Source organism: Perca fluviatilis, chromosome 8 (assembly GCF_010015445.1).
Source record: "Perca fluviatilis chromosome 8, GENO_Pfluv_1.0, whole genome shotgun sequence".
In the NCBI taxonomy this organism is placed as follows: Eukaryota; Metazoa; Chordata; class Actinopteri; order Perciformes; family Percidae; genus Perca; species Perca fluviatilis.
In genome coordinates, this window is record NC_053119.1 from 34374177 (window position 1) to 34506676 (window position 132500).

Sequence of the window (132500 nt, forward strand, 5' to 3'; positions counted from 1 at the left end):
ATCAGTGGCCCGCTACGTTCGGTTACGTATTGCTACACACACACACACAGGGTCAAGGTGGCTGATTTGGCAGTCTACATGTTGCTCTAATTACTGGCTGATATAATTTCCAGCTTGCTGTGTAATGAGGTGAGACGCACATTATGGTCAGTGACCTACATAGCACACTACATTGACAACATATCTTAGGCGTAATAGTTCAACTCTGTCTCTCACCAAAGAGTGATAGATGTATCTCCTCTGTGAGTAGTTTGAATGGCAAGTAAGTGTGAACACATACTGTACAGGGGAATTTGCCTCCTGGCTTTTGTTGCTCTCTTGTACATACACATACTGGCTAAAAACAACAAAAGTTGAACAAGGTAAACAAACATTTGACTAGTATGTAAGGTTTGGGTATAAAAGAGTGTGTTTGTATACACATATATATGCATGCATATGTACATAGCTTCATACACATATTAATTATGCATTTTATTTATATGGTTACTCTGCTCAGTCGACAATGTCTTGAAATTGCTTAGGGTTTTATTATCAGGGCCTGGGTATTGACATTGAAGTGCTACTTTTGAATAATTGATTTCTGAAAAACCACAGAGGTTTTGAATATATATGAATAGCTGTTTTTGCATTATGTCCATAGGGGCTAGTATTCTCTCCCTCTCTCTCTCTGGAGCATCCATTAGATAGGACAGGCTTAGTTCCACCATCATCAGACCATATTTGTCCACCGAACATTTTGCTTGTTGTCTCTACAGTTAAAGTTTTACATTAAGCGTCTTTGTGTGGAGTCTTCTTCTTAGCTCTCATTGTTTGTTTACTTTTGGTACCAGCAGCATGATAGAATGTCATCAACCATTACTCTCTCACTGTGATTTTTCTTCTTGATCTTGAAATTACATAGAAATTTAGTTAGTTTAGTCCACACTTGATATAGAGCATTATTTTTTCAAATTATTTTATTGGTGATATAGAACAAGACAGAACAAACATGTGCCAACACTATACCATCAAACAATGGCGAGGGAAACAAACATAGGTGTTATAGTGGTATAAAAAAGAACCTACAGTAACACAAAATTAGGATTGGTTGCTAAAGAGTTATTGGGATTGGGTGGGGAAGGAAGAGAAAGGAGAAGGAGAAAACAATTAGAGAAAAACAAGAGAAAAATAATAATAAATAACAATAACGAGTTCAATTGGTTAAATAAAATAAACGCTTTTTGTTGCTTTTAGCCTTGAAACATGAAGTAGTTACAATACATAGTATCCATCACTCTGCACTCTGAGCACTGTTCGATTATCGCCAGCAAATGCACGGCCCGTCGACTGTCGTACTGGCGAGGACGCTGGTCCATTTATGGCCGTGCATTTGGCAAAGGTGTGCGAGGGGTCGGTTCCATCGCTGCTTGCAGCTTCAATTAGAGTTCAAACCCCAAAGGGATACAGTAGAACCCTTTTGTTTTTTACTCCGGTTTGTCCAAGCCCGGGGGGCTGGGATCCCCGTCTGCAAGTCAACATGGATCCCAGTATCAGCGGTGCTGGGAACTCAATGCAATGCATTTTGGTTTATTATTATTTTTTCGAGAAATCCCCTAGGCCGCATCGTCTAATCTGCACAAAACCCTGGCACATGTATCTCCAATGGACTTGACCAGAAGTTATCAGAATAATTTTACTCTGTTTAAAACTACTTACTTACTATATTTCCTGACCGTTTTCCTGCGCCCGCCCGTTGCACTTTGGGTTTCCACATTCAGCGGATTCCGTGTGTTGTCGCCAGGGGGGGGCGTGGACCTCGTCACTAACTACTTCTAGTCCTAGTATATATTGTTGTCTTTTGTTGCCTCTCAAATTCCTGTGGAGCTTTTAGCGTGTTTTATCAACGCCGTTCGGCTGCCATTGACCTACATTACATGTGAATTTTCGTCATAGCGAGTAGTATGAAAGGACGTCGTCCGCGAGGGAAGGTTGGCTGGGGTGGTGGTTGGGTAAAACACAGGACTTTCCCCAGAGCAGGGATCGGCGTCCCGTGTGCAGTGTTTTTCAACCGTTTTGTTTTGATTATTTTTTTTTTTTTAAGCCTTCCCCAATGTTTCTTTCCTAAACCCAACCGTTTTATCGTTTCCTAAGTCGTGTTTTGTCATTTTTTGTGTCACTAAAGCCTTTCCCAATGTTCTTTTCTCTAAACCCCCGCTGCAGCGTTCCTTGATAGCATAGCCGTTCACCGATAACGTAGGCGTGTATGTTTACATCAGCTGTATACAGCGTAGAACATACACGTGGATAGCTCAAAATGCGCATTACAGATAACGCGCCATTTGGCTTTAGGAAAGTAGGCGTTAATGTTACTGCATAAAGTCATGATGCCATGTTGTGAAAATGAGACATATGCAACTCATTGTGCACTACAGAAAAAGCCTCTTTGACCATAAAGGTTTTGCTAATTTGCATAATATAAAAAACAGTAAAATTAATAAAACTTTGTAAATTTAGATTCTATCAACACCAAAATGGTAAACCGCCCGGGGAACTAAGATACACATTTCTACCGTAAAATGAGCAAGATTGGTCAAAAACATGGTCACCATCAATGAAAGAACCTCACAAATGGTGGGGCTTAGCAGGGAAATCATCAACATTGTAACATGTCTTCAGTATATCTTGAGGAATAGGCCTAGGGGACCAAAAATACCACAAATATACCGCAAAACCTTTTCTACAAGTTTCTGTGGGCTGAAGCGTGCTGCAGACATGAAAATTGTCACCATAACTGATGATGTGCTAATGCTTCCAAATATGATGCCATTTAACCTTATGGTGCAGTATAACTTAGGCCAAAACTTTGAAAGACCACACCCCTCATAGGGTGAATCCGATTGACTTGAAATGTCTCACACAAATCCAGCTCAATGTGTCCCTAAAAGCCTCTTAGACAATAAACATTTGCCATGATGTTTTTTGATAATTTGCGTAATGTTAAACACACTGAGATACTATAAATGAGCAAGATTGGTAAAAAAACCATGGTAGCCATCAGTCAAGAGAACTTGCCAAAGGGTGTGGGCTTGGTAGGCAATTTGCCATAACTCACGGTTTGTCCAATCATCATAAAATGTCTAACTAGGGCTGGGTATTGTTCAAAACATTTCAATACCGATACCGTGACTTTGGTACCGGTTCCTACACTATACTTTTTTCAATACCAATTTTATAAGATATGTGATAATAAAAAGAAATTACAACGTTACATAACAGCACAAATATTTTTTGAGTAATGAAGCTCAGCGCAAATTCTTTCAGGAAGACGTCATTAACCCAATCACTACACTTTCTTCTTAAATCAAATCAGCTGTTTAGAGCGCGATGCTTTCAGTCAAACCAATCAGACTTGACAACAAAATTCAAGGGCCAATCAGAGCATTACAACTCTGCTTTAAATCTGTTCTCTCCCTGTGCTGTCAGCTGTCGTTTCAGGCAAAGCGCTCAACCCTCCTCCTCCCCTGCCACCTCCGGTCTTCGTGTTTCTCCCGGCTGACCGCTCCGTTGCCTCTTCGGTCTGGTCTCTGGTCTCTTTCTCCGCCGCCACCAGTGTCTAGACTCCATCGGGGGGTTATGTTCCTGTTCTCTACCCCTTTAAAAATATTATTAATTCGATGGAGTCTAATCTCCAAAAGACTTTGTACATTTTATTATACAGTTGTACAATAAATATCTTTGCATATCTGCAAACGAAGTCTCTCCTGATTGAAATGGCGCTTACCCACTGCTAGTACCAGCTCTACTCGGCTTGGCTCAGGGAGACTGGACTCGACTCGCCCGCGGTGCCCTGGGAGGCAGCAACAAAAACACAGCTGGCTAAACCATTTAAAAATGGTGGGTTTGTTCAGGAGAACCCCGTCTGTCGCTAGGATGGTCGACGCAGTGATTGAGTAGCGATTCTCTCTGACCAATCAGTAGTCTGCAGGTTTTCACATCACCTTTTGGGTATCCCCTTTAGCTCGCTTGGAACCTACCATGTAATGGAAAACACAATAAAACGTATTGCATAGGTCTTGAGGAGTAGGCTTACACTAAGATTTTGAGCTCAATCCATAGGGGGCCAAAATACCACAAATATTACCACAAAACCCAGTGAATGGATCACGGTATTAACCAGGATCTGAAGTGTCATATTGATTGGTGCATGTGGGCATGGCATATTTAGCATTATATGCTTTAAATATTCTCAAAGTTGCTGTGACCTGGAACAACTACATACATAAAAACAACATAAAACTCACAATAACTGGAAGTGATGTATTAATTCTTCCCATAAATATAGATGCCATTTGGCCTTCTGCTCCATCACTTAAAGCCACAACTTTATAGAGGCGGCACCCTTACACAGTGAGTCCGATTGACATGAGATTTGTCACATAAGTCCAGCTCAATATGCTAAAACAAAGCCTCTTTGACCATATTTGTCCTACATGATGTTTTTTGCTAATTTGCATAATGTTAAAACAGTTATAAGAAATGACTTGGTAATTTTGATTTTATCAAAGCCCAAATTAGTATACAGCATTGCTGGACTGAGATACACACTTCTACTATAAATGAGCAAGATTGGTGTAAAAACATGGGCACCATCAATCAAAGAAAGGGTTCAAGGGAGGGGGTCGTAGAAAATTGCCCATAACTCAAGTTCTTCTTTAGCAAGTCTGGGTGAAAAATTCAAAGCGACATCTGGCAGCGTCCAACGGCGTCAAAGTGTGCCTAATTTGTGAAATTGTGAAAAGGCCAATGAAGGGGGTCGAACCTGTGAATTGTTACTTGCTATGTTATAATGTGTTTCTTATTTTGTGGAAGCATTTTTCAGTCAAAGGTGAAACAACATAGATGAGGATATAGTTGAAGTTGGGACTTGCTATACCCGCCCATTTACTTCAACAGAATAGGCACACCAAAGTCTGGCACCATTGCAGAAATTCTTATGACTAAATGATGAGTAAAGACTCAATCAATCAATAAGGAAATCAAGATTAAACATTTAGAAACAACACAAATACTACTATTTTGTTAGCTATTATTCTAGGCTACTCCACTTTTTCCCTTTCGTCATGCATTCTGTAGCTGGATGCATTTTAATCATCCTCCTCAGCCTGCCTCTTGTAGGCCTTGACCTTGAGCTGCAACTTGTCGACTAGATCCTGCAGCCTGGCAACGTTTTTCTTGTCCTCCTCAGTCTGTTAAAGTTTATGTATTTGTAAATTAAGGTGTTTTGTATGTTAAATTGAGCTCACAGGGATTTGCCTAAAATACGTTTACACTGGTTTTTTGAAGTTTTGGCCATTTTACATGAAAATCCGATATTATAACATTGTATATGACAGAAAATACGGAAAAAAATAATAGTTCCACTTTAAACCAATCGCAATCGTCTTGGGCGGCGCTAAGCACCAGACAGAGCAACGGTGCCTCTGCAAAATAGCCTCTGGGAGAAACTTGTTTTGGTGTAACATATATATTCAGTCGTGCAACAGAAAACTCATATTCAACAGATAGTTTAGCTAGCTATCTCGATTTACCCTGTAGAGATCTGAGGAGCAGTTAACCATAGTCTTTTGGAATGTCTTGGCTGTCCTCAAATGCCTATAAATGCAGATTTGGGACATTTGGGGTTTTTATACCACAGATCTCAAATGTTATGGAGGGTTACATCAGGTGTTCTTGGTTATTATTGACTTTAAAACAGACCCCACCATATGAATAAAAAAAAAGTTTGCAGTGTACTTTATGTTGTAGCCAGCCATTGCAATAAAGACTTTTGATTAGCTGCGTCACACATTTCATATTGGCTCTCTCTCAGAGGACACAGATCAAAAGAACACAGACAATGCAATTGAAAATCAAAAACTGTTTTATTTTGCTATATTTTACATCATATTATATGAGTAAAAACAGCTTGTCCGCTGAACTTCTTTACTCAGCTGCTTCTTTTCCCTGGAAAAAATTAAAAAAACTAATGAATATACAGTGGATATGCGCTTGCATACTGTACACATCATACTCTGTAAAAGTTGTGTCTGTTGTTAATTATATGAGGCTTAAGGGAATCATGATAATTTGTTTTCAGTCATGAGTAGGAGGAATTTAATTTGGTTACATTTCCATAAAACTGACATGCAAATATTTACCTTGCCAGAGTCACGGCTCTTCGCTCTCAGCTTGTTGACCTGGGACTCTGCGATGTCAGCACGCTCCTCAGCCTCCTCCAGCTCATGCTGCACCTTTCTGCACTTGGACAGATGAGTGTTGGCCTGCTCCTCCTAAAAAAACATAGAGATTGACATTTTCTCACTAAAGGTCTACTTTGTCTGCAATAAATCTGTCACAGTATCAAGCTTTCAGTGTTGAAAATAAATATATATTGCCCTTACCGCCTCCTCAGCCTGCCTCTTGTAGGCCTTGACTTTGAGCTGCAACTTGTCAACTAGATCCTGCAGCCTGGCAACGTTTTTTTTGTCCTCCTCAGTCTGTTAAAGTTTATTTATTTGTAAATTAAGGTGTTTTGTTTGTTAAGTTGTTTTGTATGTTAACTATTAAAGTGACTGTACCTGATAGGTGAGCTCCTTCACCCTCCTCTCATATTTGCGGACACCCTTAATGGCATCTCCTCCGCGTTTCTGTTCAGCATCAACCTCTGCCTCCAGTTCACGCACCTTCAGTGAACAATAAGGCAGTAAGAATACATATTTTTTTAAAAAGATCAGCTCTGCAAATTCTTTCTTTCTTTCTTTCTTACCCTTGACTCAAGTTTCTGGAGCTGCTTCTTGCCACCCTTCATGGCCAGGTTCTCAGCCTCATCCAGGCGGTGCTGCAGGTCCTTAACAGTGACCTCCAGGTTCTTCTTCATCCTCTCCAGGTGGGAGCTGGTATCCTGCTCCTTCTTCAGCTCTTCAGCCATCATAGCAGCCTAGAGGAGGCAGCATAAAATGTTAATTAGAGGCCCCATTCTCCCCATTGTAAGTCAGTGTAGCATAAACATGATTTTGAAGCTGTTATGTAAAGATAAAAGAGACATAATGGTGCTGTAATTATATATTGAAACATTGGAGTAAGGAACAATTAAAATGTAAACCCACATCAGTGATGGCCTTCTTGGCCTTCTCCTCTGCATTCCTTGCTTCCTGAACAGTATCATCCACTTCACCCTGGACCTGGACCAGGTCAGCCTCAAGCTTCTTCTTGGAGTTCATAAGGCTTGTGTTCTAAAAGGCAAAAAAAGATTTAGGAACTTTAGTCATCACATGCCTGATTTTTACGTGTTATTTAAAATGATTTTTGAATTATTGAAGTAATGATTTGGCCTGTTCACCTGAGAGTGTAGAAGTCCAACACGCTCACTGGCATCCACCAGCTCCTGTTCAGCAGTTTTGCGACTTCTCTCTGTCTGTTCCAGAGCAACTCTAAGTTCCTCGATTTCAGCTACCATCAGACCATTTCTGCGATCCACCATAGCAGCTTGTTCCTTAAAGTCTTCCTGTGCTCTGACAGCATCATCAAGGTGCAGTTGTGCATCCTAGTGAAAAAAATGATCAGGACAATATTCACATGAATGCCGAAATGTACCTGCACTGACAATAGTCTGTGCAACAACTCTGTTTCTAACAATACCTTCAGTTGCGCCTGCACATTCCTCAGCTGCTTCTGGGACTCAGCAGCCTGGCGATTGGCGTGGCTCAGCTGAATCTCCATCTCATTCAGGTCTCCCTCCATCTTCTTCTTGATTCTCAGGGCATCGTTTCTGCTCCTGACCTCAGAATCCAGAGTGCTCTGCATGGAGTCAATCACCCTCTGGCTGTTCCTCTTGATCTGCTCCATCTCCTCATCTTTCTCTGCCAGCTTCCTGTCCACCTCACCCTTAATCTGGTTGAGCTCCAGCTGGACACGCAGGATCTTAGACTCTTCGTGTTCTAGAGTTCCCTGATGATATAAAATAATACAATGTTAAACATTTAAAAAAAATATTTGTACATGATTGGGATTTTTTCAGAAAATTTTCCCGAGAAAATATGTACCTCAGCCTCTTCAAGAGCTGTCTGGATCTCAGCCTTCTCGGTCTCCACCTGCTTCTTGGACTTCTCCAGCTCATGGATGCTCTTGCCAGTCTCGCCAATCTGTTCAGTCAGATCTGAGATCTCCTCTGCAGAAAGATACATATGTTTTGCATTGTTAAGCCTCAAAACATACAATATATACACTTTATTCTAACATGTGTTGAATACAGTGAATACAATGTAACTGTTACATAGTGTAGAACTCACGTTGCAGGTTCTTGTTTTCACGCTTCATGGTCTCCAGCTGATCCAGAGATTCCTCATAAGAGTTCTTCATCTTGAACAGCTCAGTGCTGAGAGAACGAGCCTCCTTCTGTGCTCCCTCGAGCTCTGCCTGACCCTCCTCGAACTTCTGTTTCCACTCTGCCAACACCTGAATAACACCATTCATACAGTTCAGTTGGTTATTCGGCAATAGGAACCCAAATAAATACTGTATATCTTTCATTGTTTGAATGGCTTGGTAAACAATGCTACCTTGTCAAAGTTCCTCTGCTTCTTGTCCAGGTTGGCAGCCAGCCCATTGGCCCTCTCCACATCAATCATGAGGTCCTCCACCTCACTCTGTAGCCTCTGTTTGGTTTTCTCAAGAGAAGCGCACTTGGAATTCACTGCCTCAATCTGCTCCTCAGCCTCCTGAAGACGCTGAGCCAGCTTTTTCCTGTTTGAAAAAGGTAAGATTTGTTTTCCACTAAAAACTATGAAGTTACCTGAAGCCTAAGTCACAGGAATCTGCAATGTGCATTCTTAACACATTATGTAACAGTTAGGAAAATCCATATACGACATACAAACAATGTATCGGCCAGATCATAAGAACACTTTCCCTTTCCGGAAATTGCATCTCAGAATGCTCATATTACATTTAAGGACTAGACGTTCATGTCTTCACTTCAGCAGATATTCGTTTTGAATTTAACCTACTGGTTTAACACTGGTGTCATTGTGGTTTGTCTGAAAACATAATATTCTTAGCGTAGTGAGTGTTTTTCAAATTAACAGGTGTTGGAAAAGGGGAGTTTCGGGGTTAAATTTATGATTTTCCTAGTCAAATATTTGGCCTATTATGGTAATAACATTGTTTTAAGGATCTGAATGAACATATGAAAACAGAGCTGTAAAATGTTTGCTCCAAATTGAAATACTAAATCAAACATTTAAAAAAAATTAATTGGTTAAATGTATTTAATGCAAGTATTGTATATAAGCGAGGCAGTTGTCAGTTGAGTTAAATGCTAAACTTCTGAACTGGCCATTGAATTGTTTGAATGTTACTCACTTGGATTCCTCAAGCTCCTCAGTGCGCTGGATAGCATCAGTTTCATACTTAGATCTCCACTGAGCCACCTCACTGTTGGCCTTGGACATTCCACGCTGCAGCTCAGCCTTGGCCTCTTGCTCCTCCTCAAACTGCTCCCTCAGCAGATCACAGTCATGGCGGGCTGATTGCAGTCCATGGGCAAGAGCATTCTTAGCCTGGTGTAAGAAATATGATTGAATTTACAAAATTCGTCAATTCTAAACTAATAACACCAATACACACTCACTTAACGGTTTCTTACCTTAACCTCCTCTTCAATCTGTCTTTTCAGCTCCTCAATCTGCTGTGTGAATGCCTGTTTGGCTCTGGTCAGCTGGGAGACAAGAGCTTCTTTCTCTTCAACTTGACGGCTGAACTCACCTTGTGTGAAAGATGTCACGATACATTAGTTTATATCATGTTTCTTAATAACATACACAACACATCATTAACTGATAGCTTGTAGATACCATTTTCTGTCAGGAGACGTGCTCTCTGTGCATTTGAGTCATTGATTTGGCGGACATTTTCATCATTCTTGGTCTTCAGTTCGCTAAGTTGGTCCTCTAGAGTACGGCACATCTTTTCAAGATTTCCCTAATGAGTAAATATAGATGAGATCAGTAATCAGATTTTATTCATAATATTAAGTACCTTATTTACTATACTTATTTAGTTAATAAAGCATGTAATGTATTGTGTACCTTTGATTTAGCAACGTTCTCCATGTTGCTGGAGAGGTCATCAATCTCCATCTTGTATTCACTCTTTTCCTTCTCAAGCTTCTGCTTTACACGCTGGAGGTTGTCGATCTGCTCTCCCAGCTCAGCAACGCTGTCAGCCTGCTTCTTGCGAAGAGCAGCAGCAGTGGCTTCATGCTGCAGAGTGGACTCCTCAAGATCACGACGGAGCTTCTGGAACTCAGCTTCACGCTTCTTGTTCATCTCAATCTGAGAAGCAGTGGCACCACCGGCCTCCTCCAGCCTCTCACTGATCTCCTCAAGTTCCCTGGAGAGGTCAGCTCTCTGCTTCTCAACCTTGGCACGAGCCGCACGCTCAGCCTCAATCTCCTCCTCCAGTTCCTCAATACGAGCCTGTTGAATATAGATTCATGGTCTTTCAGCACATGCTTACTTTTAATACAGAAATTGGAAACATTTGCAGGAATAGTTTCTGTAAAACCATATGTCACCTGGAGCTCCTTGATCTTCTTCTGAAGCTGAGCACCCAATGACTGCTCATCTTCAACTTTGCTAAGGAGTTGACTGATTTCAAAGTCCTTCCTGTGAGAATTATAGATAAAGTACAGATTTAATGCAGTTGACCACAATTTTTTTTAAAGAGCTCTTCTTGTACAAATTCAAAAACTGTTACTTTTTGATCTTCTCATCAGACTGCTGCTTTTCATTCTCAAGATCCATGATGGATTCCTGAGCCAGTTTCAGATCACCCTCAAGCTTTCTCTTGGCTCTCTCAAGGTCCATACGGAGCTTCTTCTCTTGCTCCAGAGAACCTTCAAGCTAAGAAATAAGATGAGTTTTTAATCATCACATTCAAGAAGAAGAATTTTGCTTTGCCAATCCAAGAGACTTTGTAAACTTACATCATCCACTTGCTGCTCAAGCTTGGTCTTGGCCTTGGTCAGAGTGTTGACTTTGTCTTCCTCTGCCTGCAGGTCATCAAGAGTCTGCTGATGAGCCTCCTGAAGGGCTTTCTTTTCCTTAGTCAGCTTAGCAATGCTCTCATCCTGAGAGGCCATCTCCTCAGTCAGGTTCTTAACCTAGGTGTGCAAGAAATATCTTGTGTTTTAACAGTTATCATTATAGTCTTACTTAATCTGATAGACAGATTATTATTTACGAACCTTGTTCTCTGTGGCATGTTTCTCTTTTTCCACTTTGGCCAAGGTAAGCTCCAGGTCATCAATATCCTTCTTGAGCTCAGAGCATTCATCCTCCAGCTTTCTCTTCTTGGCAGTGAGCTCAGCATTAATTTCCTCTTCATCCTCCAGTCTCTCATTTGTCTCTTTGAGTTTGGCCTCCATCTGAATCTTACTCTTGATAAGTCCCTCACATCTCTCTTCAGCATCATTCAGATTCTCTGTTTCCTAGGTAAAAATTTGAGAACAGATGGTGATGTTAGCACATACACTTTGAGATGCATGAAAAAGCACAACTGTCTGTCGACGTGTACTTACAGATGCTACTTGCAGCTGCAGATCATTCTTCTCCTGCAGAAGGGACACCATCTTCTCCTCCAGTTCCTTCTTCTTGGCCAGGGCAGCAGCCAAGTCAGTTTTCATCTTATCATAGTTCTCCTTCATATTTGCCAGCTCCTTCTCAGTTTCAGCACTCTTCAGCAGAGGCTTGATCTTGTAGTACACCTTCATCCATGGCCAGTGTTTGACATTCATGAATGAGCGGATGTTGTACTGGATGGAATATATGGCTTCCCTGCGGACAAGAAGTAGCTGTTAGGGACAATATTGTTATTGATTTTTCGTACCATCATTCAGAATGAGCTGTTTTCAACATGCCTCCTCTCCGTCATCTTCACAAACTCCTTTCTCATGACATAACCACGGCACAAAGCCTGAGTCATGGTGACCAGAGTTGCCAGTTTTTCATCTCTCATCTCCTCAAGGACACCCAGCAGACCGGCCTTGAAGAACACCTGTTTAAACAAAAAATAAAAATGAAATTACAATGAACTCAGATAGCGAATACTTCACACCCTGAAAAACAAAAACAAAAAATATTTTCACCTACCCTGGTTCAGGGGCTTTATGTCAAATGTGTTTTATAAATGGCCACATGCAGGTTTCTCTGCCTCTATACTAACAATACATTGTTTGTTCCTTGGCATCAAACTCTACAATCCCAAATTGTTTTTAGATATTCTGCTTGATAATCACTATATAATTAACAGAAAAACATGAACACACACCGGACTGAACAACCTAACCTTGGTCATTATTTGTCAGTGAAATAAGAAAGCCAGGTGTTTACCTTGGTGTGTCCGAATTTGTACTCGTCATGTGGAATATCAATTGACCCAAGCAGCTTCTCTGAAGCCTTCTTGTTGTCAATGAACTGGCCCTCGGGGATGACACTGGCATTCAGCACCTTGTACCTTGAGTTGTATGAGAGAGGTAAAGGTCAGTGTGAGCATTTTCTTTTAATAATCTGTATCAAAATTCTATTACAATATCAATTGATACCTCTGCTTGAAGTCAGCGTAGAGGATTCTGCTGGGGAAACCTTTTCTGCAGATTCTGATACCCTCCAGCACACCGTTACACCTGAGCTGGTGGATGACCAGGAAGTTCTCCATGAGACCTGTAAAAATACATTTCTTAATTAATTCTTAGAATAAATAGTAGCACAAAATAAAGTAAACCATATTAACAAACAAAACCTCTCTTCAAATAATCTCTTGAGATCGTGTTCTCTATGTACCTGGAGTCTTTGACTCATTTGGAATCAGGCAGCGCACAAAGTGAGGATGGGTGCTCCTCAAGTTAGTCATCAGCTTCCCCAAGTTCTCCTGTAGATCCAAGATGGTGAGTCTTATCATGACATGTAACAGTTGGGAGTTTGAGCATAAACTGAGATATATAATATAGGTTTACAATGGTAGACCTTACCCTAAACTGTGAAGACACAGTCTGCATAGAACCACCCTTCTTCTTGCCTCCCTTCTTGCCAGTTTCTGTTGGTAAGAAAAGTAGATGTTAGAGTGACACATAATATTTACATGAAAATATAAACATTATAAACTTAAAATAAATATACATTATAACCTTAAGATTTGTTACATTTTACTGTAGTTACGATCATACCCTCAACAACAGGGGGGAAGCAGATAGCCAGCACTTTCACTGGGGATTTCTGGTACAGCTGACAGACAGAGTCATTCAGTGGATCCTTGTTCTTTTCCAGCCAGCCAATAATGTTGTAGTCCACGGTACCAGCGTAGTGCACCAGGGAGAAGTGGGCTTCAGCCTTGCCTTTCTTTGGGGGCTTAGGCTTTTCAAATACCTTTGATTTGCCAAGATGCTGGTCATACAGCTTGTTCTTGAAGGATGTGTCTGTGGCCTTGGGGAACATGCACTCCTCTTCAAGGATGGAGAAAATGCCCATAGGCTTGAAAAAGTGGTAAGAGGTATTTCATTAAATCATACATTAAATCAAATTTGAGAACAATTATATATAATCACAATATAAAGTGATTACCTTTTCAATGAGCTCAATGCAGGCAGCCAAGTCCATGCCAAAGTCAATGAACTCCCAGATAATACCCTCCTTCTTGTACTCCTCTTGCTCCAGGACAAACATGGTGTGGTTGAAAAACTGTTGCAGTTTCTCATTGGTGAAGTTGATGCACAGCTGTTCCAAGGTGTTGAACTGTGAGGGGACAGTTCATCATTATAATTTCTCGCAGGGCAATAAAAATAATTCTGTCATGAAAAGTATCAGCTTCTGAATTGTTGGAAATGAAGCTTACGTCAAAGATTTCAAAACCAGCAATATCCAGGACACCAATGTAGAACTGTCTTGCTTGTTTAGTGTCCAGCATCTGGTTAATACGAACGACCATCCACAAGAACATCCTCTCATAGATAGCCTTGGCCAGGGCAGTCACTGAATTATTCACCTGAATAAAAACAAGGTTGTGATTTGATTAACGTCAGTCAAGCCTTTTTGTAAAATCATGGATTACTGGCATTTTTAATTTCTTTTAATCTCTCTAATAAAGGCAGGAATCTCTGAGTAAGTCAGTCCGTTCAGTTATTCGGTCGAATGTGGTGACCCAAATGCACGAAAGACGTAACACTCAGCACGCTTTTGTATGGATGTAAACAGACTCCTTCTATGTATAAAAAGAAGGATCTAATAAAGTAAGTAAGCCAAGTTAGCCCTCTGAGGTAATGCGTGCAAACTACTGTTGCCGAGGGTAATTAAACAAAAACACGTAGTCTGAACCAGGATGAACCAAGACGGTCTCACACTTTGATTAACTCCCATTGTGACAACAGCAGCGCATAACGCCAGCTTTACTTCTTCAGTTTTTTATCCTTCACCATAAAAGTTTAATTTAAATTCACTCAGAGAATTTCGCTAAGAGGAAACTAAAAAACCAGGCACTATATCATATTAAAATTATTGTGAGCAGTAAATTCACCACTTCTAAGCAAAAGGGAGAAGATAACGTTATATTGATTCCTGACCGAGTAAAGCCTCTCTTCCTCCTGGCAACAGGTAAATGTAGCAGTACAATGTTTTCTTCTGAAGTAGAAGTACACAGTCAGTACTACACAGTTGAGTTGCATGTTGTTTAGGTCCTTTGTAAGTTATTTCTGATTACAGTGGGATAGAATTGTAACATTCAATATTTTACATATCTAAACATCATAAATCTACAGCTGTTTGGGACCCTTTCACGTCGGGCCCCCATGCAGTTGCCTAGCTTCCCTAACAGAAAAGTTTGCTCTTGATGTTTCCCCCCCTGAACCAGTGTATTTCAAAGTTGTTTCTGAACGTGAGTGGCCGCGGCTTGGGTATTTGATGCAACTATGCCATGGCAGGTGTATTGCTCAGGACCCAAGGAAGCACAGTGTGAGCATTAAGTTGAGTGTATGAGTGGTTCTAGAGAAAGCTGCAAGCACCAACACCACAGGCCAAGCAATCGGCCTGTTCCAAACAGACATGGTGTGAACGGCCACCTCACTTGTGAGATACTGTAAATATAATAATAATAATAATAATAATAATAATAATACAAAAGATCTAAAAATAAAAAATTACATCTAAGATTGTCCTAGACATATTCTACATGATGCATTTAGCATTCAATCTGTAAAACTCTTTTAAAGTAGCAATATCTTGAACATTTAAAAAATAAAAAATTTATATATTTGGCAAGTGACCATGGTATAGTGGGTTAATGCCCTTCGAGGTGTCCATTGTCAGGTATTAATGGACGACAGCGAGGCGTGAACCAACTAATGCGCAGCTTCCACTCATCGGGCATTAACCCTTACATAAACCCTAGGCTACATTATTTTAGTAGAACTGACATAACATCTGTTTTAAAATAGGATATTGATAAGTCATGTTTACCTGAGGTACAGTCTGTCCCTTGGTGACATACTCATTTCCCACCTTCACTCTGGGAAAGCACAGAGCCTTGAGCATGTCAGCGGAGTTCAGACCCAGCAAGTAAGCAACCTTGTCAGCCTCTGCAAATAGTTCAAAGATTTCCATTATAATGAAAACAGAAATGAGTGTGATTAAGAATTTAATAACTGTTGGTCCAATCTATTCACTTTGAGCTGACATTAAATACTCACCCTCTGTGCCATCAGGCTCAGCCTGCTCCTCACGCTGCTTCTGCTTGAACTTCATGTTACCATGGTGGAGCACAGCACCAGTCAACTTGTAGATGCTCATCTTCTCTTCATTACTGAAGCCCAGGATATCAATGGCATTCTGGGTGCAAAAGAGGTTGACACAAAACATATTAACTTTAGAAATATGTCTTGTGAGTCTTTATGTTGCATTTAATTCCATTTAAATATATATATATATATTTTAAAGTGAAGATCACTCACATCTGTGGCTTCCAGCTCAACTTTGTCATCAATGCTGGCCACAGTGATCTGACCCATGCTACACATGGGGAAGTCGTAGGGGTTGGTGGTGATGAGTGCCATATCTGGAGATGAAAAAAGGGTGAAATCATCAGAACATTTGTTTCATATAAAAACAGGTTAAACAATGTGCTCTCAATCTCCATACCAATCAGCTCAGGTATGTGTGCAGTCATCATCTGATAGAAGATGTGGTAGCCTCTTTCATCAGGAAGCTGGAATGTCACTCTAGACTTCTCCAGCAGATCTACAAATATTGTTCATAAATCACAGCCTGGCCAACTCTCAATTCCAGTCGTTTGTATGTACTATGAGTATTATTACTTACATGTCTCAATATCAGCACTAGCTAGTTTGCCAGTTGCGCCGAAATGGATTCTGATGAATTTACCCTGTTTGGATCAAAGGATTTCTAATGTCCCTCCACATTGGCAATCTGTAACAAGACCTCTTTCATGTGTAGAAATTGTTCCATACTTACAAAACGAGAAGAGTTGTCATTCCTAATAGTTTTGGCGTTACCATAGGCCTCCAGCAGGGGATTGGCTGCAATAATCTGATCCTCCAGTGACCCCTATAATCCAGGTTTTGAGTTGCTATTAAAAAAATTACTTTTTCCCCCTGGAAAAAAATTTCATACAGAAGAACCCTGAATTGTACTCAGCATTTAACATACCTTTGATGCATCCCTCTTTACTCCACCAACTGCGATTGTTGCAAAGTACTGGATGACACGCTTGGTGTTCACAGTCTTTCCAGCACCAGATTCTCCACTAGGTATGGACACAGACTTTTAAGAATTTGATATTTAACTATGTTTATCAAAGTGTACAAATGTTAATGTAACAAACTCACGTGATCAAGACAGACTGGTTCTCCCTATCTGTTAAATAAAAAAAGAATTTACTATGTTTTACTGCAACAGAAACCTCATATACTGATACATTGTTTCAGTAAGGACTTACCAGTAAGCATGAACTGAAAAGCGTTGTCAGAGACAGAGAAGATGTGGGGTGGAGCCTCCATACGCTTCTTGCCTCTATAGGCAGTTACACATTCAGCATCGTACACTGGGAGCCACTTGTAGGGGTTCACAGTAACACAGAACAACCCAGAGTAGGTCTGAAAGTGATTATAGAGATTCAACAGTTACCTTTATTTTACCTACAAGTTTAGCAATTCACAATAGTTCTCTTTTCTCATTAGGCAGATTGTCTTACGTAGATCATCCATGCTGCATAACGCTCTTTGAGGTTATACAGCACAGTGGCTTCATTGAGATGGGTCATTATGGCCATGTCCTCAATCTTGTCATACTTGGGAGGGTTCATTGGATGGACATCAGCTTCTTTCACTGTCCTCTCCTGGAACAGTACATTTTTCACAATGAGAACTGATCATATTGATTCTCTCAGTTGACTGACTTAATGATACTAACCTCTTTAGTGGTCAGGACTTCGACGGTGACTTTGTCACCATCTTTCTTGAGAATTTTTGCCTTCAAGTACAGCTCCTTGACATCGGCCACGTAGCAGGCAGTCTTGGCATCAAATGGTGCAGTTTGAGCCTCAATTCTCTCCCTTTCTGGCTTACGAAGGTAAATGGCAGCTTTGCCATAAACGGCCATCTCCGCGTCTGTACTCATGGTGCCAGCTGATGTCTGTTAGATAATTATAAAGGAACTGCCATCTTAGCCTAATTTTAAGTCCATGCAATTAAATAGCACTCAAACTTAACATTCTGGTCAACCGTAAACATATCCGAACTGAAACCACGTCTATGTGTATCGTTACAGGTGAGCTTTGACTTCAAAGTGATTCAATGAATGAGAAATAATTTGCACATGTATTACGCTCACAAAGAAAAATGTAACATTTAAAAGTTTCCTTACCTGATCTCCTCTCTGTCAACAGTGTTCACCAATCCTGTTCAAAACCGTTTTTGTTGTTAGAGTATGTGTAAAAACAACTTTCAGTCAACAAATGTTTCTATTTACATAACTTATTTCTCAAGTAATATTAATAAAACTAAGCTTAAGAAGAAAGTTTTTCCACAAGCAGGAACTCCCAGATCTTTAGTGCCACACTGTGTCCACAAGTAGCCTTTATATTAAACTCGGTTTTGATTATACAGCAATGGTTAAGTGTAAACCATGTGGTATTCATACCAAATGTGGTAAGACAGATTTATTGATAGAAAATGTATCATCTGATGTTTCAGGTTTCATTTAGTGTGGCCAGGTCTTGATTTTTGCTTGCTCATTACGTCAATAAAAGTTAATTGTAGGCTGTTTTTAAAGTATAAGTTCTATAAGCTTTTTTGGTAACAATTTATAATAACTTCACACTATGAAGCATTAGTTAAGTATCAGTAAATACTTAATTAATCATTTATAAAGCATTGTTACTACATTATTACACAGTATGTAATTCATGAACACAGTTATACATGTTTCATTCTTGATTAATAAGCTCATCTATAATGTGTTTAATGATTGTGTTTTCATACTTTATTAATGGTGATTTACCATTTTCTAAATAATGAATTACATTAAATTACAAACCAGTTATTCAGGAGTTGTCAGTGATTCACAAGATCATTTCGAAAGTTCTGTCTGAAGTTTTAAAAATGGGAAGAACAAAACCTTAGTTGAGAAAATGACACTTTTGTGAGTATTGAGGTACTGGCCCTTCAATCTCCTTCGTAAGTGCTTTGTGAGGCATAGATAGTGCTCACTTTAGATGAGCTCATGCAAAATAATAACTAGTAACAACGTGAATTATTCATGCATTTTAGTATTAATAAAACATTATTAACACACTCAATAACCATTAGTGCATGTCTAAATCATTTTAACATTTAAAAGTTTCCTTAGCTGACCTCCTCTCTGTCAACAGTATTCACCAATCCTGTTCAAAACTGTTTTTTTTTGTTAGAGTATGTGTAAAAAACAAGATTCAGTCAAAAATGTTTCTATTTACATAACTTATTTCTCAAGTAATATTAATAAAATGGCCTTAAGCTTAAGAAGAAAGTTTTACCACAAGCAGGAACTCCCAGATCTTTAGTGCCACACTGTCTCCACAAGGAGCTTTTATATTAAACTCGGTTTTGATGACACAGCAATGGTTAAATGTAAATCATGTGGTATTCATACCAAATTTGGTAAGACAGATTTATAGATAGAAATGATATATCATCTGATGTTTCAGGTTTCATTTAGTATGGCCAGGTCTTGATTTTTGCTTGCTCATTACATCAATACAAGTTTCTTGTAGACTATTTTTAAAGTATAAGTTCTATAAGCTTTTTTGGTAACAATTTATAATAACTTCACACTATGAAGCATTAATTAAGTATCAGTAAATACTTAATTCATCATTTATAAAACATTGTTACTACATTATTAGACCGTATGTAATTCATGAACATAGTTATAAATGTTTCATTCTTGATTAATAAGCTCATCTATAATGGGTTTAATGATTATGTTTTCCTACTTTATGAATGGTGATTTACCATTTCATAAATAAGGAATTACATTAAATTACAAACCAGTTATTCAGGAGTTGTCAGTGATTCACAAGATCATTTAGAAAGTGCTGTCTGAAGTTTTAGAAATAGGAAGAACAAAACCTTAGTTGAGAAAATGACACTTTTGTGAGTATTGAGGTACTGGCCCTTCAATCTCCTTCGTAAGTGCTTTGTGAGGCATAGATAGTGCTCACTTTAGATGAGCTCGTGCAAAATACTTAATAACTAGTAACTACGTGAATTATTCATGCATTTTAGTATTAATAAAACATTATTAACACTCAATAACCATTAGTGCATGTCTAAATCATTTTAACATTTAAAGGTTTCCTTACCTGACCTCCTCTCTGTCAGCAGTATTCACCAATCCTGTTCAAAACAGTTTTTGTTGTTAGAGTATGTGCAAAAAAACAAGATTCAGTCAACAAATGTTTCTATTTACATAACTTATTTCTCAAGAAATATTAATAAAATGGCTCAAAAAAAAAGGAAAGAAAAAAAAAAAAAAAAAAAAACCACCACAAAATTTTTGTCACAATTTTTTTTAAAAAAATTTTTTTTTAAAATTGTTTTTTGATTACACAGCAATGTTTATATGTAAACCATGTGGTATTCATACCTAATGTGGTAAGACAGATTTATAGATAGAAATTATGTATCATCTGATGTTTCAGGTTTCATTTAGTATGGCCAGGTCTTGATTTTTGCTTGCTCATTACATCAATAAAAAGTTATATAAGCTTTTTTGGTAACAATTTATAATAACTACACACTATGAAGCATTAGTTAAGTATCAGTAAATACTTAATTAATCATTTATAAAGCATTGTTACTACATTATTAGACCGTATGTAATTCATGAACACAGTTATACATGTTTCATTCTTGATTAATAAGCTCATCTATAAGTTTTAGAAATAGGAAGAACAAAACCTTAGTTGAGAAAATGACACTTTTGTGAGTATTGAGGTACTGGCCCTTCAATCTCCTTCGTAAGTGCTTTGTGAGGCATAGATAGATTGAGAAATAAGTTATGTAAATAGAAACATTTGTTGACTGAATCTTGTTTTTTTGCACATACTCTAACAACAAAAACTGTTTTGAACAGGATTGGTGAATACTGCTGACAGAGAGGAGGTCAGGTAAGGAAACCTTTAAATGTTAAAATGATTTAGACATGCACTAATGGTTATTGAGTGTTTAATAATGTTTTAATTAATACTAAAATGCATGAATAATTCACGTAGTTACTAGTTATTAAGTATTTTGCACGAGCTCATCTAAAGTGAGCACTATCTATGCCTCACAAAGCACTTATGAAGGAGATTGAAGGGCCAGTACCTCAATACTCACAAAAGTCTGTTATTTTCTCAACTAAGGTTTTGTTCTTCCTATTTCTACAACTTCAGACAGCACTTTCTAAATGATCTTGTGAATCACTGACAACTCCTGAATAACTGGATTGTAATTTAATGTAATTCACTTTAGATGAGCTCATGCAAAATGCTTAATAATTAGTAACTATGTGAATTATTCATGAATTGTAGTATTAATGAAACATTACTAACACACTCAATAATCATTAGTGCATGTCTAAATCAATTTATGTATAAATACATGCATGACATAACCCTTAATTTGGAAATCCAGGCCTTCCATTTTGAGGGAAATTTGACAACAAGTTACTATTCATTCTGCAGTTGCATACACACAAGGATCCCAGAGCAATGCAACTCTATCTCCATCATTACTGCATGATGAGAGAGCTGTCAAGAGATTGGCCGAAATACACTTACAGAGTGGTAATTATTTGCAATCTCCCCGAGATGTCTGAGTTGAGAAACGCAGACAAGCGTTAATTTCAAATGGATTGAAGAGTCGAACATTAAAACTTTTGACAAAATGCTTTCCCAATCTGTTCGACCGGTTGCAGGAATACTCAATACATACCAAGTGTTATCATCATCTCCAGGATTGATCTTCTGGATCCCATATCCATATCCATTGTATAACTTACTATGTTTTGTACAAATTTTTATCATGTGAAGCACTTTGTGACTCTGTCTGTGAAAGGTGCTATATCAAATAAAGTTATTATTATTATATCCAAAAGTATGCTCTTGCCAAAAAAAAAAAAAAATTGATTTTGGAAATACTCCACTGATTAGAGACAATGCTGCCACTCAGCACCAAATTGAATTGTGTGACTCCTTCCAGGAATAAGATGAGTGCACAAAAGAAAGATTTGTGATTGTGCAATATGATGGCAAGCCATTTGTTGGCCAGATCTGGGTGATTATGGAGATGAGATACAAATCAATTGCATGATCAAGAAAGGCGAGAACAATTAATTTGTCTGGTCGGACAACCTTGACTGCATTTACTTTTCACGGCAGGAGATAATTAGTATCATAACTGAACCAGAGCCAATGCACCTTGCTGCTCGACTCCAACAGGTTGATTGGTCTAACGATGATGTCCAATCAGTAAATGCATTGCTACCAACTCTAAGGTGGACCTATACATTTGTGTGAAGCATCTGATTAGAAACAATTCTTGAAATTGTGATTAAAAATGAAATTAAATAGACGCATAAATTAAAGATTTTTATGGTGTTCAAGTCTTAAAGGTATTTGCACCATCAAGGAGTCAAAGTGCTTCTTGTTGATGAAAAAATATTTTATTTGACACGGTTAATATTGATATTATTTTTATCAAAATAAAAAATGTCTTTCTTCTTTAATGCAATAATTTTCATTCCTGTCCTTTAGTGCGACATAATGTCCTATAGTCCTATAAAGAACCAAAAATGTCTGTTTATCTTAAAATATCGTTAATAAATGAGAGATATAGACATCACTCATCATAAATTTGTATAATTTAAAACAGTTTTGAAAGGATGACAGCAAAGTCTATCTTGCATTCATTGAAACAGTTCAAGTCCAAGTCATGTGAAAAAACAGTGTTATTCAAAATTTTCTGTAATGTTTTGTTATTATTTTTCAAGACGTTTTCTTTCTCTTTTTTTATGTCACGCTGTAGAACACATTTACAGTGCAGTTCAATAGAATGTTCAAAAAACAGGTAAAGAATTTACAAAACTAGTGACCCCTTACATTTTCTCAAAAAGAATTCACATGAATGTGTATATTTTTTCTTCAAAAACTGTGTTTTACAAAAAAGAATGTTTAACTGCATATTTATCAACCACGCTTAATAGTCTTCCATACTAGAGACCTCAAATATTACAGATCAGGTATATTTTTTTGGTCATTGTTGACTTTTTTAAAAGATTTTTTTTGGCCTTTTTTATTTTATTAGATAGTGATAGTAGATGGGAAAGGGGGGAGAGAGAGGGAATGACATGCAGCAAAGGACTGCAAGTCGGATTCAAACCCAGGCCGCTGTAAGGACTCAGCACTATATGGGGTGCTCTCTCTACTACATGAACTAGAGGTCGCCCCCACTGTTGACTTTAAAACTGTCACCACCCTATAAAATAAAGTATGCAGTGTACTTCATCTTGTAGCCAGCCATTCCAATAAAGGTTGTAGAATTATTTTTGTCACACATTATCTAAATCTCAGAGGACATGGTTGGAACAAAATAACAGACAATGCAATTTAAAGTCAACAACTATTTTATTGTGTTATATTTCACATCATATTATATGATTAGAAACAGCCCATTAGCTGAAGTGCTTTACTCAGCTGCCTCTTTTCCCTGGAAGAAATGAAACAATTAATACATACAGTGGTTATGCGCCTACATACTGTAAACCTCATATTCTGTAAATGTTTTGGCTGTCGTTAATTAAATGAGGCTTAAGGGAATCATGGTCATTTTTTTTCAGTCATGAAATAAATTAGAGTAGGAGGAATTTAATTTGGTTACATTTTCATTAAGCTGATGTGTATATGTTTACCTTGCCAGAGTCACGGCTCTTCGCTCTCAACTTGTTGACCTGGGACTCTGCGATGTCAGCGCGCTCCTCAGCCTCCTCCAGCTCATGCTGCACCTTCCTGCACTTGGACAGATGAGTGTTGGCCTGCTCCTCCTGAAAAAACATAATGATTTACATTTTTGAATCTCCTAAAATACCAACTGTCTACTTTGTGTGCAATAAATCTACCACAGTATTAAGCTTTTAATGTTGAAAATGTATATATTGTCCTTACCGCCTCCTCAGCCTGCCTCTTGTAGGCCTTGACTTTGATCTGCAACTTGTCAACTAGATCCTGCAGCCTGGCAACGTTTTTCTTGTCCTCCTCAGTCTGTTAAAAATGTAATAAAAAATTAAATAAAATGTTTTTGTTATAAGAATGTTAAATTGATTTGTATGTTAACTATCAAAGTCACTGTACCTGATAGGTGAGCTCTTTCACCCTCCTCTCATATTTGCGGACACCCTTAATGGCATCTGCTCCACGTCTCTGCTCAGCCTCAACCTCTGCCTCCAGTTCACGCACCTTCAATGAACAATGAGGAAATAAGTACCCATCTTTTCATACAAAAGTCTTGCTTTAGCTCTGAAATTTCTTAACATGACTTTCATACCCTGGACTCAAGTTTCTGGAGCTGCTTCTTGCCACCCTTCATGGCCAGGTTCTCAGCCTCATCCAGGCGGTGCTGCAGGTCCTTAACAGTGACCTCCAGGTTCTTCTTCATCCTCTCCAGGTGAGAGCTGGTATCTTGCTCTTTCTTCAGCTCCTCAGCCATCATAGCAGCCTAGAAGAGACAGCATAAAATGTCAATTAGAAATATCTTGGAAAATTTGAAAAAGTAAGAATAAATGAAATGTCAACCTACATCAGTGATGGCCTTCTTGGCCTTCTCTTCTGCATTCCTTGCTTCCTGAACAGTGTCCTCTACTTCACTCTGGACCTGGACCAGGTCAGACTCAAGCTTCTTCTTGGAGTTCAGAAGGCTTGTGTTCTAAAAGGCAAAAAGAGATTTAGGCACTTAAGTCATCACATGACATGACATATTTTCACATGTTATTTGAATTGTCATTAGATTTTTGAAATATTAAAGAAATTATTGGGCTTGTTCACCTGAGAGTGCAGAAGACCAACACGCTCACTGGCATCCACCAGCTCCTGTTCAGCAGTTTTGCGACTTCTCTCCGTCTGTTCCAGAGCAACTCTAAGTTCCTCAATTTCTGCTACCATCAGACCGTTTCTGCGATCCACCATAGCAGCTTGTTCCTTGAATTCCTCCTGTGCTCTCACAGCATCATCAAGGTGCAGTTGTGCATCCTAGTGAAAAAATATCAGGAAAGTATTTACATGAATGCCAAAATGTACCTGCACTGTCCATGGTCTCTGGAACAACTCTGTGTAACAACTCTGTGTCTAACAATACCTTCAGCTGTGCTTGCACATTCCTCAGCTGCTTCTGGGACTCAGCTGCCTGGCGATTGGCGTGGCTCAGCTGAATCTCCATCTCATTCAGGTCTCCCTCCATCTTCTTCTTGATTCTCAGGGCATCGTTCCTGCTCCTGACCTCAGAATCCAGATTGCTCTGCATGGAGTCAATCACCCTCTGGCTGTTCCTCTTGATCTGCTCCATCTCCTCATCTTTCTCTGCCAGCTTCCTGTCCACCTCACCCTTAATCTGGTTGAGCTCCAGCTGGACACGCAGAATCTTTGACTCCTCGTGTTCCAGAGTTCCCTGATGATATCAAAGAATAAAATATTGATATCTGCCTTCAAACCTTTTTAATTATATTTTCTCAGAAGATCTCCCCAGAAGAAAATGTACCTCAGCCTCTTCAAGTGCTGTCTGGATCTCAGCCTTCTCGGTCTCCACCTGCTTCTTGGACTTCTCCAGCTCATGGATACTCTTGCTAGACTCACCAATCTGTTCAGTCAGATCTGAGATCTCCTCTGCAGACAGATACATGTATTTCAAATTGTTAAGCATTAAAATATATATATATACTTTATTCTAACACCTGTTATATACAATGTAACTGTTACATAATGTAGAACTCAACGTTGCAGGTTCTTGTTTTCACGCTTCATGGTCTCCAGCTGATCCAAAGATTCCTCATAAGAGTTCTTCATCTTGAACAGCTCAGTGCTGAGAGAACGAGTCTCCTTCTGGGCTCCCTCGAGCTCTGCTTGACCCTCCTCGTACTTCTGTTTCCACTCTGCCAACACCTGAAAAACACCATTAATACAGTTCAATTGGTTATGTAGCAATATGAGGAAAAATAAAAATATCTTTCATTGTTTATGTGGCCAAGTCATATAAACAATGAAAGATATATTTATTTTGCAAAGTTTACAATGCTACCTTGTCAAAGTTCCTCTACTCTTACCCCTGAATAACACCATTAATACAGTTCAGTTGGTTATGTAGCAATATGATTTATATATATATATATATATATATATATATATATATATATATATATATATATATATATATATATATATATACTCACCTTAAAGATTATTAGGAACACCTGTAAGATTTCTCGTTAATGCAATTATCTAATCAACCAATCACATGGCAGCTTCTTCAATGCATTTAGGGGTATCGTCCAGGTCTAGACAATCTCCTGAACTCCAAACTGAATGTCACAATGGGAAAGAAAGGTGATCTAAGCAACTTTGAGCGTGGCATGGTTGTTGGTGCCGGACGGGCTGGTTTGAGTATTTCACAATCTGCTCAATTGTTGGGATTTTCACACACAGACATTTCTAGGGTTTACAAAGAATTGTCTGAAAAAGTAAAAACATCCAGTATGCGGCAGTCCTGTGGGTGAAAATGCCTTGTTGATGCTAGAGGTCAGAGGAGAATGGGCCGACAGCTGATTCCAGCTGATAGAAGATCAACTTTGACTCAGATAACCACACGTTACAACCAAGGTATGCAGCAAAGCATTTGTGAAGCCACAACACGCACAACCTTGAGGCGGATGGGCTACACCAGCAGAAGACCCCACCGGATACCACTCATCTCCACTAAAAATAGGAAAAAAGAGGCTACTATTTGCACGAGCTCATCAAAATCGGACAGTTGAAGACTGTAAAAATGTTGCCTGGTCTGATGAGTCTCAAATTCTGTTGAGACATTCAGATGGTAGAGTCAGAATTTCGCGTAAACAGAATGAGAACATGTACCGTCATGCCTTGTCACCAGTGTGCAGGCTGGTGGTGGTGGTGTAATGGTGTAGGGAATGTTTTCTTGGCACACTTTAGGCCCCTTAGTACCAATTGGGCATCGTTTAAATGCCACAGCCTACCTGAGCATTGTTTCTGACCATTTCCATCCTTTTATGACCACCATGTACCATCCTCTGATGGCTACTTCCAGCAGGATAATGCACCATGTCACAAAGCTTTAATCATTTCAAATTGGTTTCTTGAACATGACAATGAGTTGACTGTACTAAAATGGCCCCCACAGTCACCAGATTTCAACCCAATAGAACATCTTTGGGATGTGGTGGAATGGGAGCTTCGTACCCTGGATGTGCATCCCACAAATCTCCATCAACTGCAAGATGCTATCCTATCAATATGGGCCAACATTTCTAAAGAATGCTTCCAGCACCTTGTTGAATCAATGCCACGAAGAATTAAGGCAGTTCTGAAGATGAAAGGGGCTCAAACATGGTCTTAGTAGGGTGTTCCTAATAATCCTTTAGGTGAGTGTATATATAGTATTGTTTGTATGGCTTGGCCACACAAAGGAAACAATTCCTACCTTGTCAAAGTTCCTCTGCTTCTTGTCCAGGTTGGCAGCCAGCCCATTGGCCCGCTCCACATCAATCATGAGGTCCTCCACCTCACTCTGGAGCCTCTGTTTGGTTTTTTCAAGAGAAGCACATTTGGAATTCACCGCCTCAATCTGCTCCTCAGCCTCCTGAAGACGCTGAGCCAGCTTTTTCCTGTTTAAAGAAAGTAAGATTTGTTTCCCATTATAAACTATGAATTTACCTGAAACCTTTGTAACAAGAATCTGAAAAGTGAGTTCTTAACATTATGTAACAGTTAGGAAAATCATTATATGACACATTTTTTTTTTTTTTTTTGTTTGTTTTGTTTTTTTTGTTTTCATCTCTTTTCTGTTTGATTGTATCTACTCTGTTGTTCTGCTGTTCTGTTGCTCTATACATGATCCGGAGGACCCCCATGAAAACGAGATGCTGCATCTCATGGGGCTGATCCTATAATAAATGTTCATAATAATAACATACATAACAACACATCATAAGAAATTGCATTTCAGAAGGTGGAGCTTGTATTACATTTAAGGACTAGACGTTTATGTCGTCACCACAACAAATATTCTTTTTGAATTTAGCCCACAGGTGTAACACTGGTGTTATGCCCACACAGGGAATGTTGCATTGTGGTTTGTCTAAAGCCTTAATATTGTTAGTGTAGTGAGTATTTTTCAAAATAGCAAGTGTTGGAAAAGGAGGGTACATGTATAAATAGCCTAGTCTTATATTTGAGCCATTATGGTTACAACTTGTTTTTAAGGATCTGAATGAACATACTATATGAAAGCAGACCTGCAAAAGGTTTGTTCCAAATTAAAATGCTAAACAAAAATGTATTGGTTAATTGTATTTAATGCAAGTATTGATACAAGCAAGGAATTTTCAGTTGACTTATGCTAAAATGCTACACTTCAATTGTTTGAATGTTACTCACTTGGATTCCTCAAGCTCCTCAGTGCGCTGGATAGCATCAGTTTCATACTTAGCTCTCCACTGAGCCACCTCACTGTTGGCCTTGGACATTCCACGCTGCAGCTCAGCCTTGGCCTCTTGCTCCTCCTCAAACTGCTCCCTCAGCAGATCACAGTCATGGCGGGCTGATTGCAGTCCATGGGCAAGAGCATTCTTGGCCTGGTGTAAGACATATAATAAAATTGCCAAAATTCGTAAATCACAAACTAATAATACCAATACACACAGGGGCGTCGGACTGGAGAGGAAAATAGGACTGAGTACCCAGGGCCCTCATGTGAGAAGGGCCCAAATAGATGCTAGAATGAAAAGCTGTGGATGCGGGGAGGGGCCCATAGAGAATGATTTTCTACAGGGCCCAGAATTTTGTGCTACGCCCTTGAATACACACTTTCTTAACGGTTTCTTACCTTAACCTCCTCTTCAATACGTCTTTTCAGCTCCTCAATCTGCTGTGTGAATGCCTGTTTGCCTCTGGTCAGCTGGGAGACAAGAGCTTCTTTCTCTTCAACTTGACGGCTGAACTCACCTTGTGTGAAAGATGTCATGATACATTAGTTTGTGTCACGTTTTTCAATAACATACACAACAGATCATTAACTGATAGCTTGTAGATACCATTTTCTGTCAGGAGACGTGCTCTCTGTGAACTTGTGTCATTGATTTGACGGACATTTTCATCATTCTTGGTCTTTAGTTCGCTGAGTTGGTCCTCTAGAGTACGGCACATCTTTTCAAGATTTCCCTGAGGAAAAGAGGATGAGATCAGTGATCAGGATTTATCTTTAATATTAATTACCTCATTTATTACCCAAATAAGTATACCTCTTCAGGTAATAAAATAGCATGTAATGTATTGTGTACCTTTGCTTTAGCAACGTTCTCCATGTTGCTGGAGAGGTCATCAATCTCCATCTTGTATTCACTCTTTTCCTTCTCAAGCTTCTGCTTTACACGCTGGAGGTTGTCGATCTGCTCTCCCAGCTCAGCAACGCTGTCAGCCTGCTTCTTGCGAAGAGCAGCAGCAGTGGCTTCATGCTGCAGAGTGGACTCCTCAAGATCACGACGGAGCTTCTGGAACTCGGCTTCACGCTTCTTGTTCATCTCAATCTGAGCAGAAGTGGCACCACCGGCCTCCTCCAGCCTCTCACTGATCTCCTCAAGTTCCCTGGAGAGGTCAGCTCTCTGCTTCTCAACCTTGGCACGAGCCGCACGCTCAGCCTCAATCTCCTCCTCCAGTTCCTCAATACGAGCCTGTTGAATATAGATTTATGGTCTTTCAGTACACAGATTTTTTTGGGGGCTTTTTCCTTTTATCATGAAAGTGGATAGACATGAAAGAGGGAGAGAGATGGGGCATGACATGCAGCAAAGGGCAGCAGGTCGGATTCAAACCCTTACTTTTAATACACAAATTGGAAACATTTGCAAGAATGGTTTCTGTAAAACCATATGTCACCTGGAGCTCCTTGATCTTCTTCTGAAGCTGAGCACCCAGTGACTGCTCATCTTCAACTTTGCTAAGGAGCTGACTGATTTCAAAGTCCTTCCTGTGAGAGTTATAGATAAAGTACATTGTAAGAGTTAATGCAGTTGACCACAAGTTTTAAAAGAATGTTTTTTGTACATTTCAAAAACTACATTACTTTTTGATCTTCTCGTCAGACTGCTGCTTCTCATTCTCAAGATCCATGATGGATTCCTGGGCCAGTTTCAGATCACCCTCAAGCTTTCTCTTGGCTCTCTCAAGGTCCATACGGAGCTTCTTCTCTTGCTCCAGAGAACCCTCAAGCTAAGAAATAAGATGAGTTTTTAATCATCACATTCAAGAAGAATACTCTTGCTTTGCCAATCCAAGAGACTTTGTAAACTTACATCATCCACTTGCTGCTCAAGCTTGGTCTTGGCCTTGGTCAGAGTGTTGACTTTGTCTTCCTCTGCCTGCAGGTCATCAAGAGTCTGCTGATGAGCCTCCTGAAGGGCTTTCTTTTCCTTAGTCAGCTTAGCAATGCTCTCATCCTGAGAGGCCATCTCCTCAGTCAGGTTCTTCACCTAATTGTGCAAGAAAGATCTTGTCTTTAAACGATCATCATTATAACCTTACTTTATATGATGGACAGATTATTATTTACGAACCTTGTTCTCTGTGGCATGTTTCTCTTTTTCCACTTTGGCCAAGGTAAGCTCCAGGTCATCAATATCCTTCTTGAGCTCAGAGCATTCATCCTCCAGCTTTCTCTTCTTGGCAGTGAGCTCAGCATTGCTTTCCTCTTCATCCTCCAGTCTTTCACTTGTCTCTTTCAGTTTGGCCTCCATCTGAATCTTATTCTTGATAAGTCCCTCACATCTCTCTTCAGCATCATTCAGATTCTCTGATTCCTAGTTAATTTTTATGAACATAGAAGTTGATGTGAGTACATTAACTGTTAACACAACCAGTATAAACATGAAAAAGCAGAACTGTCTGTTAAAAGTTTACTTACAGATGCTACTTGCAGCTGCAGATCATTCTTCTCCTGCAGAAGGGACACCATCTTCTCCTCCAGTTCCTTCTTCTTGGCCAGGGCAACAGCCAAGTCAGTTTTCATCTTATCATAGTTCTCCTTCATACTTGCCAGCTCCTTCTCAGTTTCAGCAGTCTTCAGCAGAGGCTTGATCTTGTAGTACACCTTCATCCATGGCCAGTGTTTGACATTCATGAATGAGCGGATATTGTATTCAATGGTATATATGGCTTCCCTGAGGAAAAGAAATAGCTGTTATGGACAATATTGGTAGTGATTTTTATTAACATGATTCAGAATAAGCTGTTTTCAACATGCCTCCTCTCCATCATCTTCATAAACTCCTTTCTCATGAGGAAACCACGGCACAAACCCTGAGTCATGGTGACCAGAGTTGCCAGTTTTTCATCTCTCATCTCCTCAAGGACACCCAGCAGACCGGCCTTGAAGAACACCTGAGCAAACAAAAAATAAAAATGAATGTAGGATGAGCTCAGATAATAAATACTTTACACCCTGTAAAAAAAAAAAAATGTTCACATGGTTCAGAGGTTCTAAGGCAAAGGTGTTTTTTAAATGGCCACATGCATTCTGCTCTGGTTCTATAATAACAATAAATCACTTGTTCCTTGGCACCAAACTCTACAATCATGTAAGTAGTTTCTAGATATTCACTTTAAAGGGGTGATAGAATGCAAAACCGATTTTACCTTGTCATAGTTGAATAACGACGGGGGGTTCGGTGGGTAATTACGTCCCAACATTTACATACACAACTGACCTGAGATCAGGTAGTCTTCTGAATCTAGGTCGCGCAGATCTCTGCTATTCCATTACAAAATTCACATCTGAAACTTTTTTATGCGAGAAATCAACTATGTAGAGGTCAAATATGGGCCGTTTTACGAAAATTTATGTCTAATTGCAATTTTTGTCCGATTGTGTGTCGGAGTTCAGCGGCCGGTGCTGCCTGTGTAGCTGCCTCGCCGCCTGGCCTGCCTTCCTTCACAGACCCCGGCCTGCTGTGAGGTAGATTGAGCTCCATCAGGGCTGGCAGCCCACAGCACTCCATACCCGCGCAAAGTCACCATTTTGTGGGTTAATGGACTAACAAACGCCGCTGCCTGGACAGAGCTCCAGGGCCTGCAGCTCCCCTCTTCCTGCTAAATGCCTCGTGTGTGTGAGTGAGAGCGCGATCAGCGAGCTTGTTACGCCAGCAATCTCTTACCACAGGTATCAGTTAATCTTATAATGTGTGTAATGATAATGTGTTATTTAAACAAACGATCGGTGAAATAAACACCTCTTGTCCGCGAGTCTCATTGATAGAGCCTGCGGCTGGATGGAGCTAGCTCTATCAATGAGAGCTAGCTAGCCTCCTCTTAGAATTCCTCTGAAATTCACAAAAATGTATAAAATTTAAATCGGACACCATTGTTAGCTTTATAAGACCTTGTGGTAGAGGTTATATAAGTGGCATGACGAAATTCAAACTGTAAATATACTCAAATTATGCCAAAAATGAAGCTTACTATCAGGTGATTTGTAGCTACACATAGCTAGGATTGAAGGGACATTCGCAGCTAACGAAACCCTTAATGTTCACAAGTATTCATTAACTTGAAATCGGACACCGTTGTTAGCTTTATAAGACCTTTAGGTAGATGTTGTATAAGTGGCGTGACAAAATTCAAACTGTAAATATACTCGAATTACGCCGAAAATGAAGCTAACTATCTGTGATTTGTAGCTACACATAGCTAGGATTGAAGGGACAGTCGCAGCTAACAAAACCCTTAATGTTCACAAATATTCATTAACTTGAAATCGGACACCGTTGTTAGCTTTATAAAACCTTTAGGTAGATGTTGTATAAGTGGTGTGATGAAATTCAAACTGTAATTATACTCGAATTACGCCGAAAATGAAGCTAACTATCCGTGATTTGTAGCTACACATAGCTAGGATTGAAAGGACAGTCGCACCTAACGAAACCCTTACAGTTAAAAAATATTCATTAACTTGAAATCGGACACTGTTGTTAGCTTTATAAGACCTTTACGTAGATGTTGTATAAGTGGCGTGACGAAATTCAAACTGTAAATATACTCAAATTACGCCAAAAATGAAGCTAACTAGGCGCAATCTGTACACATAGGATTGAAGGGACAGTCGCAGCTAACGAAACCCCTAGCTAGTGTTCACAAAAATTCATTAAATTGAAATCTGACACCATTGTTAGCTTTGTAAGACCTTGGGATAGCTGTGATATAAGTGTCGTGACGAAATTTAAACTGTAAATATAGCTACTATAGTTATGCCGAAAGTGTAGCTAGCTAGCAGCGATCTTTTCCCATTGTATTGAATGGGACATATAGCTAGCTAGCTGCTTCTCCTAACAAAACGCCTGACGTTCATAAAAATGCCTTACATTGAAAACGAACACAACGTTAGCTTTGTAAGACATTGGGGTAGATGTTATATAAGTGGCATGACGAAATTCAAACTGTAAATATATTATAGTTATGCCGGCAGCCGGCCGCGGAGCCCCAGTAGTGCAGTATCCACAAAGGGTGACTTTGCCCTGAGTATGGAGCCCAGCAGGTTGCTGCTTTCTCGTCAGACTGTGTGGAGCTCCTAACGTCTTACCAAATTTGCAATTAGCCATACATTTTTGAAAAAACGGCCCATATTTGAGCTTTATGTAGTTGATTTCTCGCATAAAAAAGTCTCATAAGTGAATTTGGTAATGAAACATTGCAGTGTTTGGAATATGAGATTCTGTCGCTTCTCTAATGTGTGTGTGTATGGGGGATTCGCTCAAACAATCAGCGTGCGTCTCTAATGTGTGTGTATGGGGGATTCGCTCAACCAATCAGCGTGCATCTCTAATGTGTGTGTATGGGGGATTCACTCAACTAATCGGCGCACAGCTCATCTAGATATTCATGACCATACCATATTTGGAAGAAAAACTCTTGTTACAAATAGGGCCAAAACACAGGGATGCATAAGGGCCAATAAAATATCAACCAGGCCATTTTCAGCCCAACCAATGTTACATACCCCATTAGGAGACCATAAGGAACAGTGTGAAATACCCAATATAATCATTCTATCACCCCTTTAATATAATAACATATATAATACATTCATAGTTAACAGAAAAAACTGGAATGAACAACCTAACCTCCTAAGGAAAGCGAAGTGTTTACCTTGGTGTGTCCGAATTTGTATTCTTCATGATTAACATCAATTGACCCAAGCAGCTTCTCTGAAGCCTTCTTGTTGTCAATGAACTGGCCCTCGGGGATGACACTGGCATTCAGTACCTTGTACCTTTTTTATAGGCGAGTTAATGGTCAGTGTGAGCATTTCTTTTTTAATAATCTGTATCAAAATTCTTCTAAAATATCCATTGGTACCTCTGCTTGAAGTCAGCATAGAGGATTCTGCTGGGGAAACCTTTTCTGCAGATTCTGATACCCTCCAGCACACCGTTACACCTGAGCTGGTGGATGACCAGGAAGTTCTCCATCAGACCTGTAAAAATACATTTCTTAATTAATTATTTGACAGAATCGTATCTTTGTTAAAGCAGCACAATTTATTAACAATATTAACAAAACAAATCACTCTTCAAATAATCTCTTGAGATCGTGTTCTCTATGTACCTGGAGTCTTTGACTCATTTGGAATCAGGCAGCGCACAAAGTGAGGATGGGTGCTCCTCAAGTTAGTCATCAGCTTCCCTAAGTTCTCCTATAGATCCAAAATGGGGAGTCTTATCATGACATGTAACAATTGTGAGTTTGAGCATAAACTGATTTGCACTATGCTGGTACATGGTATATATATATATATATACACAGTATATGATAAGTTTATAATGTTAAACCTTACCCTAAACTGTGAAGACACAGTCTGCATAGAACCACCCTTCTTCTTGCCTCCCTTCTTGGTAGTGTCTGTTGATTTAAGTAGGCATGTTTTGTTAGAATGACAAATAAAATATACATTAACACATGCTCAAGTTTGTATATACAGTATAACTTAAAAATATGTTTTAATTTACTGTAGTTACTATCATACCCTCAACAATAAGAGGAAAGCAGATAGACAGCAGTTTCACTGGAGATTTCTGGTACAGCTGACAGACGGAGTCATTCAGTGGATCCTTGTTCTTTTCCAGCCAGCCATTGATATTGTAGTCCACGGTACCAGCATAGTGCACCAGGGAGAAGTGGGCCTCAGCCTTGCCTTTGGTGGGCTTAGGCTTCTCAAATGCTTTAGTTTTGCCAAGATGCTGGTCATACAGCTTGTTCTTGAAGGATGTGTCTGTGGCCTTGGGGAACATGCACTCCTCTTCAAGGATGGAGAAGATGCCCATGGGCTTGAAAAATGTGGGAAGAAGTATGTCATTAAGTGATACATCAAGTCAAATTAAGAACAATCTATCTATAAATCGGGAAATCTGTTTGTCCCCACACATGTGCACTACAGCATCCACACAGGCGCAGTACAGTAGCTGGGCCGAGGAGTTGCTACATCGCTACAAGGCTCATTGATTACAATTCACCAGCTACTGGTGTCATGCCAAAAACTAATCATCCGTCTTAAACTGATTGCTGTCTACCCTGCTAGAATCTGAATCTGCAACGTTCTCTGTCAGGTAAATGTAGTAGTACAATGTTTTCCTCTAAATGATGAGTAGACGGTAAGGCAGTAGTATACAGTAGGTGCTTTGGGGTCCCTCTGTAAGTTCGGAGTACAGTAGTTCTGGAGAAAGCTACAAGCAGCAATACAGGAGGCCAAGCAATCAGCCCATTCCAAACAGGCATGTTTGGAATGGGCACTGCACTAGTTATATAGTACCACCAAATTAAGTGATTACCTTTTCAATGAGCTCAATGCAAGCAGCCAAATCCATGCCAAAGTCAATGAACTCCCAGACAATACCCTCCTTCTTGTACTCCTCTTGCTCCAGGACAAACATGGTGTGGTTGAAGAACTGTTGCAGTTTCTCATTGGTGAAGTTGATGCACAGCTGTTCCAAGGTGTTGAACTGTGAGGGGACAAATAATCAGTTTAATCCCTTGTAGGCAATAAGAATGATTCTGTCATGAAAAGTCGGCTCCTTAATAGTTTAAAATTAAGCTTACGTCAAAGATTTCAAAGCCAGCAATATCCAGGACACCAATGTAGTACTGTCTTGCTTGTTTTGTGTCCAACATCTGGTTAATACGAACGACCATCCACAAGAACATCCTCTCATAGATAGCTTTGGCCAGGGCTGTCACTGAGTTCATCACCTGAATAATTTGATTAAAGTCAGTCAACCGTAAAATAATGGATTACTGGTATTTTCAACTACTTCTAATCCAACTATGAAGCAAGAAATCTATGTCAATCTGTTTTTGTTTTTGTCTTTCTGTTGTTCCTTCACATAGGCTATTTGGAGAACTGTTCATCAGATTTACTTCACACTTGGTAGGTGTATTGTCGCGGATCCAATGGCGTGCATTGTCGAACTTGGTGCAAATTGCGTGAAGGGTCCATGCAAATCTTCTCTGTGTCGTTTAGAAGGCTACACGTAAAGTGACATGAAGCTTTTAAGAGACCATCCATGTATGCATGGTCAAAATTAGTGGTGGAAGAAGTATTCAATTTTTAAGGAAGTAAAAATAAGTATTGTTAAGTAACAACACAACATTGCAAAAATACTCTATATCAGTGGTTCTCAACCTTTTTTGTGCCAGCGCCCCCCTATCCATTATCCAGGTCCCTAACGCCCCCCATCAAATATTATGTAGGCTAATTGCCCTGGATATTAATGATTACGCCCTAATACAGGCCTATTATTGTCGTTACTATTGTTATTAAAATAATCAATAAATCAAATCATTGATACAAACAACACATGTATTAGTTTCCCAGTATAAGCCATGTGAATAGAAATATTTACAGTTTTTTTTTAAATGCAACCATTTGACATCCAAATTAAATAACAGCAGCAATCAGAACTACTAGATATGTAACATTCAAACTATAATTAGGTATTATCAAAAGGCCTGCTGCATGGTGTGAACCTCAGCACCTTTAGAAGATGACTATAATTTGAATGTCTTTTTGTTGTGAAGTGACCTTGGGTGTATGAAAGTTTAAATAAAATGTATTATTATTATTATTATTATTATTATTATTATTACAAACACTAACAGTAGCCAATCAGAAACAGCTAGCAATTTAACATTCAAATCTATTTTTCATTCAAATTGTTCCAACGGAAAACAAGCTTGCACTTATCATGGGGTAAAAGCAGGATTACACGCACGCACACGCGCGCGCACCCACACACACACACACACACACACACACACACACACACACACACACACACACACACACAAGGTTTTCATTTTGGTGATGACAAACGACTTGAAGAACGACACCTACTGCCGAATGGAAATAAGTTTACAACCTTTGAAAGTTAGTGAGAGCCGTTTGTTGATGCTTAGAAGAGTATAAGTTAGAAGAGTCTAGGTTAGAAGAGTCTAGGATTGAAGAGTCTAGGTTAGAAGAGTCTAGGTTTGAAGAGTCTAGGTTAGAAGAGTCTAGGTTTGAAGAGTCTAGGTTTGAAAGTCTAGGTTTGCTATCGCCTGTCTTGCGAGTAAATAGCAGAAAAAAACGTTTGGAGAAGCGCAACCCCACATCGCGCTGCGTTTTGAGGAGGTGGAGTCCCGTACAGTAAACAGTGACATCTCTTCCTCTATCGCTTCAACAAGAAAGTTTTAAAACAGCAAACACAAGCTGAATTGCCCGGAGTTTGGGAACAGCTAAATGTTTGCCAAACAACAAAGCACAGTCGATATCTCTCGCTCGTAAAAAAAAAAAAATCTCTCGCTCGTCTCTTTCTTTTTCTTCGTGAAATTAAGCTGCTTCAGGTAAGTAGAATTGGGTTTTAAAGATTGAGAAAACTGTTACTGTATATAAAGTTACTTGTGCTACATTGGGGTTAAATACATCAGATTGCACCACCCTGCATTGTTTTTTGAACCTTCAAAATTTAGACTCTCTCTCCGTCTTGAGGCAGACGGAGGCCCCACAATGATCCACCGTCTCGTCAGTTGCGTGCCGTGACTGGCAGGTTTTAATTTGCAGAAACTTTTTTGCGTTTTAGGTAAACATGTATTGTTATTGTGAATCTTTGGTTTAAACTAGCTTTCAAACAAACGCCCCCAAGGACCTCAACGCCCCTTTCAAATCGCTTCCAACGCCCATCTCTTCTGAACGCCTGGGGCGGTACGCCCTTGAGAAAATGCTCTATATGTTATTCACTTTCATGTTGCAGTTGGTAATTATTTTATATACTGCTGGGTAGCTTAATCTATAATATCATTTTAGTTAATTATATTTTATATTAACAAAAATCTTCAAAGCAAGTATAGCTGTCAAATAATGTGGAGTGGAGTAAAGAGTACAATATGTTCCTCTGCAATGTAGTAGCGTATACTGTACAGTAAGTAAGTATAAAGTAGCCTAAAATAGCAATACTCAGGTAACGTACAAGTCCCTCAGACCTTTATAGTGCAGTACTTAGCAAATTATTAAAGTGCTTAGTTCATCCCACAACTGGTCAGAATGTTTACGGTTGTGGGTGGGAGTAGAACACACATATTGCAGGAGCAGGCCATAATGGTCAGAAATCCAGCCGGGACAGGCAGGAGGGGATTAAGAAAACAGTCCTGCGCAAGCTCTACTGAGTAATCTATTGAGAGGGGACCCCTATTAACTGTTACACTGCTGAACAGCACGCTGGTTACAGCTCCCTCTCTGTTGCTCTCTACAGTATAGTCAGAAAACAGGAGAAAACAGGGAGACGGAAGATGATACATTGCGGCAGACTCAAACATTTGTTTATCAGTGTTTTTTGCCCCCAAACATTTAGGCAACAGCAATGTAACTTTTGGAATGAAAACTTTTCTTCCTGGAAATAGCCTTGTCCCAAATAGCTAGCTGTTAGCAAAATACTATATACCCCAGCATTGCTAGAGGATGCAACCATTACATGGCAGGTGTATTGCTCAGGACCCAAGAAAGTGCAGTGTCAAGGGTGAGATTGATGTGATATATGGGAAAATATAAAATCTAACATGGTCCTTCACTTATTCTACATTGTGCATTTAGCATTCAATGAATAAAACTCTTCAAAAGTAGTAATATATTGTAATTACACTGCCATTGCATTTCTATTTTGTAATAAGCCATTGGCTACAATGTTTTACAAGATCTAATATAACTAATCTGTTTATTGTAGGATATTGGTAATTCATGTTTACCTGAGGTACAGTCTGTCCCTTGGTGACATACTCATTTCCGACCTTCACTCTGGGAAAGCACAGAGCCTTGAGCATGTCAGCGGAATTGAGACCCAGCAAGTAAGCAACCTTGTCAGCCTCTGGAAATAGTTCAGAAATGTCCATCATGATGTAAACAGACACCAGTGTGATTAAGATCTTTATTACTGTTGCTCCCAAGCTATTCACTCTGAGCTGACATTAAATACTCACCCTCTGTGCCATCAGGCTCACCCTGCTCCTCACGCTGCTTCTGCTTGAACTTCATGTTACCATGGTGGAGCACAGCACCAGTCAACTTGTAGATGCTCACCTTCTCTTCATTAGTGAAGCCCAGGATATCAATAGCGTTCTGAGTTCAAAAGAGGTCCACACATAACATAATCACTTTAGAAATTGCACTTAAAGAGCAGTTTTGATGTTGATATATTTGAAGTGAAGACCACTCACATCAGTGGCTTCCAACTCAACTTTGTCATCAATGCTGGCCACAGTGATCTGACCCATGCTACACATGGGGAAGTCGTAGGGGTTGGTGGTGATGAGTGCCATATCTGGAGATAAAAAAGTTCAATATGTCAGAACATCTGTTTTGTATGAAAACAAGTAGGTTTAATGTGCAACATCTCAATCTGTTTACCAATCAGCTCAGGTATGTGTGCAGTCATCATCTGATAGAAGATGTGGTAGCCTCTTTCATCAGGAAGCTGGAATGTCACTCTAGACTTCTCCAACAGATCTACAAATATTGTTTATAAATCACAGCCTGGCCAATTCTCAATTCCAGTCGTTTGTATGTACTATGAGTATTATTACTTACATGTCTCAATATCAGCACTAGCCAGTTTGCCAGTTGTGCCGAAATGGATTCTGATGAATTTACCCTGTTTGGAACAAAGAATTTTTAATGTCCCTCATCATTGGCAATCTGTGACAAGACCTCTTTCATGTGTAGAAATTGTTCCATACTTACAAAACGAGAAGAGTTGTCATTCCTAATTGTTTTGGCGTTACCATAGGCCTCCAGCAGGGGATTGGCTGCAATAATCTGATCCTCCAATGACCCCTATAATCCAAGTTTAGAATTGCTATTGGAAAATGACTTTTTTTTTTCCCTGGAGAAATATTCTATAGAGGAAGAAACTTGAATTGTACTCATCATAAAGTGACATACCTTTGATGTATCCCTCTTCGGTCCACCAACTGCGATTGTTGCAAAGTACTGGATGACACGCTTGGTGTTCACAGTCTTTCCAGCACCAGATTCTCCACTAGGTATGGACATAGACTTATAAGAATTTGATCAAGATATTTGACTATGTTAAACAAAGTCTACAAATGTAAATGTAACAAACTCACGTGATCAAGACAGACTGGTTCTCCCTATCTGTTGAATAAGAAACAAAATAATATAATACAACTGTGCTTTACAGAAACCTTATATACTAATAAATTCTACATTGTTATGGTAATGACTTACCAGTAAGCATGAACTGATAAGCGTTGTCAGAGACAGAGAAGATGTGGGGTGGGGCCTCCATGCGCTTCTTGCCTCTATAGGCACACACACATTCATTTTCGTACACTGGGAGCCACTTGTAGGGGTTCACAGTGGCACAGAACAACCCAGAGTAGGTCTGAAAGTGATCATAGAAATTCAACAGTTAACTCTAGTTTAGCAATTTGCAATAGTTCTCTTTTCTCATTAGGCAGATTGTCTTACGTAGATCATCCATGCTGCATAACGCTCTTTGAGGTTATACAGCACAGAGGCTTCATTGAGATGGGTCATCATGGCCATGTCCTCAATCTTGTCATACTTGGGAGGGTTCATTGGATAGACGTCAGCTTCTTTCACTGTCTTCTCCTGGAACAGGACATTTGTCACAATGACAACTGATCATATTGATTCTGCCAGACTGTGACTTCATGATACTAACCTCCTTAGTGTCCAGGACTTCAACGGTGACTTTGGCACCATCTTTCTTGAGGATTTTTCCCTTCAAGTACAGCTCCTTGACATCGGTCACATAGCAGGCACTCTTGGCATCAAATGGTGTACTTTGAGCCTCAAGTCTCTCCCTTTCTGGCTTACGAAGGTAAATGGCAGCTTTGCCATAAATGGCCATCTCCGAGTCTGTACTCATGGTGGCGGCTGATGTCTGTTAGATAATTACAAAGGATCTGCCATCTTAGACTAATGTTTTTACAATTCCATGCAATTAAATAGCACATAAACTTGAAATTCTGCTGTATAGTAAACATATCCGAACTGAAACCATGTCTGGGTATTGTTACAGGTGGGCTTTGACTTCAAAGTTACTGAATCCTTTTCAGACTTAGTTGTTACTGAGAATCAATACTGACCTATTGTTTAGTTTTGTCAAAGCATTTGGATGAATTATTGCAGACACTCAATTAATATAAAATATTTTGCATATGTGCTTATAAAGAAAAGTTAAACATTTAAAAGTTGTCCTTACCTGACCTCTCTGTCAACAGTATTCACCAATCCTGTTCAAAACTGTTTTTGTCGTCAGAGAAGGTGTAAAAAGAAGATCAATAATAATAATTAATAAAAGTTATAACTTATTACTTAAACAAAGAACAAATGAAAATGATCTCAAGCTTAAGAGAGCATTGTTTTACCACAAGCAGGAACTCCCAGGTCTTCGGTATCACACTCTGTGTCCACAAATAGCCTTTATATTGAATCAGGTTTTCATGACACAGCAAAAGTTAAATGTGGTATGCATACCAAATGTGGTAAGACAAATAGGCAGACTTATAAAAAGATCTGTTGTGATGTTTCAGGTTTCACTTAGTATGGCCAGGTCTTGATTTTTGCTTACTCGTTACTTCAATTCAAGTTTATTTTAGGCTCTTGAACACCCCTCATAAATATATGTTGTTGTTGTATAAGTTTTGTCATCATTTTAAATTTACACAATCTTATTGCGATTATACAATTTATATAATACATCATTGATATTTTCAGTTTTGTTGCAGCATGAGGCCATAACACTAAACAATCACAGCAAGAATCAGTAATGTAAAGACACTATCAATAAGGAAAAAAAGATGAAACAATTAAAAACAACAAAGATTCTTTGAACAATTTCAGTAAGTCCTCTGTCCAGGCAACTCCCCTTTCTTATCTGATAGAAGAAGTGAACTCAGAATCTTAAGGTTGATTAATCTCTAAAGTATGTATGTGATTTTTGATAAACATTTCTATCAAACACGTAAGTCCACTCTTCACTTTTTGTAGCTGTTTGCATTTGGATTAGGCCAAAAGGTGAGCACTCAAGGTGGCTTTCTTGGATGCCAGAGTTCATTGAACTGTCTTATTCAAAAGTGCTGGCCTCTAAAGAAAGCTTCTAAACGAAAATCTTTCTTGAATTGAGCCCCTTTTCGTTAATGCTCATGAACATTTTTCAAGTGGGAAGACAATAGTCATACCCCTATTCCCTTCTCCTCAAACAGTTTCACCAACTTCTCCAGAGGGATCCAAAAGTGTTCTTGATTTAATTTATATTGTAGCCAGCCATTCCAATAAAGATTGTAGCATTTTGTTTAGCTGTATCACAAATGATCCAAATCTCACATTTGCTCTCAGAGGACATGGTTACATCAAATAACACAGACAATGCAATTTAAAATCAAAAACTATTTTATTGTGGTATATTTCACATCATATTATATGATTAGAAACAGCCGTCAGCCGAAGTGCTTTACTCAGCTGCCTCTTTTCCCTGGAAAAAATCAAAACAATACGTTAAAGTGCATATGCACCTACAAACACATCATACAAGTTATAATAAATCTTTCAATCCTAAAAGTTTTGTTTCGTCGTTAATTTCATCAAGCTTTAGGCAATAATGGTAATGGTTTTTCCAGTCATAACTTAAGTATTGCTTGACATAAAATGGAGTAGCAGGAATTCCATTTGATTTAATTTTCATAAACCTGACGTGAATATTTACCTTGCCAGAGTCACGGCTCTTCGCTCTCAACTTGTTGACCTGGGACTCTGCGATGTCAGCACGCTCCTCAGCCTCCTCCAGCTCATGCTGAACCTTTCTGCACTTGGACAGATGACTGTTGGCCTGCTCCTCCTGAAAAAACATAGAGATTGACATTTTTGAATGTCCTAAAAGACCAAAGGTCTACTTTGTGTGCAATAAATCTGCCAAGATTTCAGTGTTTAAAATGTAGATTATTTTGGGTGGACTGTAGAAACCTCTGTCACAGAGTGAAGAAGTTCCATCATTGGTCAGAGTGAGGGTTGATGTGAGTGTTGGTGTCTTAACTTTTATTTCATTTTTATTCAGTAGGTTTTACCTTCTATCTTACATTATACATTCAATTTATTCTATTTTGATCTTATTTTATCTTGTTTTCGCTTTTGACAGGTGTTTTTATTATCATACTATTTTTACATTCTATGGCATTCTATTCCTGTTCTTTTTTTACAATGATTCCCTGTTTTTGTAGTTTTTGAAGTAATTTCCATTGTGGTCAAGCCCTTTTTGATGCATGTCTTGTCCTGTGACTGTTCAGAACAGGCCGATTACTTGGTATTATGGTTCTTTGCCTGTGGTATTGCTGCTTGCCGCTTTTTCGAGAACCGGTTATACAATCAACTTCACACTCAACACTGCTCTTTCTTGGATCCTAATGAAATTGTGAAATACACTGGGTCACAGGAAAAAAAACTAGAGCAGTCTTAACCAATAGGCAAGTAAGGCAACTGCCTGGGGCCCCAAACAGCCATAGATGTATTATGATGTTTAGATATGAAAAATATTGAATATGTTACTGTTCTAACTTCGTACCCAGACATGACTTAGAAAAAGGCCCCCAAAGCACTAACAAAACATGCAACGCAGCTGTATACTACTGACTTCCTGTAATACTTCTACTTCAGCGGAACATATTGATACTTCTATATTTATCTGACAGAGAAATATTACTGTTTACATTGCAGATATTAATTTTACTCACAAAATATCAGGTTTTCTTTACATATTTTAAATTTTTCTTAAAAAGAAATAAATAAAGTAGATATTTTGCCGATGGTATCGTTATTAGTGTCATAAGTTAGTAAACTTACACAAGTTGAGTCGCAATGGCAGAGTGACCTGTTTCTGCAGGATATCCGCTTGTGCTCGTTGACTCCAGGTAAATGAAGAAGAGTTCGGTTGTAACGGTAGTATAACCAGCATACACGGTCAGAAGCGAAGGGAGGGTGGGAGGCCAGTGGGCCATGGCCTTCCCTGAAATCTGATTGGCCACCTTTCGGCCACTGGTGAAATCTATCTTGTAATAGGATAATTTGTTTTTACCTAGCTGGGGGCAGGGTGAGGGGAAGTGATAGCTGATTGCAACATATCTCTCCCTCTCTCTCTCTTCTCATGGAGAAACAGCTGATTGCTGCACATTCTCTCTCACTCTCCCTCCCTCTCTCTCTCTCTCTCTCTCTCTCTCTCTCTCTCTCTTCCTGAGAAACAGCTGATTGCGCGCATCCCTCTCTCCTTCTCTCTCTCTCACACTCTCTCGTCCATTCCCGGGAAACAGCTGAATGCGGCACATTCTCTCCTTGACCCTCCTTTTGCAGAGAAATGGCAAGCAGGCTTAAAGAAACCAAACTAAGTGACTTGTTTCTGTCCATCTCCTCAGCCCCGTTTCGAGCCAAGTTAGTACGATTCAGTTTATATGCACTACTATTTAATCCGGCCGCCTGTCAGTTACCACCGCAAATAAAATCTAATTATGAGGAAACACTGTCATGTTAATGTGCATTTTGGCCAATAGTTAAAATTACAATTTTAAAAGTTGGGTAGCTAGCAAAGCTTTAACAAAAGCAAAATAAACATGTGCGTTTAGATACACTAACTAGTAATATTATAAGTCAATGGGTTGCCCACCCAAAGATAGAATATAAAAAACTGAAATAGCCACTGTCCCTGGTCAGAAACAAACGGTGAAATACATTTAGTGGAGGTATTAATTTCCAAATAGGGGTATTAGTCGCCGGTATTCCGCTGCAGAATACATGCTGACTCAGTGATAAAGCCCTCCAGAGCCCTGAAACCCTGTCCCCGAAGCTGCACGAAGTGGTCTATGCTAATTTATTTCCAGTTTATTACCATTGCACATGTCTCAAGTCCAAATTAGGCATGTCATTGGGTACCCAGCAATGCACCCGCCAGGTGGGAAGCAGATCGGATTAACAGTTTTCGAGATATGCGTAGGACAGACACACTCAGAAACATGAAGAGATTCCAAGCTTTAAAGTTAGATAAAAGGTGCTACAAAAGTTAAATTCACTATTATCATTATTTATGATTATAATATATTGTACTTACCGCCTCCTCAGCCTGCCTCTTGTAGGCCTTCACCTTCAGCTGCAATTTGTCAACCAGATCCTGCAGCCTGGCAACGTTTTTCTTGTCCTCCTCAGTCTGTAAGAGGCAATATAGATTTGCATGTGTGTTTTTAATGGTAAGTGTATGACATTATTTTTGTACTATACCTGTTTACTATCAAAGTGACTGTACCTGATAGGTGAGCTCCTTCACCCTCCTCTCATATTTGCGGACACCCTTAATGGCATCTCCTCCGCGTCTCTGCTCAGCCTCAACCTCTGCCTCCAGTTCACGCACCTTCAAAAACCAAGACACTAATGAGAATCCATCTTTCTTTTCCATAAGTCTTTCTTCAGCTCTGCAAATTCTTAACGTGACTTTCTTACCCTGGACTCAAGTTTCTGGAGCTGCTTCTTGCCACCCTTCATGGCCAGGTTCTCAGCCTCATCCAGGCGGTGCTGCAGGTCCTTAACAGCGACCTCCAGGTTCTTCTTCATCCTCTCCAGGTGAGCGCTGGTATCCTGCTCCTTCTTCAGCTCCTCAGCCATCATAGCAGCCTAAAGGAGGCAGCATGAAATGTTAATTAGAAATATCAAGTAAGTGAAAGTAAGAACAAATGAAATGTAAACCTACATCAGTGATGGCCTTCTTGGCCTTCTCCTCTGCATTCCTTGCTTCCTGAACAGTGTCGTCCACTTCACTCTGGACCTGGACCAGGTCAGACTCAAGCTTCTTCTTGGAGTTCAGAAGGCTTGTGTTCTAAAAGGCAAAAAAGGAACTTTAGTCATCACATGCCTGAATTTCACATGATATTTAAATTGTCTTCAGATTTTTGAATTATTGAAGAAATGATTGGGCTCATTCACCTGAGAGTGCAGAAGTCCAACACGCTCACTGGCATCCACCAGCTCCTGTTCAGCGATTTTGCGACTTCTCTCCGTCTGTTCCAGAGCAACTCTAAGTTCCTCGATTTCAGCTACCATCAGACCGTTCCTGCGATCCACCATAGCAGCTTGTTCCTTAAAGTCTTCCTGTGCTCTGACAGCATCATCGAGGTGCAGTTGTGCATCCTAGTGAAAAAATATCCAGACAATATTCACATGAATGCCCAAATCTATCTGCACTGATCATAGTCTGTGCAACAACTCTGTGTCTAACAATACCTTCAGTTGCGCCTGCACATTCCTCAGCTGCTTCTGGGACTCAGCAGCCTGGCGATTGGCGTGGCTCAGCTGAATCTCCATCTCATTCAGGTCTCCCTCCATCTTCTTCTTGACTCTCAGGGCATCGTTTCTGCTCCTGACCTCAGAATCCAGATTGCTCTGCATGGAGTCAATCACCCTCTGGCTGTTCCTCTTGATCTGCTCCATCTCCTCATCTTTCTCTGCCAGCTTCCTGTCCACCTCACCCTTAATCTGGTTGAGCTCCAGCTGGACACGCAGGATCTTAGACTCTTCGTGTTCCAGAGTTCCCTGATTATAGCAAAAAAATAAATATTAATCTCTGCCTTCATACCTTTTTTATTATATTATTTTTATTAAAAGATCTCCCCAGAAGTTTTTTTTTTTACCTCAGCCTCTTCAAGAGCTGTCTGGATCTCAGACTTCTCAGTCTCCACCTGTTTCTTGGACTTTTCCAGCTCATGGATGCTCTTGCCAGTCTCACCAATCTGTTCAGTCAGATCTGAGATCTCCTCTGCAGAGATAAATGTTTTATATTGTTTAGCCTTAAAACATACAATATATATATATATATATATATATATATATATATATATATATATATATATATATATATATTTTTTTTATTTTATTTATATTAACATGTGTTAAATACGGTGTAAGAAATACATGTGTTAAATAAAATATAACTGTAACATAATTTGGAACTCACGTTGCAGATTCTTATTTTCACGCTTCATGGTCTCCAGCTGATCCAGAGATTCCTCATAAGAGTTCTTCATCTTGAACAGCTCAGTGCTGAGTGAACGAGTCTCCTTCTGGGCTCCCTCGAGCTCTGCCTGACCCTCCTCGAACTTCTGTTTCCACTCTGCCAACACCTGAATAACACCATTAATATAGTTCAGTTGGTTATATAGCAATATGAAGACATATAAATATATTTCATTGTATGTATGTCTTGGCCATACAAAGTAAACAATGCTACCTTGTCAAAGTTCCTCTGCTTCTTGTCCAGGTTGGCAGCCAGCCCATTGGCCCTCTCTACATCAATCATGAGGTCCTCCACCTCACCCTGGAGCCTCTGTTTGGTTTTCTCAAGAGAAGCGCACTTGGAATTAACTGCCTCAATCTGCTCCTCAGCCTCCTGAAGACGCTGAGCAAGCTTTTTCCTGTTTGAAAAAGGTAAGATTTGTTCTCCATTAAAAGTTATGATGTTACGGGAAGCCTAAGTAAAATGCATCTACTGCAAATACTCAAATGTTAGAAATTATGTATTTTTTTTTTTTTTACATTATCTTATGGGGCATTTTTAGGCCTTTATTTTCATAGGACAGCTAAAGACATCAAAGGGGAGAGAGAAAGGGGGAATGACATGCAGCAAAGGGCCGCAGCTCAGAATCGAACCCTGCGTCATGAAGTAAACCTCTATATATGTGCCCAGTAAAATATGTATTTCGAAATCTTTTTAATGCAAATATTGATTCAAGTGATGCAGTTGTCAGTTGCGTTATGCTAAAATGCTACACTTGACCATTGAATTGTTTGAATGTTACTCACTTGGATTCCTCAAGCTCCTCAGTGCGCTGGATAGCATCAGTTTCATACTTAGATCTCCACTGAGCCACCTCACCGTTGGCCTTGGACATTCCACGCTGCAGCTCAGCCTTGGCCTCTTGCTCCTCCTCAAACTGCTCCCTCAGCAGATCACAGTCATGGCGGGCTGATTGCAGTCCATGGGCAAGAGCATTCTTGGCCTGGTGTAAGACATATGATTGAATTTACAAAATTCCTGAATCCCAAACGCATAATTCCAATACACACTTACTTAACAGTTTCTTACCTTAACCTCCTCTTCAATCTGTCTTTTCAGCTCCTCAATCTGCTGTGTGAATGCCTGTTTGCCTCTGGTCAGCTGGGAGACAAGAGCTTCTTTCTCTTCAACTTGACGGCTGAATTCACCTTGTGTGAAAAATGTCACGATACATTAGTTTATGTCACTTTGTTCAAAAACATACACAACAGATCATTAACAGATATCTTGTAGATACCATTTTCTGTCAGGAGACGTGCTTTCTGTGCATTCGAGTCATTGATTTGACGGACATTTTCATCATTCTTGGTCTTCAGTTCGCTAAGTTGGTCCTCTAGAGTACGGCACATCTTTTCAAGATTTCCCTAAGGAAAAGAGAGGTGAGATCATTGATGAGCTTTTATTCATAATATTTATGTTTTTTACTAATTGGTAACAAAATAACATGTAACGCATTGTGTACCTTTGCTTTAGCAACGTTCTCCATGTTGCTGGAGAGGTCATCAATCTCCATCTTGTATTCACTCTTTTCCTTCTCAAGCTTCTGCTTTACACGCTGGAGGTTGTCGATCTGCTCCGCGCTCAGCAGCGCCGGCCTCCTTTCAAGCCGCAGCAGTGCTCCTCAAGTCCTGCAGAGGTCAGCCTGCTTCTCAAGCTGGCACGAGCGGCACGCTTCGGCCTCAAGCTCCTCCTTCAGTCTCAATACGAGCCCGCAGCTGCTTCACCGACTTCTCCAGCCTCACCGCTCCCTCGGTTCCCTGGAGAGGTCAGCTCTCTGCTTCACACCGCACGCAGGCACGCCGCTCAGCCTCAATCTCCTCCTCCAGTTCCTCAATACGAGCCTGTTGAATATAGATGTGATGTCTTTCAGTAAACTTTCACTTTTAAAACACAAAATTTGAAAAACATGCGGAAAGGTTTCGTGTAATGCGATATGTCACCTGAAGCTCCTTGATCTTCTTCTGAAGCTGAGCACCCAGTGACTGCTCATCTTCAATCTTGCTAAGGAGCTGACTGATTTCAAAGTCCTTCCTGTGAGAATTATAGATAAAGTACATAGAGTTAAGGCAGTTGACCACACATTTTAAAAGAATGGTTGTTGTACAAATTCAAAAACTACATTACTTTTTAATTTTCTCATCAGACTGCTGCTTGTCATTCTCAAGATCCATGATGGATTCCTGGGCCAGTTTCAGATCACCCTCGAGCTTTCTCTTGGCTCTCTCAAGGTCCATACGGAGCTTCTTCTCTTGCTCCAGAGAACCCTCAAGCTAAGAAATAAGATGAGTTTTTAATCATCACATTCAAGAAGAATACTCTTGCTTTGCCAATCCAAGAGACTTTGTAAACTTACATCATCCACTTGCTGCTCAAGCTTGGTCTTGGCCTTGGTCAGAGTGTTGACTTTGTCTTCCTCTGCCTGCAGGTCATCAAGAGTCTGCTGATGAGCCTCCTGAAGGGCTTTCTTTTCCTTGGTCAGCTTAGCAATGCTCTCATCTTGAGAGGCCATCTCCTCAGTCAGGTTCTTCACCTAATTGTGCAAGAAAGATCTTGTCTTTAAACGGTCATCATTATAACCTTACTTTATATGATGGACAGATTATTATTTACGAACCTTGTTCTCTGTGGCATGTTTCTCTTTTTCCACTTTGGCCAAGGTAAGCTCCAGGTCATCAATATCCTTCTTGAGCTCAGAGCATTCATCCTCCAGCTTTCTCTTCTTGGCAGTGAGCTCAGCATTGATTTCCTCTTCATCCTCCAGTCTCTCAGTTGTCTCTTTGAGTTTGGCCTCCAGCTGAATTTTACTCTTGATAAGTCCCTCACATCTCTCCTCAGCATCTGACAGATTCTCTGTTTCCTAGTTAAAATTATGAAATAGATTTTAACATCAACTTTGAAAAACATGAAAAGCACAACTGTCTGTCGACGTGTACTTACAGATGCTACTTGCAGCTGCAGATCATTCTTCTCCTGCAGAAGGGACACCATCTTCTCCTCCAGTTCCTTCTTCTTGGCCAGGGCAGCAGCCAAGTCAGTTTTCATCTTTTCATAGTTCTCCTTCATAGCTGCCAGCTCCTTCTCAGTTTCAGCACTCTTCAGCAGAGGCTTGATCTTGTAGTACACCTTCATCCATGGCCAGTGTTTGACATTCATGAATGAGCGGATATTGTACTGGATTGAATATATGGCTTCCCTGAGGACAAGAAGAAGCTGTTATTGGCAAAATTGTTAGTGATTTGTCATACAATCATTCAGAATGAGCTGTTTTCAACATGCCTCCTCTCCATCATCTTCACAAACTCTCTTCTCATAAGGTAACCACGGCACAGAGCCTGAGTCATGGTGACCAGAGTTGCCAGTTTTTCATCTCTCATCTCCTCAAGGACACCCAGCAGACCAGCCTTGAAGAACACCTGATCAAACACAAAATAAAAATTAATTTAGAAAGAACTCAGATAGTGAATATTTAACATCCTGTAAAACAAAAACTAAAAACGATTTTCACCTACGCCACATGGTTCAAGGTTTCTAAGGCAAATGTGTTTTATAAATGGCAACATTCAGGCTACTCTATCTCTATAATTAAAATACATTACTTGTTCCTTGGCACCAAACTCTACAATCACGTAAGTAGTTTTGAGATATTCTACTTTATATTAACAGATATCATATATATATAATTAACAGAAAATCAAGCAAACACGCTGGACTGAACAACCTAACCTAACCTCCTCGTTCATTATTCGTCAGTAAAAAAGGGAAAGCGAGGTGTTTACCTTTGTATGTCCGAATTTGTACTCATCATGATTTACATCAATTGACCCAAGCAGTTTCTCTGAAGCCTTCTTGTTGTCAATGAACTGGCCCTCGGGGATGACACTGGCATTCAGTACCTTGTACCTTTTTATGAAAGAAAGAAATGGTCAGTGTGAGCATTTTCTTTTGATAATCTGTATCAAAATTATATTAAAATATCCATTGATACCTCTGCTTGAAGTCAGCGTAGAGGATTCTGCTGGGGAAACCTTTTCTGCAGATTCTGATACCCTCCAGTACACCGTTACACCTGAGCTGGTGGATGACCAGGAAGTTCTCCATCAGACCTGTAAAAAGGACATTTCTTAAAAACAACTTCTGTGAATAAATAGTTAGGCTCTATAATTAAGTAAACCATACCAACAAAACAAATCACTCCTCAAAGTATCTCTTGAGATCATGTTCTCTATGTACCTGGAGTCTTTGACTCATTGGGAATCAGGCAGCGCACAAAGTGAGGATGGGTGCTCCTCAAGTTAGTCATCAGCTTGCCCAAGTTCTCCTGTAGATCCAAGATGGGGAGTTTTTTAATGCATGTAACAACTGTGAGTTTGAGCATGAGTTGAGATACTATATTTAAGATAATTTGCAATGTTAAACCTTACCCTAAACTGTGAAGACACAGTCTGCATAGAACCACCCTTCTTCTTGCCTCCCTTCTTGCCACCAGTTTCTGTTTTTACATAGACATTTTATATAAGAATGTGACAAAATGTACACAAGCACATGATACAGTTAGTTAAAAATATAAAGTGTAACCTAAAAATATGTTTTAGTTTACTGCAGTTACTGTCATACCCTCAACGACAGGAGGGAAGCAGATAGCCAGCACTTTCACTGAGGATTTCATGTAGAGCTGAACGACAGAGTCATTCAGTGGATCCTTGTTCTTTTCAAGCCAGCCAATAATGTTGTAGTCCACGGTACCAGCGTAGTGCACCAGGGAGAAGTGGGCCTCAGCCTTGCCTTTGGCAGGCTTAGGCTTCTCAAATGCTTTGTTTTTGCCAAGGTGCTGGTCATACAGCTTGTTCTTGAAGGATGTGTCTGTGGCCTTGGGGAACATGCACTCCTCTTCAAGGATGGAGAAGATGCCCATGGGCTTGATAAAAGTTGGAAAAGTATGTCATTAAGTGATACATTAAAGTCAAATTAAGAACAATTACCTATAATCACCAAATGACGATATTACCTTTTCAATGAGCTCAATGCAGGCAGCCAAGTCCATACCAAAGTCAATGAACTCCCAGATAATACCCTCCTTCTTGTACTCCTCTTGCTCCAGGACAAACATGGTGTGGTTGAAGAACTGTTGCAGTTTCTCATTGGTGAAGTTAATGCACAGCTGTTCCAAGGTGTTGAACTGTGAGGGGACAAATAATCAGTTTAATCTCATGCAGGCGATGAGAATAATTCTGTCATGAAAAATATCAGCTTCTGAGTTGTTTGAAATTAAGCTTACGTCAAAGATTTCAAAGCCAGCAATATCCAGGACACCAATGAAGTACTGCCTCGCTTGTTTAGTGTCCAACATCTGGTTAATACGAACGACCATCCACAAGAACATCCTCTCATAGATAGCCTTGGCCAGGGCAGTCACTGAATTATTCACCTGAATATTGAAAAGGATGTAAACAAGGATGTGTTTTGAAGTCAGTCAACTGTTTTGTAAAATAATGGATTACTGATATTTTGAACTTTTATCAATACCTAAGATGGTCCTAGACTTATTCTACATTATGCATTCAATGTATAAGTCATTGTAAGTAGTAATTAATTATTATTTTTTATTTTCTATTTTATTTTAGTAAAACTAACATAACTAATCTGTTTTTAAATAGTAGGATATTGATATTCCATGTTTACCTGAGGTACAGTCTGTCCCTTGGTGACATACTCATTTCCGACCTTCACTCTGGGAAAGCACAGAGCCTTGAGCATGTCAGCGGAGTTCAGACCCAGCAAGTAAGCAACCTTGTCAGCCTCTGAAAATAGTTCAGAGATTTCCATCATGATATGAACAGAAACCAGTGTGATTAAGAACTGTATTACTGTTTTTTCCAAGCTATTCACTCTGAGCTGACATTCAGTACTCACCCTCTGTGCCATCAGGCTCAGCCTGCTCCTCACGCTGCTTCTGCTTGAACTTCATGTTACCATGGTGGAGCACAGCACCAGTCAACTTGTAGATGCTCATCTTCTCTTCATTAGTGAAGCCCAGGATATCAATGGCATTCTGAATTCAAAAGAGGTCCACACAAAACAAAATCACTTTTGAAAAATGATGTTGATGTTGATATATTTAATGATTTTTTTTAAGTGAAGATCACTCACATCAGTGGCTTCCAGCTCAACTTTGTCATCAATGCTGGCCACAGTGATCTGACCCATGCTACACATGGGGAAGTCGTAGGGGTTGGTGGTGATGAGTGCCATATCTGGAGATCAAAAAAAATGGTGAAAACGTCAGAACCTTTGTTTTATTTTAAAACAAGTAGGTTAAACAATGTGCAACATCCCATTCTGCTTACCAATCAGCTCAGGTATGTGGCCGGTAAACATCTGGAAGAAGATGTGGTAGCCTCTTTCATCAGGAAGCTGGAATGTCACTCTAGACTTCTCCAGCAGATCTACAAATATTGTTCATAAATTACAGTCTGGCCAATTCTCAATTCCAGTCGTTTGTATGTACTATGAGTATTATTACTTACATGTCTCAATATCAGCACTAGCTAGTTTGCCAGTTGCACCGAAATGGATTCTGATGAATTTACCCTGTTTGGAACAAAGGATTTTTAATGTCCCTCTATAATGGCAATCTGTAACAAGACCTCTCTCATGTGTAGAAATTGTTCCATACTTACAAAACGAGAAGAGTTGTCATTCCTAATAGTTTTGGCGTTACCATAGGCCTCCAGCAGGGGATTGGCTGCAATAATCTGATCCTCCAGTGACCCCTATAATCCAGGTTCAGAATTACAGTCAGAAAATGACTTTATTGTTCCTCCTTGAAAAATATTCAATAGAGGAAGAACCCTGAATTATAATCATACAGTAACATACCTTTGATGTGTCCTTCTTCGGTCCACCAACTGCGATTGTTGCAAAGTACTGGATGACACGCTTGGTGTTCACAGTCTTTCCAGCACCAGATTCTCCACTAGGTATAGACACAGACGTTTAAGAATTTGATCAAGATATTTGACTATGCTAAACAAAGTGTACAAATGTTAATGTAACAAACTCACGTGATCAAGACAGACTGGTTCTCCCTATCTGTTAAAGCAAAAACAAAATAATTAACTATGTTTTACTGCAACAGAAATGTCATATACTGATAAATTCCACATTGTCATGGTAATAACTTACCAGTAAGCATGAACTGAAAAGCGTTGTCAGAGACAGAGAAGATGTGGGGTGGAGCCTCCATACGCTTCTTGCCTCTATAGGCACTTACACATTCAGCATCGTACACTGGGAGCCACTTGTAGGGGTTCACAGTTGCACAGAACAACCCAGAGTAGGTCTGAAAGTGATGATAGAGATTCAACAGTTAACTCTATGTTTCCTCCAAGTTTAGCAATTCACAATAGTTCTCTTTTCTCATTAGGCAGATTGTCTTACGTAGATCATCCATGCTGCATAACGCTCTTTGAGGTTATACAGCACAGAGGCTTCATTGAGATGGGTCATCATGGCCATGTCCTCAATCTTGTCATACTTGGGAGGGTTCATTGGATGGACGTCAGCTTCTTTAACTGTCCTCTCCTGGAATAGGACATTTGTCACAATGAGAACTGATCATATTGATTCTCCTAGTTGACTCTGACTTAATGATACTAACCTCTTTAGTGGTCAGGACTTCGACAGTGACTTTGTCACCATCTTTCTTGAGGATTTTTGCCTTCAAGTACAGCTCCGCCTTATCAGCCACGTAGCAGGCACTCTTGGCATCAAATGGTGCACTTTGAGCCTCAATTCTCTCCTTTTCTGGCTTACGAAGGTAAATGGCAGCTTTGCCATAAATGGCCATTTCCGCGTCCGTACTCATTATGGCAGTTTACTTCTGTGAGGTAATTATAAATAACAGTTTTATTTATATATTTTCTTTAAGCCATGTGACTGAACAGTCCAGAATTACAGAGTTACTCTACCCTATATCCCTATCAAATTGATGTATTTGCATAACCTTTTGAGTTCACCTTAGCTCATTAAAATATTTTAGCTTTTGACGAAATCAGATGAAAAAAATGTTCATACCTGACCCACTTTCTTTCAAAATTCTGATATATTCCACAATCCTGTTGAGAGCGTATCACATATTTTCAGTTGGTGAAAGTATGAAAGCAAGGTTTGTTCATCAAATATGTTAACAATTAATATTTCAAACTAAGTAATACATTGAAATGCTCTAAAGGAGGTACAAGATAAGCTTACCACAAGCTGAAATCTCCTCCAAGGCTCTTTTACCACACACAGCTTCATCCTGTCCTAACTCCTTATATTGAGTGTGCGTTGCTTACACAGCAAAGCTATACATGGATACATGCCAAATGTGGTGTGGATAGCAGACATCGATGGAAACAGGTGTTCCAAGTACATATCTTGTGTTTTGGATTCGAGCCATTAATGCCAGTTTCCCTTTTCCCTTTCTAAATATTTCTTACTTTTTTGACATATCAACATAACAGACATATAATATATACATACATATAATCTTTTAACAGATTTTTATGAGGCTTCTCCAAATTGTTTCTGAACACATCCCAGTGATGAACACAGAATGCTTTTCATCCGAATTAAGTTGCATAGCATCTCACATTTCAGTCATGAGTCATCTAGCATTCCAAACCTATTTTATTATAAAAATGAAGACAATGTGTAACTTTGAATTTAATAATTAATTATATTAACTATTATTAATAATAAAAAATAAATGCAAACTTGAACAACACATTCAGTTTTTATATTTTAGCTCTACTCCACAGAGGCTGAGGGAGGGTCATCCGTTATATAAAATCATTTTTTATTAATTTTGGGCATTTCTGCTTTTATTGGACAGGAAAGCAGAGAGATACGAAAGGGGAGAGAGAGTTGGAAAGACATGCAGGAAACCTGTCACAGGTTGGATTCAAACCCTGGACCTTCAGCATTGACGAATAAACCTCTGCACATGTCCACCTGCTCTACTAACTGAGCTAAACAGCCATGTGATTTTCTTTTTTTACAATAATGGGCCAATCAGACCCAAATAGTACAAGTGCAAAACTGTAAGACATACTAATCAGATCAAATTCACACATGTAGTAATGGATTCTGCTGTAGGAAAGATTTGAGACATTGGGAACTGTGAACTGTTTTGTTATATGTAGACATGTTTTCTTGTTGTGACTGAGAGTTGCCATTGGACTCCATTGCAGCTGCCGTTATTCCGAGTTGAGTACAGCTGTCATCATTCTAAGCAAATGAGTGAGATTAAAATGTTTCAATGGCAACATTCAACATTAAGTTAGGGTAGGCTATGATGCCAGGACATCCCAAAATGTTTGCATATTGGGAGAATGCTCACAAGTTTCCTCCTCCATTATTTTAAATGTTAGTGATCTTAACTGTGTAAGGCATACATTACACTTTTGCCACTTGATGGGAGTTAAAGTAGTGGAAGTGGGTTAGGTAAGTGGGAGTTTAAAATAGCTAATAGTATGTATGCTTTACAAAAACAGCATGCATACTTGTTGATGTAACAGCCAACTAGTTTTTTGAGGAATGCACATTTTTGTATATGTAGTTTGGTTTGTTGTATTTATATTGCTCTGATATAAATTCACAGGAGAAACATTGTGCTTAAAATTACACAGTCATATACTGTAAGACCATTAAATTATTAAAAACATCCCTTGAACCAGAATGGGCTTTTCAGTTGCCTTCTTTCCCTATTCGTTAATTTCAAGAAGTTGGTACAAGTAGATTTCTCAACGTTTTCCACTTTTAGGGCCCATAATTGTCAAAATACCACCGGATCCAGATCTGTCAAGTTTGAGAGTTGTGCACAGCATTTCTTTATTAATTTTTTTTAAAAGCATGAAAGAGAGCTCTTAATGCTCCCTCATCATGCTCTTATAGTCCTTCACCTGGGGCTAACTACCATATCCTTTAGCCTGGTCATCTTTTTTTTCATTTTGTGGTATTTGCAGATTTGTATGTTTAACATGTATTCAGTGGTAAATGGGTTTGATTTATTTTTTGTGTTAAATATCAGTGTAAACTAAATCTATTTGTTTATGAATATACTTCTTGCCACTCTTTACTCCTCAGCTGCATCCAGGCAGTGCATGCACTCACTAGAATCAACAGCTGCTCAAACACTTTACAACCTCACTCTGTCTATTTCAGAGGGTCCCTTAGATCCTCCATTTCCACCTGCTGACTGACTCTTCATCTAGTGGGGGGTTACTTATGTTAATTCCAATATTATCTTTATTTAATGAGTTGTACAACACAGGAAATTCACAGTTTAAACAGTTAGTGGAACACCATAGTTTGATATCAAAGCAGTTAGAGCTAGATCCATACAGCTTGCAATGAGTTAAACAATCCACAGATACTAAATAATAACTAATTCAATATGTATTATATGATGAATGTAAAATTAATTAGAAGTTGTTGTAGCAAAAACTGTTAAGTGCTGCAGACAACATACAGTCCACAGTAAAAATAAAGTGTTTTTTCTACCACGCCCACAGACTTAAATTGGAATCCTTACATTGAATGTGTTTTGCTTAGAAAACAGAAGTTAAATTTGGGACACATATCAAATATGGTCAGGATGACAGCTGTTGCTTATGTGAGCGACACCTGTTGCTAGTATTCATATTATGTTTCAAGTTTCCATCAGCAAAAGGCACATCTTGAATTTGTGATAACCCCTACTCAAAATAGGTAACTTTAATTTATCTTACAGATTGTTTGTTTGATTATTTATATACGTTTTTGAAATCCTAATTATAAAATGAGGCAAAATGCTTTAAAAATAAACTCATTTGAGCAATACTGTTTAAGTTATGCAAGTAGTTTTACAATAATTAAATAATGAAAACAAATAAATACTATTTGTGATTAGGTGTAAGAGATATGCCTGTGGTATTCACACTCATATGCCAAGCTATTAACACTTTAACTGACTCTGCAGACATATCTGCATGACCATTTTTGGCTCCATGCACTGCACCTTGAATGTCAACCTCGTTCCAGTTGCTGGGCAATATCATTTTCAAATGTCACAGTCAATAGTGTTGGAACTTGCAGTGTGAAAAACACTCAGACGATTTCCACTATACATTTTCACCCATTAAAGTGATATGATTTTGTAATTTGTAATCTGAAGAATCTCCTGTGAATATAATTATATGTACATGTATATAGCCTATAAATGTTTTATTTACTTTGGAAATTAAGTGTACCCAATAATCACTCACATCACTAACACTTCCAACTGATCCATAATTACCTTTGAATATATGTTTGTGTGTGCAAGTAGTCAGTGTTTTTTAAGAGGGTCAGGACACTTCAAACAGCTGTTACAGTGCAGCTGCCACAATGTCATATTTGATCAGCTCCTTTACCATATGATACAGTAATATCAAGTCAGGTTCATTCAATGCTTGGCTCTGTGGTGTGCCTGATTTATATAAATATTATTTTTGTATACGATCCAAATAGTTTTTCTCCTGCCTATTTTATTTAATATTTATATCATTGGATTGATATATAACAGGGTTTCTGCGGGGTCTTAAAAAGTCTTACATTTCAAAATAAAAATTTAAGGCCTTAAAAAGTCTTAAATTTGCTGAAATATTGTGTCTAGGTCTTAAATTACTTTTAAACAGGTCTTCATTTTCCTACGTCCATGTAACGCTACCTCTAATGCTCATTGAAATGCTCTCGCAGCGCTTAAGAATGTTGTTTTATAGCTGATGGTCAGCCACTGTGATATCCTACATAGGGATTTCCTGGCGGCACATGCCGCTCACTACAGCGGCATTTGCCTGTGGCCGATGGCATATGCCACTTTTGGTGCTTTTCCATTACATGGTACCTGCTCAACTCACCTTGACTCTACTCGCCTTTTTTGGTTTTCCATTACAAAAAAAAGCGACAGACAGGGGTGTCCTGAACAAACCAGCCATTTTTAAATAGTTTAGCCAGCTGTGTTTTTTTTTTTTTTTGCCTGTGGCATCCAAAAGATTGCGCACAAGTAAGAGCTCATCTTGGATTAGGTAATTAATAATTGTTTTTGGTGACTGTTTTCCAGATTAGGAAAACACATTTGCTTTTTTTCTCCTTGTTTTCTTAACTGCCCATATCGTTCACCTTCACCTCAAATGTTAAGGATATTTTTAGCGGTTTTCATGTCTCAAAAAAAGTGTTATTCAAATCTCACAACTACCTTTGAGGGAAGCAAAGAGATGAAAGTATTACAGACAGAATTTAATATTTACAGTATAATCTTTATTGTTTCGGGATGTATTATTTCATATTATATGATTTAACACAGCGAAACTCTTGTGTGTTTTACTCTGCTGCTTCTTTTCCCTGTAAAAAACACATAAATAATAAAAAATAAGCGATAGGGGACAATAATTGATTGATTGATTGATTGATTTTATATTATTTAAACCTAATGCTTTATAGGGTGAATATAATACTGTAAAGAATCTGCTCTAACATATCTACAGATATACATCAGAGAATAATTGCTTTGTTGGTTATTTTTCACTAAACTGACATATATATTTACCTTGCCAGAGTCACGGCTCTTTGCTCTCAACTTGTTGACCTGGGACTCTGCGATGTCAGCGCGCTCCTCAGCCTCCTCCAGCTCATGCTGCACCTTTCTGCACTTGGACAGATGAGTGTTGGCCTGCTCCTCCTGAAATACAAGACATAGAAAAATATGTAAATGTTCAAAAAGATCCATAGTACTGCATTAAAATAACTATGATATATTGTCAAACTTTCAGTGTTGAAAATGTATATTTTGTCCTTACCGCCTCCTCAGCCTGCCTCTTGTAGGCCTTGACCTTCAGCTGCAATTTGTCAACCAGATCCTGCAGCCTGGCAACATTTTTCTTGTCCTCCTCAGTCTGTAATAAGCAATATAGATTTGCATGTGTATTTTGAATGGTAAATATATTAGGTAGTTTTTGGACTGTACATGGTACCTATCAAAGTGACTGTACCTGATAGGTGAGCTCCTTCACCCTCCTCTCATATTTGCGGACACCCTTAATGGCATCTCCTCCGCGTCTCTGCTCAGCCTCAACCTCTGCCTCCAGTTCACGCACCTTCAAAAACCAAGACAATAAGTATCTGTCTTTCTTTTCCAAAAGTCTTGCTTCAGTTGTGCAAATTCTTAACGTGACTTTCTTACCCTGGACTCAAGTTTCTGGAGCTGCTTCTTGCCACCCTTCATGGCCAGGTTCTCAGCCTCATCCAGGCGGTGCTGCAGGTCCTTAACAGCGACCTCCAGGTTCTTCTTCATCCTCTCCAGGTGAGCGCTGGTATCCTGCTCCTTCTTCAGCTCCTCAGCCATCATAGCAGCCTAGAGGAGGCAACATAAAATGTTAATGAGAAATTTCTTGAAAATATAGTGAGTGAAAGTAAGAACAATTAAAATGTAAACCCACATCAGTGATGGCCTTCTTGGCCTTCTCCTCTGCATTCCTTGCTTCCTGAACAGTGTCATCCACTTCACTCTGGACCTGGACCAGGTCAGCCTCAAGCTTCTTCTTGGAGTTCAGAAGGCTTGTGTTCTAAAAGGCAAAAAAGGCACTTTAGTCATCACATGCCTGATTTTCACATTATTTAATTTTCATTAGATTTTTGAATTATTGAAGAAATGAATGGGCTCGTTCACCTGAGAGTGCAGAAGTCCAACACGCTCACTGGCATCCACCAGCTCCTGCTCAGCAACTTTGCGACTTCTCTCCGTCTGTTCCAGAGCAACTCTAAGCTCCTCGATTTCAGCTACCATCAGACCGTTCCTGCGATCCACCATAGCAGCTTGTTCCTTGAGGTCTTCCTGTGCTCTGACAGCATCATCAAGGTGCAGTTGTGCATCCTAGTGAAAAAATATCAGGACAATATTCACATAAATGCCACAATGTACAGTACTTGCACTGATAATAGTCTGTGCAACAAATCTGTGTCTAACAATACCTTCAGTTGCGCCTGCACATTCCTCAGCTGCTTCTGGGACTCAGCAGCCTGGCGATTGGCGTGGCTCAGCTGAATCTCCATCTCATTCAGGTCTCCCTCCATCTTCTTCTTGATTCTCAGGGCATCGTTTCTGCTCCTGACCTCAGAATCCAGAGTGCTCTGCATGGAGTCAATCACCCTCTGGCTGTTCCTCTTGATCTGCTCCATCTCCTCATCTTTCTCTGCCAGCTTCCTGTCCACCTCACCCTTAATCTGGTTGAGCTCCAGCTGGACACGCAGGATCTTAGACTCTTCGTGTTCCAGAGTTCCCTGATGATATCAAAGAATTAAATATTAATCTTTGCCTTTAAAATATTTTTGTATATTTGTCTATGATTAAGATTTTTTTTCAGAAGATGTCCCCAGAAGAAAATGTACCTCAGCCTCTTCAAGAGCTGTCTGGATCTCAGCCTTCTCGGTCTCCACCTGCTTCTTGGACTTCTCCAGCTCATGGATACTCTTGCCAGTCTCACCAATCTGTTCAGTCAGATCTGAGATCTCCTCTGCAGAGAGATACATGTGTTTTATATTGTTAAGCCTTAGAATTTAAAATATAAACACTTTATTCTAACACAATTGAATACAATGTAAGAAATACAAGGGTTGAATACAATATAAGTGTTACATAATGTAGAACTCACGTTGCAGGTTCTTGTTTTCACGCTTCATGGTCTCCAGCTGATCCAGAGATTCCTCATAAGAGTTCTTCATCTTGAACAGCTCAGTGCTGAGAGAACGAGCCTCCTTCTGGGCTCCCTCGAGCTCTGCCTGACCCTCCTCGTACTTCTGTTTCCACTCTGCCAACACCTGAATAACACCATTCACACTGTTCAGTTGCTTATGTAGCAATATGAGGAAAAACAAATATATATTTAATTGTTTGTATGGCTTGGCCACTCAAATTAAACAATGCTACTTTGTCAAAGTTCCTCTGCTTCTTGTCCAGGTTGGCAGCCAGCCCATTGGCCCTCTCCACATCAATCATGAGGTCCTCCACCTCACTCTGGAGCCTCTGTTTGGTTTTCTCAAGAGAAGCGCACTTGGAATTAACTGCCTCAATCTGCTCCTCAGCCTCCTGAAGACGCTGAGCCAGCTTTTTCCTGTTTGAAAAGGATAAGATTTGTTTTCCACAGAAACTACTTATTTCCAGATATTTTTTCATGAATAAAATACAAATCATTACATAGTTTCAGAACCTAGATGAATATAAGAAAGCACTGCTTAATCTAAAATGTTATTTTCTTAATAAGATACTAAATACAAACAATTGAAAAACCTGTTTAGAACATTTGTTTAAAGCGCCAATATTATGCTCATTTTCAGGTTCATAACTGTATTTTAAGGTTGTACCAGAATAGGTTTACATGGTTTAATTTTCAAAAAACACCATATTTTTGTTGTACTTCACAGCTCTCTCTCACTGCTGCAGATCCTCTTTTTACCTGGTTTCTGTTTTAGCTACAGAGTGAGACCTCTTTTCATCTTCTTCTTCTGTACTATCTTTGATTGCACTCGCACATGCGCAGTAGCTCAGATGTAGAGCATGTCAGCTAGCTAACTCTAGAGACAGTAAAAGAAAGCCTGTTTCTCCAACTTTGGTCAGTTACAAGGCAGGATTAGCTGGGAGACTTCTAAATGAGGGCGCACATGTAAGTAGTTCTTTTGTAGATTATGGTGAACTTGTGTGTGTTGTAGCAGTGCTTTGCTATTGAGAACGACGTAGCATGCTAGCGTTAGCCGGCTAACGCTAGCATTAGCCGGCTAACGCTAACGCTACGAGCTTACGGTTGTGGTTAGCCAGCTCAATCGGCCTCGGACTGTGACGTCACAGTCCAAGGCCGTTTTTGAACAGCTCACTAGGAGACTGAAAGCAGGACACATTCAGAAACCATATCTCACTCAAAACAGCATGGAGGGATATTTTTCAAAGTTTGTATGTGTGTGGAAGCACCAGAGACACAAAAGAACACCCCAAATCCCAGAAAAAGTGTTTTTTTCATAATATGGGCACTTTAAATGCAAGTACTGTATTTGAGTTATTCTAAAATGCTACACTTCTGAACTGGCCATTGAATTGTTTGAATGTTACTCACTTGGATTCCTCAAGCTCCTCAGTTCGCTGGATAGCATCAGTTTCATACTTAGTTCTCCACTGAGCCACCTCACCGTTGGCCTTGGACATTCCACGCTGCAGCTCAGCCTTGGCCTCTTGCTCCTCCTCAAACTGCTCCCTCAGCAGATCACAGTCATGGCGGGCTGATTGCAGTCCATGGGCAAGAGCATTCTTGGCCTGGTGTAAGAAATATGATTAAATTTACAAAATTCCTTAATACCAAACTAATAATACCAATACACACTCACTTAAATGTTTCTTACCTTAACCTCCTCTTCAATCTGTCTTTTCAGCTCCTCAATCTGTTGTGTGAATGCCTGTTTGCCTCTGGTCAGCTGGGAGACAAGAGCTTCTTTCTCTTCAACTTGACGGCTGAACTCACCTTGTGTGAAAGATGTCATGATACATTAGTTTTTGTCATGTTTCTTAATTATATACACAACAGATCATTCAGCTTAAAAGTTTTAGATACCATTTTCTGTCAAGAGACGTGCTTTCTGTGCATTTGAGTCATTGATTTGGCGGACATTTTCATCATTCTTGGTCTTCAGTTCGCTAAGTTGGTCCTCTAGAGTACGGCACATCTTTTCAAGATTTCCCTAATGAGTAAATAGAGATGAGATCAGTGATCAGATTTTATTTATAATATGAATTACATTATTTACTATACTAATTTAGGTAATAACTTAGCATGTAATGCATTGTGTACCTTTGCTTTAGCAACAGCCTCCATGTTGCTGGAGAGGTCATCAATCTCCATCTTGTATTCACTCTTTTCCTTCTCAAGCTTCTGCTTTACACGCTGGAGGTTGTCGATCTGCTCTCCCAGCTCAGCAACGCTGTCAGCCTGCTTCTTGCGAAGAGCAGCAGCAGTGGCTTCATGCTGCAGAGTGGACTCCTCAAGATCACGACGGAGCTTCTGGAACTCGGCTTCACGCTTCTTGTTCATCTCAATCTGAGCAGCAGTGGCACCACCGGCCTCCTCCAGCCTCTCACTGATCTCCTCAAGTTCCCTGGAGAGGTCAGCTCTCTGCTTCTCAACCTTGGCACGAGCAGCACGCTCAGCCTCAATCTCCTCCTCCAGTTCCTCAATACGAGCCTGTTGAATATAGATGTGATGTCTTTCAGTAAACTTTCACTTTTAATACACAAAATTGGAAACACATGCAGAAATGCTATGTGTCACGCGATATGTCACCTGGAGCTCCTTGATCTTCTTCTGAAGCTGAGCACCCAGTGACTGCTCATCTTCAATCTTGCTAAGGAGCTGACTGATTTCAAAGTCCTTCCTGTGAGAATTATAGATAAAGTACATAGAGTTCATGCAGTTGACCACAATTTTTAAAAGAATGGTTGTACAGATTCAAAAATTACTTTACTTTTTGATCTTCTCATCAGACTGCTGCTTGTCATTCTCAAGATCCATGATGGATTCCTGGGCCAGTTTCAGATCACCCTCAAGCTTTCTCTTGGCTCTCTCAAGGTCCATACGGAGCTTCTTCTCTTGCTCCAGAGAACCTTCAAGCTAAGAAATAAAATGCGTTTTTAACCATCACATTCAAGAAGAATCCTGCTTTGCCAATCCAAGAGACTTTGTAAACTTACATCATCCACTTGCTGCTCAAGCTTGGTCTTGGCCTTGGTCAGAGTGTTGACTTTGTCTTCCTCAGCCTGCAGGTCATCAAGAGTCTGCTGATGAGCCTCCTGAAGGGCTTTCTTTTCCTTTGTCAGCTTAGCAATGCTCTCATCCTGAGAGGCCATCTCCTCTGTCAGGTTCTTCACCTAAATGTGCAAGAAAGATCTTGTCTATAAACGGTCATCATTATAATTTTACTTGATCTGATGGACAGATTATTATTTACGAACCTTGTTCTCTGTGGCATGTTTCTCTTTTTCCACTTTGGCCAAGGTAAGCTCCAGGTCATCAATATCCTTCTTGAGCTCAGAGCATTCATCCTCCAGCTTTCTCTTCTTGGCAGTGAGCTCAGCATTGATTTCCTCTTCATCCTCCAGTCTCTCAGTTGTCTCTTTGAGTTTGGCCTCCAGCTGAATCTTACTCTTGATAAGTCCCTCACATCTCTCTTCAGCATCATTGAGATTCTCTGATTCCTAGTTAATTTTCCAAAAATAGATGTTAGGACATTAACATAAAAAAACATGAAAAGCACAACTGTCTGTCGACGTGTACTTACAGATGCTACTTGCAGCTGCAGATCATTCTTCTCCTGCAGAAGGGACACCATCTTCTCCTCCAGTTCCTTCTTCTTGGCCAGGGCAGCAGCCAAGTCAGTTTTCATCTTTTCATAGTTCTCCTTCATAGCTGCCAGCTCCTTCTCAGTTTCAGCACTCTTCAGCAGAGGTTTGATCTTGTAGTACACCTTCATCCATGGCCAGTGTTTGACATTCATGAATGAGCGGACATTGTACTGGATGGTATATATAGCATCCCTGTTGAAAAGAAGTTGCTGTTAGGGAAAAACATATTCTTCATTATTCATTCCATGGCTGTGCACTCAAAATTGTTGTTTTCAACATGCCTCCTCTCTGTCATCTTCACAAACTCTGTTCTCATGAGGTAACCACGGCACAAAGCCTGAGTCATGGTGACCAGAGTTGCCAGTTTTTCATCTCTCATCTCCTCAAGGACACCCAGCAGACCGGCCTTGAAGAACACCTGATCAAAGAGACAATAGAAATTGACTTCATGTCTGCACTGTACACTATTCCAAACATTAAACCAGAAATGACTCAGAGAACATGTACCCCACACAATAATGTGAATGTCTTATATTATTAAGACAACTTTTTAATCTTATCTTATGTATACGTAGCAAAATATCGTAGATAGTGAAACACAATTATTCTAAATGGCTGATGGCAGCTGTGCTTTTTTCTAGGAAACTTCAATCCTGTATGGGCACGTTTACTAGTCTTTTACTATCACTTGGTGCACAAGACAAAACGTAACCTGCCACATGGTGGCACAATTTCTCTATTTCTGTTCTTTACTTATTCAGTGGCCTAATTTGCCATTACAATACATAAAATTGTGTAAGACTTTTTTAAGATACTCTTTTTGTTTAACAGACAAAATACACTCCATTATTGGAAAGTACCCCTGAAGTATATACATGCAATCAAGGGGCTTACCTTGGTGTGTCCGAATTTGTACTCATCATGATTAACATCAATTGACCCAAGCAGCTTCTCTGAAGCCTTCTTGTTGTCAATGAACTGGCCCTCGGGGATGACACTGGCATTCAGCACCTTGTACCTTTTTATGAAAGAGTTAATGTTCAGTGTGAGCATTTTCTTTTAATAATCTATCAAAAAAAATTAAATATCCATTGATACCTCTGCTTGAAGTCAGCATAGAGAATTCTGCTGGGGAAACCTTTTCTGCAGATTCTGATACCCTCCAGCACACCGTTACACCTGAGCTGGTGGATGACCAGGAAGTTCTCCATCAGACCTGTAAAAAATAAATTTCTTAATTACTTCTTTGAATAAATAGTTAGACTCTAAAATTAGGTAAACCATACCAACAAAACAAATCACTCCTCAAAGAATCTCTTCAGATTGTGTTCTCTATGTACCTGGAGTCTTTGACTCATTGGGAATCAGGCAGCGCACAAAGTGAGGATGGGTGCTCCTCAAGTTAGTCATCAGCTTGCCCAAGTTCTCCTGTAGATCCAAAATTGAGTTTTTTAATGCATGTAACAACTGTGAGTTTGAGCATAAGTTGAGATGTTATATTTAAAATAATTTGCAATGTTAAACCTTACCCTAAACTGTGAAGACACAGTCTGCATAGAACCACCCTTCTTCTTGCCTCCCTTCTTGCCACCAGTTTCTATAAGTGTTTTTAAATAGACATGTTATGTTAGAATGTGATATATCATTTACATGAGCAAATGCTACAGTATAACCTTAAAATGTGTTTTAGTTTACTGCAGTTACAATCATACCCTCAACAACGGGAGGATACAGAATAGCCAGCAGTTTCACCGGGGATTTCTGGTACAGCTGAATGACGGACTCATTCAGTGGATCCTTGTTCTTGTCCAGCCAGCCAGCGATATTGTAGTCCACAGTACCGGCGTAGTGCACCAGGGAGAAGTGGGCCTCAATCTTGCCTTTCTTGGGGGGCTTAGGCTTCTCAAATGCTTTGTTTTTGCCAAGATGCTGGTCATACAGCTTGTTCTTGAAGGATGTGTCTGTGGCCTTGGGGAACATGCACTCCTCTTCAAGGATGGAGAAGATTCCCATGGGCTTAAAAAAGTGGGAAGAAGTATTTCATTAAGTGATATATTAAGTCAAATTGAGAACAATCATATATAATTACCACATTAGGTGATTACCTTTTCAATGAGCTCAATGCAGGCAGCCAAGTCCATGCCAAAGTCAATGAAATCCCAGACAATACCCTCCTTCTTGTACTCCTCTTGCTCCAGGACAAACATGGTGTGGTTGAAGAACTGTTGCAGTTTCTCATTGGTGAAGTTAATGCACAGCTGTTCCAAGGTGTTGAACTGTGAGGGGACAAATAATTTGTATAATCTCTCACAGGGCAATAAGAATGATTCTGTCATGAAAAGTATCAGCCTCTGAATTGTTTGAAATAAAGCTTACGTCAAAGATTTCAAAGCCAGCAATATCCAGGACACCAATGTAGAACTGTCTTGCTTGTTTAGTGTCCAAACTCTGGTTAATACGAACGACCATCCACAAGAACATCCTCTCATAGATAGACTTGGCCAGGGCAGGCACTGCGTTCATCACCTGAATAAAAACAAGGATGTGATTTGTTTAAAATCAACCGTCAACCATCTTGTAAAACAATGGAATACTGGTATTTTAAATTTTTCTAATGAAATAAATGGCACAAAAATATGTCAAAATATAAATACACATGTACTACATGTAAATTAAACAGAAGTGATACCAGTTTATGTCAATTACCTGAGGTACAGTCTGTCCCTTGGTGACAAACTCATTTCCGACCTTCACTCTGGGATAGCACAGAGCCTTGAGCATGTCAGCGGAGTTCAGACCCAGCAAGTAAGCAACCTTGTCAGCCTCTGAAAATAGTTTGGAGATTTCCATCATGATATGAACAGACACCAGTGTGATTAAGAACTGTATTACTTTTTTCCCAAGCTATTCACTCTGAGCTAGCATTAAACACTCACCCTCTGTGCCATCGGGCTCAGCCTGCTCCTCACGCTGCTTCTGCTTGAACTTCATGTTACCATGGTGGAGCACAGCACCAGTCATCCTGTAGATGCTCACCTTCTCTTCAGCAGTGAAGCCCAGGATATCAATGGCATTCTGAGTTCAAAAGAGGTCCACACAAACATAATCACTTAAGAAAAATGCACTTAAAAGAGCAGTTTTGACGTTGACATATTTAAATATTTGAAAGTAAAAATCACTCACATCAGTGGCTTCCAGCTCAACTTTGTCATCAATGCTGGCCACAGTGATCTGACCCATGCTACACATGGGGAAGTCGTAGGGGTTGGTGGTGATGAGTGCCATATCTGGAGATCAAAAATAGGGTGAACACATCAGAACATTTGTTTCATATGAAAACAGGTAAAACAATGTGCATCCTCTCAATCTTCTTACCAAGCAGCTCAGGGATGTGGCCAGTCATCATCTGGAAGAAGATGTGGTAGCCTCTTTCATCAGAAAGCTGGTATGTCACTCTGGACTTCTCCAGCAGATCTACAAATATTGTTCATAAATTACAGTCTGACCAATTCTCAATTCCAGTCGTTTGTATTTACTATGAGTATTATTACGTACATGTCTCAATATCAGCACTAGCCAGTTTGCCAGTTGTGCCAAAATGGATTCTGATGAATTTACCCTGTTTGGAACAAAATATTTTGAATATCCCTCCACATTGACAATCTGTAACAAGACTTCTCTCATATGTAGAAATTGTTCCATACTTACAAAACGAGAAGAGTTGTCATTCCTAATAGTTTTGGCGTTACCATAGGCTTCCAGCAGGGGATTGGCTGCAATAATCTGATCCTCCAGTGACCCCTATAATCCAGGTTTAGAATTACAGTCAGGAAATTACTTTATTTTTCCCCCTTGAAAAATATTCTATAGAGGAAGAACCCTGAATTTTAATCATACAGTAACATACCTTTGCGTCGTCCTTCTTCGGTCCACCAACTGCGATTGTTGCAAAGTACTGGATGACACGCTTGGTGTTCACAGTCTTTCCAGCACCAGATTCTCCACTAGGTATAGATATAGATTTATAAGAATTTGATCAAGATATTTGACTATGTTAAACGAAGTAACAAATGTAACAAACTTACGTGATCAAGACAGACTGGTTCTCCCTATCTGTAAATAATAAAAGAAATAATTTACTATGTTTTACATAATACGTTTAACAGAAACCCCTTAATACTGATACATTCTATATTGTTATGGTAATGACTTACCAGTAAGCATGAACTGAAAAGCGTTGTCAGAGACAGAGAAGATGTGGGGTGGAGCCTCCATACGCTTCTTGCCTCTATAGGCAGCTACACATTCAGCATCGTACACTGGGAGCCACTTGTAGGGGTTCACAGTGGCACAGAACAACCCAGAGTAGGTCTGAAAGTGATGATAGAGATTCAACAGTTAACTCTATGTTTCCTCCAAGTTTAGCAATTCACAATAGTTCTCTTTTCTCATTAGGCAGATTGTCTTACGTAGATCATCCATGCTGCATAACGCTCTTTGAGGTTATACAGCACAGAGGCTTCATTGAGATGGGTCATCATGGCCATGTCCTCAATCTTGTCATACTTGGGAGGGTTCATTGGAAAGACTTCATCTTCTTTCACTGTCCTCTCCTGGAATAGGACATTTGTCACAATGAGAACTGATCATATTGATTCTCCTAGTTGACTCTGACTTAATGATACTAACCTCTTTAGTGGTCAGGACTTCGACAGTGACTTTGCCACCATCTTTCTTGAGGATTTTTGCCTTCAAGTACAGCTCCTCCTTATCAGCCACGTAGCACGCACTCTTGGCATCAAATGGTGCACTTTGAGCCTCAATTCTCTCCCTTTCTGGCTTACGAAGGTAAATGGCAGCTTTGCCATAAATGGCCATCTCTGCGTCCGTACTCATGGTGGAAGTTTACTTCTGTGAGGTAATTACATTATATATAATTTTAAATTTAGACATTAAGACTAATGTCTTCTAGCCATATGGCTGGAAAGCCCAGAATTATAGAGTTCAATTCAATAATCAACATATAACTATCAAATTGAGTTCTGGACATCATTACAAGTCAGTAAGTCAAACAACAGCAATCTTAGAATGATGGTTTCTGTTCATATCATTGAACAGTTCCTAAATGCCTGGTGTTGTACTAAACATCAACAATATATCAATACCAAAATATTTTTTACATTTTTACAAGAGACCTTTAGCTTAGTAAAAGCCTTTCAGACCGTCAGACAGATTGTCTATGCTCTAATTTCATTACGTTTCTCTATAATTTACGCACAACATCTGTTGCGTGTATCTCCATCCAGGGAGAGACATTCATGCTCAGTTTTTCTTCCTGAGGTTTATTCCTTTTCCCCCCGTTAAAGGGGTCCAAATTGAAGGTCTGAGGACAGTGTCGTATGCTGTACAGATTGTAAAGCCCCTTGAGACAAATTTGTGATATTAGGTTATATAAATAAAATTGTCTTGGCTTTACTTGGCTGATTGCTGTTACAATTAACACTAGTCGTCATTTTGAGTTTTGTCCTAATTAGATGCAAAACACCCAAGGTCACGGATTAAACACACAAATACTTAAAATAAAAGTTGTACATACCTTATCCTTACCCCTTGTGAAAAGAATGTTGCACTCCACAATCCTATTGAAAACATCATGGGTTAGTCAGTGCAGGAAACAACCTCAAATTAATTGAAAACTCTTGACACATATTACATAGTAGAGATATGTAAAAAAAAAAATAAATAAAAAAAAAAAAAATATATATATATATATATATATATATATATATATATATATATATATATATATATATATAAATTTAATCTTGTGTCAAAGATGCACAGAGTGCATTTAATACATACATTCATTCTTACATGACATTATATTTTGTAAACTAATTTCCAAAATGAGAAATACATCTAAATGGTATGATGCATAGTAGCAGACCACCTCACCACAAGCTTGAACTTCACTGGTCTCCCACCACACTGTGCAAGTCACACACATGGACCCCTTATATTCAGTGTGGTGTGCTTACAAAGCAAAGGTTGAAGCAGACTTGCATGCCAATTATGGTAAGGATGACAGCTGAGTCTTGACGCATTTTTTACTGGTTCTATATTTGGGAGCAGCTTTTGAGTTCTTTTAAAACAGTCACCTATACATTATATTATACATACAGATTATAATAGGAAATGGTGGTGTTGACACATTTTAAGATGAAGATTACCTGATAATTAATTGATTGATTGACATTCTTTAATTTGAGACTATGTTGTGAGATTTTAAATTTATATGAGGAATTTAAAGTGTGTTATCTGACAGACAGCAAATGCATGAAAGGTAGATGAACATTGACATTATGGTCTTAAATTATTTCATGCTTGCCCTTGTTTGGTAATTTCTTTACTCCTAATAAACCTGCTTGTGCTGAGGTGAGTAGAGATGAGATTAGTTTTCATATAGATTAGAGCAACAGTGGTTTTGGTACTTGTTTTGACATGATGTGATGTTGGGCTTAGTTTTTCAAGCTTTTGGCAACCTTTACTGAAAATGCAAGACAAAAGAGCAAAAAATTACTTTTTACACTTTTTTAGTCATGTGAATTGGATTATTATATGGATTATTATGGCAATCTTTGGTGTGCATATGTAAACATACCCAGATATGACGTACTATGTAATATTTTTAATCACTAAGTAAGCAACATTTTATTAAATGTAATTATATTTTTTCAATTGCACATTTATTATTGCCTTTTCTAAACTAATTTAACATGATTTTAACAGAAATGGCAATGTCTCCTGAAATGTAATTTCAATTCATTCAGGCTCTGAGAAGTCTTTGTAAAGGAGATTCAGTCTACATTATAGAATGATTAGGATTAAGCAGTCAGAGTGAGCCAGTTGTCAGCTAACTTGGGGTGCGATGTAGAGCATATGCTATCTTCTGTGAGCCACATTTGTTAGGGGCCCCTCTGTCAAGCTCCATCTTGTAATTTGAGTGGTTTCAAAAATTGCTGTGTGAAGGTGAGAGAAGTGGGCATGTCATCAAAGTGGGAGGGTGCAAATCCTGCCCTGGATTGGTTGACTGTATATTAATTAAGCAAAAGAATGCTTTGACAAAATGCAATATGGCTTTAAAAATTAGGACACATACTGTACAGTAAGTGTTACCAGAAAATCTTACCATGCTTTGAGATTTGCCCTGGATGTCACGCATTGTCTTTTAGTGGACTATTGATATGCAGATATAATTGATTTTTTGATTTAATTTTCAAGCAAATGTACAATTTACACAAGCTACTGTACTGCATGTTAGACAAGAGAGAAACAAAACAGTGAATTAAAATGTTTCAAGTATGGGCTCCTACAATGCTTCTTAGTCCTGTTTTTCATTAAATGTTTAAGAGTATTTTATGTTCAGATGACTGTTTGCCCACCAAGGCGGTTGCAGTGAGCACACAGATGACTGATGTCTCACAGCAAGGCATTCCCCCTTCCAGAGTTTACCTCACTTGGTCATATGTCAGAGCCATGCTATTTAGGCTACTTTGAAAGAAAAAAAAAGATCAAAGCTACTATATTGTTTTCATTATAATTTATGCTCACCAAACATGATGATTATGGAAATAATTACTGCATTCAAACAAGTGACCTTTTAATAACCCAGTCTTGACTGACAAAATCAGCTAATTAATTAAAATATGTGGTGGCTCCTAGTTGTTTCCCTCTAAAGGGACAAAAAACCAAAGAGATGTTTTATCTGCTCATCTTGTACAACGCTCGGCCAGCGCTGAGAGCAAGCCCATGGATCAATCAATTTTGTAATAATCTTGATGTTTATTTGTTTTTATGGGTTCTTTTAATACCTCGCCTAACATTTTGTGTGCTGCATTGCGCCAACTCAATGTCATTAGATACATGTATGTGTCAAAGTCCTGTAAAGGAAGAGAGGTCAGAGGATGCCTGGTGTTGTGGGGGGCGGACATTTGAAGCACAAGGCAGTTGATGAAGCTTCTGAAAAAAGCCAGTCTGCTGACTAGTTACAGTACCAGAGTGATGTGGAAACACTTTTACCATTCATGGTTTAACCTATTTATGTCCACACAAAAAAAAAAAAACATAAAAGGGACAGCTCACAGAAGGGCAGTATGTATTAATATGGGTGGATAATGTCAAACTGAATAGTGGCACAATTTAAGCCATAACTCAAGTCAAGAGTCTCCTACACGTGCTGTAGTGGATCCGGAGTGGATGGGGCTCTTCAGCGAAACAGTACAAGACATGGCAGATTGCCAGCCAGTGCTTGGACATGTGTATGCCCGTTATACCCATACGTTTTTGCACCTAGCTGTAAGTAATTCATTTAATAGCATACTTAACAGTTATACCGGTAGAAAAACAAAAAACATTGGCAGTATAGTAAATTAAACATTATTCAAATGCAGGATGTAACTTGCACACATCTCTCAGCCACCTTCTGACCCTAAACACCGTAGGAATCAGCGTCATCTGAGCCTTGTTCACATGATTGCCTTCTGTGAAACTCGGAGCCACAGTTTGCGACACTTTTGTACTTGTTTCATGTAATCAAAATGAAACTCTGTCGCTTTGTAAGAGCTGAACCGGTGTTGTGCCAAGTTTTGCATGAAACTAATGGCAAAGCACTGTTAAAAAACGATATAATCTTCTTTGTCATGTTCATCAATGAAGATAGCCTGAATAAACTGAAGTCTATAATTTTAAAACGTTTAGAGTCATCAATGTTTTATGAGACTCAGTAGCAGTTCCCTTGCTGCCGTGAGGTGGATGCAATTTTCGACAGAATTCATTGTTGCTTCCCGAGTGGATACCAATGCATGGCATATGGAATGCCGTTTCATTCAGTATTAAATAAATTAATAAATACATAAATAAATTAATAAATACATGAATAAATAAATACACATGCCTTTGAAATACATCATGAAATAAATAAATGAGGCAATAAATACATAAATAATTAAATAAATGTAAATATGCATATATAAATGAATCAATTAGTTAAATACATATATTAAAAGGTTAGCTTATATCATGGTCCACATGGTCCACGTTTATTTATTTCAAGAGACTTTTATTTCATAAATCCACATTTATTGATTTCCCTCTCTATTTCCAGTTCTAATATGCAAATCAGGGGGCGTGGCTATCTCTCACATTCAGACATAATGGAAGGCCTTAGGTGTGTTAACTTACTTATTGAGCTAAAGAGTAGGCTATGGTGGGCAAAAAAATGTATAATACAGGCCGCATTTTACCCCCCCTTACGGCTGTGGTAGTAGCCGTATATTTTATAAGTCAGGCTGTTATGGGGTGCTGCCGTGCTATTGCTAGCTATAGGTGGACAAATTAATTAACCCAACTGCTGTTTTAATTCCTGCGGGTTGACACAACATTAGCTGATGTGTTGTTAAGTGAGCTAGCGGGCAATCGACTGCTCTAATTCACATTAAACAGAAAATTTCCGTTGATGGTAAAGTGAGACAAGGTGAATGGGACTTCGTTGGGACTATTTATGTGGACGTTTGTGTATTTATTGTTTATTTTATATAACAATGTGTTTACAGGTGTGTCAACTGCAACTGCAAGAAGGAAACAAGATGAATTACAGCTGCAAGCAGCATTGGACGGGCCCTCGCACCTCTGTGCGCGTCGGGGTTACTGGCAGACGCCACACCTTGCGACTGTGCATTTGCGCGGCACTCAGACACTGCAAATCATTACCAATGAAAAGGGAACTCCCTGCTGAGTTCAATGATACCTCACACAAGACTCTACATCATACAGTTCATTAGCTGTGAAAGGGGGCGTGGCCAAAGCATAGGGGGCGAGCCAAACCTTTACCAATAAAAAAAGAAGTCTCTGTAGAGTTCATTCATACCTCACATAAGACTCTACCTTAAACGGGTCACCAGTTATGAAAGGGGGCGTGGCATAAGCATAGGGGGCAGGCCAAACCATCACCAATGAATTAGGAACTCTCTGCTGAGTTCAATGATACCTCACACAAGGGTCTACCTTAAACGGTTCAAATGTTATGAAAGGGGGCGTGGCTTAAGCATAGGGGTTGGGCAAAACCATCACCAATGAAGAAGGAACTCTCTGCTGAGTTCAATGACACCTCACTCAAGACTCTAACTTAAACGGTTCAAATGTTATGAAAGGGGGCGTGGTCTGTGTAAGTGGGCGTGGATAAAGTATAGGGGGCGGCTCAGTATCACACGTAAACCACACATTATAAGTTTGAAAAAATAGATGATGTTTGTAGTATAAGGCTTATTTCCTGTTGCCAACGGGGGACGCTATGACCAAAAGTCAATTTTGGCCTGTATGTGTCCACAGGCCTGGACCCTTGTCAATCGTGAGAAATTTTGGCCAAATTGGACAATGTACACTAAAGTTACAACAACTTCTTCATTCATCGATAACTTTTCATCGTTAAGGTCTTTAGATGACACAGACCGAATTTGAAGTCGATCGGATGAAATCTCTAGGAGGAGTTCATTAAAGTATAGCACCTTGACTTTTAGGCCTACTTTGAGTAAATATCGACTCACTTTATATGTCCTCAGGATTGGACACTTATGAATCCTGAAAAGTTTCAAGCCAATTGGACAATGTACACTCAAGTTACACCCACTTCCTGTTTCGATGGCAAAATGGCCACCCCGCCACAGCCATGCCCTATGACGAAAAGTTTTTCTTTTAATAACTTTTCATCTCTAAGGTCTTAAGATGGCTCAGACCAAATTTGAAGTTGATCGGATGAAATCTCTAGGAGGAGTTTGTTAAAGTACGATGTGGAAATGGCCAAAATTGCACTAATTTCGAACATTCAATTCAAAATGGCGGACTTCCTGTTTGGTTCAGGGTATGGCTCCAATGAGCTTTTTTGTACGTCTTGACATGATCGTAACGTAACGAAACGTACTGCAGGGGCTGAATTTGTTTAACTTTGTAGGGGGCGCAATTTTGGTGAGTTTTTGAGTATGTTAAGCCCCTCAAAAAGGCGATTAATTTGCCAGAGGAAGAATTCCTTCAGTTTCAATAGGGCCTTTGCTGCTGTCGGCTTCTCGTTCTTACTTCACCATCAACGCAAATGTTCATGTGAATTAGAGCAGTCAATTGCCCGCTAGCTCACTTAACAACGCCTCAGCTAATGTTGTGTCAACCCACAGTGATTAAAACAGCAGCTGGGTGTCTTGCACTCTCACTTTTTTTTGCCCATGGCTCAGTTCTGAATGTAAGAGATAACCACGCCCCCTGATTTGCATATAAGAACTGGAAATATATAGAGAGGCAAATCAATAAATGTGGCATTAGGAAATAAAAGTCCATGGAAATAAATAAATGTGGATTTATGAAATAAAATGCGACAAGGACTGAGCCCTTATGCATGGGGCGCACGCTCTGCCAGTTGAGCTATCCAGGCGCCCCACCTGACGCAAGTCAAAATGTCGCTCCCCACCATAATCCCACAATTCTCATTGAAATAGGCTACTTTACTAGCTTTGTAGTTAATTAAACAGGCACGCCACCTATCCCTCCGCCGCACCTGTCGGTCCCCTTCCATGACTGTCTTGGTGCTATTAACTGAATCGGAGTTGCTGCGCAAAAACGAAACCAAAACAATACCCTGCCCTTGGTTTCGTTTTAAAATAATAGAAACCCTGGCTGCAGTGAGACGCAGTCTACGACAACAGTCGTTGGTGAGTGCTTATATTTATCACTTTTAGCTAAATTTTAAACGAATATGAGCTGCACCGTTTAATGCAACCTGTAGGCCTACCTGTATCTGTGTACTGTAGGGCAGAAGATGAAAAAAACTCACTGCGTTGTTCGTTACCTTAAATGACCTCGGCTATACATGATTTCAGGACAGGATGAGGATATCAGGAATAAAAGCGCACTTTTTGACGTTATGTGTTTTTCCTGGGACAAGTCCTTTACACTGAAGGAATGAGAAGCCTAATGTCCGTCCAAAACAAAAGGAATGGAAGTATAGCTCGTGCGCATGAGTTATCCACATTTAAAGACAAACAAAATCAGCCTTTTTGTCTCATGACATGAAAATAGGATTTCGCTGATCGAAGTAAAGCACAACTATCTCACTTGTCTGTTTCTCATTAATAATTCACCGAATATACCCACATTTGAATTTACACAATGCGTCAATAGTAGCCTAGATCTCTCATCTTCATTGAACAAACTATAGCACAAAGCACCAAGGAAATATTTACGGAAGATGATTAGGGCCACATGTGAAAATGTTATTTCAGTTCTGAGTTTAAACTTCTGAGAATGAAGTCAGAATTCTGAGTTTAAAGTCATGATTCTGACTTTAATCTTCTTAAAACTCTGAATTCTGCGTTTAAACTGAAATAAAATCACATGTTCACATTTTGCCCTGATCCTCTTCCGTAAATATACAATATTGGAAAGTTGATGTACATTTTTAAACCAACCATATCCCGTGCGTGAAACGTTTTAGTGTTATAAATGAAAGCCAACATGTTCATTAAAAACAATTATAGGCTGTTAGAGGTCCCATCAAGAAATTAGCAAGTTTAAATTAACAAAAGAGCAGCACTATTTCTAATTACTGCATATGAAAAGGCCTCTACTTCTCTGCATCCACTTTATAAACTGGCTTTCTGCGTGGTGATGATGATAATGATGTTGGTGGTCATTAGGACTATAGCCCTCTGAGGTGTAAGTGTGTGAAGTGACTAATTGGAACACAAAAAATGTAGGTGGCTCCCCATTAATTTAAAAAATGTGTTACTTAGTTCTGTTGTATTATTTCCGTCAGTTAAAGCTGTCTTTGATGGATGAGATTAGTTGTGAATGTATAGGCTATATGTGCACTTGTTTTCATGTTTACTTGTTTGTTTATTAGCTGATTAGGGTTGGGATGATATGCTTTTGTTCCGATTTGATTCTTTCACGATACATGGGTGAATTGCGATTTTAGAAGTATTGCGATTCGATAGCATTGAGTAGAGCAAATTTTCATTTCCTTGTTTCACAACAACAAAAGTTAAATGATACACTACTAGAGACATTATATCATGAGACATTTCTAAAAACGAATCCATAAACATAATATATATCGGTGAATCATTGGTAAAAAATAAATAAAAAATAAAATATTGTTTCTGGGGAAAATAACCGATTTTAAAAATCGCCACAATACATACGTGAATGGATTTTCCCCCCCCACCCCTACAGCTGATGGAGTCTGACCATGGATGAAGAGGCTGACCCTGACACCCTAAATGTGAACTCCGTCTTGGCTCAGGAATCCTCAGAACTGTTCCAAGTCCTAAAAAGTCAGTCACCCGCAATCCTAATAAAGTTGTGCCAAATAATGCCTAGTGATGCTCGTCGGAACATCAACATGGACCCTAGTAGCTGTTCTGCAGCAGCAGTAACCGAACATATCAAAGTCATGTTGGAGTACTTCAGGGTGGCCAACCATGCAGATTGCTGCAACTTCCTTCAGAGCATGTGTATCTTATGTGAGGGCATCCCCATGCGCCTGGAGTCGAGGCTTATGTCAGTGGCTGGATATGCAAATAGTGAGTATGAAATAATGCTATGAATGTTGATATGAGATGATAATCTTATTTATATTTTATACTGATTCTTACCGTTTCAATGTGAGAATAATAACATGCTTTATTGTCATTGCATGTTAAACATGACCAAATTTGGTTTGGCAGCAATCCATTTAGCTTAGCTGCATAAATAAAGTATATATATATATATATATATATATATATATATATATATATATATATATATATATATATATATATATATATATATATATTGTATATGTATATGTAGATTACAATTTATATAAATATTATATAAATTGTAATCTACATATACATATACATATAATATATATATATATATATATATATATATATATATATATATATATATATATATATATATATATATAAATAAAGAGTTGTATACCTTACATACATTGAAATTATACTAAGTAGCCATTTTAATATTTACAGACAGAACAAAACTGAGAATCAACCATGCTTGCAGCTCTGTGAGCCTGTCTAGGCACATCTACATTGTAAGCTAACATGCTCACAGTTACAATGCTTAGGCCTACATGCTAACAGCTCAACATTTTAGTTTACACTCACTTAACAAAAAGTACAGATACATATGTACTTCCAGGACCAGAACAACCGGTTTCCTGGGGGAAAGTCTTGTGTTTTAACCTCAACTTGTTCTGGGACCCAAACTCTGCTCCCACGCTTGAAAGTCTTGTGTTTTGCGACCCGTTGATGCAGATGTGTTTACAGTTGAAAGCCCAGTGCAACTACTGTACACAGCGTAAAATGATACGCCAAAAGCCACAAAAAAGCATTATGTTACCAAGCAAAATGACTTAACAGATTGGCGTGTTATTTATACAGCATTCCATAAGAACAGACTCCGTATTAAGGACAGTCAGTTCAAGGCAGAAATTCATGTAAAATATAATACATTTAATATGTATGTGTATTAAATGTTCATTTATCAAAAATTACAGGGCAGGAAATGAATTGGGGCTGCATTTCTCTCTGTGTGTTAAAACGAAAGTGTGTTATGGAAAGCACCTTCGCATTGCACCATTGTGTAATTAAGTAATTCACCAGTGCTTTTTCACAATAAACGAAAAAGATCCTGATCAGAATAAAATGTATGTGTAACCAATTTGAACAGAAATCTTTGGCCTATTCTGTTTACTTTTGCTTTTGGAATATATAATCCACTGTATCGTGTATGTGCATGCTCGCTCATTTGAGTTGAATAAGGTAATCTCATTTGTGGATGATTTTTTATTGTGGTTACCACAGCTGGCCAACCTACAATTACTAATAATAAGTAGTGTGCTATGATTAAACTGTGACTTCAGAACAGTACTACTGCTGAACCCCAAATGGTTTATTGCTGAGTTGGGCACACACAGTGTGGAGTGGAAAAACCTAATAAGTGGTACTTACTTACTCATACCAGTAGACTAGTTGATGCCATACAGTCTGAAGCCACAGAACCAGTGTCTCTAAGAGACGTAGCTACATGTAGTTAACGTTTGTTAATGTCTGTCTGTCTGTGTGTGTGTGAGAAAAAAAAAAAAAAAAAAATATATATATATATATATATATATATATATATATATATGTGTATATGTATGATTGTGCGTGTCTATGTGTATGTATGTAATGTCTCCACGTGTCCATGTTCTTGCATGCACATCTTGCCATACATCCAATGATTTAAAAAGGCAACATTTTACATTGTAAATTGTATGCTACCTACTTCTCCACTACACATTTGACTTTGTTCTGCTGTTATGTATTTGCATATTGAGCACACCCAAAGCTGCTCTCAAAATAAAAGGCTCACTGGCTCACCTGGAAGATTGAAATACACAAATGAAATGCAATGTAAGGCAAGTGATCCAGTGGTCTGTTTTTTAGGTGAAAGCTGTTTTTTTTTACTAAGGATTTAATTATCTTATTTGGTTTATAGTAAAGCACCCAACCCAAGTAAAAATAGCCTTATTGACAAACGGAAGTGGAAAAGTGAAAGTAAAAGGCAGCTGTGGGGAGAAGCAGCAACCGTCAACATATCATCAGTAAATCTTATGACTTTTATTTCACTTTGGGAATCCCTGGCATTTCCTTTGATTCTTATTTTTTCCATCTCTAGATTATTTAGAAATAAAGTTAAAGTCAAAGCCTAAATGCAACATATACAAAATTCTTGATAGCATTATTCTTTTGGATTTCTATGGCTTATTCTTTTGGATATTTCATAGTACTAGTGTATTTTTGTATGTATTTTATGGCTTGTATGTGTTTTTCTATACTTTAGATGTTTCCGAAAATTCCAGTCCCTGTGGAACAGATGGGAAGTCATCATCCCCGCCTTCAGAGCAGCAGCTCATCAAACGGCCACGTATTGGTAGAACATATACATAATGCTTCAACCTTGTTACATTGCAGCTACTGTATAAACTATCATAGCAAATGGCCATTTACTGGTTAAAGTCAATGGATTTATTAAGAGAACTGCATACAGTGTGGCAGATTCAGCATTGCTTACAGTAGGTCCTACTGCCAATTGCAGTACTGTAATAAAAAAATGGTAACCCTTTATAATAAGGGTACATGAATTATCATGAATGCATGCATGAATTCATTCATGTAGTACTTCATGAACTATCAGTAATGTACACAGATTATAAGTATCTCATGCATGACTTAATGCAGGAACAATAGGTTTATTAATGCATCAATTAAGATATTTCAATCATCATGATTTCTGATTTATTAATGATGTTTATGTGTTCCTCATTGGTATATCAGTAGTTAAAAATTGACCTGAAAAACTTGAACTGAAGTGTTGTAATCACGATTAACTAAACATTACTTCCTCATTACTTCATCATGTTTGTGGCCCTTCCAATAAAGTGCGGACCTGGTCCATCTTTAACATTGATAAATATGATTTGTGACCCCTCAAATAAAGTCAGCCCTTCTGTCTATTTAGACATCATATTTTTTGAAAAATTACAAATACAAATGAAATCATAATTGACACTTAAAAGTTAGTAAAAAGTAAAGTTCATAAATATCTTACTTGGTTGAGCATTGTTCTCAGGCATTACTGTTTAGGTGCCTTATGTTGTTATGTGAATAAAGCAACTATAAGAATGCATCTACAGTATACTTTATTACATATAATAAAGTATTTTTTTTTTTAGTGACTTCAGTATCATTTTGCCAACCCACTCCTTTATGTCCTAATACATTTAGTTTTATGCCACCATTATTCATATCCTTTTTGTCAATGTTAAAGATGGACCAGGTCAGCACTTTTTTTGAAGGGCCACAAACATGATGAAGTAATGAATAAATAATGCTTAGTTAATCATGATTATAACACTACAATTCAGGATGTTTAGCCTGTCACTTAGATTTACCAATGAAGAAGACATAAACATTGTTATTAAATCAGAAATCATGATGATGGGAATACCTTAATTGATGCATGAATTAAGAATACGTTCCTGCATTAAGTCATGCATGAGATACTATTAATCCTTGTACACTACTGATAGTTCATGGAGTACTACATGAGTGAATCCATGTTTTTTTCATGAATTAAGTCATGCATGAACTCATGATAATTAATGTACTTATTATTATTATATAAGTGTTACCGAAAAATCTTCTACATGCAAAAAAGCATTTCCCCTAAATACAGTGTCCTTTAACTGTGGCTGTAAAACAGAGAACATGACATATCAAAACCCATTAGTTTATTTTTGTTTTAGAGATTTAATATTTGTAAAAAAGTTTTCAGAGAAAATCCCTTTTTCTGTGTCTGACATTTCAATGTAAAGTATATGGGGTGTGCTGGCAGGTCCAGAGAAAGAGACACTAAATCACAAATGTCATTATTTACATGGAAGAAACCAGGAATAATAATAATAAAAAAAACAGCAACTCTCAGACTGAGTTCCATCTTAAAACATTGTATCCAGTTCTCATAATACATTCAATCTAAAGTCTCATTTAGGTTAATCTTTGCACATGCACATTTTGTACTCCGAAACATACTGTCCTTGATGCCCGGGCGTAAGTTACTTGCTCTTCTTGGACATAGTTATTAGTAAGTGCTGCTTGCTACCGACATCAAGACTAACCATAATACTCATAGTAAAATCCAAAAGTGAAAGGAATGAGATGTTTCCATTTTAAGACACTACAGAGTAGGTCTAGACCACACTCTATAATTTACAGAGACCCGACATTTTCTTCCAAAAGCATGCATTTTGTATATTAACTTAACCAGTTAATTAACCAACCAGGCCTAAACAGTTCTCATGTTCAGATGTGCTGAACCAAAACCAGCTACTTGAATGACCAAGAGCCAACTCCCTCTGCATGAACTGTAAATGTCCAGCACCTGGTTTTGGATTCCATGAGTCATTTTATGCAACAGACACACAGACCTTTTTGAACCAAATAATCCGGTTCTTGTACTGTAAATTTTCTAAATGTTGTATCTTGAATGTTGAGTGTTCTAAAATACATGTGTGTGTGTGTTTACATATGAACAGGAAATTGTCTGTTGAAACTGCAATTAAATATAAAAAATAAATAAGGAACCTTCTGGCCCTGTGGGGTGCTGCCCACAAATACTGCACAAATAATGTGTTTTATAATGTATTCTACCCACAGATCACTGGGAGCAGTACATTGCTGCAGTGATGCGTTTACTGCAGAGGAGGTGGGAGCGACTCAGTGAGCACCTGGCGAGGGACGTCCAGCCTGAGAATGTGTGGGTCAGACTAAGAACAGCGAACAGAGGCAGGGACAGACCTGATCAAACCCCTGGATCAGCAGACAAAGGGGGCAGAACACCAGGTTAGCATGACTTCCTTTTCCTCTCATTGTACATCAGGAATCTGCTGAATTTAAAACATAAATATAATCAGGGTGTGATTTGTGAGAAAAGGTTAGGGTGGGATGTTTTTTCATCATGCACAACAAAACAAAACATGCAAGAATTAAATCCCCCTTCCAATACCATGGATATAATGCCACTCGGCCGGCCATGCCAAAACACTTATGCACTTCAACATCCAATGGAAAATAATCTCAAAGTGAAATAGCACAACGTGGTGTTAACATAAAACACAGTGCTTTCAAGCCGGAGAGCGGAGTTCACTATGCGGCGAAAATGAAAATACTTTCACCCAGGAAACGCTTGTTCGTTCCTCAGGAGTGTTTTAATCCAAACCACGATCGTTTTCCTAAAAAAAAAAAAACGGCCTCTAAAGGACCGTCATCTGGCGGTGCCTGTACTCGGCTCACAGTCCCCTGTTTAGGCTATTGGTGAAGTAGCATTGATCACTTTGAGGAGGGGGATACATTTTGTCCTCACCGGGGATAAAAAATAATTCAGCAGAGGCAGGGGTATGTAGATCAGAAAGGGGGAAATTCTACGCATCCCCCCTGGCAAATCGCAGGTGAAAAAAACTGACATTGAAAGGGTGAAAAAGAAAAAACTGGTTCTCCTACGGTACAGCTTAGTCATAGGCCCTGTTCCTGTGTCAACTGACGTCCTCTGTGTAAGTGCACGTCCACGCCGGAGGAGCTATAGGTAGCTCTGTGTATTTTAGCGATTTTTGCATTTTTTTTAAAATTGGTATTTAAAAAAAAGTATTTCTCATGTCACAGAAGCCACTGAGAGTAAATATTGTGTTTTGGATGTTATTATCATGCTGTCAGTGTTTTTGTTCTGGTGCTCTTTACAGATCGAACACCAGTCTGCATGCTCTTATCCCCAGTTGTGCGCCTCGGTTGCCTGGCATCGGCAGTCGAATAACCTTATTTCAGAACTTATTACACAAGAAAAGTACGCCCTTCAGCACATAGACAAAGACTGCAGGCAGCGCTTTTTCATTAGTCATTGCATATTCCTGTTATAGGCTAAATAATGTATGTAGTTTTGTATATGCAAATGAAAAGGATGTACATGTTTATTTGCAAATAGAGCTGGGAAGTGAGATCCGATCACAAGTGGTCACTCAAGACGCATGCGGAGCAAAATTCTAAAGCCATGTGTTAACTGATGTAGTTAGAGCTGTCCACTTGTGATTGGATCACCCAAGACGCACGTTAATGCCAGGTCTGAACAGGGCCATACATGTCATGGCTGGCCGAGTGCTGAAGAAGGAAAAAAGGATTCTGGACCCAAAATGCACGACACCACAGGGCAGATGCAGGTGTAGAATTTATTTAAACAGCAAAAATCCAGGGTAACGTTAATCCTGAAGTCCATAAATCCAAACAGAGGTAGGCAATCAAAAATTATAACAGAACTCCAAAAGTGGCAAGAAAATCCAACAGATGCAACATAGCTGAACAACTACACGGTGAACAAGCAGGAAACTCTCGACAATAGACAATGAACCAACACCAGACAAAGGAAGCACACAGACTAAATACACAAGGGAACAAGGGTAGAAATGAGGGACAGGTGACATGAGGGCTGTGGAACAGGTGAAAAACATCATGGCAGGGCAGACAATCACAGAGGCGGGAAAACACAAGGCAGGAAGGAAACAAGAAAAGACACAGGACAAACAGAGACTACAAAATAAAACAGGAACTGAAGCATGAACAAGAATGGTACTGGGAAAAAACAACAGAATTCAGCAAAACAGTGAACAAATGACAAGGAAACAAGCAAACAGGGAATAAATTAACACACTAAAACTACAACTGAAAACCATAACCATGACAATACACACACAACATTATCCTACTCATGAATAATTAAAGACTGCTCTATAATAACTAAACATATTTTTCACCAAATTTAGAGCCTGATGGAGATTATGGGTACATGGATTCCAGAGTGACATTGGAGACCTTCCTCCAGGGATGTGCAGGGAAGGTGACAGTTCTCGTTGGCCAGGCTGGATCAGGAAAAACTCTGCTGATGTCTTGTTTAGGACAGCATTGGGCACATGGACTAGTAAGTTTAAATTTTTCTCATCATTCAATAGATTTTTTAAATAAATATTTCATCATTATCAAGGATGTTCTGTGTAAATCTGTTGAATTGTTGTCAGGGCATTTTGAGGCAGTGGGGATGCTCGAAAACTCAGGAAAATGGTCTTTCTTGTCAGACCTTGCGAAAATTGTAAAGTTCTGCAGTGATTGGGCTTGGATGTGGCCAGCAGGCTATATAGCGCACCCAACGACACACCTGGGTTGGGATTAATGCCCTTTGATGTCCATGAAATTTGATGGGAGCATTGTTATCATCTTTAGGAACATATATAATTTTTTCGAATTAGTTTCGCCTGACAGGATGTTAGCCATCTTGGATTTTGTGAGTTCATTTTACGAACACGTTTGAGGATTTAAGGATGCACAAAAACGAAAGTTACGAATATAACTATGGTTCTATGAATCCTGGATGTTTCACACTGAATATATTCCATATCGCGCTTGGGCAGGTTGAGTATTTATATCAACAAAGTCAACTGTGACCTCAGGGTGACCGTAGCCAAGATATTAAGTTCCGGTGTCATCCCCGAGCTCATTGCTACAGAATCTTCTTGCGGGTTCGCATGATTCCGAGTGACCAAGAACTCTGGCGGTCATCCAGGATTCATAGAACCGTAGTTACATTTGTAACGTCTCGTTCTATTTCATCCTTACTGACCGCCAGAGGCAGTGTTTCACACTGGATGACTCATACCAACAGAGTCACGAGGAAGCTTGAGTACCCACCACACAAGAAGGCAGTAGAGGCCCTCGGCCGGGGAACCACGGCCAATGGATGGGGGGGTGTCATCATTCACCCTGCAATAACGTGAGAACGTGCTCGGCAACGCCATGAGGCCGCCGCACATATTCCCACCAAGGGCACACCTCTCAAGTCGCCCACGACGTAGAGACCCTCCTGGTAGAGTGGCATTTCACTCAGGATGGTAGAGACAGTCCACTCACTCTGTATGCAGAGGCAATGGCCCCTACAATCCAGTGGGACAGGCGCCGTTTCGAGAGAGCACAGCCTGTCATACGACCACCATAACAGCCGAAAAACTGCTCAGACTGACAGATTCAGGCGGCAGTGACCACACAAGCCCTAAGGGCCCGCACTGGGTACATCAGACTCGACTTTCTCTGGAAGGGGGGTCAAAACGTGCCAGGTGGATAGGCTGATTGAGGTGTGAGCGTTCCAGCCCTTTAGGGAGGAACGCCGTAGTAGGCCACAAAGGAGGCGGTGTGACGCAAGGATAGGGCAGGTTAGGCTGGGGTCAACTGCACCGAAAAAGACAAGCCAGAATGACACATGCACAATAGCTGTCAATATCCGTCTCCACACTCTTGACTGCGACCCACCAAGTTAGCCTCAGTGAGAGCACTCTGCTACCTGCGGGCTGACGTACAACAGTACAGCGAGAGGGGAGCGAGGACACTCCCGTGGCCGACACAATATGTTAAACTGGTGATTTATAGCTACAGTAATTAGTTACACAGAGCGAACACGCTCACGGTAGTAATTGAGGTTATACGTTCAGTGTTTCCTCCATGTTGATTTTGTACTGGCAGCCCACCAGTGGTGGAGGAAGTACTGAATCTCAGTACTTAAGTAAAAGTAGAAATAACCAGAGATATATTTACTTTAGTAAACAATGACAACCCTACTTAAGTAAATGTAAAAAGCACCTGATTTTAAATGTACTTAAAAGTAAAAGTACTTGCATAACGATTTATTCTCTTAATATGTCTATATTCTAATAAAAATAATAAAAAAACAGTATGGGCTGTGGAATTAGGTTAATGTAATTGTGCTTACCTTCTGTGGCCCAGTTTACATTCTGATTTACAATTCTGGTTATCTATCAGGGTGATCTGCATTAAGCTCGACTGCATTATTTCCCACGGGACAGTGAATGCTGCACACATTTATCTAGCGAGAACACACAGGCTTGGACAACAAGTACGTGGCTTCACAGCTGAGGAGGACCAGGAGTGTTTTTAAGATAAATATACGGGTTGTGTATTAACCCTATGTGAACGGATGCTTCACGTATGATTGAGCAGAGTATCGGGAGCAGCGGTAGGCCCAGTACCAGGAGCGGTACGCGCCTGGCCAATAAATGCTATTGAAGGGTGGGTTTTGGTGTGGCCATAGTGAGATTTGTAATATCGCAAGCGGCACCGGGAGCTGGACGGACTGCCGCCAGGGCAGGAGCCGCTGCTGAAGGCTTCCCTGCGGACTGCAAACGTGTGACGGTCAGGAAGATGTTTTGGCAGGGGGAAAACTGATCAGAAAATGTAACGAAAATGTAACGGAACGTTTTAGAAATGTTGTGGAGTAGAAAGTATAGATAATTGCTGCAAAATGTAACGAAGTAAAAGTCAAAAGTATGCATAATTGATTGTACTTAAGTAAAGTACAGATACGTGAAAAATTTACTTAAGTACAGTAACGAAGTATTTGTACTTCGTTACATTCCACCACTGCAGCCCACCATGGCAACATTTCTGCCACCACTGTATCAGAAATAGGGCATAATGCTGCCGCTCACATTGCAATTTAACAACATGTAGAACTATTCAGAGGTTATTGGCCCCATCCAGTTTAACTCCACATAGTGTCGTGTTGATGTAGTTTATTGTCAAAACTTTCACCGAGTCGACTATTAAACGAACAGCTCCACCAAAAATGTCACCTGTCTGTTGTTTGGACAGACCTGCCCCCACTGCTAAAAAAAAATCCTAAAAGAAACACTGACGTTTATTAGATAAGGTCATAAACGCCACTCAGCCTAGCGAAAGCGCTCAGCCACAGTGAAACAAACAAGTGTATACAGGAGAGGGGAGCGAAGACACTCACTACCACAACACATCACACTGGTAAGTAATACAGCTACTGTAAACGCTAACAACGAGCGAACACGCCCACGTTAGTAATTGAGGCCACATGGCTATCAGATAATGTCATTAACTTCACTCCGCACACCGAAAGTTCCAGCCGCGGTGAAACAAATAATTAAAACAGGAGAGGGAAGTGAACACACTCCCTTCACTGACACAATGTGTTTAAACTGGTGAATACAGTTGCAGTAATTATTAACACAGAGCGAACACGCTCACGTTAGTAAACGATGTTACGCGTTCATCAGACAAGGCCATTAACGTCACTCAGCAGAGTGAAAGCGCTCAGCCACAGTGAAACAAACAATTGTACACAGGAGAGGGAAGCGAACACACTACCTTCACTGACACAATGTCAACACAAACGGAACAATCTTACCAAGTGTGGAAGTTGCGAGTGGGTCCGGAGTCCGGGGCTTCGCCTGAAACCAAACGGCGAATACGTCCGTCCCCTTCCCTGAAGAGGGACAGCTCAGCCGCAGTCTTTGGAGGGCGAAAAAGTCCGCAACTCTGATCGAAATCGCAAGGCTACAAGCGGCGAGCATTGTAACAATTCCAACTAAAGCTAATTCTAATGCTACCACAGATGGTAGACAACCTGCTTAGCGAGAAAATGAAAAAGCAGTGAACTTTGGGATGACACCGGAACTTAATACCATGGGTAGAGTCACCCCAAGGTCAAAGGTGATGTCATTCTATAGCCCCACAAATTATTTTTAGCCTTTGAATGCATTTTTGAAGCCCTTGAAATACTCTAAAAACTATCAGCAGTCACTATGAGATATTCACTACTTGTCTTGGATAAAGGTTTGGATAAAAAGTTGAGTGTTTAAAAAAAGCATTTAATAAAAAAATCTGACACTGATATTACCCACAGTGCATCTCATCCCCTAACACTTCAGTGGGAGATTTGGCTATGTTCTCCTTGATGTGGTTAATTTAGCCTTACGCTGTTCCCCTTTAACTGTTCCTACTCTGCTTGTTTCATGCTCTCATTTTGTGATTTTTCTATTCTCTCACTGTTTCTCTCACTGTTTGTAGTTACAGTAATTAGTTACACAGAGCGAACACGCTCACGGTAGTAATCAAGGTTAATACGTTTATTAGATAAGAGAGACTACCATGACACGTCACACTGGTAAGTAATACAGCTACTGTAAACACTTACACGCCCACGTTAGTAATTGAGGCCACATGGCTATCAGATAATGTCATTAACTTCACTCCGCACAGCGAAAGCACCAGCCGCGGTGAAACAAATAATTAAAACAGGAGAGGGAAGCGAACACACTCCCTTCACCGACACAATGTGTTTAAACTGGTGAATACAGTTGCAGTAATTATTAACACAGAGCGAACACGCTCACGTTAGTAAATGATGTTACACGTTCATCAGACAAGGCCATTAATGTCACTCAGCAAGCACCGCGAAAGTGCCCAGCCGTAGCGAAACAATCGTATACAGGAGAGGGAAGCGAACACACTCCCTTCACTGACACAATGTGTTGAAACCTGGTGAATACAGTTACAGTAATTAATAACACAGAGCGAACACGCTCACGTTAGTTATTGATGTTACACGTTTATCAGACAAGGCCATTAACGTCACTCAGCACATGCAGCCCAGCCGTAGTGAACAATACGTGAAAGTGGTGGTTGAAATGTTTTGCCGTGGCTCTAGGAGCGCCATACATAAATGCGTCTTTACTCGTAATGTCTATCCCCAGCCACCGTACCTCACTGGGTTACTGAGACACGGTACAGTACGGTGGTTACAGTTAGGGCTGGGCAATATATCGTTACTATATCGATATTGCGATATGAGACTAGATATCATCTTAGATTTTGGATATCGTAATATCGTGATATGACACAAGTGTTGTCTTTTCCTGGTTTTAAAGGCTGCATTACAGTAAAGTGATGTACTTTTTTGAACTTAACAGACTGAGACATTATGTCCACATGACTGATGATTATTTATCTAAAATCTAAGTGTAAAGACATTTTATTAAAGCACCAATTGTCAACCCTAGAACATCGCCGCAATATCGATATCGAGACATTTTGTCAAGAATATCATGATATCTGATTTTCTCCATATCGCCCAGCCCTAGTTACAGTTACAGTAATTAATAACACCTAGCGAACACGCTAACATTAGCAATTGAGGTTACACTGTTATCAGATAATGTCAGTAACGTCACTCAGCAGAGCGAAAGCGCTCAGCCACAGTGAAAAAAACAATTGTACACAGGAGAAGGAAGCGAACACACTACCTTCACTGACACAATGTCAACACAAACAAAACAATCTTACCAAGTGTAGAAGTTGCGAGTGGGTCCGGAGCATCCGCCAGTCCGCGGCTTCACCTGAAGCCGAACGGCGAATACGTAGGTCCCCTTCCCTGAAGAGGGACAGCTCAGCCGCAGCCTTTGGAGGGCGAAAAAGTCCGCAACTCCAATTGAAATCGCAAGGCTACAAGCGGCGAGCATTGTAACAATTCCAACTAAAGCTAATGCAAATGCTACCACAGATGGGAGACGACCTGCTTAGCGAGAAGATGAAAAAGCAATGAGCTTGGGGATGACACTGGAACTTAATACCTTGGGTAGAGTCACCCCAAGGTCAAAGGTGATGTCATTCTATAGCCTGACAAATTATTTTTAGCCTTTGAATGCATTTTTGAAACCCTTGAAATACCAAAGTTGGTGCACACATCAAAATCTGTGAGCATTGCGAGACTATACAGTGATTTGGTTCATGTGTGTTTAGCTGTCTCCATAATGCCCCCTAATACATGGAAGGCCTTAATTTGGACAAAGTTGCTCCGATATTAACACAATTTTGTACACACATTGCTCCCATCATTTTGGACATTTTTCCAATTGGCTTTCATTAACTTCCCTAGCGCAACATATTGGACGGAAGAAATGTTACACAATTTGCAGTGCATCATTTCCAGTGTCTTTACCCAGAAAATAATGTCTCGTGCAGTTTGTGCACACAGTGTCGAAGGGCCGATGGCCCGTTTATCGCTGCTTGCAGCTTTAATTGTTTTTATTGTTTTTATTATTGTTAAGAAGAAATAGAATAATGAGCTACTCAGAAAAAATAGGGGAGTCTTCTTCAAATGGCGCCAAACTTTAAAATAATAATCTAATCTTTGGGTTGTATAGCAAAAGTACCTACGTTTTTGCACATTTGCATTTGTGCCATCCAACTCTTGCGTCAGGTGACACAAAATGTTACCTAGAAACTATTTCAGAGTAACTAAACCGCGGACCAGCACAAACTGCCAGCTGCCTATTCCAATTATAGGGGAACTCCACAAATCTTCTCGGTTTACAGGTCTTGGGGGGTATGTGTAAAAGAAGTTGTCTAAAGCCCTATTCGCACGGGATAAGTATTATCTAGGGACCTCGTGTGAATTATAAATTACCCCCCACGTCTGAGTTTCATCTGGCGCATTCGAACGGGATAAGCGAAGCCTGTGATTTTACTCGAATTTACTGACATTAAGCAACAGTAGAAACATGGGTGTGGGTAGCTCTGCTATGTGTGTTTGTGTGTGGTCAGATCTCGAGGACACACACGCACACAATCTCAACCGGGTAGTCAGTCATCGTCCGAACTGCGACCTCTCCTTTTTCTTTCGCTCACTTTTTTCTCCGGGTGGTGTCAAGCAGGGTCCGGTTAGATGGATAAAACAAAACATTTCACCAGGTTAAAATCTATTAGCTTGATTTATTTGTAACATTAAGCTCTAATTATGAAGTGAGCCCCCTCGCTTGATTGTGCATTATTTTTGATAAGCTATTGCTTGGAGATGTCTTGTCGTTATCTCTAGATGTAGCCTATGATACAAACAAAAAATATATTTACCGCATGCTGCTATACATGTCATCCATCGCCATCTAATCATTCTTTTTGTCTTCGCACTTGTGGTGGTTTTCATCTTTCTCTTTCTGCAAATTGTATATGATGTCTAGTGACATGACCCAGCACCCAAAACACTGTCAAAACACTCCAACGCACCCTCCATTCTTCGCGAAAGATGGATAAAAAGGCGCAAAAGAAGGAAATAGGTACCTTGAAAAAACAAAAAAGCCCGGCCAAATCCTGGACAAATCAGAGATGCCGATTTGCACGGGACTAATATTATCACAGGACCTCCGTTTTCGGCGAAATATGGTAGGTCATTTGCGGGGGAATTATTACTTTACAAATTACAGACATGACTGATTCGCACGGGATTAAGATCACAGACAACCTCCGCAATTATTACAAATGACTGGAGGTCACCAGGTAATACTTATCCCGTGCGAATAGGGCTTAAGTCCTTTTGTGGCTCCAGACGGAGCTGAGTGAAGTCTGCTAAATTACCTCAAGTAATGTCATAAGCCCTATTCGCACGGGATAAGTATTACCTGGGGACCTCTTGTAGTTTATAAATTACCCCCACACGTCTGTATTTCGTCTGGCGCATTCACACGGGATAACTGAAGTCTGTATTTTACTCAAATTTACAGACATTATCCCCCAGATATGATGTCAAAACTTTTCATTTATAATTGACAACGCAGCCAGTTAGACCCCAAATCACAGAGATGCCGAGACGGGACTAATATTATCACAGGACCTCCGTTTTCGGCGAAATATGGTAGGTCATTTGCGGGGGAATTATTACTTTACAAATTACAGACATGACCGATTCGCACGGGATTAAGATCACAGACAACCTCCGCGATTATTACAAATGACTGGAGATCACCAGGTAATACTTATCCCGTGCGAATAGGGCTATAGGCATCTAAAGGCTGTCTAAATCCTGTCCAAACCTTTCTGTCACAGTTAAAACACATTTAAAGGTTACCTCTGGTGTTAAGTTTTGATCAAACAAAATGTAATTTATACATTTAAATTAGTGCTGTCAAACAATTAAAATGTTTAATCGCGATTAATCGCATTAATGTCATAGTTAACTCACGATTAATCGCAATTAATCACACATTTTTATCTATTTTAAATGTCCCTTGACTTCTTTTTGTCCCATTATAATTTCTCATTTTAATGCTCTTATCAACATGGAAAAGTGGATTGGCTTGCTTTGTGCAAATTATTTTTTTATTGAAATGGAAATGGAATGGAAATTGATTTATTTGAAATAGGGACAATGCACAAATAAACATTAAACTTGTTAAACAAGAGAATATGTCTTGGGCCAGGTTATAGCAACAATTGCTAATTTCCACCTTTAGTCCCTGGGCAGGTAAACAACAAGGTAAAACCATGTAAAACAACATTGTTCAATTTCACACTAACATTCACACTTGGAGCTAATAATCTGTCACACAATGTAACAGTGTGTACGGCAGAAGAGGGCTTAGAGGGCGAGGGTTATCGGGGGGGAGAGGGGGGGTTGGCTTTAAAAGAAAAAGCGATACTATGCCTCGATAACTGTCACATCGTTCCACACCTCCATTTTCCATTCCAGATAGTACTGCCCAGAGCCATAGAGATATATGTCTTTCTCTATCACTCTGGTACTGCCTCATGCTTGAGGCGAGCGTGGCTGGTCGTCATAGCGACTGTCGTGGGTGTAGTTTGGTAGCGTTGCATTTCCCCATAGACAGTTTCCCCCGACTCATTTCCTGGTTGTCCTTCTCCATAAACTCAAGGAGAGGGGTAACTTTTCCTGCTCCAGGTTTCCCACCGTGGTCAGAAAGAACTGGGGAGAATCTTTGGTTCTCTCACTATGACTCTAGAGTCACTACTCGCTCCGAAGCTAATCGCCGTGACGAGCCTACTAGCTACGCGGCTCACAAGCCCAAACGCCCAAAGTGTGTGCAGCCGCGGCGTGTGTCTGTTTTGTTTCCGGTCTGCGAAATACCCGCCCTTCAATCACTACTATTGGCCAGGCGTCCAAGGTAACGTAACCCCATTTGAATCCCCTGACCAATCGGCTATCCTAAGCTTAACCGCTCGAGGTGAAATGCCTAACCGCAACGAATCAAGCTGCTTCGTAGGGCGGGTCTTGGCGTGGCCGAGTGGGATTCGTAATTTTGCTTCCGGTCTAGCTAGATCCGAAGAACGTTAATCTTGCGATAAAAAAATTGACAGCGTTAAAATGAGTTTGCGTTAATGCCGTTAATAACGCATTAAACTGACAGCCCTAATTTAAATGTAAGCTTACTTCAGGCTAAGGCTAAAGCTATTTATTTTTAGATCATCAGTCAATATGAGATATTCAATACTTGATACTACTCTTGAATCAGGGTTTGGATAAAAAGTTGAGAGTTTAAAAAAATGCATATAATAAAAAACCTGACACTGATATTACCCACAATGCATCTCATCCTCCAACACTTCAGTGGGAGATTTGCTTGATGTGGTCAATTTAGCCTTATGCTGTTCCCCTTTAACTGTTCCTACTCTGCTTGTTTCATGCTCTCATTTTGTGATTATTATATTATCTCACTGTTTCTGTTTCTACTCTTATTTCATGTAGGGTCCTATCCCTTCATCCTACCTGTTTGTCCTGCAAGAGTTTCGTCAGCTCAACGTACTGTCCCACCCTCTCTCCCTGTCTGAGCTGCTATTCCGACACTACCTCCCTCTGGAAGGCGGCAACGACGAAAAGGTATGCAGGTAGCAATAATACAACAGCACCTTCATAAATCAGGACTTTTCCGATGTTACATTTAAAAGTAACATTTTAAACAGCAGGAGTTCCATTTTCTAAGGGTTAAAGAACTGTGGCCGACAGGGGCGAACGCCCTGCAACTTAAGAAAACACATGCAAATAGACAAAACACAAGCAAATTAAGAAAACGTCATAAATTTGACAACACGTGCAGCATTCAGCAAACGCGCTGCAAATACACACAACACAACCAAATACACAAACGTGTTGCAAATAAAAAACGATACAAAAAGAAAAGCACACAAACCCAGAAAACAAATGCAACAAAAAATCGCTGCATCCAGATTACACAACGGAAGTTCTCCAGGCCTCTAGAGGGAGCAGCTAAGTGGAACAGCTTGATTTTCGATCCCACGGGGAGAGAGAGAGAGAGAGAGAGAGAGAGAGAGAGCGAGAGAGCGCATGTTCAATCTCAGAACGGTGTGCAACGGTGAGATCATAGACTGTAAATATTAAGTCTATGTTTGAGATATGTTTTCTCTCGTTTGGTGGGTGTGTCTCGGCTCAGGTCCCAGGTGATACTCAATCAGCAGAGACGTCTGTAAACTCTAAAAAATGTAAAACTGCATCAGCGTTTAACGTTGACGTTTGTTTAAGCCATATGAGAGGGTTTAATTTCAAGGTCCAAAAGCGCATCACTGAAGTATAGGCCTCCTCAAGTGTAGCCTAATATTGTGATTATACAACACAATAAGTGATCAATCTGTATTATATTATGTTATTAATAATAATAATATGAATTTAATATACAGTCTATGGACGGGAGTTCTCTTTTTACTATGCAGCCATACCCGACTCAAATAAAAAGGCAGTGTTATCTCCCCGTGGGATCGAAAATCAAGCCGTTCCACTTAGCTGCTCCCTCTAGAGGTCTGAAGAACTTCCGTTGTGTAATCTGGATGCAGCGATTTTTTTGTTGCATTTGATTTTGGGGTTTGCTTTTCTTTTTGCATCGTTTTTTATTTGCAGCGCGTTTGTGTATTTGGTTGTGTTGTGTGTATTTGCAGCGCGTTTATGTATTTGGTTGTGTTTTGTGTATTTGCAGCGCGTTTGCTAAATGCTGCACATGTGTTGTCAAATTAATGAAGTTGTTTTCTCTTTGCATCGCTTCTTTTTTCGGGGTTTGTGTGCTTTTCTTTTTGCATCGTTTTTTATTTGCAGCACGTTTATGTTTGCTGAATGCTGCACATGTGTTGTCAAATTAATGACGTTTTCTTAATTTGCTTGTGTTTTGTCTATTTGCATGTGTTTTCTTAAGTTGCAGGGCGTTTGCCCCTGTCGGCCACCGTACTTTAACCCTTAGATAACGGAACTCCCGCCTTTACACTCTGCTCCTAAAAATTTGTAAATCTAAAAAATTGTAAAATGTACAGAGTTCAAATAACTTCTGGAGTGTTAAGGAATATGTAGTTAATGTTTCTACATTTACAAATCTTTTGGATCAATATGTTTTGTGTGTTTATTTAGTAAAATTTGATGAAAACACGTCCGTTTGTTTTATGACACAATTTTAATACTTTTATTAATTATTGTGGTTTATTGACTCACCTAACCTTCCTTAGCTTAGGTTGTACTGATTTTAGGGCTAGGAAGCATTTGAAGATACTTTAAGAAATTACATCACAACAAGCAAACATACCAACGTAGGCACTGGCTGACATACAATACGTTACTGTTGTCATTCTTACATTCCTCATGTCTTGTGTTCTGAGCAGAGAGCCATTGTGGATTACCTACTTTCCAATCCAGAGCAAAGCTGTTGGGTGCTGGATGGCTATGAAGAGTTTCACAGCAAACTCACCAGACAAGAGGTGCAGAGAGAGCTTTTGGACCCAGAACAGCCTCTGCCTGTTGCAGACCTCATCTCAGGGCTGTTAAATCGCCATCTTCTTCCAGGATGTACTGTGGTGGTCACCTGTCGTGCACGCGATGTCATGGATTTTGAAGGCATATCGGATAAAGTTGGGCAGCTGCAAGGGTGGGACTGCCACGAGATCAAGGAGTATGTGGACAACTTCTTTCAAATTAAAGGTAAAAACATCCTTTTATATTTACATTGAGATATTTGTTATTCTGCATAGTGTCACGAAGGGGAAGAGGGAGAGCGTCATCAAGGAAAGGACCCAAACTCAGACAGTCAAGACAGCAGGACAATTTCAGTGGTTTATTTATGAAATGTAGCTTACACACAGTCAAACAAAGGAAGGCATACTTGACCAGGCTGGACAGGCAGTAGATCCAGCAGGCCAGTAACAAGCAGACAGGTAACAGAAGCTCGAAAACAATGACTGAATATGCCTATTACTCATAGAATCTGGAGTTACACTACGTAACTTCCGTTATATTTCAAACTCAGACTCTGCTCTCTAATGCTGCGTTTCCACTTACCACGATTTTGGCGTTTTTGACAGCGCGATTACATACAAAGTCAATGCAAAGACCCAAATAGACGCGAAATTCCGTCGAGCGGCGTGAATGACACAAATGCCGCAACGTGAATGATGTGAACACGCGTTATTCGCGTAATTTGAATGTTAAGTTTGGTTTGTAGAGGCGAAATGCAGGGTGTCTTCTGTTGATCAGCCTGCCCATCCATCCATATGTCCGTCCATCCATTCATCCATCCATCCATCATTTATAACCACTTATCCTCAGATGTTATGTTATTTGGGTCACTTGGTTTGTGTTCAACACTTATTTTGCATAGAAGAAACTTGCTTTATCATAGTATTTCTAAGTCCCTTTAAAACATAGTAGCATTAAAGAGGATTTCCACAAACTCTACTTTTCATCGTGGCTACGTTGGCTGCGAAAACAGTTTTAAAAATGTGTCATAAGAAAATAACACGTGATGATGATCAGGGAGACTTCAAATTATTAAGTTGCATTATGGGAGGTATAGCATCAAGTGCTTTTGGAACTATTATATTACTATTTTAGGAATTAAAAGTCAGGAAATCTCTTGCTGTGTCTAAAATCACGCACTTCTGTCTTGCTATTTTGAGTGCATAAGTGCGTTCACACTAAGAAGTATGAAGCAAAATGCAGTGCACTCCGAGTACCTGGATGCTGCACTTATAACAGAAAGTTGAGTGTGGAACGCTGGACACTACAAACCCTTAATAGTTGCCATCTTTGCTAAGGAGCGAAGCTATGGGACCACCAACTTATTTTCAAACGTGTGAAAATGGCCGGCGAGGAAGCTGCAGCAGTTGCGATTTAAACTGCCAACACTGAACTATACAAATGTAATTTATAAATGCATTTTCACTAAGATGAAGCAAGAAGAAGAAGTAAAATGTTGCATAACAGCAGTCTGCAATTTGAAACCACACTACCCTGTCAATATATACGACCAAATAATGCACGACGCAAGTAGCTAATTATAGTGTATACAGTTTACTACATGTAAGTATACTAGTGGAAGTATCCAAACTGAGACACAGCATTGCTCAGCTGCATTAATTTTTACCATGCAAATCATCCAACTTTAAGGGGGTATTTTGTCCATTCATTCATCCATCTTCATCCACTTATCCGTGGTCAGGTCGCGGGGGCAGCAGCTCCATCAAACTTCCTTTTCCCGAGCCACAATAACCAGCTCTGACTGGGGGATCCCGAGGCATTCCAAGGACATGGTGGAGATTTAATCTCTCCACCTACTGCAGTCCTGGTCTTCCCCGAGGCCTCGGGCCAGCTGGACGTGTCTGGAACACCTCTCTAGGGAGGCGCCCAGGTGGCATTCTTACCAGATGCCCGAACCACCTCAGCTGAGTCCTTTCAATTGTATTTTGTGTGCAACACCACATTTTTGGGTGCACCCTTTTTAAGACTCCAAGGGTACTATTGCATTTTGAAGTTGACTTTGCACATCCACAAGTGTTTTAAATTATTCCAGTTGACCTCTGCTCAGTTTGAAGTTGGGCTAAGCTACAGTATGCTGGGTATTATAAGATCACTAAACTTTGTGTCATAACAAGACTCAAAACAGGTGCAAGCTGCCTGCAAGCTGCACCAGAAGGTTGGCTTATTGTACAGAAACAAATCCTGCTTTCCTATATCTTGCAGGAAAAGAATTGTGGAAGCTACTCTCTTGATTGTTTTGGATTATGGAGATGTGATTTATAGACATGCTGCATCTTCAACATTAAAACCTCTTTATTCGGTCTATCATTCTGCCCTTAGATTTATTACAGATGCAAGTTATAACACTCACCACTGTCTCTTGTATGATAAGACTTGTTAGCCATAGCTTGAGATGAGGCGAAATGGTCATTGATTGGTTTTCATCGGTAAAGCACTTCTTGGTGAATTCCCCCATTACATTGTTGTTAACTCCATGTCAATCCATTTTCCGCTCATTCCAATGAATGGCTTTTACTTGAGGTCTCTCATACTCAGACTTTGCCACTCCACATTCCTGGAATGCGGCACAAAGCACTTTAAAATTGGTCCCTCCCCCATCAACCAGTCAATTTTAGGCCTAGATGAGTGAATTCTGTTCTTGGGTCTGCTCTATTTTATTGTATCTGTTGTAATTTAAATGTTATGGTCTATTTGTTTAAATGTATGCTGTACACTCGGCCCCATTGAAAATGAGGGTCTCCCTCAATGGGCCCCGAGTTTTAAATAAAGGTTCGAAATGAAATGAAATGAGGCGCAGTAAAACTAGCAGGAGAGTCAGGGATATGTGAATCAAGCCCAGTGTGAATAAGCTCACACAGTTCTGATCAGGCAAGTGTGTGGGTCTTCCTTTAATTTCAATGGGCTTAAACTAATTTACATCTCAACTTTAAAGGTCACTCAGCTAACAAAGCTGTTGGGATGCAGGCAGCAGATCTCCTTCTTTCCAGTCGACACCTGCTTGCCATGTCATCCCTCCCTGCACTCTGCAACATCTGCTGCATCTGTCTGGAGCATTTACTGCTGAAAGGGGGAGACCCGAGAGCGACGCAGATACTAGAAGAAACAGGAAGTGAGAGGAGGAGAAAAGCGAGAGAAAAAGAAGAAAAAGGAGTACAGATTGCAGGAGGAGGAAGAGGAGAAGAGGGCAGTATAGGAGGGAGTTATGCACAAAGCAGAGATCAAGGGCGAAGGAGAACGAGGGGTGAAGACATAATGATGGACGGCACAAATGGTAGAGGCCAGATACCTTCCACACAAGCCCAGATACCCTCCACCCTCACCCAGGTCTACCTCACTATTCTTAGTGCCTTTCTGAGCCGTGACCCTAGTACAAGAGGAGGCAATGACGAGCCAAAGACCACACCACAGAGGTGAAGGGTGAAGGCTGAGTAGAGCACTAAACATATTAACACCATTCTACACCACTAATACCATACATAACTAATGAAGAATTTCAATGAATGTGATTGACAAGGTAAAATCAGAGCTTGATCCCTCAATATTACATTAATTTTAGTATTTTTAGTATTTTTTAGAAAACACCTACAATGATTCATTATTTTTTTTTTTTTTATGATTTCAAGAGTTGACATAAGATGGTGCAGTTCAATAAGAACACGATAGCACACAAATATAACGTAAAAACATGTACACATAAACATACAAATGTATCCAAAATAAATTAAAAAAATTAAAAACCCACTAGTGCAATGTTTTCACTTTAATAATAGGCTTAGTTAATTTTCCCCAGTTTTCACTTTCACATTATCTTTGACTATTTAACATACAAATGTTTTTTTGTCTCTTTGTGCAGTTTTGTGTGTGAGTTGAGTCAGCTGGCCTGGAAAGGCTTAGAGGACAGCAAGATCCTCTTCATGGAAGAAGACATCTCTCAGGATGTTTTGGATTTTTCAATCAGGACAGGGCTCCTCGCACAGGTCAGACTTTTACATTACATTTAAAAAAAAAAAAAAACTGACACTTTTATCCAAAGCAACTTACATATTATATACATTATATATATGTCAGAGGTCGCACGCCTTTGGAGCAACTAGGGGTTAAGTGTCTTGGTCAGGGACACATCGGTAGATGTATCGTAGTGGGAATCGAACCCAGGTCTCCCACACCAAAGGCATGTGTTATATCCACTGCGCCATCACCACTCTACAGACTTGACTGTAGAGCATGTGTGTATGTTCTATGCATATCTCAAATTAAAGGGCAGTACTAATTGTGGGTGGAAAAGGTGGGGGGGGAGAGTTCTACTTTGTGTAGCCGAGCCAAAGTAGTGCACTTTTTAATTAATTAACTTAATCGGTTATCAGGCAAATAAAACGCAATACAGATAATCTGCAAACTGCCCAAAAAAACGGCCAGATAATCAGCCAGGGACGATTAGGGCCAATAATCGCTCTATCCCTACTATGGCACTTCTAGTGTTAAAGCCTCACAGAGGCGTAGCTGAAGACTGTTACTCTTGTTAGTGACATAATATAAAATATGTTTTTCCATATCTTCCTGTCAGGTGGAGCTCAGACGTGAGGATGGGATTCTTGTCAACTTCTACCGCTTCATTCATCTGACAATACAGGAGTTTTTGGCTGCCCTCAGAATCATGACCAGTACTGATGTTAGTGACATGCAGCTCAAGAAGAGGTAGGGAACTGAATTCAGAGAAGCCAAATAGAGCTGGAGGGGAACAGGGTTTATATGTTTCAAGGTGATTGCAGTCTTCCTCTATGGAGCTGTTGATCTTGTGTCCTTTCTAAAGGCAGTTGCAGTAACCAGATAACTGTGCTAATTATACGTACTGTGCATGGAATCAATTATAAGTACAGCCTCAAGCATCAATCCATGGTTCAAAGTCAAAGCCACAAGCAGCAATGAGCCTGTTTCAGGCTTCACAAAGTCACTTTAGCTGGTTTAATTCTGTATAAAAAGGTGTAAGACCAAACACACACCTGTTTCATCACTGCAATGGATGAAGCAATTAAGTCCCATCATTTCAAAACTCTTTATCCAATTTCAACACATCTTGGTGGGTACATTCAGGTCTTCATCCCAGATGTCTCCATCAAGTTTTAGCAGGATTGAGCTGCTTGAGTTATGGCCAATTCCCTGCTAAGACCAGCTAAGCTCTCTTAATTAATGGTCGTCACGTTTTTTGAACAATCTTGCTCATTAGTAGAAAAGTGTACCTCAGCCCCACAACGCTGTATTCCAATTTTGTTGTTGATAGAAAAAAAATTAACAAAAGCCTATTCATATTACTGTTTTTCTGTTTTCTGTTTGTGCAGATAAGCTAAACAAAACCCATCATGGCAGACTTCTATGGTCAAAGAGGCCTTTTTGTTGAGCACATTGAGCTGGATTTCTGTGACAAATTTGAAGTAAATTGGTTTTACGGTGTGCATGGCTTATCGAAGTTTTCACTTTTTTGGGCTGTGGCCCAAAATGTTTTGATTACAGCAATGAGTTCCGATTTCGTTTCAGATCAGGCGACCTACAGTATTAAATGGAAAAGTCAAACATTTGTTATTTAAACGTTATATTCAATGTTAACATTCTTAATGTGTACCAGTTTGTTTCGAGGGCCCTGTTTTAGAAAGCAGGTTTAACAAACTAAATAGTAATTTTAACACAGTTAATGAAATGCTATTAAAATAAAAAATAAACATGTTCAGACTATATGCAGCCTATTTAAAAAAACTCACTTTCAAACTACAGTCTGCAGCTGCACCACGATACTGCTCACCCAGAAATATTAACATATAATATCCAGTATTAAAGGAATTGTCGATGTTGTCTATTGTATTGCAGGAAAATGTCAGTATGACCAATCACATCATGTGTGCAGAGTGCCGTGTTATGAACACAAAAAAAGGACATGCAGAGGGTTTTTTATTACAGGTGTGGGAAAAAATCGATACAGCATAGTATCGCAATATTTTCTGTGGCAATACTGTATCGATACACAGACACAGATCGATCTTTTATGATATATGTGTTGCTCAGTTTGTCTGCTTGACAATCTGATTTTGCAGCAATACAATTGAAGTGAGATGAACAATGTATCTTTTTAGATAAAACAGATGTTGACAAAGTTGCCTTTTGGGGACATAATTTGAAATTGGGAAAAATTTGAAGTTGGAAAAAAGTTAATGAATTGCAATATATCGCAGAATATTGTAGCGATAGACCGATTTTATCGGGCCGATATTTGCGATTTTACGTGTATCGGTATCGGCCAATACGCGGCTGTTGTGTTCGCCGATAGTTTTTTCCCGGCATTATTTACAGACAGGTGTCCACAGGCAACTCTGTGTTGCTGGAGACGCTGCACCCATCCATATGATTGCACTTTGCACATATAATTTGGGTGATATGAATGTAAGATGATTGCAGAAGTGACACTGATCTGTGTTTTTGTTTATTATTTTTAAAGAAAATGGCAGAGCAGATTCCGAAAAAAAATCCAGTGTGGCAGGGTTTACATTTTTATGATGTAAATTGAGGGAGCAAAAGCAGTATCAGCTCCAAATATCGGCTCAAGAAAATCGGCAGCTGTATCGGTCATCGGCTAAGGCTGATGGAAAAAAAAAATCGGTATCGGTCGATCCCTAGAATATTGCAGTATGTTTAAAATCGCAATAATATCGTATTGTGACATAAGTATCGTGATGATACTGTATCATAAGGCCTCTGGTGATTCCCACCCCTATTTTTTATACAGCTTGTTACTTCTTTATAGCTTACTGGTGATAATGCCATTTTACCCCACAAGCCTGATACATATGCAAATTTTCAGGTGTTTTTACGCATATTTATCCCCTCAAATATGCAATTATTCTAGTAGCAAGCGGCAATGAACTGACCCTCGCATGTTGGGTGTGCAGGCTGGACACCGGTCGAATATATTACATTATTAACATATTTTTTTTACCATTTCCTGTGTCCATAAGTGTCTACGAAAAATGGTTTATGAACAGTCACCAATAAAAAAGAAACTCTGCTGAGTGCAATGATGCCTTCTTCAAGAGTCTATGTCAAATGTTATAAAAGGGGGTGTGGCTAGAGTATAGCGTGCGACATGAGACATGCATTATGTTGCTTAATATCAAGTGGAGACCACATAAAGCACATTTCATGTAAATCGGATGTTTGTCACATGAGGCTAACTTCCTGTTGCCAGTAGTAAGCGCTATCACTATATCTCCATGTTCCACCAAAACAAGTTCCTTCCAGAGACTGCGTCCGGAGCTCAGCCTATGACAATTGTGATTGGTTAAAAGAAATGCAAAGAACCCAGAACCTTTTTTCCACCTATCCTAGAATTTATCTGTGGTGTAGACAGACCTTAGTCCACAGTGCTGTGCAGGCCTGACAATGCATCTACCATGTCATTTTTATGAATATTGGAGATTTATTTTGCAGTTATTTTTTAATTGTTTGTTGTTTACAGTACTGTTTACACTAAACATGTTGATGCACTGTGGACTACATTTTTGATGATTCAAAAATCTGTTTGCTTGTGTGAGCAATCTGTCTGATTGTTTGTGGAGGACAGTCTGAAGATGGACTAGTAAGTTTTATTTTATTTTTATTTTTTCAAGATTATTTTTTTGGGGCTTTTCCGCCTTTAATGGACAGAACAGGTGAGAAAGGGGAAAGAGAGAGGGAAGACATGCAGGAAATCGTCACAGGTCAGAGTCGAACCCTGAACCTCTGCGTTGAGGCATAAACCTCGGAATACGTGTGCCTGCTCTACCCACTGAGCCAAACCAGCCACAACATTGTAGTAAGGTTGATGTCAATTGAGCAAAATATGTGGAAGGAGGTAGGTTTAATTAGTTTTACAGTTTTTAATAAACGCAGAGTGATGTTTTTAATAATTCACGACAGCTCAAAGCATGTGAAAATTTTTGCTCACTTGGCCTTTCATTTTGGTGAAAGTTACAAAGTGCTAGCATGTACGACTGAGGGCTAGATTTATCAAGCTGTTTGCGCCTGTTTCCAGGCGCTAATTGGTCGCAAAGACGGACGTAACCGATGCGGGCTATTTACAAACAGGGCGCACTTGGGTAAAATCGCAGATTGTCTGCCACATGAGCGAGAAGAGACAAGTTGCGCTTTCAATATGCGTTCGTGGGAGGGTCGTGGGGAAAGTGGGAGTTCCACCCAAAAAGGTGGGAGGATAAGCACAAAGTGCACTTAATTATATATTCCGTGGTATTTACAAAGACTTTCAGTAAGAGCGTGCCTCTATTCTGCGGGAGAAATTCTCCGCCTCTTAAAAGCAGGTCTAAACCAGCCGCAATCGAGTATCCTCGTAGGCTACACCTTTATGCCGCTGGTGAAATGGCAACAGTAATTTGAGCAAGACGAAGACATAGGCGAGGCTGAAAATATTTTTAACATAAGAATCACACTTGTCAGTGAACACAACATCATTTAGCGTTACAGATCAAACAGCCATGCAATATTAGAGTTACTGGAAGAAATCAAAGATGAAATTGAATCTCCCTCTCAGCGTTCACATCCCATTCCAGCAGTTGTTAAACTCCTCGCTACATTACAAATATTGGCATCAGGATCATTTCAAACAGTCATAGCATCAGCAGTGGGAATATCGCATTCTGCACTCAGCCATATCATAGCACCAGTACCGCTTTGCTACAGCGCAATTTACGGTATAGTGGGCGGAGAAAGACGCTGATTGCCTGATGGGTGTCAGGGTTGATAAATACTACGCAAAATGTGGAAGCATAGCGTGCGCTATTACCGAACTCGCATAAACAGACGCAGCGCAAACTGCGCTAGTGTTAGTAAATTAGGCCCTCGGTGTTTGTGCCACCATCAGGACTATAACCCCACAAAGCTAGTTGAGGAAGGTTGGCATAGGACCGGACCTATGTGTAAAGTTCTGTTTCTTTTCACGCATTGAAAGGAAGATTTCCTAGTAGAAAGAATGCGAACTAGAGAAATTAGTTTAAATGCTTAAAAGCTGACGCTATACTGGATTGCTGTATTAAATGTGTAAGAAGAACTTGTCTAATTAGTATGAATGTCATTGAAAAGTTGACTAATACCAGTATTGTATGACAGTTGTGGAATATTGTAAGTATTTCTTTTTAAGCTGATGCTAAACTGAATTGCCCGGTTTTAATTTGGATGAAGAAGCTGTGTGTGTAGGACGTACGGGTGATTTATTTAGGTTTTTAGAATTTTGGAATGTGAGATGTCTAGAATGTAGTTGCTATAAGCAATGCCTACTTTAATCAAAATTCACAATTTAATGCATTAACTGACTCATGACCTTAGATTGTGCGATCCCAATTCCGTCCGAATCCATGCAGCCAATTAGGACATATAAACCTTTTTTTCATTTATGTCACCCCCTAGAGGAGAAGCACAATGTGCTTAATGTGTAAGCTTAGTTACTACTCTGAACATGTGTCTCAAATATCACCATAATCATTAGTGGGCTAGAGGTACTTCTGGATTATCTGAATAACGACACAAGGTGCAGAGTACTATAGAATTTCAGGACATAATGTAACGCTCCACGCCAGGAACATACCAGGAATAACCTGGAACAAGATGAGCCTTGTAAATTGAGCATGCCATGAGATGTCCTTTCTCTCTAAAAGGAAGCCAGGAATTCACAGATGCAAGCATAACGCGGATGGTCCAGTAACAGTAGTGGAGGCTCAGGGGGACAGCAGTGGTGCCGGGGTGGGGGGTGGGGAGGGGTTGTTGGCACTGACACATCAGACGTCACATAGCAGGTGGCAACCACTGTTACCCATTAAAAGCCTTCTTGTTTATAGCCACATTATAAATTATATCAACAGTCTGTTTTTCTTGATGCCTAATACCTTTCTGGTAGAGAGTGTGTTGTTGAGTGTACTTCACCAGTCAACTGAAAGACATGTCAGCAAGAACTGAATTACTTGAACTCTGCACTTTATTTCATCAATACTTTTCAGCACACAGGGCTCAACACTAACTTTTTAAAGTGGTTGCCCGCTTGGCAACCAGGCATCAGCTTTTGGTTGCCGAAATTGACAATACGGTTGCCATGTTTTAAAGGAACACGCCGATTTATTGGGAATTTAGCTTATTCACCGTAACCCCCAGAGTTAGACAAGTCGATACATACCCTTCTCATCTCCGTGCGTGCTGTAAAGCTGTCTGACGGCTCCAGCAGCATCAGCCCATCACAGAACAGGCAGGTGAATGGTTCCAGTAATCCTACTGCTCGAATAAGTGACAATATTGCCAATATTTATATTGTTTATGATTAAGTCAGCGTTACCAAACAACGCAAACATGAGACACAGCCGTCTTCTATCCGTAAACAAAACCGGAAACTATATTCCTTAGGCGAAGAATATAGTACTTGGGCGGAGTGATATGCTCGTAGCAAGCCTGTCTGAGAATATAGTTCCCGGTTTGTTTACGGATAGAAGATGGCTGTTTCTCATGTTACGTTGTTTTTTGTACACGCTGTGACTCTACAAATCACAACATGTAAACAGGAACATGTTGGCGTTATTTTGTCACTTTTGTCACAATTCGGAGCAGTAGGCTAGTTGGAACCAGTTACCTGCAGGATCTGTGCTGGGCTAAGCTAATGCTGGAGCCGTCAGACAGCGTTACAGCACGCACGGAGATGAGAAGGGTATGTATCGACTTGTCTTACTCTGGGGGTTACGGTGAATAAGCTAAATTCCCAATAAGTCGGCGTGTTCCTTTAAACTGCACCCAAACCCGAACATAATTTCTAAATATCTGTCCGAACCCAGCCAGTCGGGTCTCGTCGGGTCCCGTCGGGTATCCATCCTCTAATGCCTTACTGTACATTATGTGAATTCTTGTTCTCATCTGGCTGGAGTGGCCAGGAACTGAGCTCTACACAGCAACGTAATGGAGGTGTGTACCTTAATCTAATTCAAAATACAGTATTGACCTTTCTCTATCTTCTTCCTTATTTCTCTCTCAGATTCAGTCTGAGAACTCGTTGGACAACCAAGTCAGACCAGAGGACGGTCTTTACTGACTCTCTTCACCTGTATGTATGTGGTCTGGCTTCCCCCAGCTGCACTCGAGCCTTGGTTCAATTAGCCAGGACCTCTGGTGGAACAGGAGGCCAAAGTTGGGTCCAAAAACGACAAACCCTCGTTCTGAAATTACTAAAAAACTTTTGTCACAGTAACACCCTAACTGGACCAAAGGTAGAATATGAACTGAAGTGAATTTGGACAAATGGATAATATAATTACCTTTTTACCCATTCTCTCCTCATTTTTACTCATTCTTTCCTTAATTATCATTTCTTCTTACATCTTCCCAGATATTGGATCTTTGCCACTGTGTCCAGGAGAGCCAGGACAACGAACTAGCTAAGCAGGTTGTGGGTACGAGACCCACCCTGGAGCTGCGCAACATCACGCTATTACCTAATGATATTGATGCTCTGGCTTTTGTAGTTAACTCCGTAGGTGATAATGGCATTGGATTGGACTTTGGAGCATGCTCAATGGAGTTGGAGTGTTTAGATGTCCTGCCCAGTTGTCAGTTCATTCACTACCTCAGGTAAGTCCACACAATTACTCACACAAGCAAAACATAACATAAACATACATAACATCCGCATGCAAGCACGCAAGCTTGTGTGTACAAGCACACGTGCGCGCACACACACACACACACACACACACACACACACACACACACACACACACACACACACACACACACACACACACTCACACACACTACAAAATGAAAAATTTTAAATATTTGTTAGTGACCGTTCGGTATTTATGGAATGGACCACCGGAGGAAAATAGGGGAGGGTAATGTCTTTTTATTCTTTGTTGAGGTGAGGGTCACCCAACATTTTTTAGTCTGGGGGGGGGGGGGGGCACCCAACTTTTGTATTCATGAAAACAGCAAAATTTCAAAGTGGCTTCTTTGCTGCATATTTTTCCATGTAGCTCTCAGTCTCAGCCCCCCATCGCCAGCAGATGGGTCTGACCAGATATTTTATAAATATTTTAAAGTGCCCATATTATGAAAAAAACATTCTGGGATTTGGGGTGTTATTTTGTGTCTCTGGTGCTTCCACACACATACAAACTTGGAAAAAAAAACATCCATGCTGTTTTGTGTGAGATACGGGTTTCTGAATATAACCTGCCTTCAGTCTCCGGGTGAGCTGTTCAAAATCTGCAGGGTTTTCTACATCACTAGCTGAAACAAGGGGGCTAAACCATGCTAGTGGTTAGCCCCCTCATTCTCAATGGCAAAACACTGCTATAACACACACAAGTTCACCATAATCTAGAAAAGAGCTACTTGCATGTCCCTCTTCTGCAGGTATTCCACGCAAAGTTGGAAGTGCGCCCTCATTTAGAAGAAGTCTCCTGGCTAATCCTGCCGTGTACTGACTGCAGTTAGAGAAACAGCTAGCTAGCAATTGTGAGCCTTACCTAGCTACTGAACATGTGTGAATCCCAACAAAGATGGTACAGAAGTAGGATGTCTCACTCTGTAGCTAAAATCAGGGTTCGTATGGGTGCTTGAAATCCTTGAAAATGCTTTATTTTGATGTTATGTTTTCAAGGTTTGAAAACTGCTTGAATTTTCGATAAAATGCTTGAAAATGCTTCTTTCACAACAAATACCTAACTTACTGAATATTTTGTTTATTAAATGGAGAAATAAAATGATGGAGAGCCTAAAATTAAACCTGCTCACTGCTCACGCCAAGACCCGCCCTAGGAAGCAGCTCGATTGGTTGGGGTAAGGCATTTCACCTCGAGTGGTTAAGGTTAGGATAGCCGATTGGTCACGGTTACGCTACCTTGCGTAAGCATCACGGACACCTGGCCAATAAATGGTATTGAAGGGCGGGTCTTGGCGTGGCCATAGAGGGATTCGTAATATCACTGCCGGCAGGTTGTCGTTTCAATGAACGTTGGCTGGAAGATGAAAAATACAAATTATGGATTAAACGGGGACAAAGCCTACGAGTTGCTCTTGTAAAAAAGACGTGCAGCTTTTCACAATGGGCAAGTCTGCGCTCTCGAGTCACATGAAGTAAGTTTCAAGTAAGCCAACTGAAGTAGCCTACAGTACACGTTAGTGCCAGTTAGCGCCGATTTGTTTAGGCTAGTAACTTCTAGCTAGGAATTCGCAGGCTAAGTGACTGAGAGTACTTGGTACTTGGCACGTTCATTTGTGGAACGTTAACTACCCGCAAATTAAAACCTGCAAATGTTAGCCCAGTGTATAACAACAATCGTTGATTGCTGAACAGAAATCATGTCATACAAGTAGCCTACTGTAGGTTGAGGATGGCCTTATGCAATATTTACACTGCTCTATTCCAGTAGATAAATGTGTCTTGGCAATGAAGTACTTTTTTTTTTTTCAATTAATATAGGCTATTTATCAGGCAGGTGCATGTGCACTGTCAGAGTCTTCTGGGTTAAAATGGAATTACAGGTTGTTGTTGCACTGTCTCAGATTTTCTTCAAACCTTGTCTATAGCAATGTGTGAATGTGTCCCAAAACCAAGGCCTGTAAAATATTTCTGTTCAAATCCTGTCTTCATATTTTTAGCCCTTGAAATTACTAACGTTTTACAGCCTGAAAATCACATTATCTGGGAAGCAATATTTGGACATTAATTCATAGGCAGCCCAAACTTTGTAGGTTGGAAGACAAACATGTCAATATGACTGAACCATTACAAGTTTGTACAGCATGCCCTAGATTTGCAAAAAACGTGTGAAAGGACATTAAGGGTAGCATAAACTTTGAGCAAAATCTAAGAGGGTGAACCACCTTTTTTCCTGGATTTTGGAAAAAAATGACCCAGCTGCATGCCATTTGGCTCAGATGCTCCCACTCAGTGCTCCTCTGCATAGCTGTCTTACTGTATGTTATGTTAGGAACCATGAAGAGGTTAAACAAAGGTGATAAAGGTGATAATTCAGGGTTAGTGAAGTGAACCTGTCGAGTGATTTTTTTGGGGGTAATTGTCTTTACATTGACTCAGGCAGGATATATAGCAAGCAAAGTTTACTTAGACAGTGATTTGTCTGATTTTTGAAAAATAAAACTTGTGTTTTGCTTAAATATCTGATCCTTCTGCTGTTACGAAACACAATTTTGGCTGTTTATAGTATTATGTCTTTTAATGTGACAAAAACACTAAATAATAATTTTGACTATGTATTGGTATTTTACGGTGGTGTAAGGTGCGGGAAAAAGCTTTAAAATGGACCTTGAAAGTGCTTGAATTTGACCTTGGAAAAGGTGTACGAACCCTGTAAAATAGAGACCTGAACACAGGGTGAAAAGAGGAGCTGCAGCAATGTGCAGTACAACAAAAATATGGTGTTTTTTGATAATTAAACCATGTAAACCTATTCTGGTACGACCTCAAAATACAATTATGAACCTGAAAATGATCATAATATGGCCACTTTAAATAACACCAAACAACTGGTGGTAGGTAATCTGATTTAATATACTGCTTTAGTAAAAAAAAATATTACCTGGCTGACGATGGGAGCAGCAGGACGCAAAAAACGAAAATGACTGTTACACTAGTCTGGACATCTTGCCGTGCCAACGTTGCAATAAAGGTTTCCTAAATGCCATGTATATAAATTTGATGTTTTTTTGTGTAGATTTGGACTTTTATAAGTTTATTCCACTTTGTTTAAACGGCGAAGTAGAGAGGCCTCGTTCACCTGTTTGGAGCTGGCTGGTGAATGTGACATGCGTAGGCCTTGCTGGATACACCGTGACCCTTTTTGTGGATCTACTGATCGCTATGGATTGCTTTTTTTTTCGTGTCATTGGATTACGGCAAAATACAGATCTTTTTCTTAACGTGTCTTAACGTTTTATGGTGTGATTGCGCTTGGTTTCTGCATTTGGAAAGGCATCTCAACAGACTGTAGGTCAAACACTGATTGTTCACTGTTACATTTTAGTTGAATTTAAGTGTCGGGGCATTCCACCACCGTCTGTCTATTGCGTTCCAAGACAGCCGTGCCGCGATTGGATTTCATAAAGGCGAATTGTTAAATTGTTACAATGTAATTTAAAGGGGTGATAGAATGATTATATAGGGTATTTCACACTGTTCCTTATGGTCTCCTAATGGGGTATGTAACATTGGTTGGGCTGAAAATGGCCTGGTTGATATTTTATTGGCCCTTATGCATCCCTGTGTTTTCGCCCTATTTGTAACAAGAGCTTTTCTTCCAAATATGGTATGGTCATGAATATTTAGATGAGCTGCGCGCTGATTGGTTGAACGACTTGCCATACGCACATATTAGAGACGCGCGCTGATTGGTTGAGCGAATCTCCAATACACATACATTAGAGAAGCGACAGAATCTCATATTCCAGACACTGCAATGTTTCATTACCAAATTCACTTCTGAGACTTTTTTAAGCGAAAAATCAACTATATAAAGCTGAAATATGGGCCGTTTTACAAAATTTGATGGCTAATTGCAAATTTGGTAAGACGTGTCGGACTTTAGGAGCTCCACACAGTCTGACGAGAAAGCGGCAGCCTGCTGGGCTCCATACCCAGGGCAAAGTCACCCTTTGTGGATACTGCACTACGGGGCTTCGCGGCCAGCTGCCGGCATAACTATAATATATTTACGGTTTGAATTTCGTCACGACCACTTTGATTTTAAGGCATTTTATGAACGCGGTAGCGTTTTGTAGGACGAGCAGCTGCTTGCTATATGTCCCATTCATTACAATGGGGAAATACCGCAGCTAGCTAGCTACACTGTCGCCATAACTAAATTATATTTACAGTTTGAATTTCGTCACGCCACTTATATAACATCATTCCCCAATGTCTTATAAAGCTAACCGTTGTGTCCGATTTGATTTTAAGGCATTTTTATGAACGTGAGGCGTGTTTGTAGTACCAGCAGCTGCTTGCAATATGTCCCATTCATTACAATGGGGAAATACCGCAGCTAGCTAGCTACACTTTCGCCATAACTAAATTATATTTACAGTTTGAATTTCGTCACGCCACTTATATAACATCATTCCCCAATGTCTTATAAAGCTAACCGTTGTGTCCGATTTGATTTTAAGGCATTTTTATGAACGCGAGGCATCTTTGTAGGACCAGCAGCTGCTTGCTATATGTCCCATTCATTACAATGGGGAAATACCGCAGCTAGCTAGCTACACTGTCGCCATAACTAAATTATATTTACAGTTTGAATTCGAGCGCCACTTATACAACATCATTCCCCAATGTCTTATAAAGCTAACCGTTGTGTCCGATTTGATTTTAAGGCATTTTTATGAACGTGAGGCGTCTTTGTAGGACCAGCAGCTGCTTGCAATATGTCCCATTCATTACAATGGGGAAATACCGCGCAGCTAGCTAGCTACACTTCGCCATAACTAAATTATATTTACAGTTTGAATTTCGCACGCCACTTATATAACATAATTCCCCAATGTCTTATAAAGCTAACCGTTGTGTCCGGATTTGATTTTAAGGCATTTTTATGGAACGCGGTGCTTTGTAGGGACGAGCAGCTGCTTGCTATATGTCCTCATTCACTAAAATGGGGAAATATCGCAGCTTGCTCACTTCGCATAACTAAAGTATATTTACAGTTTGAATTTCGCCGCATGAATATTACAGGTTCCTCAAGGTCTTACAAAGCTTAGCTAACACTTGTCCGATTTCGGATATCAATTGAATGTATTTTTGTGAATGTCAGAGTTAGGAGGAGGCTAGCTAGCTCTCATTGATGGACTCCATCTCACCGCGGCTCTATCAATGAGAGTCACGGACAAGAGGCGTTTATTTCCCCGATTGTTTGTTTAAATAACTCAACACACATACCCATTATAAGATTAACTGGAACCTGCGGGCTGCGGTAAAAGATTGCGGGCGTAACAAGCTCACTGACACTGCGGTCAGGGTGGCGATGTAGCAACCCAGGCACCAACACCGGCACTAAACTCCGACACAAAGTCGGAGAAAATTTGCAATTAGCCATCCTTTTTCGTAAAGCGGCCCATATTTGAGCTTTATATGGTTGATTTCTCGCATAAAAAAGTTTCAGAAGTGAATTTTGTAATGGAATAGCAGAGATCTGCGTGACCTAGCTAGATTCAGAAGACTACCTGATCTCAGGTCAGTTGTGTAGCCTATGTAAATATTGGGGCGTGACTGTTCTCTTAAGGTTCCGGATTTTGAGACGCTTGCGTAAGCAACTCTGCTTTGTTGGGATTCGCCCGTTTTCAGCGGCAGTTTCAAAATATGAGATTTTCATAGTAAAGGGGTGTCAGTGGGACTTTGAGCTTCTATGTATGTCCTATTTACCCACCGAACTGTCGTTATTCAACTATGACAGGGTAAAATCGGTTTTGCATTCTATCACCCCTTTAAAATCTTCATTAAAAATAAACATATACGTTTATTTAGCATGTTTGTTTTGTCCATATGTGCTCGTGCTGTGTTCCCCAAGGGGTAGGCCAGGTCTCAGCTGCTACAATGAGTCATATTATTTTTTTTTGCCCCCCTGGCTCGAATGTCGAACTCCGCCTATGCCTCTAGAGGGCACTAGCAAAGATTCTAGAGCGAATGTGATTTCTGGCGCCAATACGTACTTTTCAAATATCCTTTCGGTCCCGGTGATTTGAAATTCTTCAAACGACAGCCTTTTCAAGGCATTTGAGAAGGAAGCAGTGGTAGCATGAAAGATCCCAAATTGACGCTCGTCTGAGAAATGGAGTTTTGGATAATGTTCAGCTTCGGGAGCTTTACCTATATGCTAAAATATACAATGACTGAGGAAGCCTAGTGACGAGTCCATAGCAACCAGTTCATGTGTTGAATTTGTTATTACCCAGTGTGCTTTGATGACTGGTCTCAATGTTTTATTGTTTTATTTCATGTGACTACTAGTTTGCTAGAGGAGTAACTTACTATTTGAAATAATGCAGTAATGCAGGAAGTGTGCATTTAGTTTCCATGCTTATTGTGTTTCCACAATAATATTAGTGAGTAAGTCTACTGAAATGGCCACCTTAACAGTGGAGTGTGATGTGTAAGATGAGAAAGCAGAGGTTAAGTCATCTCATCACCTGTACATCTTTGCCTAAGTGCAAACCAGTAGGTACAGAAGGCATCAATAAATTGTTGGGGAGGGTCATGCCTCTTTTCCCAATCATTTTGGAGGGTCATTGAAAATGTATTGCTGGCAAAGGGAGGGTCAAGTCTGGTTTGACTAAAAATCCCAAAACTCCTCTGGTGGCCCCTTAAATAAATAATGAACAGTCCATTAGAGAAGTAAAATCTGCTCTACATTTCATATTATATTCAGAGGCGTAGTGGGAAACTGCAGTTGTACATGGAAATGGTACAGTAAGGCGAATGGTGTTCAGCTGTCAAGAGTGAAATCTGTTTAGCTTAGTAACAGTGAAGTGGCTCTGGAAAGAGCTACTGCTTTCCCATCAACATTCTTCAGCTGATTGGCCATCTGTCCCGCATACTTTGAATCTGACTGAAGCTCTTTGTGTCCTGCTGTGTTCCTGTGGTTGAGTATGGGTAGACATACAGTAGCCTGGACTCAAGTGCAAAAAGATGGTAATGACAATTTAAGGAATATTTTATCGGCCCAACACACAGACACTGTGAACACTTACACATGTAATTTAACTCAAACATTATACAATAAACAGTAAAGCCAGAAGGAGACTAAGGCGAAACTGGCCAGGACATATACTGAGCTGCAAAAAATGCAATTTAAAAGGCCTATTTTTATTATTTTAACTTTATGTTTTTAACTGAAACTTGGTTAGATGGGAACAACAGTGGAGCTGTTCAAATTCTAAATCAGCCCCTCCCAACGTTAGGTCTTTGGTAGAAAATAGAGTGCAAATAAGAAAGGAGGTGGAGTTGCTGTTTTATTTAACAATGCTTTACAATGCAAGAGCATTTCAATTAAAAAATATGCTTCTTTTGATTATGTGGCTCTTCAGTTAATTTCCTCCTGTCGAGCTTTGTTATTAAATATCTACAGCCACCAAAATATTCTGCAAATTTTTTCAACGTCTTTGCTGAACTATGTTCAGCTGTATTGACTTTGACTGCATACTTATCATGGGTGCTTTCAACATCCATATTGGCAACCCCCAGGACAGCAGTGCTATCGAATTATCTTGCATTCTGGATAGCGTTGGGCTGACCCAGCATGTGTCAGAGCCCACACACAAGAAGGGTCACACTCTTGACCTAGTAATAACAAAAGGTCTCACTATTTCTAGTGTTGTGGTTACGGATGATGCCCTCTCCGACCACTCCTGTGTATTCTTTGAAATAACAATCAATGTCTGCACTAAGGTACAAACAATAATGATCACTAAGCGGTACATCACTGAAAACAACATCAAACTGTTCACTGAAACTGTCTCTGCCACTCCTGCACTCTATTCAAACTCTGTTGATGATATGGTGGATCATTTTAGCTCCAAAACTAGAAATCTTATTGATGTTCTTACCCCTGCGAAGCTCAGTTATTTCTGATAAAAAAAAAAAAGCACCATGTCGAAATGCCACACCGGTGAAGTTTCAGAAAAGAAAATGTTCAAAGCGAAATGTAGCTGGCGAAAATCAAATCTCCATATTCATTTTCATATTTATAAAGATAGTCTCTGCACTTATAACACAGTACTAAGAAATGCAAGACAATCTTTTTTCTCAGAAATGACCAAAAATATCAATAATGCACGCACCTTATTTGCAACCCCCCCCCATATCAGTAGCACCTGAACTCCTCTGCCAAATCAGTGGACAGCTTTGCCTCCTTTTTTACAGACACAAAATCCCAAAAATTACACAAGCTGTCAGTGCTTCCATATCAGGATGATCCATGTCATTCCCTCTTAAAAAAAATTATATCTACTTGATAAAATTCAATCCCACCATGCCCTAGAGGAAATCATGTTTATATGAAGTTCTTCCTCCTGCTGTCTTGATATTCTTCCCACAAGCTTCTTGAAGAATGTTTTTAACTGCATGGCATCAGACTTCCTGGAAATAGTGAATACATCTCTTCTCAGAGGCTGCTTCCCCAAAACATTGAAGACAGCAGTGTTCAAGCCTTTTTAGAAAATGTAGACACCTCAAAAATGCGGAATTATAGGCCCATATCAAATCTCCCATTTCTGGGAAAATCATAGAAAAGGCCGTTTTCAATCAACTCAGCACCTTCCTGGCACTAAATAACTTTTGATGTTTTCCAATCAGGATTTCCATCTCATCACAACACTGAGACTGCTCTTATGGAAGTACTGAATGACATCTATTTAAATACAGACAATGGAAAAATCACTGTCTTAGTTCTGTTGGGTCTCAGTGCTGCGTTTGATACAGTGGACCACAAGATACTGCTGGACGGACTAAAAAACTGGGTCGGACTCACTGGCACAGCCCTTAACTGGTTTGAATCCTATCTGCAGGATAGAGACTATTTTGTGTCAGTTGGACCTTACAAATCTGAACTAACGGCAATGCCATGTGGAGTTCCCCAAGGTTCCATTCTTGGTCCAGCCAACTTCAACATCTATATGCTCATGCTATATGCTATATGCTAGCTCACATTTAGAAAAACTCTCTTTAGTGGCCCCTCTTGTTAATTTTTCCTTTTGAGTTTTTTCCTTTTGTGTGCTTAACAAATTTGAAATATTTAAGGGGGGGGGTCTTTGCATCTCAGATTCCAATCCAACATGAAGGTTTCTTTCATTAATGTTTCATTTCACTATTTGTGTGCCTTCAGTTTTCGCAGCCGCAAGTATGGCGACAAGTTTGCTGAGAAGTTGTCCTCCATTCTGCCAAAATTCCCAACGCTGAAAAAACTAGAGTAAGATTCAAATTTCTTCTTGTCTTCTTGCTACTCTATTTCCTTTCTAACAGTCTCCACAGTTTTTTGAATCACTCTTTAATTCCTATCTAGCTTAGCAAAAGTGGAGTGGTTTAAAGGCAGGGTTGGTAATGTTTAAAAAGATTGCAAGATTTGAAAGTAGCATCTCCTCGGGGCTCAGTCTAACCCCTCCCCGTGCCCTCGGGGCTCCGACACACACACAGACGTGCACGAGCACCGTTGCGTCGCGGCTTCAGAGCAGAGCAAAGAAAGGACCGACATTTTACTCACAATTGCAAGTAACCTCAGCTGTAGCAACTTTTGCTCAATTTTCTCCTCCATTTTCCAGTAGACCTACAGTATCTCCGGGTGCGACATCGCGCTTTGAGCTCAGCCTCGTACATGGGAGGGGTCAAGTACGCGCAGTGGGGCAAGGAGGCATTTCATTGGTTCTTTCTAAGGCAGTGATTGGTAGACATTTCAACAGGATTACAGCAGCAACAGATGACGGATCTTTTTCACTCCTTTTTTTCAGAGCCCATAAGTTATTGCTGTCGGGTGTAAAGACCATTTCAAACATTATATCCTACCTGTATATATTTTTAACTGGTGAAGGTCTGAGACCGAAATGTTGTATTTTTCTAAATAAATTATTGCTTGCGTAATGGTCAGTGTGCGGGATTTTCTCTAAACTTTTTGATCTGCTACTTTTGATCATATCCTACGCACCTGCTCGACAAAAGAGGTGTGCAAAAAAAGCTTTCCTACGTTGCAAACATTATATACAAACGTGTATATTGGAAATAGTTACCAACCCTGCCTTTTCCAGAGTGTACTCACAAATCAGTGTAATTCCCTTTGAAATACTGCAAGGAATGCACCAGAATGTAGTAGAAGCAATCAAACACCCCAACAACGGTGATTGGCCGATTTTGTCTTTGTCTTCCCAAGGTTTTGTGGTGCCAGTCTGACTACCACAGGAGCAGCTAGTTTGGCCTCCGCTCTACAGAACTGTCCAAACATCACAGAAATCAAGTATGTATTGTTACGACATAATTTCACTGCTACAGCAAATTACATGTCCTCTGGCAGCTTCATTGGAGTTCCTCAGTTCTTTGGAAATGTGGGAACAGATTGTTGTGTTTCTGTCTAAATGGGGTTGCTGACTCCTGATACCTAATATAATGTTGAAATATTTTGGGTGCAGGTCTAAACTTTAACACCACACTTTTATTTTTGTGTTGCAGTCTGAGTGACAACAATCTGAAAGACGGAGGAATCAAACACATAGCTGATACTTTTACCAAACAATCAAGACTGGTCCTGGTAAAGTAAGTACATACTTCCAATTAGATGCTCATTTTAAAAACCCAGATTTTGCTGATTTTTAGCTGATTCCGTGCATAAAAAGTTCAGTGTGTGTGCTTGTTCACCTTGCAGGCTGGGTCAAAACAACAGCTCTCTGGAAGCAGTGGACTATCTCATTTGGAAAATGTCTTCATGTTTGAACATCCAGCACCTTAATGCAGAGTATGACCACACCCTGGCACACATACAGTGTCAACTTGTTGTTATGTTTGCATTATTTAACACGCTACAGTACATCCACACAGGCTCTCCATTATGGTATATATGTATGTGTTGGGTCATTTTCCACTCACTATCACACTTTCAACATGCAACGGCAATATATTGGTGCTGTCAGCATTTCTGCAGCCAAAATATCTTCTCAGTCACATGCAAAATTGAGTTTAGAAACTTACTTTAGAGACCTCAAAGGAATTAAGTAAAAGGACATCACAAAGTAAACTTGTTATATATAACTGTTATACAGTATTGCTTTTTGTTTTGTTTTTGCAGTGGGAAGAAGGAATTGACTGTAACTTTCTTCCAAAACTCTGATTTGAACCGGTGAGTTTAATGGATGGACATAATGAGTAAATACAAACCAGTAATTCAATGTCAATGAATAACATCCTTATCAAATGAATACTGCACATACTGAAATTCTGTTATGTATTCCCCTCTGCAGCCATATAACTAAATCTGAGCCAACAATCAGGTAAGGCTATAGATGATAACACTCTTATCAAATGTTGACCACTGCCAGATCTTTACGAACATAGACAGTTTCCTTGAAGTTTCCTCCTTTAAACAAGGCGCTTGTACCTTGACCTTTTTTTTTAACAACTTAATCTGATTCTGTGACGTAACTACTGCCTGACAGAAGCTATTTAAGTTTAATTCATGTGCAGATTCCTTTGAATTTGAAACAATTATGGTTTTAATCTTGAATTTGAAACAATAATGTTTTTAATCTTTCCAGCTTGTTGAACCAGACATGGAGCAAGCCTAAGATGCAAAAACTTGCAAAGTCACTGGCACGTTGCCCCGCCTTGTCAGTCCTGGAGTAAGTAACCCTAAATACACTTCTTTTTAAATTTACGATACCCCCAATGATACATTAACATACCAAAACAGAATAATTCAGTACTAAATACAATAACAATAGCCATTTTTTGACTTATTGTGTAATCCTGGCTTAGCTATCTTTACAAAAGATAATAAGTGTAAAAAAAGTAAGTGTAAGTAGTTGGTAGAAGTTATTTTTTTTTTATATTAGCCAGCACCTGTCCTTTTGCTATCAGAACTCGGTTCTGACATTTAGCATATTTTCATCAAACAGTCGGCACTATAGTTTGGCACTGCTGGTCAGAGTGGATATTGTGTGTGTGTGTGTGTGTGTGTGTGTGTGTGTGTGTGTGTGTGTGTGTGTGTGTGTGTGTGTGTGTGTGTGTGTGTGTGTGTGTGTGTGTGTGTGATCGTGTGATCGTGTGATCTTTTGCGCGTTTATATTTTCTACCTATGTCGTGCCCTTTTTTGTCTCTGACATTATTTTAACCCAACATTCTGGTCTATCAGTCTGTCCAGTAACTGTTTAGGCAACAAAGGATTGAAGAAACTGTTGGACATCCTGCCTTGTCTTAGTAACATCCAGGAAGTAAAGTAAGACTCTCACACACACACATGACAATAAAAGATACATACAAAACTATTAAAAAACATCAGAAACTTTACTGGTGAACTTTATAGCAAACCCCCCATATAAGTTGTTTTTTATGATATGCATTTTGATGATTTTTTTTTATTGAGGAAGTGTTTTGAAAAAAGAAGGATGAGACTCGGTGTTGTGTTACGCCGAGCTGATCTAATATTGGTTATCTGGCAAAAGCATGACTGTGATTTTCTCACCCAACAGGCTCCAAACAAAATGAGTCAGCGCTGGCAGCTACTGTGTTTACCCCGGGGCATTACTCATTATAAATGGCTTGTTTAGAGCTAAAAATAGTCCTTCCCCTTGGCTCATTGTTTTTGTGTGTTTTTCAGCGCCAGTAACAATGGCATTGGCATGGAAGGAGCGGTAATGCTGGCTGGTGCATTGTGTTCCCATAACAACTTAACACAAATTCACATCAGGTATTCTTTGTTGTACTGTTTAGGCTTTTAATGATTTTTTTAGAGCAGCAACAGAGTGAGCACATTTTCACCAACTTGGCGAGCTGCCAGTTAGAACTGCAACAGCTGCTTAACAGCTCATTTGTGTCTGTTTATAAAGTAGTATAAAGTATAAATGCCATAGAAATTGGCATATAGATCAATTGATTGGGGAGACAGTGGTCTTGTTAACTATATACTGTTGTTAACATGTGCAGATTGTTAACCTTATAGTGTCCTGTTGGTTTTACAGCCATGGAGAAAGAGAGCAGGTGATTCTGAAGTTCGGCCCTGACGAAAGGTAGAAAAGCTGCATCTGTGAAATCCTCCACACATCTGGAGACCTCTGTCTGCATTTTAATGTGTCAAGTAATGAGCTTATTCTATGTTCTTTTTGTAGGGATGACAAACAGCAGCTAAAAATGTTCAGGTACAGTAAGCCGATAAAGAGTTTAAAGGGGTGATAGAATGATTATATAGGGTATTTCACACTGTTCCTTATGGTCTCCTAATGGGGTATGTAACATTGGTTGGGCTGAAAATGGCCTGGTTGATATTTTATTGGCCCTTATACATCCCTGTGTTTTGGCCCTATTTGTAACAAGAGCTTTTCTTCCAAATATGGTATGGTCATGAATATTTAGATGAGCTGCGCGCTGATTGGTTGAGCGACTTGCCATACGCACACATTAGAGACGCGCGCTGATTGGTTGAGCGAATCCCCAATACACATACATTAGAGAAGCGACAGAATCTCATATTCCAGACACTGCAATATTTCATTACCAAATTCATTTCTGAGACTTTTTTAAGCGAGAAATCAACTATATAAAGCTGAAATATGGGCCGTTTTACAAAAATTGATGGCTAATTGCAAATTTGGTAAGACGTGTCGGACTTTAGGAGCTCCACACAGTCTGACGAGAAAGCGGCAGCCTGCTGGACTCCATACCCAGGGCAAAGTCACCCTTTGTGGATACTGCACTACGAGGCTCCGCGGCCAGTACTACTATAATATATTTACGGTTTGAATTTCGTCACGCCACTTATATAACATCATTCCCCAGTGTCTTATAAAGCTAACCGTTGTGTCCGATTTGATTTTAAGGCATTTTATGAACGCGAGGCGTCTTTGTAGGACGAGCAGCTGCTTGCTATATGTCCCATTCATTACAATGGGGAAATACCGCAGCTAGCTAGCTACACTTTCGCCATAATTAAATTATATTTACAGTTTGAATTTCGTCACGCCACTTATATAACATCATTCCCCAATGTCTTGTAAAGCTAACAGTTGTGTCCGATTTGATTTTAAGGCATTTTTATGAACGCGAGGCGTCTTTGTAGGACGGGCAGCTGCTTGCTATATGTCCCATTCATTACAATGGGGAAATACCGCAGCTAGCTAGCTACACTGTCGCCATAACTAAATTATATTTAGCTACAGTTTGAATTTCGTCACGCCACTTATATAACATCATTCCCCAATGTCTTATAAAGCTAACCGTTGTGTCCGATTTGATTTTAAGGCATTTTTATGAACGCGAGGCGTCTTTGTAGGACCAGCAGCTGCTTGCTATATGTCCCATTCATTACAATGGGGAAATACCGTAGCTAGCTAGCTACACTGTCGCCATAACTAAATTATATTTAGCTACAGTTTGAATTTTGTCACGCCACTTATATAACATCATTCCCCAATGTCTTATAAAGCTAACCGTTGTGTCCGATTTGATTTTAAGGCATTTTTATGAACGCAAGGCGTCTTTATAGGACGAGCAGCTGCTAGCGATATGTCCCATTCATTACAATGGGGAAATATCGCAGCTTGCTCACTTTCGCATAACTAAAGTATAGTTACAGTTTGAATTTTGTCACAGCATGAATATTACAGGTTCCTCAAGGTCTTACAAAGCTTAGCTAACACTTGTCCGATTTCGGATTTCAATTGAATGTATTTTTGTGAATGTCAGAGTTAGGAGGAGGCTAGCTAGCTCTCATTGATGGACTCCATCTCACCGCGGCTCTATCAATGAGACTCGCGGACAAGTGGCGTTTATTTCCCCGATTGTTTGTTTAAATAACTCAACACACATACCCATTATAAGATTTACTGGAACCTGCGGGGGCGGTAAAAGATTGCGTATGGCGTCATTGTGACACTGTGGTCAGGGCGGCGATTTGGCAACCCAGGCAGCACCAACATCGGCACTAAACTCCGACACACAGTCGGAGAAAATTTGCAATTAGCCATCCATTTTCGTAAAGAGGCCCATATTTGAGCTTTATATGGTTGATTTCTCGCATAAAAAAGTTTCAGAAGTGAATTCTGTAATGGAATAGCAGAGATCTGCGTGACCTAGCTAGATTCAGAAAACTACCTGATCTCAGGTCAGTTGTGTAGCCTATGTAAATATTGGGGCGTGACCGTTCTCTTAATACACCCATGGGCTGACAAAGGTTCCGGTTTTTGGGAGGTTGACGTCAACTTCCAGCTTTGTTGAGATTCGCCTGTTTTCAGCGGCAGTTTCAAAATATGAGATTTTCATAGTAAAGGGGTGTCAATGGGATTTTGAGCTTCTATGTATGTCCTATTTACCCACCAAACTGTCGTTATTCAACTATGACAGGGTAAAATCGGTTTTGCATTCTATCACCCCTTTAAAGGAAAGGCCCACAGTTGACAGTCATTACTTTGAAATTAAAATAGAAAATAACCATCCTTTTTAATGCTGCAGGATAAACAACAGCAGCCTCACGCCATCGGACACAACCCAAATCTGTGGACGACTGGTCCAGTGTCGCTCCCAATTTGAGTTAGAGTGAGTTTGATTGTTTTGATTGTATATCCACACTTTATTATTTCATGATTTTGACCAAACAGGTAAACGGTAATATACTTTTATGTTGTGTCAGTTTGTCTCACAGCTCATTGCCAGACGAGGCTATTGAGAATCTGGTGAAGGTCCTGCCGAAGATGGCATCACTGCAGAGACTCAAGTAAGACGTACACACATGCATGAATAATTGAGTGTGGACAATTACAATTACAGCGGAGCAGTCGTTGGCAAGAAGATTCTTGTTCTCAGGCTCCCTCCAACAAGGCTATTACAAAATGTATAAAAAACACAGTAAAAGTGGAGAATTTAAGACATAAAACAAGACAATATCTGCTTTAGCGCAGAAGTTAAAAAATAAGAATAAAATAGAATATATATATATATATATACAGTATATTAAATAGAATATAATAGAACACAATATATTATTGTGGTAGATGCAAATAATAGTAATAGTAATAATAATAATCAATGTATTTATATAGCACCTTTAAAAACCAAGTTTACAAAGTGCTTTGGCAGACAAAGCAAGGCAAAAGCAGGATATCCAGAGGTCAATAAAACAACAGACAGCTAAACTGTGGGGCCAAAAAATTATCAAAGACAAAATTGGGTAAATAAAAACCATAAGACAAAAGACGCAAAACATTGTAGAGAGTAGATAAATAATAAGCACATAAATATAAGTAATACAAAAAAAGCAAGCAACTCTATAAAGATAGGTTTTGAGAAGTGATTTAAAAGAGTATAATGATTCTGCGAGCCTTATCTCCTCCGACAGGTCGTTTCAAAGCCAAGGCGCCCTGATGGCACGGTCACCTTTAGATTCAAGCCTAGACTTTGGAACCCAGCCAAGGATCTAAGGCTGCAAACTGGCTCATATGGGGTCAACATCTCTTCTATGCAGCTAGGATCTAGACCCAGACGAGCTTTAAAAGTGATCAGTAACATCTTACAATCACCTCTAAAATGAGCAGGGAGCCAATGGAGCGAAGCCACGATTGGGGTGATGTTATGTCCTCTGTTAAAGCAACACTAGAGAACTTTTCCCACTTCGGTCCCCCTACAGGTTGGAAGCGGAATTGTACATTACATTACATTATGCAAGTTTGCCTGATCCGGTAGCGCAAGCTGTAGTTCCAATGAGACAACCTGTAGGGGGACCAAAGCGGGAAAAGTTCTTGCTGCATTCTGAACCAGTTGTAGGTGAGAGAGGGACCTTTGGTTGATGGCAGAAAGGAGAGCATAATGAAAACACGAATGACTTTTTCCAGGTCGGGAGTGTGAAAGCATGGGTTTGATTCTGGAGATGGTAATACATACATGATGGTAAAATATACATGTACACTGCAGTGCGTGCAGGTATAAACAGATAGTAGGAATTGTTTAAGGTAAAGTGTCCCAGTGCGGTGTGAGTAAAGTGTCGTAGTGATGACCTCAAGAGTTCAGCAGTCTTATTGCAGATACACAGATCATAGAAATATACACAAAGATGCAAAAACAAAATCACATGTATGTATGAATATTTAAAATTGTACTGATATGCAAATAAGTAAGGAAGTAAGTAAGTAAAGTTCATTTGTTATAGCACTTACTGTATCACAGACTGAGTCACAAAGTGCTTCAGAGGCAAAATAAATACATACATTAAAACAGATCAATTGTCAATAAAAAGCACAATAAATCACAGTAAAACACAAAAGCATAAATAGTAAATAATACAGTCAGCAATGTGGTTAAGTGAACACCTTACTAAAAAGAGGCGTCTTTAGCTGTTTTTATTTTTTTAAAGATTTCAACAGATGCAGTCACCTCTTAAAACGTGTGGCAAAGCATTCCAGTCTAGGAGCGATTGTTTCAAAAGCTCTGTCACCTTTTGTTATCAGCTTAGTACGAGGAACAGCCAGTAAGCCCTGATCTGAGGACCTCAAAGATCTGCTGACAACATAAAGGTGCAGCAGATCACTGATGTAAGCCGGTGCCTGACCATTGATGGCTCCGTAGGTAATTACAACAATCTTGAAGAAACTGGATCCTGAATTTAACCTGTAGCCAGTGCAAAGAGGCCAGGATAGGGGTAATGTGACATGACCTCCCAGACCTTGTCAGCAACCTAGCAGCAGCATTTTTGGACCAATTGTAAACGATCTACAGGCGATTTAGTGAGGCAAGTAAAAAGAGAATTACAGTAATCCAAACGCAAAGAAACAAAGGCATGTATAACCATTTCGAACTCAGCGAAGGATACAACACGCCTGAGTTTTGCATGTGTGTGTGTGTTATTAAGATAGATTTAGAAACATATATAGAGGCATTGTCCAGAAATGAGTCCTGTTGTGCAAATGTTATTTTATAGATATAGGTAGCATACACACAGAGATGAGTCCAGAAATAAATAGGTACAACAATTATATTGATGTGGAAATATGCTGCAGTGAGTACAAAACCAAGCAAAGTGCCACTTCACCAGTGTGACATGGCAAACATCATGTGGTAGTTTAACAGAGCATGAGTCGTCAATAATGATACTACATTACAAGGTTTTTCTTCATTGGTTCATTTTTCAGCACCGGAGGTTGCCGCTTGTTTTGAACCCAGCATATATTTGTTGTAATATTATCAATGACCACTTTCTCATTTAGCATGAATCAACCCTATCCTCTTTCTCTCCAGTGTCAGCCACAGCATCACATCCACAGCTGGAGCCCTGATGTTGGTCAGATGTTTGACTGTCAGTCAGCGAGTCACATCAGTGGAGATCACGTAGGATTTTTTAATGCTCTTTTCTGCATCCAGGCAGTGTGTTCTTTGGCTACACTTAATATCAGTAATTCTATTTAATACAGTATGCCCCTGCAATAACTTTAAATACTGCTTCTAACTCTTCTTCAGGCCTCCGATTGAATCCTTCATTCATTTTGACAGTGTGAAAACTGAACAAGCCAGATGCAGGTTTGTGATTTATTTATTTTTTTGTTTGTCTACTGGTATAAGGGTGTTTGCTTTTCAGACTGCTCAGTCTGTCACTTATCCAAGCATTCATTGCACATACTGTACACTATATCAACTCTAACTACTTCTAGTGTCTCTTTAAGTCTGACTGCCATTGTATGTGGTTCAGTATAAAAAAAAAAGATCATAGAACTCTGCCAGCACTGTTAGAAAGTGCTGTCTACCATAACTGAAGATGGAACTTGGCAGCAAATTTACAATTTCTCAAACTGTGAATTAGTTGAGAACATTTTCCCTTTTTTTTATTTTTATTTTATTCCCTATGTTTTCCCCATTTTAAGTGTTAAAACACAAAAACTGCTAAAACTGAAAAAAATATACAACTTTTTAGAGCAGCACACATAATGTCAACCACAGTTGCCAAAAAGAAGAAATTGATAAAAGAAAAACTGGAAGTAATTGATTATCAGTTTGAAGTACATGTGCTATGAGAGCTGTTTACTCTGCATGTTGTGTGACCTTATATTTCTTCTTAAGTACGTTTTCAGCAAAAAGAAAATTGTGAACACACCATAACTGTCTGTGACTTCCTATCTAATGTGTTGTTGGTCTGTATCTCTCTGTCTGACTGACTGTGTGTGTGCTCACAGGTTAACTCATTGTAGCCTGAACGGTGAAAACTTGGAAAGGCTGCTCGAGATCCTACAGCAGGGTCCCCAACTGTCTGACCTGAAGTATGAGCCACAAACAAACCCAGTCTTCTTACTTATACATTATTAGTGAACACCCATATACTGTACATACTAACCGGAACCGGTACTTATTAACACAATATTTATTTCTTTTGACTGCAGTTTATCGAGCAATCAACTGGAAGATGAAGGAGTGAAGTGTTTTCTGGATTCTCTACAAAAGCTCAAAATCACCAGATATGTGAAGTAAGATTTTAATATTGATGTTTACCATTTTCAGTTCTATATTCATTTGTACCCACCTTATAAAACAAAAATAACAGTGATTTAATGGAGGGCTTGTTAAAAATAGAAAAGACGAGAATTTCAGTTAATCCTTGTTACCAAAATTTTTTTTTAATACATTTGTATTTCACTTCAATGATCTATTTTATGTAGACATGCAGCTAGGCCTGTTGTGTAGAATACTACAAAATGATACAGAGTAAATAATGTACTTAATAGATTAGGCATATTTCAATAAGAATATAGGTCACATATACTATCAAATCAAATGGGTTTAACATAGAATAATACTTTCCTGGTCTTTAATGTGTCTTCATCCACAGTTTGAGCAACAACGGTCTGAGCCAGCGGGGGCTGTTGGATGTGGCCAGCACACTGTGCACCTGTAACAACGTCTCCAGTGTCGAAGTCAGGTAAGTCTGAGCATTGTGGAAATGAATGAACAAAGGTCCTAGAAAAATAGCAATTTAATAGGGGTGTTGGGGGTGGGGGAATCCATGCAGCATAGTATCGTGATATTTTCCGTGGCATGACTGTAAACGATACGCAGACACCAAGTATCAATCTATTACTATATACTGTATGTGGTGGTCAGTTTGTCTGCCTGACAATCCCATTTTGCAGCAATACAATTGAAGCGAAACAGAGAAATGTATCTTTTTAGATAAAACAGATGTGGAAGAACAGAATTTTCCTTTTGGGGAAAATCGCAATAATATCGTATCATGACATAAGTATCGTGATGATATCGTATCGTGAGGCCTCTGGTGATTCCCACCCCTACAATTTAACCGATTGTTGAAAGCATGAAAAACTGAAAGAATTAACTGTCGGTCTCTTTGTCCATGGACTCAACCTTCTGATGTCTGCTGCTAGTTTGGGAGCAGAGGAGAGGTGTCTCATCTGGTTTACACAATGTGAAGGTTGTGTAAAAACACTGAGGTAGGACAAGATTACAAGAGTACTAGTAACTAGCAGCTCCTACAGTAGCAAGCATTGACATATGGAAACAAACAGGAAGTGGCAAAGATCAAATTCAAAGAGGCTTTATTAGCATGGCCATACATACATATACATACAGACATATAGTATTGCTAAAGCACATAGTACAACAGGTACACATACACATATACATAATTTTTTTTAGGATGCAGACAATAAAACATGTCAACATTTGTGCAAAAGCACGTCAATAATATTTAATAGCAGCAAGAACATACTGTAACTGATGGATATTAGCAACAACATGACGAGTGTGCATGTGTGTGCGTGTGTGTGTGTGTGTGGGGGGGGCATTCTGTGACTGTAGCTCTCTGTGTGCTCTCTGAACAGGATTGGCATTTTGTTGATGTTGGTAATTTGGTCAAATTTGGGATGTTTGTGTTTAAATTTAGGGAAATATTAAGTTAGCTAAATATTTATTTAACTAACCCTGGCTGGAGTTGCATGCATTCTGAAAAAAATAGTTCAGTGTCAGCCAAAACAAGCAAAAATCGTCACCATATGTTATCATCGCACGGTGGCGCAACTAATGCTAAAATATGTCAGAGCAACACCACTGTTTGATTGTTTAACACTCTTAACAGACAGCTATAGGGCTCTCTGTTTGTTGTCTGACGAGGTAGTTCAAAGGTGTCAGTGCCTATTGCATCCATCAGTTAGGCAGTATATACTGTACCTTTGAAAAGTCCTCTTGTATTGAGTTTTTCTTTGTTTGTTCTCTCCTCCACCCTTATCTTTTCTGCATCCCTGCCAGTGTCAGCGAGAGCAGTTTGGAACATGACCATCTGGTCAGATTAGCAGAGATCATGTCTACCTGTACCAGTCTGACCAAACTGGAGTAAGTACACCTCCATCTTGAGACCATCTTCTACTTTCTTAAAAGTTTAGCTAAAGTTCAATATTCACATGTAACCGATAAACTTATCAAGGAGCATTATAATATGAGACCATCAAAACTGCTCCATATTCCTATGCAAGGATGACATATGGATATGAAATGCTAGTGTTTTTCTTTTAATAAGCATGGAACATTGAACAGTCAAACACAGAACATTTATCACAAAAGCTAAAGTTAGAATAATAAAAAAGAATAAAAAATAAAAAAATATTAGTACTTTCCTGTAAACTGACATTTCTGATATGCCTCAGTTCAATAGCAGCATCTACATATTTCACCTTCTACAATATGTAATACAAAATAAATGAAAAATCCACTGAAAATAGGAAACAATCTGGGATATGTAACATTATTCCAGCATTTATCTTGTGAAAAAACAGTAAATATAATAATAAAAAGAGGAATAAAAAATGTTACACCAAACATTGAACAAAATATTGCACATTCGATTAATCGCGGTCCTCACAATTAGCTAATCGCATTTAAAAATCATCTCTACAGCTTCAGCTTATGAGGAATTATTTTAAAATGTAATTGCTTTAATGAAAATTCTTTGTCTTATGAAACCCTCTCAAAACTCCTGAAGACTTACAATTTGAAACCAGATTTAAACAGACTAAATGTATATAAAATGTAGTTTTTTTTAATGCATTTTTTTTTTTTTTACTAATTTAATGTGAGTATATATGAATAGAAATCGCTCAGAAGGACATCTACTGATTAAAGTGTCTCAGGTTGCCCAGTGTTTATTTAATTACTGTTTGGTTCACAGATTCAAGAACAATTTGCTGCAGTCGGATTGGATTGAAGGCTTTGTGAAACTGTTAAACAGCAGTCAGAGGGGATTCAGTGTCAGGTAAGAAGTAGTCTATATCCACGACGTTCCACTTCAGAGTTGCATTTAAACTCCGGTGGATTTATGAGGACTATGATTAGCTGCTCCTCAGATCTCTGCAGGGTAAATCCAGACAGCTACCTAGACTATCTGTCCAATCTGAGTTTTCTGTTGCATGACTGAAACAACTTTTGAATGTATATACAGTGTTGCCAATAGCAATAGTAGCTAGCTCTAGCTCCAAAAGTCGCTAAAAGTAGCTAGATGACATCATACGCTCATTGGCATATGTGTGAAGTCATTACGCAATAATTTCCATAAAGCCTAAAGTCCTTGTGTCAGCAGATAGAAAGACATAGAAATCTTTAGCCAAATAATCACAAACTCACTACAGGAATTAAATTATAATTATTATTTAGGTAGCCTATATTTGAAGTA

The 132500-nt window shown here is 39.6% G+C and overlaps 3 protein-coding genes across 7 annotated transcripts in view; 1 reads left to right on the forward strand and 2 right to left on the reverse strand.

The window, feature by feature from the left end:
* Window positions 1-5884: 5884 nt before the first annotated feature.
* LOC120563661 (myosin heavy chain, fast skeletal muscle-like) lies at window positions 5885-71960 on the reverse strand. 4 transcript variants are annotated; one of them, XM_039808006.1, is made up of 77 exons: window positions 70654-70860; window positions 70434-70577; window positions 70179-70335; window positions 70050-70077; window positions 69872-69968; window positions 69673-69765; window positions 69520-69583; window positions 69340-69438; window positions 69148-69251; window positions 68901-69039; window positions 68671-68789; window positions 68341-68490; window positions 68070-68240; window positions 67677-67980; window positions 67494-67561; window positions 67305-67392; window positions 67063-67180; window positions 66859-66982; window positions 66246-66382; window positions 65901-66156; window positions 65575-65817; window positions 65314-65490; window positions 65088-65233; window positions 64907-64997; window positions 64418-64807; window positions 64181-64307; window positions 63972-64090; window positions 63689-63885; window positions 62512-62695; window positions 62237-62402; window positions 61974-62098; window positions 61557-61865; window positions 61255-61458; window positions 46167-46292; window positions 45920-46090; window positions 45726-45830; window positions 23767-23862; window positions 23514-23645; window positions 17493-17714; window positions 17275-17418; window positions 17020-17176; window positions 16910-16937; window positions 16731-16827; window positions 16536-16628; window positions 16383-16446; window positions 16203-16301; window positions 16016-16119; window positions 15755-15893; window positions 15525-15643; window positions 13909-14058; window positions 13638-13808; window positions 13244-13547; window positions 13049-13113; window positions 12861-12948; window positions 12623-12740; window positions 12411-12534; window positions 11939-12075; window positions 11600-11855; window positions 11267-11509; window positions 11006-11182; window positions 10777-10922; window positions 10595-10685; window positions 10107-10496; window positions 9873-9999; window positions 9665-9783; window positions 9382-9578; window positions 8580-8763; window positions 8310-8475; window positions 8064-8188; window positions 7660-7968; window positions 7361-7564; window positions 7128-7253; window positions 6788-6958; window positions 6600-6704; window positions 6423-6518; window positions 6180-6311; window positions 5885-5985 (listed from the first exon to the last, which is right to left on the reverse strand). In XM_039808006.1, the coding sequence occupies exons 1-77, from the start codon at window positions 70858-70860 to the stop codon at window positions 5965-5967; spliced, it is 11583 nt and encodes a 3860-aa protein (XP_039663940.1). In that variant the 3' UTR covers window positions 5885-5964. The 4 variants fall into 4 exon arrangements, with proteins under 4 accessions (XP_039663940.1, XP_039663938.1, XP_039663939.1 ...); XM_039808004.1 differs by lacking the exons at window positions 5885-5985; window positions 6180-6311; window positions 6423-6518; ... (65 more) ...; window positions 69520-69583; window positions 69673-69765 and adding exons at window positions 23211-23311; window positions 23953-24057; window positions 24146-24316; ... (29 more) ...; window positions 71561-71603; window positions 71920-71960 and having other exon boundaries at window positions 70654-70875; XM_039808005.1 differs by lacking the exons at window positions 5885-5985; window positions 6180-6311; window positions 6423-6518; ... (70 more) ...; window positions 70434-70577; window positions 70654-70860 and adding exons at window positions 23211-23311; window positions 23953-24057; window positions 24146-24316; ... (34 more) ...; window positions 41646-41686; window positions 41812-41887.
* Window positions 54583-55639, reverse strand: LOC120563681 (myosin-13). The gene is made up of 5 exons (XM_039808038.1): window positions 55599-55639; window positions 55183-55404; window positions 54963-55106; window positions 54708-54864; window positions 54583-54614 (listed from the first exon to the last, which is right to left on the reverse strand). Exons 2-5 carry the CDS (start codon window positions 55387-55389, stop codon window positions 54583-54585), a joined length of 540 nt encoding a protein of 179 aa, XP_039663972.1. The 5' UTR covers window positions 55390-55404; window positions 55599-55639.
* Window positions 71961-77618: 5658 nt separating the features above from the next.
* nlrc5 (NLR family, CARD domain containing 5) overlaps window positions 77619-132500 on the forward strand; it is a 71530-nt gene continuing 16648 nt past the window's right edge. For both annotated transcript variants that reach the window (XM_039808010.1, XM_039808011.1), the window contains exons 1-33: window positions 77619-77717; window positions 79240-79589; window positions 81904-81993; window positions 84279-84464; window positions 86429-86583; window positions 96013-96144; window positions 97923-98238; window positions 101006-101483; window positions 101927-102050; window positions 102638-102768; window positions 109118-109349; window positions 109469-109710; window positions 118980-119063; window positions 120015-120098; window positions 120311-120394; window positions 120504-120593; window positions 120924-120974; window positions 121096-121125; window positions 121390-121473; window positions 121986-122069; window positions 122451-122540; window positions 122812-122859; window positions 122959-122988; window positions 125297-125380; window positions 125475-125558; window positions 128072-128161; window positions 128291-128350; window positions 129001-129084; window positions 129205-129288; window positions 129651-129740; window positions 130204-130269; window positions 131084-131167; window positions 132000-132083. In XM_039808010.1, the coding sequence (XP_039663944.1) occupies window positions 79256-79589; window positions 81904-81993; window positions 84279-84464; window positions 86429-86583; window positions 96013-96144; window positions 97923-98238; window positions 101006-101483; window positions 101927-102050; window positions 102638-102768; window positions 109118-109349; window positions 109469-109710; window positions 118980-119063; window positions 120015-120098; window positions 120311-120394; window positions 120504-120593; window positions 120924-120974; window positions 121096-121125; window positions 121390-121473; window positions 121986-122069; window positions 122451-122540; window positions 122812-122859; window positions 122959-122988; window positions 125297-125380; window positions 125475-125558; window positions 128072-128161; window positions 128291-128350; window positions 129001-129084; window positions 129205-129288; window positions 129651-129740; window positions 130204-130269; window positions 131084-131167; window positions 132000-132083 (3989 nt within the window). In that variant the 5' untranslated portion in view covers window positions 77619-77717; window positions 79240-79255. The remainder of the gene's footprint in view (window positions 77718-79239; window positions 79590-81903; window positions 81994-84278; window positions 84465-86428; window positions 86584-96012; window positions 96145-97922; window positions 98239-101005; window positions 101484-101926; window positions 102051-102637; window positions 102769-109117; window positions 109350-109468; window positions 109711-118979; window positions 119064-120014; window positions 120099-120310; window positions 120395-120503; window positions 120594-120923; window positions 120975-121095; window positions 121126-121389; window positions 121474-121985; window positions 122070-122450; window positions 122541-122811; window positions 122860-122958; window positions 122989-125296; window positions 125381-125474; window positions 125559-128071; window positions 128162-128290; window positions 128351-129000; window positions 129085-129204; window positions 129289-129650; window positions 129741-130203; window positions 130270-131083; window positions 131168-131999; window positions 132084-132500) is intronic.

Excerpts from the sequence above, each read along its gene's own strand:
- LOC120563681 (XM_039808038.1), bottom strand. The coding sequence starts at position 55,389 with ATGAGTACGGACGCGGAAATGGCCATTTATGGCAAAGCTGCCATTTAC. Across the intron at positions 54,865-54,962 it reads ATGCAGCATGGATGATCTAC|ACCTACTCTGGGTTGTTCTG; the intron begins GTAAGACAATCT and ends CATCACTTTCAG. Across the intron at positions 54,615-54,707 it reads TTTTCAGTTCATGCTTACTG|ATAGGGAGAACCAGTCTGTC; the intron begins GTAAGTTATTAC and ends TTGCTTTAACAG.
- LOC120563661 (XM_039808006.1), bottom strand. The coding sequence starts at position 70,860 with ATGAGTACGGACGCAGAGATGGCCATTTATGGCAAAGCTGCCATTTAC. Across the intron at positions 69,584-69,672 it reads ATGACAACTCTTCTCGTTTT|GGTAAATTCATCAGAATCCA; the intron begins GTAAGTATGGAA and ends TGTTCCAAACAG. Across the intron at positions 68,241-68,340 it reads CTGGCTTTGAAATCTTTGAC|TTCAACACCTTGGAACAGCT; the intron begins GTAAGCTTTATT and ends GTCCCCTCACAG.